Consider the following 144,179-nt stretch of genomic DNA (forward strand, 5'->3'; position numbering starts at 1 on the left):
AAGAATCTCCAACCAAGATAATCTTAGCCTCATGGATATTAGATATTTCTGTTTCCTAAAAATAAAACCCACTAAGTATATGAGCTGGTACTGTAAACACAAGTGCAAGTAAAAGAGTTCTACTGTTGCTGGGCTCCTCCTCCCATGCAATTCAGCAGCTAGCAAAAACACTTATTCAGGATTAAGTTACAGTAAAGAATTGTTGACCCTGGTTTAACTGAGAGCAAATATAAAGCCAAGTCAATGGGGTTTGCTTCGGCTTGTGACATTTCAGATAAATCCTCCTAATTTGTTTGGATCATAAAAATGAAAGCATACAGAAAACATTTTGTTAAAAACAAAAATGCAGAGTGTCTACACAACCTTCTTCATAAAGTAAATTTTATTGAAATGCTCACAGTTGAGTTAGTATTATTTGCGTCTAATTTGGGCTTCATTCTCAGTACTGTATGTTAACAAACTTGGACCACTCAATGCCAAGTGATTTACACATTTCTCTTTAATTAAATTTCTCCAAAGAATCATGTTACATAGGCATTTGTCAATTCAAAAACCACACTCTCAGAGATCCTGAGTAAAATCCAGGCACCCCTGCAGTAACCAGTAAAATTCCCACTGATCTCACTGGAGACAGGATTCTACTCTATAGAACCTTGTATATGTAGGTAATAAAAAATTATCTTGATACTTAAGTATTAAGTTCTTAGGTATACTATTCTAAGAAACTTAGATCTTCATGAGGTCCACACTATTATTTACTATTTCCTTCACTAGATAAAAATAAGTGTTACTTCAGAGTTCAATAATGTCTGGTTTCAAGTACGTTTGTAATTGCTGGAATATGCAACAGATGTCAGTTTAGATAAGCTTCTAGCCTGTGGATGTAGGCTTTTGTTCTAATAATCTGCAATTTTCCTACAGAATTTGAGTGCAGAATTGCCTGCACCAAGCTTTAGGAGAAATGTGAACCATTCGCATTTAGGGGGTTCTCTTAACTGTACAGTGATATGTTCAATAAGTTATAGATGATTAGGACGTGGATGTGGCATAAAAATCAAGCAGATTTTAAATAATTTTTATGATCATTAAAATAATAGGAGGCACAACAATTTACCTTTATTTAATTCTGACTCATTTTTCATCTGTGTGAAACCTGTTGGAGTGAGCTACATCTAAACTAGTTCTGTCATTCTTCCTCTTGCAGTTTTTTCTTCCGTAACTCATCCGTGCGGGGCTGTGGGGTTTGATGTCCGAGTACGCGTGCAAAAGAAAGGGGTAAATTAGGGCTGTGGGACATGGTCATCTCACAGCCACAGAAATGGCCGAGATTGTCTGAGTGCTGCTCATCTACTTCAGTGCGAAGTTACTTTCCTAATTGATATATTTTTTTAGAGTTACTAGGATGTTACCTAGCTACCAGCTAATCACAGCCTGGAAACCATTTAGAGAAATGTGGATTTTTATTTATGACGAGGTAAGTGACCCTAAATAACTCAGTCTGGTGACATGTAAGCTGTGCAACTGTAAAACAGGATATGACTCCACGTGAAATTTATTTGAAGTGTTCAGACGAAAACTGCGGTATGAAATTAATTATGATTACCCTTGACAACACTAATTCAATTTCAAATATGCTTAACTGGTTTAAAAATAAAACTTCAGACTCCTTTCGACTGCAACCCAGTCCTGAAGATACTTAAACCTGAGTTGCCTGTCCCATGCCTGATTTTCTGATTTGGTTGTAAGATTAATAGACCAGAAGTGGGGTAAATTAAAAAAAAAAAAAAGGTGAAATTATCTAATTCTGCAAACACCCCTGTTTGTTTATTTGCTTGTTTTGTTTTAGAGAAGCCTTGTCAGAATTTTAGTTTTCTGACAGGGATTAATCCTTCCCTTTTGTGACTCTGGACCATCCATCCCTCCCCGCCTCCCCCCGACTCCGGCACGGGGTTGCTAAGCGACATGTTCTTCTCTTCTGTACTTTAGCAGAGAGGAACAGATCAAAGACACCCACAGTCCTGAATTATTTTATAAATGAATTTAAAGAGACACTCTCCCCTACTGTATTATGTGGGGGGAGATCAAAAGTTGCTCTATATACTGAGAGTATCTGGAGAATTAATCTGCTGTCTTCAGGAAAACAAAAATGCTCTCATTACTGAGAACTATGTAGTATTTACCTCTTTTTTTCTTTTTCAGAACTAGACTATAAATTTATGCTAATTCCTGTTTCTAGTTTTATGGCAGTCAAGACATTGAACACAGGCCAGGCTGCATGTTTGTACAACTTTCAAAAGTAAGGTTTTCTGTCATCAAGTGACAAGCTTGCTGATTTCTTTAACTCCTTTCATCTCTTGAAAACAAGTTATCTTTATTCAAAAATATTTCATGCTCTAAGTTTTAAATGCTTTCCTTACTTACATGAAAAAAGAGCAAATTACGGGGTAAATGTCAAGTGTTATCTCTTTAAAAGAAAAAACAAAGATGAGAAAGTAATCTGTGTAAATCAGGCAAAAAAACCCTAAGACATCAGTATCTCAGACCTTTCCAAATAGAATAATCTCTCATTAAAAAATCAGGGAATACATAAGTTCAAATGTTATCCCTTACCAGACCAGCACTTATCTGGCATCAGCTCAGGTCTGCTGTTGTGAGATTTGTGAGAGCGCTCTGGCCGTGACGGCGTTTCCTCAAACAGAAAAGGGAGGAATCAATTGCCCTCGGGTCTACTCAGTTTCAAACACCATCGATGTTGTAAAAGGAAAAAAAAAGACAACAGCACCAAGTAACAAAGTGCAGGAGTTTGTCAAGACTTTCATTTCCAAAGACCCCATGGCTGCACAGCCTTAAGGAAATGGAGAGGAACACAAATAACGAGCTTAAAGCATCAAGTGAGACAGATCATTTATCTGCAAAACAAAACTTGCGGGTCACTCGGCTGCCAAAAAAGCGTCTTGAAAACTTTATGCAAAATTCTTCTCACGTGCAAATCTTGTGTTTGGGGTTTTTTTGTTTTGTTTTGTTTTTTAAACCAGCCACCTTATCTGCATAAGCAAATGTCTCCTCTAAACCGGTCTCAGGGCTTGCTCACACCAACAGGTGCTCGGGCTCCTGTGCAGCCGATTTCGCTCTCTGCAGCGTGCCTGCAGTTCCATAGAACTGAGGTACATCACTGAAACCTGATACATGCTGGACTGGAAAGGGATTAATCTCATATAAATCTTCACCAAAAAAATATCAGCGTCGGTATTTATTTACATGCATTTTATTTTGCAAAGTGAAAACAAGCCACCTTTTTTTCTTGCACCAGCAAGTCTCTTCAAAATTCTAGTTGCTTAGATTTGCTATTTAAAACCCACTGGACTGCAGTTAAGCTATGTTTTAGTAACAACCCGTATTTTAGAAAGGGGTTTAGCTAGGTTTTCCATTTCGTTACTAGATATACTAGTATATATAGATATATTACTTACATAGGCAAGATGTGTGCTTTACTATCACTGATACAGTGTTCAACGTATTATACATCTTAACTGCCACTGCCTTGTTAGTGGTTACCAGATTTGGTGTGTTTTGGCTGAATTTGTGAGCGGGAAAACTGTGATTTGCACTCTAAATATTTTTTCTGGATAATGGATTCCTCAACAGACTATGGGCATCTTGTACAAAATACAAGCAAACATTTGGAATGGAATTTAATACTTCTGGCGAGTGCCAGCTTGCCAGGCTTGGGAACCGAAATCCCTGTCCTCCTGCACGGCTGCAGCCATGGGGAAAGAAATACCGACCGCTACTAGAAGGCACACCGTTCGTCATTATATGCATTTCTGGCAAGATTATGTAAAAGTCCTGACAACATGCTGTTCAGAGATTCAGTTTGATCGAGCTAGTATTTAAGGTAAAATGTTTCAAAGTGGGGACATCCAAGAATTTCAGTTAATACTTTTTACTTGTCTATTTTATTAATATTGTAGAATTTTGCTTAATGATGTAAGTCATTTTGAATTCCTGCTCCTCTTATTTCCAGGATGCTGTGCAAACATCTGCAGCAGCTGGACAGCTGGGTTACAGATGTGCACAGCAGGGCAGAGGTTTGGGCCTATGAACAAGGGACGATGCTTTTGACATGTGGGAGGGTGCTGAAGGCCACTGAGAAAGTTAATAGCGTTACTTTGTGTTTCTACAGCGCTTTGCCTGATTAAAGCACCATGTAGGCTACTAGTAATTTGTGATCCGGATGCTTCTGAAATGATCAGCTGTATCATTTAAATGGTCATTAAAATACAATTAGCAGCCCTTTGAACCAAGCGCTGTCGTTCCAAACTGTCTAATTGGTGGCTCGTGGGCCAGATCTGGACAATGGGAGGATTGTGACTGCTCCTCCTCTTCTCCGAGGGCACCTACTCAAGGACTACCTTGTCCCAGGAGGACAGACATGGGGAGCCATTGTGTGTCTGCAAAGGTGACAGCACAAAGTGTCCCTTGTGTCCAGCCTACCGCATAGACAAGCCAGGATTCTGCAGAGCTCCTTGCAGCCTGTGCGCTGATTCAAGCAGGTATGGCCCCACCACTTCATACTTTGCAATTCAAAACAATTTTTAAATTATTATTATTTTTTTTTCCCCACTTGACTTTGGGAGCACAGCTTTGCGTGGTAAGAGTTTTAAGGATGAAATAAGGGCAGGACGTGGTAAGACAAATAACTACGCTGTCTACATCTACGGATGATGCGTTGGTAGACCACGTTGGCATGTGTTTGGATAAGATGAAGAATTTAGTTACTGTAGCAGACTGCAAGTGAAGGTCTGGCTTGGATGGTGTTCCTAAACCTCGCATCCATAGCCCACATTTAGGTAGCTAAATCTGTCACTTGCATGCTTTAGATACTTGTGTTAATTGCATAAATACAGACAAAAATGACATGTTTTTAAAGTGTTAGAAGTGTAAATAGCTGCTCTTCTGAAATGGCCTCTATATATTTTTAGATCCCATGTACTCTTCCAACGATACCACTTGCAAATGCACCATATTTGCTGTAGTATCTAGTTAGAGTAATGTATGAATATCTGCCTGTAATACTATTGATTCTTCTGCATAAAGCGCCGTAGAATATACTTTAAATACTGGCTTTTTGTATGTCTCACACAACTATTCATTAGTATCAAGGGAACAGCATGCTACTGTTCCAGGTTTTCTAAGAACCAGTGCTATTGCTCTCCACCAGCTCCTGTTGCTGGCTTCATAACAACTTTATTACTTACGCTTTTACTCTTGAAAATTCAAATTTAAACAAAAAAATTTTTATGCTTTTGTTTTTTAAAAATAATTAAAGGCGGTGAATGGACCTGACGTAATCTGTATACTGTGTGCCACGGCTAAGTACCCACCGCTGTGAAAGCGCTGCTTGTTCTCTGAAAGGAGGAATTCTTTCAGCCGGCATCATTGCCCCCTCCTCTGCGCGGCTGCTTTTCCCAGACACTTGGAGGACTCGCTGACAGTCATTTTCTTGCCCTAAAGGTTTGCTGGAGCAATATCATCATTTACCCGATGTTTGTACACAGCCTAGCTCCTCCTCACAGGTTGGCCTCTACGTACAATCCAAAGTTTCGCGTTTGGGCGTAGTGGTGGCTTTACTAAAGCACGATGGCTTTTTAATCATCTTTCTTTTCTTTAGATTGGTCCTTGGATGACGTATTGCTTCATCCCAACATGGGCTTCACAGCAGGCTTTCGGAGAAGTTCTTTTCTCTTCCTCTGCCATTCACAGAGCGAGCAGCGTGCTTTCAGATATATCCCGACTGCAAAGGATTTCAATGTTGGCCTGGCGTGTTTTACTAGTATTTGAATGGCCTAAAGAAACTATTTGGAAAGCAGCAGATGCCTTTGGAAAAGAGGGAAATAGAAAAAAATGGACTCAAAGAGGATATTAACGGGTCAACTGACCCAAGAAAATAGAAAAAAAGTGCAACTCAAAAGTGGTTGCCAACAAGCTGTCTTGTAATACCCACCCAGGACGATAAGACAGCTCCTCATGACCCTGGTTTTGTGGGGCTGTGCCTTCACTCCCTTGCTCTGCATTCATCGTTCTAGACAAGGCACATAAATTGTTGCCTAGTTCATTCAAATACCCTATACTTCCCATATCTGCTTTGTGCAAGCACACAGAATTAATATTGTCTCAGGAGGAACAAGAGACCACGTACTCGAAAATGTGATGTGGGGTTTGTCATGGCCACAGCTTCGAGAACGGGTGCTCCAGGGGAGCCGCTTCCTACTGTTTTGCATGGGTAGTTATTAACAATACTGAAATAATTGTCTGTCTGCTTGATAACAGACAACACACCAAAACACAGGCCAACAACCGTAATGGGAGGAAGTATGACAAGGAGCTCACAGCAAAACGAAGATGCCAAGTGAAATTCCCAGATAATATGAAGACACTGAAAAAAGTCTCTTTTTCCAGCACTGGTGTCTCAGCCATTTGGGTCACCCTCCTCTTCATGGGACGCTCTCAGGGACAGTGTGCACAAAACACTCTGAATGCACAAGAACTCGGGAGAATTCAGCAATTTTGGGAACGACTCACAGTTCTTAAATAACTTGTTGCAATTAGTGAAGGGCCAGAAATGTGAGGAAATCTCTGAAGAATTAATCAAGAATCAACAGTAGTTTCTCTTGATAGCAAAGGCGGATGCATGAAATGAAACAGCTTACCACAAATGGCTTTTGACTAAGAGTGAAAATGTAATGGGGAAGAACACACTTTGGATAAATCTACATTTCGTTAAGGTAAATAAAAAAGCAAATGCCAGTAGGAGGGTGAAAAAAAGACACGACTTCTTCCTGCATGGTCACTGCTGTGCATGTATTTGTGCAAAGAGAAGCAGCTTCTCGAGTGCCAGAATGGCACTCCTGTCTTCCATGGGCAAAGAAGTGAGATTTACCATCAACTCTCACAAAACATAATGGTTTATTAGGCCAGCTGGTAAGGAAGAACGAAAAAATTAAAAATCAGCAGACTGCAGTTTCTTATGCACGTCCTACAGTCTTTGCTAACAGTCCACAGAGTTAAACCAGCTCAAAAAGACGGAGAGCTTGAGAAAGGCACAAATTCTACGTGGTATGTGGTCAGTGCAAGAATAGCACTGAAATGCAAATGAAGATGCTGCAAAGCGACCCGTCACCAATGTTCAGAGTGGCCAGAGAGAAAGCGCAGAATATTCTGCTCCCTGGCACCAGCCTCCTGCAGAAGTTCCGCTCTGTGGCAAAACCGTGGGGGTACGTACGCAACCGGCAGAAAAGGCGCGATACCCGTGAAAAGATGCAAGTCGTGTTCACCAGATATCAGTGCAACCAGTTTCTTGCAATTTGAAGCTCTGGTGGCAGTTGAACTTCAATAAAAGTGAAATGTTAGAATGGAGGAATGCTTGACGGATGAAAGTGTATCTGTCTTCTTTGCTGAGATAAAGTTTTACAAAAGAAACTTTGAGAACTGATATTACCCAAGGTAGCTGGAGGAATAATATTCCTTCTTGTAGACTAAGAAAAACTAACTGTTGGCAATACATCTATTTAAGCTGACCAATCACGTGTGGGCTTCTGCAAGCTTATGTCTTGCAGAAAGCTGAAAAATGAAGAAGTTCCAGAAATAGACTGAAACTCCTCTAAGAGCTGATGCTGATGGAGAGACTGATAAGCATTTAAATTATTCAGCTATGTGTCTCCCATAGGGACTTTTTTTTTTTTTGTCCTAAGAGGAAAATGTTCCATCATAGGTATCATAGATATTTGAAAAAAGTTATTGTATGCTAAAGCGAAATGATGTTTGTAGATATTTTGGAAGGCTTGTATATGGTTCAGTTGCACCAACCTAAGATACAAGAAAGGGATGGTTCATGTGGTAGCAAGTGCTATGACACAAAACAGGAGGAACACTTCAATGAAGTACAAATATTGTCTCAATTTTTTTTAAGTCTACGTAGTTGTTCTTCAATTTCTGCTGTTTTCACAATTTTTTTAGACTACATGGCAGGCATGGGTATAACATGGAAACAAACAGACAAACAAAACACACACACAAAAAAGGAAATAACTTGATTTACATACTGAGGATGAAGGTTAGTCATTGGTTGGTTTTATATACATTGCATGAAGATTCGGCAAGCTTCTGTAAGCAAAATTTTCAAGAAGTAGGTGTACAAGAAATGCACCGTGAGAGAAACCAGGTCAGTTTTACAGCTGTGTGGTATTCGTCCCTACTACAGCGAAATGCTCCAGATGACAGGGAAGGGAAGCAGGGCAGCTCAGTCACAGCTAACAGCAGTGTTAACATTTATTGGATATTTATTTACAACTTTTTGAAACACAATGTGTTAAGGGCTACGATGTGAACCAAGTGTTTCCCATGGATCTCTGTTACTCCCAGGCAAAGGCACCTATCCAGGTGACTGCGGACAGCCCATTCCACAGCCTGTGTCCACATCCATCTCACAGTGCGACCCAGTTCTGTTAACAGAGGAACCAAGACTAAAATGGTAATGTTCATCTCTGCCTTTTTGCCCTGACATGGTCATTCATTAGGAGTTCTTCCTAACTGTTCAGTTCCTTCCTTCTAGGGAACCACTCCTAATTCTCTTCTATTCAGGTTGGATAATGAGTCACTGACTTCAATCCTTATCTTTATTAACCCTTCCCTTACACAACCAAAGAGGTAACAGCGCAATGTGTTGTGTCACCGTGCTGAGAAAGAAAGATCTTCAATGCCTTTTCCTTCATTGCACCATTTTCTGACATGCAGATAACCCAACGATTCCTGCAGGACTTCTGCCACTGGTTGATGAAGAAAATACCTTGTTTTGTCTTCATGCCTTTGGTTAATTGCTCTTTAAGTCTGCCTTAGTCTACTTCTTTTCCAGTGTAATTTTGCTTTCCATAAATTACACTTTCTTCTGTTGCCTTCTTATCTGGCCAAAATTTTAGTTGCAGAAAAACAGCTAGTTGTGTCAAATAACTTCTTGAAGCACCTTGTTTCCCATTCTGCTTTTCCTCTCTCTTTTCTTCTGGGAGGGAAGGTCCTGTTTGTGGGTGGGCCTGTGTCAGTCACTTCTGCTGAGCCCTCAGCTCCATGGGGCTGAGAGGACGTTCACAGCCAGGCTTCCAGTGGCAGAGGCTTTTGACTAGTTTTCCTTCTTAAACAACAACAAACAGTAAACTTAGGAGATATTTTATCTATATATTATTTTCCATTCGTAAGACTATTGAACCTAAACATCCTGTGAGACAATTAATGATTCAAGTATTGAATTCTTCTTGCATCAGCTATTCCTCACTTCTGAAGACTAATTAGAGAATGGCCTGTTCTGTTTTTGGTCAATCTTTGTATTCTGTTTGGTTAGAGCATTGAATACGCGTGGGCATCTCTCATCACCTGCTTTTTATCCACTTCATGTATGGCAGTCCTTGCTCTGTTGACCAAATTTTGGTGGGTTTTTTGAATTCTGAAGTTCTTTCACCTTGATCCTCTTTCTTTCTATGATCACTGTTGGCCTACTACCACGTTTTGTGTGTCTTTCAAAGTGTTCCACAGTGTTTCATTATTTTGATGTTACCATTACATGTGCCTACTTGTAAAGGAAAATCTAGGAAGTCTAAAGAAAAAGTAGTTTGGAAAGCGATCTGACTATTTACTTAGGAAACTACAGTCTTGGATTATTACAAAAACAGATTTCTAGGAAAAATTATGCATTTCTCATTGACTATTTCCACAGCTTTTTCAGTATTATTTATTTCACTGTCCTCACACTGCACCTGATGATCTTGGCTATCACCACCCAGCAACCAACCCCTCCACAGAAATAGCTGTTCCCTGGTGGGAATAGTCACCGTAGGTGCCAATTCAGCCTGACTAAAATCTCAATTAACAATACATTTTTTCCTGATTAATAAAATATTAACATGAATATATGGCATGTGCAGTTTGACGTTTACTTGACACCTGCACAGCAGAGAACCACTCGGGCGCTCCTATTATTTCAGTAACAAACGGCATGCAACTTCTGAAGCTTGGGCACAATGCTAATCTTGGCCTTTTAAAAAGTAATTTCATCCAGCTCAGATTGAGGGAAGATTAATTCCTTGCTGCCTGTGCAGAAAAGGAAGGGCCTCTTTTCCCCAGTACTTTGTGCTCGGGTGCAGGTGGCTCTGGGGGTGCCAAGGGCTACGCTACACCTGCCCGGGCGGACAGGCCGGCCAGATCACCTACACGTTTGACCGGCAGCAGTAAACGCTCAGGTGCGGCCAAGGCCAGGCCGGCCTGTGATTATTCGTAGGTCAGGGCTATGGGGCCGTGTCCGTCCGTCGGGGCCGGGATTCCGAGCCGCCAGCCCAGCCCAGCGCCGGCGCTCCCTGCACCGCGGGCAGGCCCGGGTCCCGCGGGATCGCTGGTGTGAACCGCCAGGGAGCCCCCGAGCCGCGGAGCAACAGGTGCCCCAGGGACACTTCCCGCTGGGCTCGCCATGGCGGCGGGGCTGCGCGGAACCTGTGGCCCGGCCCCTCCCGCGGCTCCCCGGCCGGGGGAGATGGCGACGGCGAGAGGCAGCGCAGGGCCAGGGCCGAGCCGAGCTCGCCTGTCCCGGCCTGGCCCCGCGGCTCCCGCCGCTCCCGCCTCCCTCCGCCTCTCCCCCGCCTCCCCCCGAGCCCCCTCCCCTTCCCCGCCACCCGCTTCCGCCCGCGCTCCCGCGCATGCTTGGGTTATGCAACCGCCGCGCCGGACGGGCTGCGCGGGCCCCGCCGCCCCAGATCCGCAGGGCAGGGCAGGGCAGCGCGGGGGGCCGTGAGGGCGGCGGCGGGCAGCGGGCCGGCGGCGGCACTGCGGGCGCGCTCTCCCCCGCGCCTCGCCCGGCGCCCGTGTGCGCGCCCCGCGCCGCCTGTGAGTGGCAGCGGCGGCCGCCGCCAAGTCCCGCCTGTTCCGCTCTCCCTGCCGCAGGCGGCGGCGGCGGCGGGTTGGCTTCCTGCGCGCTGTGCCGCTCCCCCTCCCCCCGGCAGTCGGAGCCGCAGCGGCAGCAGCCCGGATCCCCGAGCCATGGCTCTGTGAGAGCAGCACATGGCGGCTGCAGCAGCCATGAGCCCCCCACTAATCCATACAACTCCCCCCTGAACGGCCACCGACGGCAGCCAGCGCTCCCACCCGGCTCCACCGCTCCCACCGCCCACCCGCAACTACAGCCGCCGCCGCGCCGCCCGGCCCGAGCCCAGACCCCGCCGCCGCCGCCGCCGGGCCCCCGCTCGCCTGCCCGCCGCCGCCGCCGCCCGGTCCTCACCATGGGAGTGCAGGGTTTCCAGGACTACATCGAGAAGCACTGCCCCAGCGCCGTGGTGCCCGTCGAGCTGCAGAAGCTGGCGCGGGGCAGCCTCGTGGGTGGGGGCCGCCAGCGGCCCCCTCAGACCCCGCTGCGCCTCCTCATCGACGCCGACAACTGCCTACACCGGCTCTACGGCGGCTTCTACACGGACTGGGTGAGCGGCGGGCAGTGGAACCATATGCTGGGCTACCTGGCGGCCCTAGCCAAGGCCTGCTTCAACGGCAACATCGAGCTCTTCGTCTTCTTCAACGGCGCTCTGGAGAAGGCCCGGCTGCACGAGTGGGTGAAGCGCCAAGGCAACGAGCGCCAGACGGCGCAGCAGATCGTCAGCCACGTCCAGAACAAGGGCACCCCGCCGCCCAAGGTCTGGTTCCTCCCGCCCGTCTGCATGGCGCACTGCATCCGCCTGGCCCTCATCCGCTTCCACATCAAGGTGAGGAGCCGCCGGGCCTCCCGGCCCCCCGGGGGCCGCCAGCGCCCCCTCCCCGCCGCTCCCCCGGAACGGCGCCGCCACTCCAAGATGGCAGCGGGGGCTGCCCTGGGCCTCGCCAGTGCCCAGCCCGGCAGGGGAGGGAGGAGGGGGGGCACCGGCCTCTCCCCTCAGTGCCTCAAAATGTCGTCGAGGCCCGCGGGGGCGGCCCAAGTTTCGGTGGGCTCAGTCCCCGGGGGATTTCGCTGATTATGCGGCGCTGCCGGTCGCCCGGCCACCCCGCGCGGGCCTCCGGGCTGTGAGGCGGCCGGCAGCGCCCGGCCCGCCCGGATTCCCCTGGCTGTGGAGCCAGGCCCAGCAGCACGGAGGTTTTTGCCTCCATGTTCTTTCGGGGCCGCCGCTCCGTTGACTCAAAATGTCCCTTCTTGCCGCTCGGGAGGGTGGCGAGGCTGGGACTTTGGTACCGGAGGTGAGAGCGGCTGGCCAAAAGCATCGTAATCTAATTAATTATTAAGGTGAAGAAAAAAAATGAGTTTAGTTACTGCGCATGGTGGATCTGCAACAAGTTCCCTACTGAGGCGAGAGGTTTAAACTTGCGCTGAAGGTGAAATCGCTTCCTCCAAGATACAGAGGTTCAGATTTCGTGTTTATGAAGGAGCGAGTTTTGCTCAGCATTGCCCAGATGTATTAAATGAGCTATTGATCAAGTGTAGAATAATTCTTTCCTTGTCCATAATGGCAAATTCTCCCAGTTTGTGGCGTCAGGAGCACCGATCTGACAGTTCTTCATTTAAAGTTCTTGTTTTAATGAGGAGGCTCTGCTTTCTGGGAACATAAACACCACTTCAGGTGGGAGCTGGGGTCTGCGGTGGTTTTGCACTGACACCACGGCCACGATTTCAAAGTTGTGGAATACTAACATGTCACGTCTTTCTGTACAGCATTCGTGATTTACAGTGCTTTCTGTTGAGCCCAGCGTTTGTGGATATTGAAACACAAGACGCTGGAAAAACAAGCCCTGGGATGAAGCTGCAATTTTCAGAGTTGCGTGCTCGCTTTCCCGCTAGGGAGGGAAGAGCAGCGGGAGCGAAGCGCATACTCATAGGCCTTATTATCATAAATTACTTTTGTGTGTAGAAGAATATTATGCAGCGTTTAGAGTTGCATACTTGATGACTAGCAGCAGCTTAACATTATCTGGCTTTTGTACAGCCCTTTTGGTGGATTAGAAAAATTCTGGCTGGGTTGCAGCCCTGGGGTAAAGATGACTCTCTGGAAGTAGCTCACTTAAAAGGTGATTTTGGGTGAATTTTCTCCTAGTTCTGCCAGTGGAGTGAGAGTTGCTGTTGCTCCCCCTGAGCCCCTTGCTCTCTTGGCCAGACCTATCCTTGGCAGAGCACGTTCCCTTCGGCTTCCTGCTCGGTGGGCTGCTGTGAAGCCACCCCGGCCTGGTCGGTGGTGGAAGCCTTGCTCTGCGGTGGCCCCGGCCGCGCTCAGGACGTTGTCCCGCCAGGGCCGCCGCACTGGGTGGAGCGCGTGTGGAGCGAACTGGAAGCCCAGGCAAAGCTCGTTCTTGCAGGGCAGCATACACCAAACACCATGTCTTGGTTCAAGTGAAGAGGTTATGGCCGTGTCTGCTGTAGTAATCTGTTTTTCCTGGTCAGCGTAGAAGCAAAGTCATGTACGTGTTTTGGATATGAATGAGGGTGGGAGCTGAATGATAGAAAAAACATCCTCTCATTTGAACCTTTTTCTTCTGTAGCTAGGAAATATTTTTTAAGTAAAAAGTTTCAGGAACAGTACAGTGAAGGTATTTACCTTGATCTGTTTGGGGGTGCATTATAAATCTTCCTTAACTTGTTATTGAAACTTAGAGATTGTTAGTAAAAGCAGTGAGTGGAGTTAATGAAGAAATTTTTTTTCTGTTTATGTGTTAAACTGGATACTTTGTTTAATGCGATATTAAAATGCATAGTACACAACAGGAAGTCAGCTGTTTGGATATTGATAGGAATTTGGTATTTGTAATAGTCTTGTGGTTTGTTGAACTACCTGTTGGTTTTTTAACTACGTTCTGCCTGGGACCTGGTTCGGCTTTGTTGAAGTATGTTACATCCAAACACAGTTGCCACGTTTGACAGTGGTGTCACCTGTAGCACTTTGTTTACTTTCAAGCTTAGCTGCCGCATTAGCTCCTTTACAGTTTCTCAGTAATAGGCCTTGGTCTGTGGCACAGTTTTAGGAGTGAGAGCACATGTTGTTCCGAGTCTTTTTTCTCACTTAAAAAACAAACCCCACAAAACCCGAACACAAATACCCCATGATTTTGATGGGGAAGATTTGAGGGGCAAATACTTGTCAGGTTGAGGTTGGTGCTGGGAGCTGGTGCCTGTTGGCAGGTGCTGGGGGGGATGAGTTTGTTGCCATTAGGAATGTGTGTGTCATGACACTGTCCGTGTCCCACCTGCACTGGTTTTCTGGGCTGGTCAGCTGTCCTTGGGATGGGAAGGATATCTGCAATTCCCATTTGATGTGTCATTTGTACAGCTGTTGAGAAACTCTGGATAACTCTGGTTTTAATTCATTTTCAGGCTAAGTAGTATATTTCATGGTTCTAATGCTAACATGCATAATATGCATCAAAGATACTATTGGACTTTAATCACATGCTTCTTCTGGTTCTTTTCTTCTCTCACACAATTTATTATCTTTCTAAATCTGCTTAATTACATATATCTTTCTTTCTCTAAACCTAACTCCAGTTTTATTCACGTTCGCCCTCGTGTTCACTTTCTAGCAACTCTCTTGGTGGGCAAAGAGCAAATGCATCTTGAAAGAGTGATTTTTATTTGTGTGTATGGGCGATTTTTTTAAATTCACATGTGTGCAGGACAGTTGCCAAATTGAAGGGTTCTCGGGCTTTGTTTTGGGGAGTTGGAATTGGGAATAGTGATTAAGTACTGATTTTCATATTTTCAGGAAACATTTGAGTCTTGAGTTGAAGGCTTCTGTGCAGAGCTAGGAACTGGCTATGAATGTAGTCTATTTTGGTAATTAGAGGGGAGAAAAAGAGTGATGTCTTCCATCCAGAACAATTATAAATCACTTGCAGATGGTTTCAGCAGGATGTAAAAATAACAGGTTCCTCCAAGTTATAACAAATACCCTGCAGGTTCTTAATTGTGACCTGGTATTTTTCTGTTTGAGAGAGGAGGGAATAGTTCTTAAAAGAAACTTTTATGCAAAGCAGGTTTGCTAAAATTTAAATATTTAAGCAGTGGAGATCTTATTATCTTTAATACTTTGGTGAGGCTTTTTGTTCTCAGTATCTAAACGTGCATGTGCCTGTCTTCTCAGTATAGTTCCATCTTTGGACTCCCCTTGCGAGAGCTGTAAGCTATTTTCCTGACTCTTGTCTTGTTAGAGATTTATGTTGTGGGTTAACTGTACCTTGGTAAATACAGCTCTTTTCTCTGTGAGAGTTCGATTACTTGAATGTGGATTCTAACATTACCTAAACACACTGCAGTTTGATGTTTGTAGCTTGCCGTGTCCCATAGCTTGATAGAATGAGGAGGTCGAGGAAATAGTTTCTAGGAGATCAGAGTGGGCTGCATACCCATGTCGCACCTGCTGCTGCAAGAAGGGCTCTGTTTTTTATAGATGATCTATGGTTGTCATACATGCGGAGTTGTTGATTTTAGATATATGCACATAACTTAAATCTATCTATCCTTAATTAAAAAAAAAAAGTGTGAGATTTTCCTAATTAAAAACATGTGAAGACTGGGGGAAGATGACAAAGTCTAAATTGCCCTCCTTGAATTAGTAACTGTATAAATCTGATATCTTTATATTTTTCTAAGGATGCTTACAGTCTCTTCTAATCCTGTGTATAGCAGGCACACATGTTCTGCTAGATGATGGTATAACAGATACGCTTGCTTTTCTCAAACAAAATTAAATTGCAAAGCCACTCTGATACAGTCCATCTTGCACATTTCTGAAGAAGTAACATTTTCTTAAGCCTGTAAGGTGGTAGCATTAGGAGTTGATAGAGCTTAGTGAGCTGGTTATTGGTGGTCGGAACAGCCCAGAGAGCAAGATGCTGCTTCTCAGGATTTTGCTTGAAAGGGAGCAGCTCGTGAAGCTACATGGGAGCAGGAAGATTTTACATACCTCACCGGAAGACTGTAGTTCAGTGTCAGGTTCAGAAAGCATAGGAAAGGAAGGGTTATTGTAAACTCATTGCTGGACAAGACCTTTTTGCTGGGAGGTGTGGGACCCTTGCTCGTGTTCTGCAGGGCTCTGGCTGCAGGGGAGGTAAATAACATCACAGGTGCTAACGCTGTAGTTACTTGTGCATGCTGTGGAGACTGAAGCTAATAGTTTTGTACTGGTCTATTTTGGGGTAGCTTGCTAGATGTGTTGTTAAAATTGATTACTTGGTGACACCCAACTTCTGTGGGGTTTGCTGAATCACTGAATGTTTATTCTGTTTGTAGATGCTAAAGGCATTAGGCATCAATAGCTTTCAGCTTGCTTTATTATTGTGTGCTTGTATGCAAACTGTAATTGTAACGGTTCCTGACAGTGTGTAGAAATGCAGGACTGCAGGTACTAAGCTGTCATCGTGGGTTTTTTAGTTTCAGTTTAATCTTCTTGGTGAGAAAGGTTTGCTTTTATATTTCCAGCATTATGAATTGGCCCATGTCTTGCCTGCACAACATGTCTATTCTAGTCATCTGATTGCCATAGCCTAAAATACGTGCTTTGCTAGGCAACGTGAGTTGAGAGGTGAAATTTGGGCTATAAACTTGAAGCAATTTGCACCATCAGAGACAGCTGCGCGTAAATGAATAGGCTGTAGAGGTTGCAAAGAGGAAGAAATTTGGCTTAGCACAGGAAGGTAAGAGATTTGAAAGGTCAAGAAAGTTACCTCTGTTCATCTGAGGTCATGTTTGTGTCTTATAAAACTTCGAAAGTACTCATGTGATTGCTTTTTAAAGGGGCATCTTGGCTTGCTGAGCTACTTAAAGTAACGGCAGCCTTAAGATTTTTCCTATGAGTTAATGCAGACATGGGTCTAGTAATACGTTTAGAGTTGGAGTGTTTCTGTTAATAAATAGTTACTAAGATGAGTTCAGCAGTACGTAATGCCACTCCAGCACGTAGGCTTCCAGAACTTCACGTTGTGCTTCTGAGCGCTCCTTACATCCCGTCCGTGTGTGCTGTGTCATTGGGTTTTTTTGTTAAATTACTTTAAATACACTACGAGTGTTTCAAATACACGTATATAGTTTCAGAAGGACTCAATATATTGTAATACGTGTCATAAATAAGTACCGCAATTTAACACTGTAGCTAATTACTCTGTCTTCCACTATAGGTTGCACAGAGCATTGAGGATCATCATCAAGAAGTAATTGCTTTCTGCAGAGAAAAAGGTTTCCATGGTTTGGTTGCATATGACTCCGATTATGCGTTGTGCAACATCCCCTACTATTTCAGTGCCCATGCCCTAAAACTGAGCCGGAATGGGAAAAGTCTCACAACAAGCCAATACCTAATGCATGAAGTTGCCAAGCAACTGGACCTGAATCCAAATCGCTTTCCTATTTTTGCTGCTCTTTTAGGTAAGTGAAGTAATAAAAGAACTCGATGCTGCTAGTAAGACTTAGAATTTCAGTTTCTATTAACTGTTTTAAAATGTGTGTATGATTTGACGAAGCACCTAGGGAAAGACATCCCTTTGTTTCCGACATTCCTGCTAGAGGTGGGCCTGGTGCGTTTTTCTGAGGCCAGACATACCGAATCTGTAGAGACCTGCGAGCGATGCAAATTGCGGCTGTCTAGAAACAAGAGTAGAAAGTAAGAATTCTGCAAAGCTCTGCCTAGCCAAAATGTTCTCCGTGGGTGGGGGGAAATCAGGACAGTTTTGGTTCTACTAGCTTTGGTCTTACCTAGCGTATAAGGTCTACTTTTAATAATATACTTTCCAGACCAGGAAAGCATACTTCTGTCCTGTTTTGCGTTCTACCTAAAAATAACATACATGGAGTGAAGATTTTTGGATTACAGGGCTTTTTTCCCCTCATAAATTAGTATTGGAGAAATAAGACAGCAGCTTAGCTGCCCCAGAAATATATTATACTAAATAACTGAGTTAGACTCCACATTTATGAAGGCACAGGCAACCAGCGTCTTACCATTCTGTTAGTTTTGTTTGGATGGTTTTGTAGCACTCCAGTTTCTAATACTAGATGACGTGGTATCTTTAAGGAGCATAGGTAGGAAGGACTTCACTTTTACATCTCTGCTTAAATGGGACAGTTTTAACACACTATATTTCCACAGCAGTGGTAGAGAATAGCTGTCATATTCTCTCTCTCAGATGGAAGCATTAATTAATTACTAATAGAGTTGACTCTAATGAATAAGGTCTATTTAGAACAGTGTCCTAACTTCTTTTTTTTTTTGTAAATAAGCATGGAGCAACCGTGTTCTTGATCTTGTACTTAGAAAACTAGGTTTTATTTTCTCACTGACTCTGTTTTTTAGTATGGGTATGTGATAGAAGAATAAAACGTCTCATTTGAAAGCTGTGGATGAGAAAGGCTATGTATTATTGCTTTGGCATACTAATATTTTAGTAGTCTTTAATATTAAACTGTTTCCAGTCCAGGCAGACACCTTCCATGTTAAGAAAGAAAGAAACAATGCGTCTTAAACCAGAAAGCCACAAGTATTTAACTGGTTGAAGTTGTTTTTTGCTAGTGCATTTTGTTTCGTATCCAGAATGGTTACCTGGCAGATGACTGACCAAGCTGCAATTTAAACCAAAATCTCTGTGTACATTACATGATAGACTACTATTGCTAGGCTTTGTTTTGGAGTCTATAAATAAGTTGGTGCATGCCAATTCAGTGAGTAAGAATTACTGCTTGAGAAGCAGTTTCACAGTTGCAGATGCACTTTATGGAATTAATGTGAAGTACATGGGAATGACATCGTTTAAATGTGTCACAGAATTACAGCTGCGTGGCCAGTTGAGGCATTGCTTAGTTATATTAAATGGCATGTGAAAAATATTCTGGTAAATTTTCTGAAGGTTTTGCAATTTTATGCAAGAAGCTCTGGAATACTTTTCTCCCTTGATATCTTACACAACAAAATATTTTTCAGCTTGCTTTTAGAAAAAAGGAACTTGAGGTCATTTGACATGATTACTAGAGAAATATTTTGTAGCTTTTTTTTTTCCCAAATTAGTACAGAGGTTAAAAAAAACTCACTTCAGCTGCAAGTTTAGTTCTCTGTATTCTTTTGCTTTTTTTTTGGTATGTGTTTTCAGTATGAGTAAGCAGGGTAGAGTGAAGTTTATGGAAGCTGGGGTTAGAACAGAAGATACTTGGGAGGTCTTCCTGTGACAAGGGCTTGGGGTTTTTTTGTATTAGTGAATATTGCGAAACCTAAGCATTTGGTGATCTAAGCAATGATTATATAAGCTTACAACAAACTGATAGTGTTTGACTTAAGTACTGGCAAAATATTTAAACTTTTGCAATCTTAGGAATATAGTAATTTCAGTTTTTAAAATAAAATACTAAATGCCTATAGGCATGTGATTGTGTGTAGTGTGGCATATGTTTAAAGCAAGGTAGCTCCTTCAGATCTAAATTTTTATATTTTTACTTAATATCTGTGGCCTTGTCCAGCTTCACATGTTATTCTGCCCTTGCTCCTGTGGACTCTTTGGGTCTCTTTTAAGCCTGATAAGTAGCGTAAGAAAATCACCATGGGAAGGGATGAGTGAGCGCTTGATTACATGGAGGGCACGTGAATCAGTGTAACTCTCCATGCTAATAGTTGGTTTAGGAATAAATTAATGTATTCTGAAATAATTGTAGTTAAGCTGCTGGTTTAATGTTTACAATTGCAGAAGGCCAAAACTCTCACAGGAGCTGCATCAGTATTCAGCTTCAGGTCTGCAAATCTGTTTCCCTGTATATGGAGAAATCAAACTTCTTTGTTTTCAGACTTTCTTGTCATGAACTTCAAGGGTCCATTTAAGGATGCTGAAAGGAGAGAATAATCTTGAATGATTTAGCCAAACATTCAGCAGTTGGAAGAGTCTGAGGAGCAGCACTGAACTGGTCAATTAAAAAAACTGTTCTCAATAACAGATTATTCGGGATTGAGTTATGTTCAGGGATAAAGTCTCTGTTAAAGTATTCCAATAAAGTATTTTTTTGACTGTACCAACTAGGCACATTTTTAAAGATTACTTTCTGAAAAGGTTATGTATACACTGTGGCTGGTTGGTTTGTTTTCTAGCTTTTTCCCTCTCACAGCTTTCCATGCAGAAGTGTTCGGTAGTTCTAGTTTTATAATATAAGGACTATCATTGTCGTGGGTAGTTAAAATGTGGGTGATATATTGTGTGCTCTTAGAAAGTTCTGTCCTAATTGCTGTTAATGTAAACAGGGAGTTGATTTGGATTCTTTTGTAAATTTTGACTCAAATACTTCAGAGTGATTGAAGAAAAAAAAAGCTTCAGCAGTAGAAAAACAAACACAGTGTGAGGTATAAGGCTGTAATTGAGTGTACTCTTTAGAAAGGGCAGTGGCTTCAATTAGTATCTGATTGCTTTAAAAAAACCTGAAGGCATATACTATAACAAGCCATTAAAATGGGAAAAATCAATATATGTTGAGATTGCTCTGCCAGGTTAAGAAGTAGAGGTTGCTTATGTAATGCTGATCTCTTTCCCACTGTGACGGTACTTTGTAACATGGGGTTAGTTATGTAGTCTCATGCTGTTTCTCGGTAAAATTTTAGAACTACGTAAGGTAAAGTCCAGGCATCACGGCTTGTCTGGACTACAGAAGGCACTGCTGCACTTCAGCGTCCTAAATTCTGCAGTTCAGGATGTGCTGGTACCTCATCAGATGGTCAGACTGTCCTGTGTGTGTTTTCAAGGGGATGGAATTAACTGAAATGACAGATGGAGACCAAACAAAATTGAGGTTTTGGTGGAACGGAGAGAAGCTCTGACTGTTTTAAAAGGAAATCTTAACATCTGCAGGAGTTACGGTTGGTTATCACGAAACTGCCTGGTTGGTCTGGCTGTAACGGGTTTTTTCAGACCCACTGTCTAATCCTGCCTTGATTAGATGAGTAAGAATGTGGCTGTTACATCCAAACTTGTTGAATCTTTCTGGGGGGAGTGGCAAGTTTAGCTCCTGGTGAATGAAGAATGAATGTCTCCCTGCTGGAGATCTCAGCAACAGGTGAGGTATTGACTGGACACAGACTCCCCTCTCTGAAACAGTGTCTGCCAGTCGCCAGGGACGGGGCAGCTTCCTTGGTTTTCACATCTTGAAGAGCATTAAAAGCAAACTAAATTATTTTACAAGTGAAACATTAAGAAAGGAAACAATTGGTGTCATATTCAAAGAATCCTGTCGTATTCTTTTTGAGTAGGTGAAAGTTCAAGATGTTGTCCAAACTCTGGAATCTAAAAAAGAAAAAGAAAATGCTGTAAAGTGAGAACTATGTGTTCACTGGTAAGCTGCTGCTCTATAAAACCGGCTGTTGAAAATGTCCTGAAGTTTCCTACCAAAACTGTAGGAATATATTCTGTTTAGCTCTTTGTAAAGTTCAGATCCACAGACACTGAACTCTGTCAAAGGTTGATTAGTTAGTCTTTGATTAAGTAAAATGTTTTAAATATTTCCTAGTAAGGTTTTTTTGTTGTTTTGTTTTATTTCCTGGTAAGATTTTTTTTTTTTTTTTTTTTTTCCTGAGAGCAATGAGCTTTGGGGAGAAAAAATAAACAAACACCAAAAATAATGTAAGTGATCTTCCATTTTGTAAATACAGCCACTATCTCTGTTGATTGAAACAGCTACATAATTTCCCAGTCACTTTGAAGCTGCCAGCCCAGGCTCCTGCTTATGCTGGTCAGGTCAACAAAGGAACTGGAGTAGTTGTTGTGGCCATGAAGGCCAATGGTACCTGGGGTGGATTAGAAGGGGGGTGGTCAGTAGGTCAGAGAGGTTCTCCTGCCCCTCTACTCTGCCCTGGTGAGACCACACCTGGAATATTGTGTCCAGTTGTGGCCCCTCAGTTCCAGAAGGACAGGGAACTCCTGGAGAGAGTCCAGCGCAGCCACCAAGATGCTGAAGAGAGTGGAGCATCTCCCGTGTGAGGAAAGGCTGAGGGAGCTGGGGCTCTGGAGCTTGGAAGAGAGGAGACTGAGGGGTGACTCATTCATGGTGATCAATATGGAAGGGTGAGTGTCAGGAGGATGGAGCCAGGCTCTTCTCAGTGACAACCAATGGTAGGACAAGGGGCAATGGATACAAACTGGAACACAAGAGGTTCCACTTAAATTTGAGAAGAAACTTGTTTCTGGTGAGGGTACCAGAGCCTGGCCCAGGCTGCCCAGGGAGGTTGTGGAGTCTCCTTCTCTGCAGACATTCAAACCCGCCTGGACACCTTCCTGTGGAACCTCATCTGGGTGTTCCTGCTCCAGCGGGGGGAATGGGACTGGATGAGCTTTCCAGGTCCCTTCCAATCCCTGACATTCTGGGATTCTGTGGGTTGGGACCATGCTGAGTGTCACTGGAGCTGCCAGTGCTCTGGGGGTCGGATGGACCTGTGGGGATGGGCTGAGTGGTGCAGCTGAGCGTGGGTCCAGGGGCAGCTGGGTGCAGGTGGGTGACGGTCCATGCTAGGGTGCAACAGAGGTTCACACCATTGCACTCAAATTACCAAATCTTCTTAGAGATCCCCTCATGGGACACACCAGGTCAAGGTTGGCACCACGTGTTGTGACGGGCTCTATTGCTCCTGTACGTGAGCTGGGTTTGTGGATGGTGCTCCTCAAACAGAGGGCGGCGTGTCTCGCTGCAGCAGTGTGCTAGTGAGGTTTTTCGGGGGTAACAAAAATATATCTGCAAGGTTGATCTCGCTTAATTAATCCTATGGAATGGAAATTGAGGGCTGCTGACAAATCTGTTCTGCTACGTGTAGAATCAGTATATGTCATGTTTGATGGTGTACTTAAATAAAGTTCTCCATTTATGTTCTAGGTAATCATATTCTACCTGATGAAGATTTGGCTTCCTTTCATTGGAGTTTACTTGGTCCAGAACATCCACTAGCTTCACTTAAGGTACAAATTTACTGTAACTACTAGCAATTAAGCTAAAATCAATTATAATGATTAATCAGAGCAGTGTAATAGGTGAACTCACAGCAGCTATGCAAGGCTCTTGTTCTCAGTCACCCTCCGGTGTCCCCGTTCCTCTGACTGCAGAGGATACCTGGGGTGATTAGCCTTACGAGGCTAAACTTAGCCCTTGTGATCCCCCCGGTGCCCTTCAGCTACACAAGCCATGAACTCAATAACTTCAGTGCGGGTTTGCTTGGAGAATGTAGCTTCTTACGCTCTTCTGGTTTGGAAGAGGAGAATTTTTTGTTTAGTCATGTTCCTCAACTGTCAAAAATAATGAGCCGGATATCTTCCCACCTTATTGTTTTATTTTCTATTGATGTGAGTTTGCGTGTAATTCACTTTTATGTATTTCGTAACTTAAAGTGTAAATATGCTACAGAATAGGTTTGCACGAGAAAGCTAATGTGGCCTTTGGTAGATATTTGGGTTTTTTTGAGCCAAGTAACTTGTGTCTGATGCTCTTAATTTACAATATGTCTGTTCTGCTGCTTCCTCACACTTGCTTTATGCATCTGCCACGTAGACAGCTATAAAAGGAAAACTGGGCACACCAGAGAATGGGGGGATAGTGACCTTTTTCTCTCTGCCACAGCAGACATATCTTTTTCCCTTTTTTTAAAGGTGTACCATGCAGTAAATCAATTTGCTTTTTTAAATGCTATAAGACTGTTTTGTTATATCTACAACAAAAATAGTGTGGGGTTTGGTTTGGTTTGGTTTTTTTTTTACCCTTCTGCTCCAAAAGTTTATTAAGCATTGAAAAATTGTAACTTATTTTGCTGAAGGTAGAATTAAAAACAGATTCAAGATTTTCAGCAGAGTTGTTAAGGCTTGCACATGCATTGCTTAGTGAACAGCTGTGACAATTTGATGTTACGCTCATCCCCTATTTTGCTGCCGCTCCTGTGTTCAGAAAGGTAAGTGTCAGCACGTTGTAGTGACAAAACGAATCTGCATGCATGTCTACCACTTCTTGTAAAACTTGAGATGAACAAATGAAAGACTGCAAGTGTGCCTGTATTTTCATTTTTGACCGAAAAAGGTTAAAATGTAGGATTTGCCGCAAAGTGGTTGATAAACTTTCTGGTGGTCTGAATACTTTTCTGTGTTTTATACTGAGTGGGCTTGTTTTACAGCCAGTTCAGAATATGACTTTAGACACCTAGAACTTCTGAAAAGCCTCCTAGAGATACACTGAAATACTTGACCAGAATGAAAATTGCTTCTAGATGTACATTTTCAGTGGAAACACTGGTTGGGCTTTGTAGCTGGCATCCCAAGGAAATGGAAGGTGTTTCCTCAGCAGGGCACTGGGCTGTTGTGGGCAGCCCTCCCTGAAGTTATTTCATCTCTTGGCCAATGTTAATAAGATTTGAAAGTAGTTCCCATTCGACTGTTACAGGCTCTGTGAAAACTGATACACTGTTACCAGCAAAAAGGACTCAAATTCCTGCCCTTAGTGAGGGAAAAGAGGAGCGCAACTCCTGGTTTTATTCACAGCAGTTGTGAAGTGCACATTCCCAAACTAACCACAGCGTTTCTGTCCCCTGGCTGATAATGATGGCAAAAGCAGAGAAAAAAAAAGGGTTAAAGCAACAAGGACACATGTCTACAGGAAAACAAATCTTCTTTAGTTGATGGTCATGGAACAACTTACTAGTTTGGGTTTTTTTAGCTTCAATGTCAGCAGTGCTCATGGTTTGAAAATATAACTTGTTTCAGTAGCTCATTAATTTAATTTCAATTGACATACTAGTGTGCCAATGATGTCATTACACCTCTCTCTGTAGATACCTCTTCTGTTAATGGTAGATGTGCAGAAGGCAATATTGCCTTGTAAATTTATGGATGCTTAAAAAAACCTGAAAGATGAGTTTAAATTAGCCAGAAGCTTGATAGCAAGAAGTAATTTCAGAACGGTTACAAAAAGTGCTGTCGTGAGTAGTGGAAATGGGGAGAAAATCATTGCAGTTGCCCAGGATTGCCATTCCCGGACTACACTTACAAACTTTGCTTTTTTTTGTGTGTATTTAGAGTTACTGTTGAGTATTCTCCATTCTTGGGAGCCAAGGACTCTAATTCCACACCTTATTCAACTCCGGATTTAGAAAACTTTTTCTCATTGTGTAAAGATTATAATCTTTTCCTATGTGAGACAGTATTGCCTTGAACATCAAATCTAAGAGATTCAGTTCCTGGTGGCCTGATTTATTGCCTTTCAGTGAGAACTGTGGCTGTTAATAATGTACAATTTATTTTCTTCATTCTTTCTTACTCTTCTATAATGATGTAGCAAAATGGTTACTGTTCCTATGAGAGAAGGTTTGCTACTTCACCAATTAAAAAGTGTAACTTAGAAAAGAAACTACCAATCTTTGGTGATAGAGAATCGGTTTATCTGCTTAGGTGTCAACATAGTGAGGTGAAAAAAAAACAAAACTGAGGAATGTGTGCCTCTGTTTTAAAGAGGGTCAGGAGGGTGGTGTGTTCCATCTAGGAACAGCTGAATAGAAATGTGAAAAACGAAGGGAAATGAAAATGTTAACGAAGATTCCGTGTTTCACGTCTAACAGGACAACATCTATACATGCTGAATAAAAAACCGTGCCTTTCAGAAGGCAGCAGCAGAGACAAAACTCAGCAAAACTGTTTAGGTTCCATGGACATATAAATTGAGAGGTTTGAATTGCTATTGCTGCAAAAGGGAAAAAGAATAAAAAAAGGACAGTGCGGGCTGTTTCGAGCCAGGGTCTTGTCAGTCCGAATGCAGACGGTGCAGCTGATACACACGTCACCCTGTGCTTGCGTCCTGCTCCCTGACTGAGAGCAGAGACCACCACAGTGACCACCTAGGTCAGAAGCTGAAACAAGAGAGGAGTTGATAGACTTCCCAAGAAATAATTTCACCGCTAGACTTCGTTTGGAAACTAACATTACACTGCTTTTTATTTGTGTCCTTTGGGATTTGTCTTTAAGACAAAGACAATTCGGTTCTCATTCTGGGAAAGCTTGTTATGGGATGGAGCTTCAAGGTGAATGTGTGATACCATGAGAATGATATCAGGAGGGCAGATTCTTATCTCTGAATGAACTAGTATCTATTTGGGAGCACGTACTACCAAAGGAGTGCTGACTCTCTATCCACCAGGTAGCCTTAGAAACACAACTTAATGCAATCCTCCCTCTTTGAAAAGGAAGAATATGCAGGGAAATTTTTTGAGGTTCCTGTCTGCATTATGTGATGGATCATCTTCCCTTTAGGTTGGTTCTGGAAGGATAAATTCATTGAACTGTCTTTGGCAAACTCTTGATATGCCCGCCATCCAATATTCCACACCTGTCTTTACCTGGCAAAGTTCATTAGCTGATCTCCTTGATTCTTTCCTCTTGATAGAGAGGCAACGGGAGATACTTCCAGAAAGCAATGCAAAATATGCAGATGAGGCTTCTTCTCTGAATTGCTCTAGGAAATTCCAGTCTTTGTCTGTTGACTTAGAGAGTGTCTGCCAGAGGGAGATTAATATATTGAGTATGTGCTTAGGTAATTTGCTACTGCTTAGATAACGAAGGTGGTACCCAAGATATGCTTAATGTGTCTGTAATTTTTTTTTATGCTAAGGGTTGTTATAGGATGACGTTGATCAGAACGGCTCTCGGGAAGTCATCTAGTGCAATCTCCCACTGAAAGTGTTGTCAGCTGGAGGTCAGAACAGGTTGCTCAGGGCTTTGCCTAGGCTAGTCTTGAAAATCTCTGAGGTTGGACACTACACAACCTGTCTGGGCAGCCTGCTCCGTGGTTTGACTGTCTCAATCGTGAATATGTATTGCCTGGCGTACATGTGGTTTCAGGCTATGTCTGGTGTGTCTCAGCCTTCCACAGCGCACCACAAAAGAGCCTGGCTCCACATGCTTGGGAAACTTCTTGTAGGTATTGAAGGCTGCTGTAGGTATCTGCAGAGCTTTGCCTTTGCCACCCTCTTCTCATAGGGCAAGCGCTCAAACTCCTCAACCACCCTGCTGGCCTTCTGCAGAGCTAGCTCAACTTTTCTGACATCTGGTTTGTCTTGGGGAGCCTAAAACCGAATGCGGTGCTCTGGAGGTGATGTACCGAGCGCTGAGGAGCCAGACCCACCTGCCTGCTGTGGTCGTGCTGCATGACACCCTGCTCCTTGTGTTCCGTGTGCTGTGTCCCAGAGCCCCAGCTCCTTTCTGGCACAGCTCCAGCCCGCAGAGCAGCCGGTGGTTATTCCTGCCCAGGTGCACGACTTTGCTTTGGTAGCTGTTGAATTTCTGAAGGTTCCTGCTGGCTCATTCCTCCAGCTTGTCTCGGTCCTGGATGGCAGCCCAGCCCTCAAGTTCGTGGTCATGTGCAAGCTGGGTTGTCTCTTATGAAGTCGGTCTGTATCGCATCTTTGGCTTGTGTTTCTGCTATCCCCTTTTCTTTCTGACGTACTTTTTGTTCTCTGTTTCGATTGGGTTTTCTCAGAGCCCTCTGTGTATAAATCGTTAGATGATCCCCATGTTGTGTGTATCCTTGTGTGTGACAAGCAGAACTAGAAAGAGGTCGGCTTCCCAACCCCGTGTAGGGAGTAGAAGAAGGGATTTCTAATTGAACAAGCCAGCCTTCAGGGAAAAGCTGAGCTTTGCTGGTTTGAGAGGATTTTAAGCCACTCAGGGAACTTCTTGCCTCTTCAGAAAGCTTGTCATTAGATCAGATGCACTACAAGCTCGTAAGATTAAATGTGTTTAACCTTCAAAAGCTGAGACAAGATCTAAACAGTTTGGATGTGATCTCCAGTAGAAATTACTAGACAAAAATAACAAAACTCAGGCAATTTCTTGTAGCATTTTTCATATCTTCAGCCTCTGCTCTCGCCAGTGAAAAAAAACCAATGTTCCCTATGTGTCACCTCACAGTAACTGCACGTTCGAGCTGTCTTTTTTAATGGTTTAAAAATAAAAATAAACTGATTATCTGTTTCCAGCAGGCACAAGAGTGAAGCTGGTGCCTGTGTTGATTAGCTTTGGAAGGCTTTGCTTCCTGGAGACAGTGGGCAACTGGAGCTGGCCCAGAATCAGGGAGCTTTTCCCAAGTGCAGTTTAGGTACCTTCTACAGTATCCTAATAATCCCAGGGCATTATGAATATGTGAGTCTATTCTCTTTTAGTAAAGCATCTTTGCAAAATTATTTTGCCAAAACCAAGACATTTTTGTCTCGTAGCATCTGGGCTTGTAATCTTGCTCTCTGCCTCTCATTTTGACGAATACCTATGTAGAATTAATTTCCTTTCTCCACTTAATCTTTTCAGAGTGCATTAATAGGTCATTTGTGATTTTTTTCAGTGGACCATCATGAAATTGAAGTAGTCCTTTTACATCTAGCAAAGAAACTGTGCCTTTTTCAAATGTCATGCTTTTTAACCTGATCACCTCCAGATGTGTGATCCACCCCCATGTTTGCCTTTCCAAAGTTGGTTTTCCATGTTGTTGCCTGCCTGAAACTCTTCTGTAGAGGATGAGGGAAAAATAGCTTCTAGGAAGAAATCTCTTATAATGAGAAATTGGTAAAATATGGTGCTGATTCTGCTTGGAAATGCTTTGGGTACAACTGAAAGTAAGTGTGAACAATGGGCAGGCTTTCTGTAACTGTGGCTGTTAAGCCTTATTTTTTCCCATACCTAACACTTAGTAAGACAGCCTATATTTTAATGCACACAGTATTAGAAATGTTATTTATGATTCATTACAAAATCTACAATTTTGGATTTCTGGAAAGTATGAAAATGAATAGAAATATTTTCTTCTTTCATGTCAGGAAAGTACCTCCTGTATTTCTACTTCTTATTTCTGGCTTCTGTGTAGGCCATGACATTTCTAATTTTGAGGGTGTTCTCACAGGTGGACTGGATGTCTTTGAAACAGAGTAAAAGCAAATAAAATCCAAATATCTGAAATCGCTCTAAATCCGTAATGCAGCCTGTCAGAAGGTCTCACTTGAGGAGTTAAGAATGTGTTCCAGTGAGGTCTTTGTTGAAGGCAGCTGAATGGGGGTTCATACGTGTGGTAAGACTTCAGTGTCTCATTTGAGCTTTGTACTTCTGGGGTCTGAACTGAATATTAGTCCCAGCTGCTTATTAAATGTTCCGATCTCAGAGATCACGTCCAACTCATGATGGATTGCTTTCTCCTTTCGCCCGCTGGATTTTCCAGCAGAGATTGCAGAACAGGAACGCAGGGCTATGCGAGCACGTTGAAGACGGCATGGACAGTGCTGTGATTCAGCCACTTCAGAGATGTCTGGTTGTTACATGTACAAATAGAATTATTGGAGTTCATAAAGCTACTGAAGATTACCAGCAAGAAGAAAATCTGTTGCCTCTGCTTGCAGATTAGGTGCAAAATTTCATTATCGATATTTGTGACTGTAAGCTTACACACAAACGTGATCTATAATTAGTATTGTTGTATATATTCAGAATGCACACTAGTGAAAATTTAGAATTTACTGTCTGAAATGGAAATAATTAGCATGCCACTTCATGAAACAGAGCTGTTCTTCGTTTAGTCTCAGAAAATGTGGAGCTCATCTCTGATAGAGAATGACCAGGTATATCCTAACATTTGTAAAAAGTAGACATTAAGAGAAGCGAATTAATAAAAATCAGAATCTGGGCAAAAATTTTAATATGTGTTTAAATATGAAGAGGGAGTCGAAGAAATTGCATAATAAGTCGATCAAATAAGGGAAGGAAATAAAATTACTACATGTGGTAGACTCCATATAAAATAAAAGATGGTGTACAGATTTTAAAGTTGCGGAGATAAAACTAATGAAGTATGAAACAGAAGTTTACATAAGCATTTCTGACAAGGCCAAATTGCAGTATTTTCTAGTGAAGTATGAGACCTCTCCGTGGAAAGCAAGAATAAAGTTTTTCACATTTTCTCGTATCTTAAAAAATAGAACTGTTAAATAATAATGATGATCTCTCAAGTCTTGAGTCACTGAATTTTGCAAATAGGCAGATGAAAATCTGAAGGGAACAGCAGCGATTCGGTGAGGATTTTCCTGAGATCCTGAGCAGATGGGACTACGGAGTCTGTAGGCAGAGATCTCTGGTCTGTATGGGCGCAGGTCATAAACCCAAGGGAAATGTTTAGTGTGTATTTCAGTGTGTGTTTCTCACCCATTGGAAATAGTTGGTTAGTGCGAGAGGTCAGACACATCTGTCACTGAATGGTGAAACATCCATTGTTTTCATACTGAATAGTGAAATTATTTTATCAGTGGAATTGTAATCTGATTAATTTGCTCCGTCTGCAAAAAGAGTAACCAGCTCTATAACCATGTTGAAGGAGAAAGTAACTGTGCTCAACAAGAGAAATCCATAGATCATTCTTTGCCAATGTAGAATATACAAGAAAAAAAACTTTCTTGCCTGAAATGTTACAAATAGTGTGAAGCCGTATATTCTACTACAGATAATGAAATACACAAAATTTGAACACACTAATTATTAAACTATGTAATTTTCAGATAATTATTTTTAGATCAATTTCTGTAGAATCTTGAAAATGTTTCCTTGAGGTATTCCTTTTCTCCATCTCTTTTTCAGATCATCCTTTTTCTGTGTACATAGAGATCTTCCTCTTCCCGGTGGATCTTTTTCCTCAATTCTGATACCACTTTGCATTTAGAATATAAACTGTGTCAAAATACAATATTTTCTGGCAGATATCTATCTATAGATGTATAAAGGATGTATCCACATTGCATAAAGCGTTTTGCACTGGAGCAAATTTTCAACCAGATAGCAGTAAAATAATTTGCATTGTTGACTTTGTTGTTGGAACTGATATTTAACTAGCGAATATTTACACAGAGGTGAGAATTCACACATATATATAAATATACCATAGATGACAAATAGATGAGTTATTGTTTAAGGTGAAGTCTTAAAGACAAGGTGGAAGGCCCAAAACTATTTAGATACTGAATCTGGCAACATGGAATTTGTTGAATATATTTTCAATAAATAATTGGTTTAATTCAGTACTGTGTCATTGTAGAATAGTGGGTTGCCCTGTGATTTCATGCTGCCGTGTGTTTGTTTGCGTAGGTACGTGCTCACCAGTTAGTTTTACCACCCTGTGACGTAGTGATCAAAGCCGTAGCCGACTACGTCCGTAACATTCAGGACACCACTGATTTGGATGCCATAGCAAAAGATGTTTTTCAACATTCACAGGTAAAGTATAGAGCAAAATATTGGGGTTTTGTTGTTTTCTTTGTGTTTTTTAAACCAACTGTGCTATCCATTTGTGTTGAAAAATTGCATTCTGTAGAAATAGCGTTCTGCATCAGTTGATCATGGCAATCTCGGTATGAGCAGTGTCTTACATACCCTAATTTCACTTTCCATACTTTCTGAAGGCGGAAATGCTGCGTTTACTCTTGGTGCTTTGAAGTTAAATAACCAAAGGGGTTTTGTAGCCTGGCTTCGTGTACCGTGACTGAGAGTCGGTGGCACATGCGGACAGTATTTTCAAGCTTTGACGTAGTATTTCTGGTGCTGGAGCGGTGCGGTGGCCTCGAGGGTCCATAGGCACTCGCACTGTATGTCATGTGCTATACATTAACTCCAGCGCAGTGCTGACCTATAGATAACATGCCTGGATTGCTCCTGACAGATCTCTTTTTTATTTTAGTCTAGAACAGATGACAAAGTTACTCGATTTAAGAGAGCAGTTGCTTATTACTCAGCAACTAATAAACCTATGCCATTTCATCCACCACATTACCTAGGTAAGTAATTAAAGAAGGCTTTTCATTTCCACTGAAACCTGACATAACCCTAAACCAGAAATAGTAGTATTAGCAGGATCTTATAAAAATGTTTGTGTTCTCTGACAATTTTCATTGACTCTTGAATATGAGGTTTCAAAAGAATGTCTGGGCTGATTTTCCTCTTGGCTGTTGCTTCTTCAGTTCTGAAGTCCAGTGACCGGTTCCATTCGTGAAGACAATTTCTATTTCTGCTCCATGAAACATATTTCGTCTTTCTGCCTGGACTTACCTGACATGTTCTCAAAATCCCATTATAGTTTTTGATTTTTTGATGTTATACCAGCAACAAATTATTCTGGCGTTGCAGATTATTGTCAAGGCTTACAACCTAACTGTATCATCACAGGATTTACTATATATGCCTCATTATTCACACAAAACCATAATTTGTGCTAAAGTTTTCTGAAGATTTTCAGTTACTGTAATACTAATACAGCTTTTCATTTTTTTTTCTTTCCTGTTTTTGGGGGGCAGTGAGGTAGAGTGTCTTTATTTACATTCGAAGACCTGCATTAAAGGGCATTAAGGCAACTCCAGGTCAAATACCTGAATGATAGAAAGTGCCAGCATTCTATGTCTGTGTGATGTTGGTTTTGCCAGCTTCTTCTTTGTCACATTTATTGGGCTTTCTTTGGTTTTAAGCTCCCTTTGATTCCCAGGTAGAACAGAAATGTGCAGTAATGAGAGATAGAATTGAGAGAAGGCAAGACAAGTAAATTAGACTTCAAAAGATATAAAGTATGATTAAAAGGCAAAAATTAATAGAACTAAGTTAAAGGCATACTAGGAAACAATAGTGCTAACAGAACAAGAATAAACATAGAAGCAGAAGAATTAAAAGGGTAACTATGTCAAATAGTGGGTGTTTTCATGAGTGTCTGGCTTTTTTTCTTTTTCCTCTCTTCTGTGTTTGCGATACAGCAGCCAGACCAAATCAGTTTGGTATGCCCGGTATAGTGCCACCATATGTTCCTTCTCAGATGCTTAACATTCCACAGACCTCACTGCAAGCAAAACCTGTGGTAAGTGTAGCCCTCTGCACTTCTCCTTGGGAGATACCTGCTGTGCTCATCACATTAAAATCCAGGTGGGAAAGGTCTATCTAAGTTTTTTAGCGTGGGCGTTCACTGATTGAATTTTAAGGCTGGAGCTATGGTGATGCTACAGGCTCTGGCAGAACAATTTTTGTGCGTGTCCAAGATGGCTAAGATTTAATGCGTACATTTGGAAAAAAACACTTGATTAAATAATGTATTTGATTTTAAAAGAAAAACCTTTTTGTCACCTTCACTGAAGAAAGATGCCTGTATTTCAGGCCCAGCAGATGTCCAGTCAGGGTGGGACCCAAGGCCAGGGTCCATACCCGTACAGTCTCTCTGAGCCAGCCATCACCTTGGAAACGGGTGGAAAAAGCCTTTCTGAGCAGAACAACTACAGTAACATTCCTCATGAAGGAAAACATACACCATTGTATGAACGATCTTCTCCAATAAATCCAGCTCAGAGCGGGAGCCCTAATCATGTGGATTCAACCTATTTTCCTGCCTCTTCTACATCTTCGTCCTCTGACAATGATGAAGGCAATGGAGGTGCAGTGAAGTAAGTTGTTCATCAGGTTGTTTTCTTACCTGACTTGTGTTAAAACAAATTTGTTTCCAAAATCCTTCACCAGTGTCCTGAAAGTAAGAAATCTGTGTATTACTGATACGATAGACCTTCTGAAAATAGTTTTAGGTCACCATGACTGCAGACACATAGTTGTTCACTGTAGTCACCTTGTTCCTTAACAAGCAGAAATCCAAAACCAAATAATGTTGGATATTATGCCACTTCTGCCCTTACGTTTTGTTGAAAGAAGGAGAGAGTGAGATTTTGGTAAATGTCATAAAGCCTTTGAATTCTTTACTTTGTATAAAAGAAATATTCCTACTTCACAGTATAATTTATTAAAATTTCAGTAGCTAAAAACTATAAAACTTTGTAGTGTTTACACTTCTGAGATTTTGGAATAATGTGGCTTTGCAAAGAAACCTGGTATGAACGTCAGAAATTCAGCGTTTAGGCCAATGACTTCAGAGCCCTCGCTGACAGACGATGGCACAAAGCAGCACCAAAACTGGGTTTGCTCTCTTGTCCCAATGTGCCTTGTTTGCTGCAGAAGTATTTCTGACGTCCATTAGATCGTATGTCTGGCCTTGGCCGTAAAGTTGTGTGGGCTTTCATTTAATTACTGCTTGCTACAAAAAGAAAACTTGAACAAATGCAGTTCGTGTTAACCTTTGTGAAGTGGTTTACTGGGTGAGAATCGAACCTGGGGCTTGATTGCTCTAAAGGTTTGGCCTTGGGTGTAATAATACAAGGATGTTACTGATGGGTATTGAATTCTGAATGTGTCTACAATAACGCATGATGGCTTGGACTTGGTTTCTTTGCAGTCTGTCTACTTTAAATGTTATCATGTGTTTTGCTTAGTAAATCAAGTAAGTTTGCATGGCTTCTGTGCAGTGTAGAACTGGAAATGCACCTGCTTGAGCAAAAAAAACTATATTTTTCAGCATTTTTGATAGTGTTACTGTATGCAATGAATTTTGAATAAATTTAGAAACTGAAATCTAGACTGTTGTATCACAGTTTATAGAAATAGTCTTCTGATTGAGGGAACCTACTTGACATAGTGACAAATATTTCAAGTTCAATCAAGAATTGTTCCTGCAGGAACATTATGTAGTCATTGTAATATACAGGTTTTAAATACAACCCAATGTTGGCATAGTGTAAATTAATAAAAGTCAGTGTTAAATCTCTTCAAGACTCCTACTGCGGACGTTTCTGATACATAACGCCCTGTAAAATCAGAGTCTCTGGCCCATAGTTCCAGTAACAGTCACCAAGGATTTATGCCATTGTATCTTAAACAGCACTTTAATACTGTGTTTGGTTTTGTTTTATGTTATCCTTCAGCCATGTCAGTGGGAACAAAATAGGCTGGGAAAAAACGGGAACCCAGTCAGAAAGTCAAACGCGTGGAGAGCTGGGAGACCAAACAAAGGTAATTCTTTAAGTTCCAGACATCACAATTTATTATTTTGTGTTAAAGCCTTACAGCAAACTCTGATTAGAATTTTCAGGATTGATCTGTGAATTATGAAACAATGGCTTTGAAGTACAGTAAGACATTTTCCAAGGAATGTTGTAACATATACATAAAAGATAGGATGCACTAGAAAATAGTAGATATAAAATAGAAACCAATAACCTTGTTTACTCCTTAGCTAACGATCTCATCCTTGGGTATTGCTATCTGTGTTTACAGTCATGCGTTATTTTGATTTTTACTGAAGATCACAGAGTTCTAGGTGTCTGTGGGTTCGGGGTCCTTGTCATATAACCTACAGTGTAGGGAGAAAAGCTCTAACACACGTTTTCAGTGCTGGCCACAGACCCTTATTGGTGTATTAAAGCTCAGCTGAGGAGTTTATAACCACCTGATATGAATTTCATGCACTACATATTGAAGTAGCTCCGTGGGACCAGTTAGAATGTATTGCTACTTAACTAAGTAAGGATGGGATAACTAAGCTCTTGGTAAACACTTAACATTATTATATTTCTTCAAGATTTAAAACCATTGTGAAATGGAGAGCGTGATGCTCTGTATTCTAAGTCCGAACCATGTTTAGAAAGACCATTCAAAGCATTTGCACTTGATATCTCTGTGGCTTTGTGATGGAACCATACGCCAACTATTAATTCTGTGTCAAAAAAACCCAATCACGAGTGAGTTACATTGCAGACAAACATAATGTACCTTTGGCATAGAAATTCCAGTAAACTTGGGCTTTGTGCTTCAAATATCAAGCTGATGATTTCGTCCATCAGCAGTTATTGTTTTTGCAGACTACACCCCATAGAACGACTGTGTCTGCCTGCAGATCAGTCACTGCATGCAAACGCTCATTTGACCTGTTAACGTACTGTGGAGCAGGCATTAAACTTGCCAATAGATACACGTGTGCAGCCCAACTTAAATGCATGCAATTTGATGTATAAATGCTTGTGAGTCTTTTTTTTTTAATATTAAATCACTTCTTTGACCTTCAGTAGCAGGAGAAGACAGTTTTATCTGTTGAATGTGACAGGGAGGATTGTGAGTACATTTTGTAGATGAACTCATTTCCTAGAGAGGTATATATTAATGATTAAAAAAAAAAAGAGAAATATTTCTTGAAGATTTGAACGGAATGAGCTGTGTGAATTCCTGAGGTGATTCAAAGTGTTGAAAACCTGGTGTAGATCAGACAGGTAGCAGCAATCTTGACACTCCTTTCACTTAAATGTCGAAATTCCTTGCTTGTAGTTGTCTCGCTGCGTGATTCTACATGACAAAGGTATGAGGGGGTGGATATTAGCGGAGAGAAAAACCAAGGGTGGTAGTTCCTCAGCGGAGGTGTCTGAATGCTGTGCAGACAGGGGAACATTGCTGGGTTTGGGGGTTTGTGGCCTTCCCTCCATGCCCCAGGCCTGGGCAGTTCTATAAACTCCTCTTTGTGCTTCAGCGTCACTGACTTTCAGTTGTTGGCGTCATAGAAGACAGGGACAAAAATATTTAAACTGATAAAGAAATATAGGTGATAATATGAAACAGATTTAATAGAGGTATGATAGCTCACTTGCTTATAAAAACATTTTGTATTAGTGTATTGTGTTAGAAGTGTTCTGATTTACAGGTTTTAACCGGTTATTCTGCATATTTCCATTTTTGAAGGTAAAATGTAATCTGGATTACCACCTCTAAAATACAATCTCTCAGTAATGTCCTCTGTGATTGTGTGTTTAAAATATAATCAGAAAATAATGTTGCCCTTTCTACTATTTTGGATATTTTGCCAGCGCCCGTTTTTACTAATACACACCTTCCTACAAAAGGTTTTTGGAAGTTGTGCGAGGTTTTTTTTGTTGTTTTTACATGCAGGTTTGTATCTTTTCATGAGCCTGAAGTTAAAAAACTGAGCTTGTTTGGGCCTATTTTTAAATGTTACTTATTCTGTGGGATTTCATGGCTTTGTTTCAGCTTCGCTTTGAAAGTCTTATGAAACATGCAAAATTTTCTACACGAATTGTGAAAATACTCATGCATGATGTATCATCAAGTGAACAAATTAAATTTATGTCTCAAAAGTTTTTAATCTTATTATAGTAGTTTATAGGCATGAAACTACTGTGAACTCTTAAATCAGCTTTCAGTTTTGAAGACAAGGATTTTTAGGAATGAACTCTACTTTTTGGTTGTATCTGGGAGTTACAACATGAATGCTTACAAAAGGCTTATTCACCAGGAGGTTTACAGTATCTTGTATGTGTCCTAGAAATGTAGTTCACAAATTTATAGGAAAAAAAGAAGTGGAATAAAAGGCCATTTAATCTGGCGGTCAGGAAATGTTGCCATATTCTCTCACCATCATCTTCTCAGAGAAAAGAATTTTATTTAAAAAAAAAAAAACAAAACCAAATCGTTTACAAGGCTTTTGAGTTTGGATACTGTATATTTTAAATGTCTTTAAATTGAACTATGTAATTTTCCCTGTTTCATTTAGAAATGCAAACTGAGAAGGGATGTGTTCATGGAAGCCTAGATAAATTATAGACTTTGTGACTGTCGGTTAACACATTTAGTTGGTAGTATCTTGGAAAGACTTAGGTAAGAGGTAATTCGCATTTCTTTAAGAGGTCATCAATTCCCCTTCTGTATTGTGCAATCAAAAATTAAATTAGTAATTATGTTGCTGTTAATAAGTTAAAGCTTTACCATGATATTTATTTTTTTCAATAATTTGCTTCTGCTAGTAAGCAATGGCTGAAAGTTTACATTTTCTGAAAATCTTTTAGCCAGCTTTGGGTAATGCATTTTACATGCTGATACGTGACATGAAGACTTGCTCTCTTCATTGTGGGTGAAGAAGGGAACGTGCTGATCTTTATTCTGTATGCTCTGTTATAGGCAGAAGGTTCCTCCAGTGCTTCATCAGGAAGTCAGGCAACTGACGTCAAAGGGAATCAACCCAGTAACCCGCAGATCCCGTGCCTGTTGTCCATGCCCACCAGAAACCACATGGATATTACTACCCCTCCGTTACCTCCTGTAGCACCCGAAGTATTAAGAGTGGCAGAACACAGGCACAAGAAGGGGTTAATGTATCCCTACATCTTTCATGTCCTAACTAAGGTATGACATCTATGAATTATGTGCTGTAAAGATAATCACACATTTCTGGCTAGAGAGTATCGTACATTTACATCCTTTTTAATGCTTCGAGTTTGGGTCTATCTTTAGTGCTTCTAACAATTTTTTTCTCTTGTTTTCTAACTGCTCTTCTGGTACATTGTTCCAATAAATGAGATTACTGTAATTAGAAGTGTTTACTTACAAAATTAATCATTTTTCCTGAATATATGTAGATGTTTTTATATATCTATGCATGTGTGTATATATATGTATGTGTGTGTTTTATATAGAGTCCATTTCCATCTAGAAAATCCTGCCAATGTGCTTTGATGTCTGTGTGAAGTCTTTTCTGTTTTCTATATTGAAACCCACTTGGATTGTTTCCACCCCCCATCCCTGGTAACTAGCCCTGAGAGAAACACAGCAGCTCTAAGAAATCCCTTTTGTATAATCCTAAAATGTAATCATAGATCGACTTGATGATGTTCTACATTTTTCTTCATTTTCGTTTGGCAGAATATTTCTGAAGGCTTTTTCAAAAAAAATTATTTGGCTATTTTATGTGTCAGCCTTCAGGTCCCAGGTAAAGTGCATTTTCACACACTCAGGACTCTGTATCTGCTCAGTGTGGCCAGTAAAAAAGTCTACGTGACTGGCCACATAAGGCTACCTGGAAAAGCACTGGGAGAGCTTCTCCGAGGAACAGGCAGCGAGGACCTGCTGCCGCGTATTGGAAACTGCTGCAGTTCACTTTGTGTTGAACTGGGGAGGAGCCAGAGCAGTGGTGTTCCCCACAACTCTGTGTGCCACTTAATTCAGTCTCTACGACATAAATTCATTGTTCCTTTTAAGTGCAAACAGATGAATCCCAGAAAGAGACAGCTTTAATCTACTTCCTCTGTAGTTTTCAGAACACTTGGTTATCATGCACCAAGGCCATTCAGTGTAAGTATTTGTAAATGGCGCTGTGCGCTTTCCTGTTAACTTATATTCATTATAAAAATCTGCTTCAGGACAATAAGGACTATAGACAGGATGCGAAATCCATAAAAAGAAAACTTTCTGTATCAAGGTTGAAGTTTGAATTTCCTGTTTCCGCTGTGTTTGTTTTGCGCCATAGCTCGTATTGCTGTCATGTTCTTACACTCCTTTATCAAAGTGGCGAAGAATCTAAAGGCGTATGAAGACGGTTGATGCCAATTTCTGTTTATACTTTACAGAGACAAATGTTCTTAGTACATTTAAATACTACCTGTTATTTAATCATAGAATCATTTAGGTTGGAAAGGACCTTCAAGATCGCTGAGTCCAACCGTTAACCCACCCCTGGCACTGCCCCGTGTCCTGAGAACCTCATCTCCGTCTGTTCAACCCTCCAGGGATGGTGACTCCAGCACTGCCCTGGGCAGCCTGTTCCAATGCCCCACAGCCCTTTGGGGAAGAAATTGTTCCCCAGATCCAACCTCAGCCTCCCCTGGCGCAACTTGAGGCCGTTTCCTCTGGTCCTGGTGCTTGTTCCTGGGGAGCAGAGCCCGACTCCCCCCTGGCTCCAAGCTCCTTTCAGGCAGTTCAGAGATCAGAAGGTCTCCCCTCAGCTCCTGTTCTCCAGCTGAACCCCCCAGGTCCCTCAGCCGCTCCCATCACACTTGTGCTCCAGCCCCTCACCAGCTCCGTTCCCTTCTCTCAACTCGCTCCAGCACCTCAAGGCCTTTCTTGGCATGAGGGGCCCAAAACTGCCTCCAGGATTCGAGGTTTGGCTTTCTCAGCGCCAGCACAGGGATGGTCACTGCCCTGGGCCTGCTGGCCACACCAGTGCTGGTACCAGCCAGGATGCTGGTGGCCTCTTGGCCACCTGGGCACACACTGGCTCATGTTCAGCCGCTGTCACCAACACCCCCAGGTCCTTTTCCACTGCACTTTCCAGCTGCTCTTCCCTAGCCTGGAGCATTCATGAGGTTGTTGTGACCCAAATGCAGGACCTGGCACTTGCCCTTGTTGAACCTCAGACATCAACCTCAACCCATCAATCCAGCTGGTCCAGAACCCTCTGTAGAACCTTCCCACCCAACTTGGTGTATTGTGTCTCACACTGGTAAGAAACAAATTAAATACCTGCATTTGAGAAACTCATTCCCAAGAGAGAAAAAAAGTCAAACTAGCAAAGGCTGCATCGAAAATAAATCAGTGCTACTTAACACTTTTTTTTCATTCCCTACTCTCTGAAATGCTTTTGAACAAGTATGTACAGGGAACCTGAAGTACACACTGGGTGCAGTGAGAGGTATCTTGTTGTATGTATAGAAAGGGACCTTTCAGATGTACCTTATACCTAAAGTAGCATTATCTGAGTTAAACCTGAGAATATCCTAATGTAATCACTGCATCATGTCACCTACAGTATTCATTACTGGGACAGTTTAAATGTGTTTTTAAGTGAAAGTAGCAGAACAGAGTGCTTTTCTTTGTTGAGAGTAAAGGCTGATGTTTGGGAGCAATGCAGTGAAGTCATTTTCCGAGAAGATCTTAACATGGTTGGATGTACAGACACAGAAAACGTGGAGTGTTGCTGCTGTTTCGAGAGAGAATGTTGGAAGTGTTTTTTGTGTTTTTTTCTGAAAAAGTATAAAATGCTAAAGCTGTATTTATATACATTCAAAACCAACCTTACTGATGTAATTCCCAGTTAGGATTTTTTGGCCAGGTCTTCTCATGATGTTGTTTTTTACAATGAGTCCCCAGTACTGTTTCAAGTCCTCACACTAAGAAGTCAGATGAGTGCTTTCAGACAGCATGGATATTTTTAAAAATAACTGTCTGAAATCTAGATCAGCTTCAAATAGTCTTTGGCTGTCTGTAAGCAAATCACTGTATTTTTTTTGTGTCCTGTTTCATTCTTCAATGTGTCTGTATTGGAAGATCAATATGTAGGTAATCCTCACCTGCAGGTGACAGACAGAAAAATAAAAGGTGTGTGATGGAGAAGGGAAAGAAGAGAGCAACAGGAATAACTAGAGCCTGGAAACTTACAGCGGCCAAGCAAGTAGATTGTAGGGTAATCCTCCTGTGGTGTTACCTTCACGTACATAAGATGCGCGTTGCTGCTGAATCACTTTTTTGAGGACTAGATGAGATTTCTGTTAGAGCTGATTGAGTGACCGTGCATATCTAAATATTGTCTGTTCACTGTAACATGTCGTCCTTTTCTGCTTTCTTTCATGCAAAAGGGTGAAATCAAAATTGCTGTTTCTATAGAAGATGAAGCCAACAAAGACCTGCCTCCTGCTGCTCTCCTTTATAGGCCAGTTCGTCAGTATGTTTACGGAGTCCTGTTTAGTTTGGCAGAAAGCAGAAAGAAAACTGAAAGACTTGCTTTTAGAAAGAACAGACTTCCACCAGAATGTATGTACTGCAGAATCTTTTCTTTATTTCTCTTCCCTTTGCTGTGTTTTCATATCCATTTGTACCACGATTTGAATGCAAATAGTTACTAAGATTTCATCGGTGTGGCTAATGCTGGAGGAATTTATGATTTATTTGATCCATGGATAATGGAAAAAAGATGTTAATTTAAACTTACATTTCCTGCTTTAGCAGGTGGGTTGCACTAGATGATCTCCAGAGGTCCCTTCCAACCCCAACCATTCTGTGATTCTGTGTGTGTAGTAGGTTAAGACCTGTAAATGTTATCATTTCTAAGCAAGCTCTGGGGTTTATTATTTAAAAATGTGTGCTCAAGCTGCTATCAGGCTTGCAGCAAGTAATGTCATTTTGTGATGTAATTTTCAAAGTATATGGCAGAACTTGATTATAGGAAACTTCTGTGCATATGCATACAAATTTGCATTTTTTCTTTTTCCAAAAATGAGAGGTGCATATGTTAACTTATTCTGTCTTCTTAAACGTGTAATTAAATGTACTTCAGTGACATTTGGAAGTCTCTGGTATCTTTCAGGTACTGGCATATAAAAACTTGGTGTAAAATCTCAGAAGTCGGGTGTAATGCAAGTAAAGGCAGACCTGGGTGCAGACAGACTAAACTTTTGCAAACTGACTTGTCAAAAGATCATTTTGCTAATTGAAAGGGATGAATGTTAATCTTCATATTAGTCTTCTACTTCCAGGGATTACTGTCATTCCAGAAAATTCAACCTCCTTGTTCCAGAGTGGTTTTCTTATAATGAAATGCATACAAGGAAATGATTGAACTTTACTGTAGCATCTTATAAAGGTTAAAGGAATGCCAAAGCATTAAGGGCATGGCAGCAGCAGCAGTATTTATACGTAGGAGTCTGCTGGCAATAGACTAAGTTTAAGAATCAGATATTTAGGATGTGTGAAAGTGTTGTTCACCGTCTCCATGTGTAAAATTATAAAAATAAGAATCAGTTGTAAATTCTATGTTCATTCCCCCTTGTGTTTCCATTTTTTATTTTGAAATGTGTTTATTTTTTTTACAGTCACAGTGGAGATTATAATCTTCCAGCATTTATCACAACCATTTAATTTGTGGGAATTAATATTTACGCTATCTGAATAATATTTCAGCATACGTAGAGTCACAAACTTCTTAAATCTTTAAACTCGCACAACATAGTAGTATTTCAGGTTACGAGGTTATTTCAGGATTATCCTCATTAGACTTATGCCCTGACAAGTGTGCTACAACGTTTGTAGTGGTGAAGTAGCTGGGTGCTGAAGGTCTGCCTCAGTTTTCAGAATGTTTTATCTTGTAAAGCTAGAATGTTCTCCACAGGCTACCGGGGAAACCTATAGAATCTCTGTCTTTTCATTTCTGTTGCTTTTCAGAGGTTTATTCTCCATGGGGACCCTGAGCACCCCTGCTGACTTGGTTTAGTGACAGGAGCTCTGGCAAATCTTGCTGCAGAACACATTCAACTGCTGACCTACTTCTACCTTAGGACTGACCATGCTCTTAAAAATAAACTTCTGCCCAAAAGTTAGTTGTTTGATTGCAAAGCTAACAGTTCCAGTAGAGATGGGTTTGAGCTGAGATGCAGGCATGTGGTTTGAAAGGGCTGTGTTGCAGGAAACAGGTTTATTTCGATCACCTCTTTTACAACGTAGCAAGAATCAGGCCGTGTAAGATGCGACGAGAGATCAGTGTCTGAAGAGCACATTTCTCGGATCAATTAGTCACACTCATTAGCCCTTGATAACTTTTCTGAGAACCCAGGCTATAATTGACTAATGATGCTGATTCTCCTTCAGTTCTTTAAATTTTTTGCTGCTCTCAAAAGTGAATAAGTTATGAAATACAGTAATTAAGACAATTAAGATAAAATTTAAGAATTAAGACGTATTGAGAGAATTTAATAAATAAATTTCTAAAAAAAAAAGAAAAAAAAAAAGTGTATCGTCCTTAAGGTTTATGTGGAGAGGTAATGAATAAGTTAATATCTAAAATCCTGTCATCTTTGTTGTACCAACCATAACACTGGCAACGTAGTAATTGTGCATGAATAATTTGCAAGTGTATTCCATGCTAGGGTTGTAGGAGCTATTGAAGCTGTATTATGAACTGACAGGTCAGCATTATTACCAAATACATAGACAGAAAGACAATAGATGTTTCATAAAATGGATGATTTCCTTTCTTTTAAATCAGTATTTTTATGTAGTTGAAAAGCCAATAAAAGCCAACAGATCCGTTGGAAGAGGTAGCAGTCAGTGTGGCTCCCCAGTGGTAACTGTCTGCTGAGTGCTCCCTTTGCTGTATGTGTCCCCGTGTCTGCTCCCAGAGGGCATGGAAAGCTGAATCACAAAGTTCTGGATGGTGCATTCAGCACCAGGGGAACCCCGTTGTCCACACGGCTCTTCCTTCGGGGGAGATGGAACCCGGTGTCTCTTCCGTGCGAACTCTGAAACAGGTTATTTCCCATGTGCTGATAAATACATATGTGTAGATGAAACCGTCTGCCTTTTCCACTCCGTGGAAAAATACAGACTTGTAGAAGCTGTCCGAACTCCTGGTTGGAGCCAAAGGTTTCGTATTTTAAGCCTGGCCACCTCATGATGTTCTGTTCTCCAGCAAGGCTGTATTCAGCCAGTGCTGTTTCTGCCAAAGGAAAGGCTCTAGCCCTTCTGCAAAACCAAGCATACTTAGCTCAAGCTGTGCTGTCAGTAAAGATTATAAGGTTAAAAATGAAGCTTGATTAATCTGCATTAGCAGGCTCATCTTCTGGTGGTATTAGGCACCTCACACCTTGTGTTCAGTTCATGGAAAGGATGCCAGGAGAATATGGAAAGCTGAGCTGTGGTGAGTGGGGAGCCTGGGAACGTAGAAGAGCATCCACATGTTACACTGGTGCAGATGGATGCTGACCCTTTGTACTTGGATTGACTGTAAGGTTCTGTGAGGGGAATGTTCAGAGCAAATGTATTGTGCAGTTGCTCAGGCTACTTGGAGTATTCCAATCTGCTAATTAGCAGTAGGAGGAAGTTTACTATGAAAACCAGTATAATATAGCACTGCGATGTGGCTGAACACATTGTGAGCCTCAGTATTCCTTGGAGCTGCTGTAGTCTTCAGGGCAGACGTCGCTTATCTGCGCCTGGAAGACGTGGGAGGGAAGCACAAAACATTCCTCTGAGGCCAGAGATCCTCAGCAGCCAAGAAAACGGTGTGCTTGGCTGCAGTCCCAGCCCAGGGCTGTCAAAGGTATAAGAAATGCCCTGGAGAAATAAGTGGATATGGACAAGTCCTAGATTCATGTGTTACGTTAAATGCTAAATTTGGGTGAACAGTGCTGGAGTTACTTGTCAGCATCGGGAGAGGATGCTGTTTCCAGTCTGCTGAGTGACCTTCATATTAAACCGTTCTGCAGAAACAGGGTTATCTTTCCCATGATAACCGCTGCAGAGCTCTGAAGGCAGGGTGGGTCATGGTGACTTCTGCAGGCAGCACCATGCTGATGACCGGACACTTGGAGAGCAAAGTGTGGTACTTTTCCTGTGGCCTTCATCTCGTCGGGTCACGGAAAATCATGGAACCATTTTAGTTGAAAGAGACCCTCAGGATCATCAAGTCCAACCATAACTCAACTTTTGCAGAAACCCGTGTCCCTGATAAGCTCCTCTGGACACCTTTTAAACCACACCAGGGATGGTGACTCCACCACTGCCCTGGGCAGCCTGCTCCAATGCCTGACAACCCTTTTTGGGAAGAATTTTTTTCCTAATACCCAATCTAAACTTCCCCTGGTACAACTCGAGGCTATGTTGTCCCCAGATGAAAAGGTTCAAACAAATGCAGATAGAAAACAGACATGAAATATTACCTTCTTCTAAGCTGGAGCTATTTATATGTGAAAGAAAAGCACAAAAAACTATGTCCATTGTCAACAGTTTGGGGGGGATTTGCTGCTACTAGGTTAAAACTGTTCTGCGTAGCAGCCTCATTGTATTTCCTATTGGTTTGCTAAGAGGCTTTGGTCCAAAAGTATCTCTTGCTTCTCAGACCTGAAACAATTAAACAAGTCTCTAAAATCCTACATAAAATACATCACTCTAGTTGTTCATATTTGCTGTCCCAGGCCTAGACAAGATGCAAAGGTCAATGTGATAAACTGCACATACACAGGGGTAACTCTGCTGGCTGCTGAAACCCATCCTGTATAGCCTGGTAACACAGAAAAACAGGTAGCAACCAAAACAGAACATGATTTTGTGGTGATGCTACCAACTAAATATATCAGAATATTTATTTTCATTGCTGCATGTTATAGTCGTAAAACTGAGCCTGAGCTCTATGAAATGTCGCTAAAATGCTGAAGAAAAGCATGGGAGGGGTTTAGGATGCTCTGGAGCTTTTTATTTAGGCTGAGTCATCACCTCTACCATGGTTTGCCTGCCCCTAACTATAAAATGACATGAAGGCTGCTGAGGGGACTTTGCCCTGGCCCCGTGGTGCTCCGGTCTCCCTGGGTGAGCGGTTTCTGGCAGAGGAGCAGCTCTGGCTCCGCTGGGACTCTCGCCGCACTGTAACCTGAAGCTTCACTAACAAACTCCTTGGATCTTTCCACGCTGCATAACTGGGCTCTGGGTTAAGAAGGGTGCAAACAAATTTCGAGCTGTGTCAAGGTTGGGGTCGCTCCAAGGCCAAAGGGATCATTTCTCAGTCTTTTCGCTTTTTTTTTATTTTTTCTTTTAACTTGTGTTGTGTTTTGGTTGCCTTCAACCATAAAGAAGGGAGATGATTTAGCGGCAATATAGAGCTGAACAACCTCTGTTTTGTTGTGGATGAAAGAGAGCTCAGCAAACACAAAGATACTAACCTCTTATGAGACACCAGCACAGTAAATTGAAAGGCTTCTGTAATGTTTTGTAAAGTTTTTAGGCAAAAAAAACCCAAAACGCCCATATTTCAGATCTCATTCCTTTGCAGAGCTGAACAACTACAAACAAGTATAACATAAGTTTTAAATCTAGCTTGCATAAAATCACTAGGATCACCTTGTTCTTAACAAGCCACATATGGAATATATTTGTATTTATGTACTATTTTTATTTATCACTGTAGCTTTTTGATCAATGATAGATATTTCAGGGGAAAATTGTATTTTCAAATGACGCTGTTTCTTCTAGAAAAATATCTGTGTATGTAGTTGCTTTATGTTGTATATTGATTTGAAAATATTACGGTAATGTTCTTAGTGTACACTTGGCTGCCTGCGCTTCCTTTGGTGATGATCACAACTGAAAGATGGTCCATACAGAATTCCATTTACCACTTTGGCGATGTAATCCAGGAGACCAGTATCTATCGCAATCTCAAAGTGATGCTTTTTAGATCAAAATCTGTTGCACACGAAGTTTTATATATACACTGCGTTTTAACTCGGGCTGTTTTCTTTCAACTTGTTGACCTCTTGTAGTTTCGCCGGTGATAATTAAAGAATGGGCTGCTTACAAAGGAAAATCTCCTCAAACCCCTGAGCTGGTGGAAGCACTCGCCTTCAGGGAATGGACATGTCCTAATCTGAAGAAGCTGTGGCTGGGAAAAGCAGTGGAGGACAAGAACCGGAGGATGAGGGCGTTCTTGGCCTGTATGAGATCAGACACACCAGCAATGCTCAATCCAACTAATGTGCCCACTCATCTTATGGTGCTCTGCTGCGTACTAAGGTCAGTGGTACCTCCAGGTACAACAGCGCGGGAAAGGTTTTACCGCGTCATCTCTGACATCTTTAACTTTGTGTTAAACCCTGAGGATGGAAAAGTGTTCATTGATTAACATCACTAGTGGAAGGGATTTGTGTAGTTTTTAGAACATTGCTGCTGTGAGTCTGAAAAGCTTGCTGCATGTTCAGCATTTCTTTCTTCAGTCTCTAGAGGACCAAAGAGAGAAGGAAAGAAAAAAAAGTCTTGTGTTGCAAAGAGACCACTGTAGCATTTGAATTAGTTTACACTTACTGTGCTCCAGGCTTCAGCTCACTAAAAAATAACATCTGGCATCTCAGAGACTCTGTTGGTAAAGTTGTAAAGCAAAACAAGAGCTCTTCACAGAGGAGAACAGCTGCATTGCAGCTTCTCAGGGTGCAAAATCTCCATGAATGATGCTTTGCCTGTGATGAGTTATATACCCTGTGGTAGAACTGCTCACCTGGTCAAGGTGATGATCACCAATAGTTGAACTATTAGTTTTATACTTCAGCTTTTCTAAGAGTAAGTCACAAGGTCCAAAATACTTGCCTGTTTAGTTTTGAGATTGAAAATTGACTGAGAAATTGAGAGATGCTTACCTTTTGGGAAGGGTGAGCATTTCAGTATGAATAGCTTATGAAACTGGCAGAATCCAAGGTTAGCATGTTGCACATGGAAAAAATTAAGCTGGTTTTGTGAATGATAAATGTAAATTTGTCTTCTATCATAGTTTGTCTTGCCTTTTGAGCATTAAAAATCCTTTTTCTCCTTATTGATTAGTAAGTATGCAAAAAGATAGTCCAGATGGTATCTTAAGGCAGAGCTCCTCCTTTATTTGGACAGCCTGTTTCCCTCCTGTGACACATGGCGTATCTAAATTGTTGTTCATTAAGGCACAATGAGCATAAAATTCACCTGCTAGATAACTTTGGAGCAGTGTGTTGTCTGGAAACCATGATCACAGAGTCCTTTTACTAGTCTTTTTTATAAAGATTATTGATATTTATATTATTTTCTTTTTAGAGGTACCAGAATCCACTTATGTTTTAAGCTCTGTTGCGGTGGCCTGTCCTCCTCTTGATCGCTGGCAGCAGGCTCTTCTGATGCAAATTGTGCAATTCCCAGCTAGTAGCTCTTCCATGTGATCTCAAACAAATTCAAACTTCAAATCTATTTAGTATTTTGGCCTTTGCAACTGTTCAAGTCTAGACAGCAAAGTAGTATTTTTTGTTGTTGCGTTCTGGTGATTTCTGATCAAATAAAATACCACTTGGTTTACCAGCTAAAGGAAGCTTCTGAATAATTGCGGGTGTCCTTCGTAGGTATATGGTACAGTGGCCGGGGGTTCGTATCCTTCGTCGCCAAGAACTTGATGCTTTCCTTGCCCAAGCGTTGTCTCCAAAGCTCTATGAACCTGACCAGCTTCAGGAACTCAAGGTAATTCTTAACTGTAACTTCCATAATTTAAGAGATTTATTCCCAGCTGTTCCATATTGATCACTGTAGTGGGTGATGTGTATGTGCCTGTCTCACTAAAAGCCTTGCATAATTACCTATACTTCCCAAAGTATTAATCTTAGTATTTTAAAGTGTTGCAAAGATTGATAATCAGTTCTGTTTTACTGGTTAGATAGATAACTAAAATCTTCAACATATTCTATACTGCACGACCTTTTCTCACAGTTCTTAAGTAATTGTCTCTTCAAAGTTGAAAACCAATGTGCTTCCATTGAAAACATAACAAAAAAAAGAAAAGCACCTTGTGTGGCTGCTTTTAAATACTAACCTGGGTATTTTTTCAGGAGTCAGCATTCAAAATAATTTTGCAGCTAAATGTAGAAACTGAGAGAGACTTGCATAATCTTGAATGGAAATATGCAGGAGAAAAAAAAGGGAAAATGGTTCATTAATCCAGAATTGTGGAAATAATTATTTTGAAGATTTCAAAGTTAAGATCTCAATTTCTAATTCTTCTGTAATACATTAGCATTATATGAAGTAAATGTTGCTAGCTAACTGATAGAGTTGTTTAGTGTGGTACCATTAGTGTAAATAGAAAATGCCTATCTGTGCAAGAGTGTCTTACTCTGGGGAATTTCCCTGTTGAACCTTCAGATGCTCACACGGAAATTTCCTCTTCTAGCCTGTAAACTAAAATATACAAGGTTTTGATTTTTCTTGTACCTTGGTTACTCTTCAAAATGTGTTCAGAACCTACTATGAAGTTCTCCGAATAAAATGGTAGAATTTTTTTTTTTAAAGCAAACGTTTTTCTGAGTGGAAATAATTTTAGCTCCTTTTTTTCTACATAATGTATCTGAAGCTCGACAGTGTGTTTGATAACTGGAAGCTATGGGAGGTGTGGGGATGTGTAGAGAATGTGCGGCTGGACCATCCACGCGGTGAAGGAGCTGAGACGCTGATGGTGACAGCACCTTGTGGTGACGCAGTCATGGTAGATGCGTTTTCAGGCTTGGGGAAGCCTGGTGCCCAACTCCGCTCCCAGCAGTTCCCGGACACATCCCGTCCTTGCTGAAACCAGCCCGGAGCAGCAGGTCCTGGCTCCCCGGGTTTGCTCGTGCGCTCGGGTACGCGCTGCAGAGGGACAGACAAACATAGCAGTTCCAGCTCCACTCTTCTCTGAAGAAATGGTCATTTAGCTCACACAGATTTCAGCTGTTAAGCTTTTCTAAAGGATCTTTTTTGCCACTAATGCAAAGTTTGCGAGAGCGTTTTCAAAGCCAGCAAGCGACTATTTCTCTTCTGTCGGTGATGAGCAGAATCTGGGTTGCATTCCTGCACGTAGCACCCTGGCAAGGACTTCTCAGTCTATAAATCTATAATCTATAAACCAAATCAGTCTGCTGGTGGGAGCCCAGCACTTAGCCATACCAGTACTAATAAACATAAGGGGCAGAAGACAACTAAATCCGCTTCGGAATCTGTTTGAACTTGTCACACGGCAAGGAGAGAATTCATGTGTTAGCAATCGGTGATGGCAGAGTTAACAGAAAAACAGAATCCTCTTCCTGTATATCAAAGAATAAATGCCAACAGCAAAAATAATAAATAAATAGAGTCCCACAGGAAGGCATTTATTTGGCCCTTCCCTCATTGGTGAGAAAGATGTGAAGAAACCCAGGATGCAGAGAGCTGTGAGGAACAACTGAGGAGGTGCCAGGCTGTGTGTGTGCTCCGGCACTCAGGACTGGGTTACTGCCGACAAGGATCAGAAGCGTATGAGACTCTGGCGAACAGCGTTTTTGAGTGCTCCTCATTGTGGCTAATGCCTTACAAGCAGCCTAAATGTAGGTGTTGTCCATCAGGAGAACCACTCAGGTGTTCGCTGGAATTCCTTCTCAAGGTGCTCACTGGACCTTCCTGCTGGAAGCCCCATTGCTTATGGGGCCTTTCGGAACCTGGGGGATTCTGCTCCAGAGGAGATGAGAGTTTTCTGCATTGTTTGAAGAGCAGTACTTTGTCCTCAGGGAAGCGCGCGGCCCACCCCTGCCCAAGGGGTGAACTAGAGTCAGTTATCCGATATATTCAGGACTGTACGGAGCTCCTCTGAGGTGACAAATGGATTTGGCAGAGTGTGGCAGAGAGACCCCCAAGAGCTCGCTTGAAGCATCTTCCCCAGGCTCTGCTGGATTGCAGTGATTGTACCTGTGGGTATCAGTGGAAATTCAAATTGCAGTTCTGTAGAATGTGTCATCAGCCACTTAATCTCCGATGTTCATTTTCAAAATACATCACAATAAACAAGTAACATGTAAGGGTAGAGATTTTGGCAAAGATATCTGTAAGAATTATCAAAGTCTTGCCTCTGTCTTAAGATTTAATGCAAAGAGGAAGAAACCCCACTGTGAAAATTGCTGGTCTTAGAGATCTAAGAAAGGAATTCCCAGAGGAAATATTCTTTCTATTCCAACCCAAAATGAAAGGCAGAGACAAGGCAAGTGACGAGCAGCATACAATATTTTTGTTCAATAGAAATTGCTCTCCAAGGTTGATTTTTAAATCATATATAAAGAGTAATATGGATCAATTCTGTAATATGTTGGTTAGTGGAAAGATGCAGTATTTCATGTGATGTCGTTACTGTCTCCATATGAAGCAACTGCTTCTCTTTTTGTTGAAATCAGACAGAAAGAGAAGCTGAGTTTTAAACCCAGCTGTATATCTGCAAAACCGTCTGGATAGTCTTTGGGGTCTTATAGGTTTCTTATGCATAAAGAAGGTAATGTAGTTTAATTTTAAAATTTAATACCGAGGTCTTGAAAGTGTTCCCAAGAAAGGGCTGATATTTTCAGAAGTATTTTAGATAACACTAGTAGTGATATTTTCTTATGCCAGAACTAAAAATACATTTGCTGCAAGCAAATCCGTTTTGCTTCCACCACCAGCTGTTATTCACTATTTAATTCTACCTTGTGCATCTATCCCGCATCCTAAGTAAAACTGTTGTATGCATAAACATTGCTTCATTAATAAGAGATGCGTTCTAAGAGCAAAATTTTGAATCAAGCTAATAAAAAATCCATTATAAAGGAGTTGGAAAGGAAATGTGGTACGTGGGAAGAAAAATGAAATGCTAACATTGAGCTCATTCCCGAAACTTCCTACAGAATATCTCAGAAGCACACGATTATTTGAAATAAATTTTTAAATTACATTTTCTACCACGAATTTCCTTTAAGTGTCTTTAAAGCTTTTCTATGCTATAACATGCTTTAGGATTGTTTGAAAAGCTCTGTACTGCACATTTATCACTGATGTCAATGCAGCTGAAGGATACATCTTATGTGTTGTAGACACCACATGCCACGAATGAGAGATGAGTGTTTTATTTAGAACTTCTTACTGACTTCTTGATAATGAATTGAGTTAAAACATTAAAATATCAGAAATAATTTCCTGTGTTTTGTTGTTGAGAAAATAGAGGTTTTATCTCTCACCTCCGGAGCAGCTGGAGGGGAACAGGAGCCTTCCCAAGCATCGTGGTTTTGCTCATCCAGGCAATAGGTTCTGGTGCATTCCTCTGGTCACACCAGCATGTGAAAAGTCTGGACAACCTTTTGAAATCGCTGTTAGCAAGAGTTTTGAAAATAATGTAACTACTGGAATAACTTTGAATTACATCTCATTATTATCTTATTAAATTTACCTTTTTTTTGTTTGTTTTGAGCAGATTGAGAATCTCGATCCCCGGGGAATTCAGCTGTCTGCTTTATTTATGAGTGGCGTCGATATGGCGCTTTTTGCGAACGACGCTTGCGGCCAGCCGATTCCGTGGGAGCACTGCTGTCCGTGGATGTATTTTGATGGAAAATTATTCCAGACCAAGCTCATCAAAGCAAGCCGGGAGAAAGTTCCGCTCATTGACCTCTGTGATGGTCAGGTGGGTGGCGTCAGACGGACCATCGTGTCTGCTGGCTTTGCAGAAGCTTTCGGTGCAGTTTGTGTGTCAGTTGTTCACCTCCCGCGTCATCTCGCTGCTTTTAAAAGGAATATCTGATGTGAATGGCTGATAGGTATTTCTCAGCTCTGTTCAGCTCCTATCTCTTGTTGATTATCGAGGTGGCGTTTTGGTAGATTTGGAAAAAGTAAGTGGTGTAAATTTTAATTTAGTTTTTTTTCTCTCTTGAAATGGAAACTTGAATGCAGTTGTGATGTCATGAAGGACTTCCAGTCGGAAACTATCTCTGCTTATTTGTTCAAGAACTGTCTTTTTGAGTCAAGCTAGCAAGGCTGTTGCGAAGGGCAAACCTGCAGTGATTTTACAGAGAACAAAAAGTAGTGGTTTCTAACTTATTTTACAGACCGTGAACGCATTCTTATGGTCCTTAAGCTCAAAATATTTTCACATTTATTACGACCATCTTAAAATACAAATTAATTAGTTCTTTGCTTTCTCCCAATCATGCAAAGTTATCATCTAACTATAAAACAGGAAACTGATCAAAATCAATAGTTTACTTGAATGACCAAAACTTTTAAATTAACTTTTTGGGAGGTATGAAACCTTAACAACACAACTTACTACTTCTTAATTCTGACTCAGGGGAAACTGGTCCTAGATTACATTGTGGTGATGGCTGTGGTCCCTCTCAGGCTCGTCAGCCTCCAGCGTTGCTTTAGCTTGATTGCGTAGATGTTGTTTTGCACTCCAGGTTTATGATGATTATTTTGTTTAAAGTAAAGGGCTGCATTAAATGTTCTTAAAGACAGAGGTTTCTCAGTTCCTTTCTGGAAAATCCTTTTTTAACTTTTAAACTGTTTCTGTGTTACCAATGGGAGTGTTACCGACTCCCATCTCTCTACTGAGAGGTAAAGATTTTCTTGTGAACAATTGAACTATTAGCAGGTATGCCAGACAGATTGCTATGATTTTCCAGCTAGTTTTATGGATTGTGTTTGTCATGTAAATGGAGCTTTTATCCAATCAAAATGGGAATTTTAACATATTTTTGTGACCTTCTCTTTATTTATAGGCTGAGCAGGCAGCCAAGGTTGAAAAGATGCGTCAGAGCATCCTAGAAGGATTAAATTTCTCCAGGCAGAACCATCCTCTCCCTTTCCCACCGCCACCTGCCATGCCTTTCTATCCAGCTTCTATGTATCCTCGGCACTTTGGGCCAGTCCCACCACCTCAGGGCAGGGGGAGAGGCTTTGCTGGTAAGTGACGGCGCAGCGCCGCAAAACACGGTGCCCTGAAGTGTTACTTCATCCATCACATTCCCCAACCTATGAACTGGTTTGCCTGTTCAACTTCATAGGAAAAATATGTAAAAGCAAGTGGTTGGCATGTGCCAATCACTGTATTTTGTTTTTACTTTCATTAGCCGCAGCCTAGCAGTATAGTATGTGTTGGATCGCTGCGTATTTTCTTCAGGATTTTTAGTAACTGTGCCAGATCAAAATATTTTTACCGCTATTGTATGAAAAAGAAGAAAGAGGAATGGATCAACACTGGATGATATGAAAAGGCTCTTATTTGCACTATGCATTGCTTTAAAACATGTATATTTATAAATATTAAGAATGCCTAAATTAACGGACACAGTTTAACTCTCAGGGTTGAAGGCAACCTTTTTTCCTCCCCACCCCTCTGTATTTTGCTACAGTCATTTAACCATTGGTACCCTGGAGTGTAAATACAGCTGCAACCATTCCAGGCTGTTTCTAGAATGATTCCCTTTCTGAAAACCTCTCTGGTTCCAAGGCCCGTGGGTGTATTGATACCGGACGTGGGGAGTCAGACGTCCTTGGGGTGCCACAACTGTAGCCATCGGAGCTCACCGCCAAAACTTGTCGCAAGCCTTGCGGTGCCGGTGCTGCCGTGGAAGCCGGGGTGCCTGTTGGCAGCCCAGCCCGGCTCTTTGGCCGGCCCTGCCGCCTCCTGGGGCGCTGTGGGAGGATGGCGGGAGGCGGCAGCACCTCTGCTCGGGGCTGGCCTGATGCCTGCCCCCCTCACAGCTTTTCCCCTGTCTTTCTTTACCCTGGGTCTAACAGGAGTCTATGGCTTCGGAGGCCCTTATGGGGAAACAGTAGCCACAGGCGCTTACCGGGCCTTCCGGGTGGCGGCAGCGGCAGGACACTCCGGAGCCTTCTCTGGCAATGACAGCAACAGGACTAGCAAGTTTCAGGGCGGTAATTATACCCAAAACCCTTTTCTTAGAGCTTCTGGCAACGGCTTCCTTCACTTTACGGTTTGGTCTGAGGCTTTCCTACTGCCTGCCGTCTCCTCCTCCCTGTCTGAGCTGTCCTCTCCAGCCCACGTGGCCGCTGTCCCCTCTGCTCCCAGGTCCCACCGTGGCCCCCGCCACCAGCTCTCACGCCTAGAAACCCTCCTGCAAACACAGGACAGCCCCAAAACCCAACAAGAGCCTCTGTCTCCCGTGCTTCCAAACGCCAGCTTAATCAGCTGAACTTGGCTGGAATGTATTAACAGTTATTTTGTGAAATTTGGGGGCAGTTGGCAAAAACAAGCTACCGTAGAATGGGCTGACTTTGGGGTTTCTGCTGACCCGTTCTTCGCTGGCATCATTGTCGGCGTGGACACAGGCGTGAGATTGACTTACCCACCTGTGTGCCCATTGCTCATCTCCTCTACAAGGCGGGACAACGGAAAACTGTTAATTCCAATTCCCCATTCAGGGTAAAGTGTTTCCATATATTTAGCTGTTCTTTCTGGCCTCTGAGCTTTTATCCTAAGAGCAAACATGCCTCTAATGCTTCCTTGTGTGAATAACTTTGCCCCTGTCAACAATGTGCGTTTGAAGCTGAAAGTCTGGTACAGGGACGTATGAACCTTTTCGAATTTAATAATTTAGTTTTTAGCATATTAATGTTCGAAGACTAATCGCGGCTGCATAGATGCTGTGTTTTGTAACCCTTTCAGTGCTGATGGTCTTACCAGTAACATCTGGCTCGGTTGCACTTAACCTAGATTTCTTGAAATAGATGTTACACCCCAGTGTTGTTTTTTAAAGGCAGAGGTGCAAAGATACGAGCAACTCGAATAGGAGCTACATTCATCTTTGAGACAGTTCCCATTTTAGCTGCTTTCTTGGTAGGGAAAGGCTAAAACTACATTTTAGACTCAGATCAGTTTAAATGCTATATTTTTGTAGCAAGTTAGTGCAGATAATTCTACCTAGCAAGTTGTTTATAGCAATTGTAATCTGTGTGTCTTATGCTGATATTTGGTGTTCATTCAAAGGTGCCTTTGAACCTGCAAAAATAACTTCTTCATTAGGAATGCAGGAAAAAAATAAACCTTAGATAGTTTATAAAATTTTGCTTCAGTTTTTTAACGCTTATCTAAAGTACAATTTCAGTACTGAAACTGAAGTACTCATGTAAGATCATTTCTCTTTTCAGAATTTGTATCTATTTTTTTTAAAAGGGGGGAGATAAAGACTCTTGGAGTTAGAAAACTTCCGAAAGACTGCAAGATGGGAAATCATCTCCCAGTATCAAAAGAGGACACTGTGTATCTGATAAAATCTGGGCAAACCAGTTTTCCATTCTTTCATAACTTTATTGTGATGATTGTGAAGATCAAGGTTTGGTTTTGCTTTTCTGTGCAGGAGTCCAACCTATTCCTTCTCAGGGAGGGAAACTTGAAATTGCCGGCACTGTAGTCGGCCACTGGGCTGGAAGCAGACGCGGGCGAGGGGGCAGAGGACCCTTTCCTCTGCAGGTCGTGTCTGTGGGAGGACCCGCCAGAGGGTAAGTGCCGCTTCTGGAACGTGCTTTTCACGTGGAATTGAATGGTTGGGGAAAAATGTAAAACAGGGAGAAGTTTGGAGGCATTAGGAGTTACATACAACACATTTTAGGACATATTAGGTAAATTAAACACACTTGAGTATTCAAGAAAAGCATTTATGTTCATTTTAAGATGTTTTTAATCAGTTATTCAGGTGAGTATAAACATTTTAATAAGCAAATAAGATTCATACTCTAAATCTAATAGATATACATACACACTGGATGGTTTTGCATGAGGAAGTGACTTGGGGGTTTTCTCTTACATGAAATCAAGCAATATGTTATAGCTGATCAAAACTATCACAACACTCAATTACTTCCTGAGTTATGGTAGAATATTTATTAAGAAATACAGTAAAAATTTTAATAACTTTATAATGTAATTCTTCTGTAAAGCAGAAAACACCTGAAGGACATTTCTAGTTTTAATAGTTCTTTGCTACAGTCATGATGGGAGACGTGTTTAAACCATTAGTAATTTCTTCAGTTGTTCTACTTAATTTCACTACAGCTGAAATCACAGATGCATACCTTTTCTGAAAAATAAATCCTTTGTTGCAAAAATATCTAGTCCTTTACTTCTCAGATTATATGTTTTCCATAGTCTTAATGGTTCTGTGCCTTACAGATCTGTCTGTCATCTTTAATTAAGATGGTATCTGTTACAGGAAAGCAATACCAAAGTTAAAGGAATAGAGTAAAGTAGGTGTATTTATGCCATCTTCAGCCAGGAAGCAGTCTGAAAGAATAAGTCTGAACTGCACAAATTCTTCTCTATCCATTAATTAAATCAAACATGCGCTCTAAAGCATAGTGCTAAAGACAGCAAGAGCTGGTGGAATGGCTGTGCGGAGATGGTGGGATCTGAAGCCCTGAATGGGAGCAGGGGAGAAGGGAGAGCTGCTGGTGTGGGAACAGGGAGACGTGGGAATGGCAGAAACAAAGATTAAAAAGCTCAGCAGCAGGAAACAGCATCGGTGTAAGAGCAGAGGTGACGCTTCAGGGGAGCATATTTAGGTGAGAACATTGTATTCTCTAGAATGAGATTTAGTTGCTAAATCATAAAATCACACCATAGTCCAGGGTTGAAGGGTCCTTCCCAGCTCCTCCAGTGCCACCCCTGCCATGAGCAGGGACAGCTGCACCAGCTCAGGTTGCTCAGAGCCCCGTCCAGCCTGGCCTGGGATGTCTCCAGGGATGGTTCACCCACCACCTCTCTGGCCAACCTGGGCCAGGCTCTCACCACCCTCAGGGGCAACAATTCCTTCCTCATGTCCAGCCTGAATCTCCCTCCTTTAGTTTAAAACCATCACCACTTGTCCCATCACATCAAGCCCTGCTGAAAAGTCTGTCCTCATCTTTCTTATGGGCCCCTTTTAAGCACAGAAAGGCTGCAATAAGGTCTCCGCGGAGCTTCTCTTCTCCAGCTGAACACCTCAGCTCTCTCAGCCTGTCCTCCCAGCAGAGCTGTTCCAGCCTCGGATCATTCCTGTGGCTCCTCTGGCCCCTCTCCAGCAGGTCCATGTGTGTCCTACACCAGCACTGCGGGGGATTAGATGTGCGTCGAGTGCAGGTTTAGATCTTCAGATAACTGAGCCATCTGTGTGGGCTGGTGGGGTCTGTGGGACCAGAGCAGCAGCTGGAGAGCTGTGGAATAGGCTGAGGTGTGTGATGAGGCACAAGGCTCCTTTGGCTGTTGTAATGTTACTCCTCAGTTTCAGTGGACAAAATAACATTTTTCACCATTTAAATGAAGTTAGCTTGTGGTTAGAAGTTCTTTTGTTTGTGGATCCTCATGAAAACCAGAATATGGGTTAAACAGAGCTTGTTACTCTAATTCAGTGAGATGTGCTGACTGCAGCGCTGTTTGTGGAAAACCTCGGGGTCATTTGTAGCGTCGTGCTCAGACCACTGCCGCAGCAAGGCACCCTGAGCCATGATCCAGAGACACCCTCCAGCTCGGGCCTGGCTGACGTTGGTATGTCCCATTGATACGTCCTTCACAGAGCAGCATTTTCTGAAGAAGCAAATAAATGAATTTATGCAAAACATCAGTAGCCAGGATCTAACACTGTCAAGTTCTAAATTGAGAGCCCTCCTTACCTGGGAAGTGGTCAAATCACCGAAAGAGTGTTACTGCTCCTGCAAGTACCTTTACAACAGAGAAATAATATTCTCCAGTAGTATGTTTTGAGGTAGGAGGTAAAATATCTGACATTTTCTTTTGTCAGAGTTGCTATGTTTGGGCAGTTGGGTTTGGGTGCAAGTTGTCACCTCAAAAAGAAAGGAACACTGTCAGTGCCAGACCTTCTTCTCTCCATCAAATAATAACTGATGTTAAACTCTTTTAGAGTTACTAGAATTAGTCAGAGGTAAAAACTACCACAGGTAGCTTATCTGTTTGTTGTATCAGGTGATGCTAAAAAGAAAACCTAGTAGGAGAACATGCCAGTGTCAGTGTTCTGTCCAAAGGCAGATATTGGAAAGACGAGTCCGTGTTGGCAGATGCTGTTTCATACTAGAGAACACTACAGGGAAACTGCACAGTACATCGTCTGCGATGTATCAGCTAGTCCTGCACACTTCTCTTTCATTTTTTCTGTTTCAGTGGGAGGAATCATGTCAGGCTTCTTTACACCGTTGTCTCATGTCTCTGTGCAATGCCGAGCTTGGATGTTCTTATTGTGTAAAGTTATACCAGCTGCTTTTTATTGGCTTTGGTCCTTCAGCATGTTTAGTGTCATTTTCTGAGTAGGAAAAATCTTACTCAGATCCCTGAAGGGTACACATTCACCTTGTAAAAAATAAGCAAATGGGATAGGTAAGCTCTGCTAAAATCTTTAGAAAGAATGCAGTGAGAGTTATTCAAGTATAAACCACAGCTTTTTCCTCTTTTTATTCTTTGCTGTTGTTTTTAAATCCCACTATTTAATTTCTTACTGCCTAGTGTGGGAATTTGCAGTGTGTGCGAGAAGAGCTGCCGGTTCAGTGTGGCTCCATTCTTGCAGCACAGCAGCAGAGGGAGAAGGAGCTACAGAGATCTCCAGCAGGCTTTGTAGAGCTTGCAAGGACCTTGCTGGTGTGTGGGAATTGTCAGGTGTGGGGTTCCTCAGGGATCCATCTTAGGGATGTCTTTATAAATTAGGCTCAAGACTTGAGGGATTGCTTAGTAATTTTGCTGATGACACGAAATTGGGAGGAGCTGTCGACACTCTGGAGGACAGAGGCCCTGCAGAGGGATCTGGACAAATGGGAGAACTGGGCACTCACCAACCACATGGAGTTCAACAAGAGCAAGTGCTGGATTTTGCACCTGGGACACAGCAACCCTGGCTGTACAGACAGAATGGGGACGAGATGCTGGAGAGCAGCTCTGCAGAGAGGAGTCTGGGGGTTCAGGTCAATGGCAAGTTGAACATGAGCCAATAGTGTCCCTGGAGCCAAGAGGGACCCAGGTCCCGGTGCATCCAGCACAGCATGGCCAGCCAGGCAGGGAGGGGATTGTCCCCCTCTGCTCTGCACTGGGGTGGCCTCACCTGGAGCATTCACTGTGTGCAGGGCTGGGGACACAGGAGAAATGGAGATAGAGCTACTGGAGAGTGTCCAGAGGAGGCTATGAAGTCAGTGAAGGTTTGGAGGGGAAGCCGTGTGAGGAGCGGCTGGAGTCCCTGGGTTTGTTCAGCTGGAGCAGAGCAGACTGAGGGCAGAGCTCATGGGCTGCAGGTTCCTCTGCAGGGAGCAGGAGGGGCAGGGCTGAGCTCTTCTCTGTGACAGTGACAGAGCCCAGGGAATGGCAGGAACATGTGCCAGGGAGGGTCAGCTGGACATGAGGAAAAGGTTCTTCACCCAGAGATACTGGACACTGTAACAGGCTCTCCAGGGAGGTGTCACGGCCCCAAACTGACAGTGTTCAAGAAGAGACTGCACAACGTCCTCAGACACACAGTGTGAGCTGTGGGGTGTCCTGTGCAGGGACAGGAGTTGGAGTCCATGATCCTTGGGGGTCCCTTCCTGCTCAGGACATTCTGTGGGTCTGTGAAAACCAGATCTGGTTGAATTGCAGCTGCCGTTTGTTGCCAGACTGGCAAATTGGGCTGGACGCTACCCGTGCGGCTCCGAACAGGGCTGAGGAGCATCTGCTGCCTGTCCCAGCCTCAGGGGGGTTGGTCTGCTCATGATCAGCTGCGGATTGTGAGGAAAAGTAAAGAAATCATGTATTCCTAGCAGAGAAAAGAAGACTTTGGAGGCGAGAAGTAGTTCTCAACATCACGATAAGGAAGTTGAGTTTCTGCAATAGATGGCATTAAAATAGTTTTAGCTGAGTGTAAGTTTATTTTGATCTGGTGTTTATTAAATCAAAAAGCCGCTGCCCGATGTGTCCTGGTTGGGAGCCCCCACTTGCAAGCACCCAAACGGATCAATTGCTACATGTCAGATACGGCTGAAGCTTCTTTTACCCCCTGAGGTTCTTAGATAATTTTGTGTTCTCCCATCACAACTGAAGCAATTTTGTATTTTGCCTTCCTTTCTTTTACCTGATTTTGTCTGTCTAGCATGTTTATACATGGGAAATGTTATCAAATGGGAGAAATAGCCTTATAAATGGTTCAAATTGTACATTTTTTTTAAGGTGAGCATGTTTTCAGCTCTGTTTCTAAAGTGCCATTAAGTATAATTTGACACTTTAAAAGTGTTTCTGCAAAACTTGAAAGTACTAATTTATCGTTCTCTATAAGTGACATGTAGAAATAGTCATTTTATTGCTCCAAAAACTAAAGGTTTGATAGGTTACACATATTTGCAAGCAGTAGAATCCTGTAATTCTGATTTAGTTAGTCATATTGCTTCTTTAAAGAAATGTAAATGTTGGTCCAGAAAAATAGAATTTAAAGTGTTGGGTTTTTTTTTAAAGCTGATACATATTTTTCTTTCTTCCTTTTCCTCCAAACTTACAGGCGTCCTAGAGGAGTTATTTCCACTCCAGTGATAAGAACTTTTGGAAGAGGCGGAAGGTACTACGGGAGAGGTTATAAAAGCCAGGGAGCAATTCAGGTAATAAAGCCATGTGCCTGACTCAAAACACTCTAGTTTACAGGCTAGTGTGGTACGAACTTCCCGACCAGCTAATGCTGACAAGCACAACTTGGAAAGATAAAAGTGTTTCTTAGAGTGATCTTGCCCACCTGTTGAAGCCGGTGATGGTGGACAGGCTAGTGTTCCATCTCGGTTATACAGACAGACGTGGAAAAATGCATTTTGATATGAAGGCTGTGCCTGCGCAGCTCTAACCACCCATGGGAATAGAAGAAAACTGAGGAAAATGGGAGAAACACAAAGCTGAAATGAATTAGCCATTTCTGTTCCCACCCCTATTCTTTCCCAGTTTCTTTGCTCAGACCACAGTCCAAACTCATGAGGGAAAATTAATAGCAGTAGAAGCATCTTTGCTGCTGCACAGCTCCAAATCTAACAAATGACTCCGAATTTCTAAGAAATAACAGACCAACCCCCATGAGCACAGGTTCGTTTTTGGTGACAACGTACAATACATCTGTGGATCATGGGTTTTGTCTTTTCCGTATATCCTTTAAATATAGCTGAAGTAAAACTGCTGTTCTGTATTAAATGTCGATTGCTGCAGTTATGTTTTCCTCCCTTTTCCGTTGTTTTTGCTGCTGTGCAGTTTTGAACGTTGACGCAAGTCCCAATGGTAATAGATGAGTAGGTAGTAAACAGGTGGAAAACGTTCACAGTAAATACATTGTACGGATCTGCAATTTGCCATGGAGACATTAGTATGTAAGAGTAGGGCGTGATCGCAGGTGTCAGTCAGAGAAGGGACATTCTCCAGTGAATAACGAAGCAACTACTAATGTCAAATAAAACCTGCTGTGTTCTAGGTGTAAACATTCAAATACTTCTCTTCCTTGTTAAATTTCTATGTACACAGATTATATATGTCTACAAATGTACCTATGTATTTAAAGCTTTACATCTTTTACTTTAAATAGAAGAGAAACCACTATGTTGATTATATAGTACCTAATTTCCAAGTACCTTAACCTATGAAATAAAGGAAGCCCTGAGAAGGAGCTCCCAAATATTCTGAGCTTACTACGGGTTTACATATGTAAATGTAGATGTAAATGCATATAGTAGATAGTCTTGAAAGACAGTCAGCGAGACTGGGCATTCGTATTTTTATTAACAATATGTAATTTGGATGGTAGATTCTTGTGACCACAAGGATCTTGGTCTAGAATTCTGCCAGGGATAGGGAGCAGGAAGAGAAATGGTGGCATTTTCTGTTGCCTGGTCCTGATCTCGTTGGATTTTATGGGCTTCAGTCACAATACCATGTGTTCCTTTTACGGGAAAATTTAAAAAAAAAAAAAAAGTGAATTAAAATGTATGTGGCAGGTAGAGCTTGGGAAACTGAATGTGTAACAAGTAGATGTTGATACCGGTTCAGAGTAACTGGTGCCAGTGAAGTTCCCTGTCCGACAGACTGACGGACAGAGGTTCAGATGTGCGAATTTACACCACACGAGGTCCTCCGGGCAGTGGCTTTACTGACGCTCACTGGGAGCTGATACAAACACAGGCTGGAGAATCTGACCCAAATAAGCAGTTGGTAGTTACCCAGTGTAAGACAAGCCTGTTTTTTCACCAGAAAAGAGCTTTCGCTCTTGATCTGGGAAGAAACAAAAGCGTCTGTTTACTCTAAAACTTAACACTTAGTAAAGCCTGTAAAGAAATACACAGCCACACGTGGTACACACTCACTGTCCTCAATGCCGGTCATATACTCATGCTATGTAACTGCAGATTTTTTTGTGATGATCTGGATAACAAACTGTTAGACACTGATGTTAGAGAACAGCAGTTCTGACCTGCAAAGTCTTTCAGCAATTCAGAAAAGTACTAACCATGCTGTTTCTAGTGTGTCAAAGTTAAGATGATTACACTCTGAAGCTGTTTGCTATTGTTTGAGGTGTGTAAGATGTCCGTATCTTCAGTAATTTCTTAGTACCTGACTTTGTGAACAGCGTGACAGATCAGAACGTTGCTTCTTGGCAACCCAACCTCCTTACTTTGTTCTGTTGCTTAAGGCTTATTGTGTTTCTGGATCGCTCAGATTCACTGTTGCAGATGCTTAAAAACTAAATAACGTTCTAATGCTGCATAAATCTGCTTTTATTGATATACTCAGCCTTGTAAGATTCTACTCTATGCTTTTCGTATGAAGTCACTTTCCTAATCTCAGAAGCATTTAGAGTATAGATAATATTGCATGGTACTTTTGCACTTCCTTAAAAATTGTCTGAGAAAAAAGGTTTTGTTTGTATTTGAATAACATGTAATCATATCATTAAATGATAACATATATGAACCAAGAAGCAGAGTTAAGCTGTATATTGATTCTCAGTTTGGGGGTGTCCAGGCGTTGATGTAGCTCTTCCATTTTGCAATAACTGGAGCATCCAGGTTAGAAAGGGCATTTTACCCCCGGAGCCTCAGCAGACCTGGCTAGAAGGCATCAGAAATCCTGCAAATTCTCTCACCTCTGCTCTTTATTTTGTTATGCAGCCTCTTATTCCAGCAGTACATAATATTCGGTATTCACTTGCCATACTTCTGCGCACTGCATGCTGCCTTAGTAGTGTCTTTGTAACAGATTGTAAATATATAGCAGTGGCTCTTCAGTAATTTTCTTCTTTTTTTAAAAAATAGGGCAAACCTCCTTATGCTGCTTCAGCAGAAGAAGTAGCCAAAGAACTTAAGTCAAAATCAGAGGAATCTAAATCCTCAGTTGTGTCTTCAGATGGATCCCTGGCTGAAAATGGAGTTGTGAATGAGGAAAAACCAGCTTCCCAGATGAATGGGAATACAGGAGACATCAGGGCTTCCAATCAGTCTGAAAGTGCCTTGAGTAATGACTCTAAAATGTGCAATACAAATCCTCACTTAAATGCACTAAATGCAGACAGTGTTTGCCATAAAGATGATACTCTTGAGGCCACTGTCTTAAAAAAAGAAGAGTAAACTTATTTTTTATAGAGGGTGAAGGATGTTGGGAAGGGTCAGGATTAGGAATATCTGGAAAGAAAGAGAGCCTACAGTTACGTACATTTTTTCCTTTCCGTAAGAGAAAAATGAGGACTTTGGAAATTCGGATCCCTCTTTGATGTCAGAGATTTAAACAACACATTTTTAGTTTTAACCAGTTGTAGTCAAAATGCTACAATAAAACAAAAAAGAAACAGAATGAAGAGCATTTGACTCCCGCACTTAAAATGAAGTATACATAAAGTTTAAACTGGTTATGACAAAAGCTTGTAGTTTTGTTTTTTTGAAATATAAAGAAAACAAATTTTGGCAGTCTTTAAGTATATATAGCTTAAAATATAATTTTTAGTACTTGGCACCATATGTATGCCATTATATTTGATTTTGCATTACTGTGTCACAATAAAGCTTTCTTTAAGGCTTTGATTTCATGATTATGGGGGGAAAAAGGCACAACCACAGTTTTTTCTTTCTTGAATTTCATCACCGTTGATGTGGTTCTTTTGTGTTAAAATGTGCAAACTATCGAAACGAAAAATTATAGAGTAATATTGCAGTTCTGCTGATTTTAAATATACATCATACATACTTTACAAGCAAGTTAAATGGAGATAAACTTGAAATAATAGAAGATGCAAATGACCTTTCAAAATAAACACAATGTGTTCTGAAACTTTTTGTGACTAATACCATGCATCCGTGATCAATGAACTATGTGGTTTTGAATCAGACGTAGACCATTAGTACTACTATTTGAGCTAAACTTCTGCATGGTTCATAATTTTTAAAGTGTGTAGTTAATATTATGCATGTTATTGTCCTCTTTCTTCCATTCTTACAAGTACTGTGCCCATTTGCAAAACAAAAAGCTAATAATCAGTAATAGTCCTATAAAAGATGTTAACTATGTTTAGTCATTGACTGATCTTGCTCTAACCTTAAAATTTTGTGATTATTGACCTCTGTTGCATTTATTCTAAAACTTAAAAAAAAATTATCTAGCCGTTTTGAATATCAACGTTACCCTGGTGTACTCATTGCTGTATGCATTATTGTTCTCTGTTGCTGTTTTATGCCTTCATATTAGCAAATATGAAATTCTGTGAAAAACAAAAAAAAAAGCTTTGATCTTCAAAAACAAAAAAAAAGTACCCCCCTTCTGTAGCAGGAAACAAATGGCTTGTTCTTGAGAACTTTCCCATCAAGAATTTAGTATAAGCAAATATACCTGTATCATTTTGATGTTTTTGTTAGTGTTTCCAAACTTAATGTACTTCAAAATCAGAATCATTTCTTTATATTCGTTTTCATATAATTCTCCTGATGCTCTTCATCACACATTAGTGATCAGAAATGAGGTGTAATTCCCCGTTCCCTGCCCGCAAGAGCTAAGTAGGTATCTTAATGTAAGTTGAAGGGAGTTCTGCCCCAACTCATGGATTGTGCAAGAATGAACTACTGTTGGGTTTGGTTGGTTGTAGATGGATTGTGGTGTGGTGTATTTGAAGGCTATTGAATGCAACTTACAGTGCTTAATAAAAATCTTTATTCTTTTAGTATAAAATACTGTATGCCTTTTTTGTCAACTATTTTTTTAATTAACATGTTGTAAATAAAAGTTTTCCTATGCCCAAATGAAGTGATTGAGTTAGCCGACTACGTGATGTCCTCCCGAAGGGCGGAGAAGGAAAACGCGACATTCACACTGCCGCTGTCGGGGACCCACTCAGTCGCAGTAACGCTTTGTCCTTCTTACATGATGCAGCTGCTGCAAGGTGGTTCGTAAGATGCGAATATGACAAAAATAACGGGCGATTATTTAAAAAAGACCAACCCAGGTGCTTGCAGGGTTTGAAATACAACATGATCCAAAACTTTCTCATTGTGTCTAAGACCTGTCAGTCTCTTTTCCCAAGTAACAAGTGATAGGACCAGAGGAAACGGCCTCAAGTTGCACTGGGGAGGTTGAGGTTGGATCTGTGGAACAATTTCTTCCCCAAAGGGCTGTCAGGCATTGGAACAGGCTGCCCAGGGCAGTGGTGGAGTCACCATCCCTGAAGGGCTTGGACAGACGGAGATGCGGTTCTCAGGGACATGGGGCAGTGCCAGGGGTGGGTAACAGTTGGACTCGATGATCCTAAGGGTCTTTTCCAACCAAGACGATTCTGTGATTGACAGTGCCTGTATTTCAGCTCTTTGTAGCTGCAAATAAATTCCTCCATTATGCAGGAGTTTCCTCTGCATCATGGATGTCGCTAACATAACATGAGGAGCTGTAAGTTTATACCCCGGGTGAACAGCACAAGAGCTGTTTTGCGCAGGCACCTCTGCTGTTGCTGGCTGAATGTTCATTGGTTTGCTCGATGCCTGAGGCAGGGTTGGAGCCTCCAGCACTTTGGATCTCATCTGGTGGTGTCACCAGGTGCAAGTTTGTAGCAGCACTGCTGTGTTCTGTGCAAATTCCCCTTCCCAGCACCAGCATGGGGAGAGGAGCGTTGTGCTGGCGTGACAGCAGACTGAAATATCCTTCCTTACGCCAAAAAGGTGAAGAAATGGAAAAAAATGGTATTTTATATAAACATATATAGAAACAGTGAGTGAATATGAGACTCACCAGCATATTTTTAACTTGGCCCTACAGATGAGTGTACTAGTTCAGACACAGGGAGTTAATGTTTGCAATTCAAAGCAGTCTCTCCACTGTTACGAAGTTCATGAAAATATGTATTTCTTTTCATGTAGAATTTGTCCAAGTAACATTATATACCAAAGTCTTACTGTTATGCAAGGGAAGTGTTGAATTAAGGTAAACCACAGTACATACTTACATATCAAAGGCACTAAACTCCAGTGTCAACCAAGCTGGCAAACCCAAAGGATCACCTGGACAAAAAGCAGCAACATGCTTCTTTTAAACTGCAATACATAGATTAATTTCCCTCTTTTTGTTAATGTCAGTTATAAATTACCCACAGACACACCAGAACTCACTGCTCACCCAGCTGGGTTTTTTTAATGTTTCAGTATATACCTAAAGCATGTTACACGAATACTTCGAAGAAGGACAGGAGAAACTCAAACTACTAAGCAAGATGTTGAGTTTCTACCTACCACTGTAGCAGTATCCTTTGATAACTTTTGGGGTCTCATCCAGCTGGTACTCACTGAGTTTCTTCTGGGTGAGGTTGTGCCAGAATCCTGCATCCAAGCGCTACTGACGAGAGCAAACTGCAGCTTGGGGATTCCAGGATCTACAGGACGCTGCTGCCAGGATCGCTGTAAATAGAGTCCTGTAAAAGCAGATATGCCTGGTAAGTACACAGTTAATTGACCGTATTACTCATGACTACTCAAAACTTCTTATTTAAAAATCATTGATCAGAGGTCTTTTCAGTCCAAGCAAAGTCCTTCCAGTTTCTTATATGTGAAATTATGGAAGGCAGGTGTGCATTCTGTTTGGCCTGGCAGGAACTGACTTCTGACAGACATCCCACCATTTCTACTATTACTTACGATACTACAGGCCGCTCCTGGCCCGCCCAAGTGACGTCATCCCGCCTCCGTTACGTGACGGGAGCGGGGTTGAGGCGCGAGACGGCCGTCGTGACGCAGGCGGCGCGGGGCGGGGCAGTTCTGTCAGTCAGCCGGGCCCGCCCCTCAGCGGGCGGGATGGGGCGGTGCCCGGGTCCGCCAGGAGTTCGAATCCCGCGGCGGAACGGGAGTTGCTCCGCGTTTCACTGCGCTCCCCTGCGGCGGAACGGGAGTCCCTCCACGTCTCACCACGCTCCCCTGCGGCGGAACGGTCTCGGCTCCGCGTCCCCCCGGTCCCCACTCTCCAACCTGCCCCCTCCCCCGCTCCCATCTTCAGAGGTGTCGCTGTGTGTGACGAGCGCGCGCAGCCGGGCAGGTGTGAGGTACGGTTGTTTCAGTGAAGAACGAAGCGGTACAGACTAAAAACCACCTTTTCGTGCACTGTGGTTGTGGCTGCTGCGTGAACCTGCGCAGGAGTGTTCTGGTTTGAATGTAGCCCTGATGTTCTGGTAAAAAAAAAAAACAAAAAAAGTATTCAGGGATTTAAGGTGAGTGCGTCGTGAGTCCCCGCAGCTGTGAGGAATGACCGTGTGGGGCTGAGGTACCAGAGCACGGCCAGCGGGGCAGGTGTGGCCGGTTCCCTGTGATGCACCTGCAGCGAGGCCCCGGTTTTGTGTCCCCTCCAGCTCCAAGGGCGAGGCAGAGGGCACAGCCTGGCAGGTCAGTAGGGGTCACTCACAGGGCACTGGGGACCTGGGTTTGCTTAGTGTGGGGAAAACCAGACTGAAATGGGTTTAATGCAAGTCTTATGTGACCTAAAGTGGAGAAGATAGAGGTAAATTCTTCTCAGGTGTGCAGCAAAAAGCAGGAAGGAAAAGGGCACATGTCAAAACAAAGAAAATTCCAAATGAATATATAGAGAAAAAAACCTGCCTAATGTGGCTGGTTAAGCACCGGAATAAGTTCCTAGAGAGACTTTGTAATCTCCGTCTCTGGGGACTTGACTGAGGAACATGGTTTAAATCTGTTGTTCTCTCTGCTTTGAGCTGGAGGTTTGACTAGATGGCATCCAGAAGACCCTTCCAACCATTTTTTTAATGAGTCTGTATAGATTTTTGCAGATCTAGAATACAAAACAAAGCGTGTTTTCTACAAAACAAGCATTACTTCTTTGGATACTTTATGACATTTATCTATCAGGGAAAACAAAATTTCCCAGAGCTGCCTTCTGTTTTGGAGCACACAATACTGGTGAAACTGCCAGCAAAATTGGGAGTAAGCCTCAGAGGAAAAGCCACCAGTCAGATAAGCATGGGTAAGGTCACACAGAGGCAATTGTTCAGGCATCATTGGGGGAAATTGCTGCTAATTAAGTAAATTTAGACCTGATGTTTGGGTAGAGGACTTTGCTGTGGAGCATGGGCCAAATAGGCCTTCCAGGAATTTCACAAATAAGACAAATTGGAATAAACTTGGGAAGTTTGCTATAGGTGCTGTGCCTTGAATCTAACTGCATTACATCAGTAAAATTCTACAATTTCTCATTCTGCATGCCACTCACTTTAATAGTAGTGGTAATACCTTTACTCTGTTGGACACATCATAACTCAGTGCTGCAGTTTATCTCCCCAAGGCTGGAAAAGCCTTTAGCACTTTTTGATCTTTGTAGTCTCTTTTTGTATGAAATATGAAGGGAACATTGATGGCATACCATAAAAATAGCTGAAATGTTGTTACCCAATCTCTGCAGAACTGTAACCTATCTTAGATTTGTAGTCTTTGAACAGTTCCAGTTTCATAATGTGGTTTATGCAACAGCTGTCAGCACACATAGGTCATGAGCAATACAGGGCAGAGGGACACTCTTCTATGAGCCCACATCCCCATATTATCTCAACAAGACATGTCATGTCTGAAATAAATCAGACACTGGGAGTTAGATTCCTGCACAACAGTTGTAACTCTGGGGGAATGGGAGATGCATCTGGTAGGCTTGCAGTCTGGCTCTGTCAACTTTTATGCAGACAGCTGGCTTGGGAAATAAACTTGAGATTTACACATGAAACTGCTGATATTTACTTATGAGCACACTGCAGTAAAGCCTTACAGTGTAAGAGAAAGAGGCAGCTTCAGTCAAAGATCTCTTTGTGCCTGGGATCTTCAGGAAAGTGGCTACAACAAAGTTAATCTGAGATTTATGCTGGAGTTGATTGATTGCTGCAGGTATATTTTACCTTGTGAGATCTTCCTATGAGCAAATAAGTGTGTCTCTAAAAAACATGAGAATAGTAGTCAACTAGAAAAAGGCTCTTTATAGACAAGGAACAAATCTGATGCGTGTTCTTGGCACGTGTTTCTGTAGACAAGACTTCCAATTTCCCCAAGCAAAATCCTGCAGCAAGGGAAAATCATCCTGGTTTTGAAGATCAGAATAAAATAGAAGCTGATTCAAACTCATCCAGTCTTGGGGAATACGCACTCAACACATTTTGGAGAAGATAACTTCTCAGAACTATTTAGTTCAGATTAGATTCTGGTTTAAGTTTTAATAAAAATATTTTTTGTTTAGGTTTATATAGTGTTTTCCATTTAAAGTTTGAAATTAATTTTATACAATGTTCTCAGTGAACAAGACCATAAAATACAGACAGAAGCTGGCAGAACTATTAATAACTATACCTGACAGCACTATTTTATCAAATCATTTACAAAAAATTATGTCAAAAGTAATTGAGTCCTATGCTGTACACTTGTTACTACTGCAAGAGTGGGACACTGCAAAATTAAAAGTTGGTTGTAGCAATGAGTGCTAGAATCAGGTGCGGAATAAAGTGAGAGTGTGCTGGGCAAGGGTCATCTTGCCATATTGGTGAGTGTCTGTGAGCATGGTCACTGGTTTCTCTGGCACAGGCGAGTGCTGCTGCTGCGAGCACTTGGATGAGATGCAGAGGAACAGTTGTTACCCCTCCAAGAACTGCGTTGAGGGATTATTCATTCCTAGTGAGGAGGAATGACATGGCCAGGTAGGAGACCTGAGTTCATCTCCCAGGTCTGAGTGTGTAGGTTTTGAAGACAAAGTTATGCCTGGTCAAAACAAAGGCATTTGATCTCCCTCATGGCATGCAATTTAATTACACAGTAGGCAATAATTTTAATTACACAGTGCCAATGTATAGCAATGGGTGCTGTGTATTTCTTTTAAGGCGTACTTCTGTTGAAACCTATCAGAGTTTGAACAAAAGTTACTTGGTAGTTAAAATGATAAGGGATACAAATATTGTTAAAAATGGAAATGTTGTTAGACTTACCAGATGTAAATATGGTTTTAACTGTTACCATACACAAATGTACATCTCTTTAAGGGGGAAACTCTTATACTTTTTAACTGGGGGAGATCTCAGGTAGCAATTTTGTTGTAGCCTGTTGTGTGTGCTCATGTGCCTGTACATATATAGAATGTACATCTCACATTTGATTTTTTTATATATCTATTTTAGATTGTAAGATGACCATGTAGAAATTATCTGTTCCAGTGTCAGGTATGTATCACTTTAAAATATAAGTTGGAATTCAGTGCCAGGAGTTTAAACTATTTTCATGAGCTATTTCTCACACAGTGTTAATATTAATTGTTCTTTTTACCATCTTGTTCTTCAATAGACAAATAATTTTATGAACATTAATAATTTTGTCATGGTACTTAATGAATTTTTTAAAAGTTGTTATGTATGCATTGTATTTAAACTTAGCTTGGCACTTTCAAATAAACTAATTCTCATTCTGGGGCGGGAATGCATGCACTGAAACTTTCTAGTATACTCTTACACCTTGTCTTTAGGAATTTAAGGCATCCCAGGCAAGTTAGGAGGATAGTCCTCTAGCATCCTTGATAGCAATGGAAAGATACAGCAATCTGCAGAATGAGAGATCAGCTCTAGAGTTATTCAGAGGTGTCTGTGGTCCTTCTATATTAATATCTTAGGATTAGAAATACATTTTAGAAGTGAATCTTTCAGTCATTTTCATTTATTGTGGTATCATGAAGTGCCTCACGAAGTACTCTCACAGAAACCTAGTGGAGTCCTTTTAGATGATGGAATGAAACCAAAATGTGCACCTACACTAATGTTTCCTTTATTGAGTACCACATTTCCTGACAATAATATGGGAAAAGAAATGTACTAGATGGCAGGATGCTCTTGCTAATTGCACACCTCCATTAATTAACTTCTGTGATAGGCAGTATTTGATACAGAAGCCCAGAATTCTCATTTCCCACTAGATGTCACCATTCACACAGAAAAAATAGCGAGTATTTCTTTTTCTGCCTGTTAAAAGCAAGGTGGGTTTTTCTCACCACATCTTAATCAAACTAGAACTCCAGTCTGAGAAATTCCAAGAAATTTGTTGTCTTCTTAAAGCTGTGTGTCCTCTGACCTTCTTTATTAACTGGAAAATACTGAAAATATTTTAGGGGAAACCACCCTTGGAATACTCTATTGAGGCTTGGCCCCACATAGTAGTAGGCTTTTCCATTCCTCACCCTAATTTGCTTTCCTCTGCTTCTCTTACCTTCAGAGGCATTTTAATTGCCTGTTCAGTAAAATAAACTGATATATCATGTTCAGTACCTTGCTAATTGGAAGCTTAAAATAGGCAGCATCTTGTTTTCCTATTTTGTTATCTATTTTAACTATCACATCAGAGAATCCCTCTATAACAACTTCCTCTGTCTTTATTAACACAGGTACACTAAGATTAGGGATAAAAATGGAGATAAAAATCCTCAGGCAGCTTTATTTGCCTTGGTTCAGCTGTTCTGTGTTTGAATGTTCTGTAATTGTACCAGAGGTATTCTTTAACTGTCATAATTTTTAGACTGATTTTCAGTGATTTTGTTTAAGTTGCTGTTTCATGTATTAATACATTTTCAAGTCTGAAGAGGCAATTGTCACGATCAAGTGCAGAGACCTCTTGATAACTCGAAGTAGCCGTTGAGTGAGCATGTTTCAGCAGTGCACATGTTAGGGAAGTTACTTGTCTCTAGGTTTCCTGCAGCAGAGACTCAGGCATGGATTCCAGAAATTCTTCTCAAATAAATAATTTATTTGCAAGGTACAGCACAGAGCAGCTCAAGCTGTGTGTCTCCAGTAGAGGGACACTCAGCAGAGAAAACCTTGAGCAAATATACCCTTACAATCTAAGCTTCCCACCCCTTGTGCATCAGTTTGGGCCAATCGTAAAATTAGAATCTGGGGCCTCCCCATTCTTCATTGGATCTCTTTATTTTTATCAGCTAGGTTGTTTCTATCTCTGCAGATAGTTGTTTTTCTTTTTACTAACCAGGCTAGAAGTCAATTCAAGTCCTGACCTTCAGTTATAATTTTGTACCTGCAGCTGGGGAGAAAAATAAGTCCTCAGCAATAACCAAACATTATTCTGTTTCTCTTCTTATTTAGACCCTCTGATCCATTCCTTTATTTATCTCCAGGGATGCAGTTCCTGTTGAGGATCAAAACTCCCCGTATCTTCCAGCTTGAACAGCCACTGGGGCCTTTTTTGCTTAACAAGGCAGAAAGTTCAAAAGCTCACAGCTGCAGCCTAAGCGAACTTAGTCACTTGTGCTAAGGAGTTACACTAAGCAGGTTCTATATAAGCAGTTTCTAAACAAGTTCTGTAAGAAGCAGTATACCAAATAATTCAATAAGCTAAGGCAGTCTGTGCCCTAACAGTACACTAATAACTGTAGCTGATTTTTTTATTTCCTCAAGGCTCACCTAAATTGCCATCTATTTTGGCTAGAATCACAATAGAAAAAATATCATCACGGCTGTGAATCTGAGCAACTGTTCGTGAAAGGCCATTGGATTAGAGCATATGTTTCAAAAGATGCTGCTCTGTAGTCCAAAATAAGGTGTATTTTACTACTTGTGCAGATACTACTCCTGCAATGAAAAAGTTGTCTGAATTCTGGAATGAATTTTGATGCTTCTATATTCTGTCTCTTATTTTGCCTTTTTTTTTTTTCTCCTAGATTTGAGTACACTATGCAGTTATGTATACTACTTGTCACCAAAGTCAACTGCTCCCTGAACCAGGTATGATACATTGAAATTGACTGAATATAAGTTTATTCCTTTAACACATTTTTCAATTTATTAAAATGCAGAGATATTAGGGCTTCATCAAATGTTGAATAGTTTAAATACAATTCAAGTGTTCTACATGCTACATTCAAGCGTTTCATTCAGAGAAATTAAACTGACAGAGGATAATAGTACTTTGCATTTAGTTAGTGTATTATACCCCAAAATTACGAGCATCATGCAAACGTTATCTTAAGTGTTGGATTGTTCTTGTAAGTCTTATCATATTCACTTTAGGAAATGTGGCACAGAGGGTCTCTAAGGCACTCATAATAATTAATTAAGGACATAGAATTCAGAATTTCTCCTCCATCCATTAAACTACGATTTTTCGCTAGTAAGTTAGCTCATGTGACATACACCACTGTGTATTTTTTTTTGCTGAGGAACTGTGTTTTCTTCTTTCGGGAACAATCTATACCTAGCTGCACTTAGGAAGAGGGGATTGATTCCTGTTGTATGACAGATGTGGGTGAGGCCCTGAGCAACACAATGCAATGCCAAGGCCAGCCCAGCTTTGACTTGTAGGTTGTACTTAGATGTGTTCCTGAGATCCTTTCCAACCTAAAGTATTCTACTATTGTGTTTGTTCTGAAATATTTTACAGCATGATTTATAAAATGGGATTACATATAAAGGACAGAAAAGTTAAACATACTTCATGTGTTTTATTTTCCATTTTGCGAGCTTGAGTTGTTGCTCATGCGTTTGCCTCGATATAGTAGGAAGAGTTTGCCTGCTACATGATAAGGACACATGGATTAGTATTGCCACTGCATGCTTAGGTTACTTGCCAAATTGTAGGAAGAAGAAAATATGTGTAGTCTATAATCAACTGCATTTTGTAAGTCTTGAAACAACAGCATATCCCTCTTGCATAGACAGAGATAGTATGTTGAGTATGGGAAGTCTTAGCAAAATTTACAGGACATACAAATGCTTTTTTATTTTCAGTAAAGTTAACATGTACAGGTATAAATGAAGTAAGCATGATATCAAAGAGATACAGTAGGTTACAATATGACTTGACGTTTCAAAAAAGCTTATGATTTAGGTGAAGCTATAAATAAATAGATTTCTTTAAACAGTTGAAGTTTCTTTCTTTGACTATGCAAAGTATCTCCTCTTGCAGATCATCCTTCACAAACAATGTGTTCCCATCTTTAATTGAGTAAATTGAAAGAAAAAAAATATTTGTCCAGTCACAGAAACGCTATTCTGTTTCTTCCCTTTCTGTAGCTCAATAATTTGTAATCACTGAAGATCTCTATTTGTATCTCCAGTTTTTGTTCTACATGATAAAAGAGGTAATCCCAAACTGTAAAATGCACAATAGTGGAATAGTTCTGAGATTGCCCCCAAGTTTTTCAGACTCCTGATCTGAATTAGTTCTTCAAATGTGTTAAAGATATTAACCGGTTGTTTCCTACTTTTACTAACTCTTGTTTATAAATTACAGTTTTACAAAGTCCTCCACTTTATCTGTGGTGTTTGTCAGTGAAACTGGAACATTTTGTTTGGTTGAACACTTGAGCTGCTTTTTAGGTCAAAAAAACTCAGACCAATATCATTGTATGTGCAGGATCTTTTTGAATGTCTTCTTGAAATTCTGGTTACAAAGAGGATACAGGAATGGATTTAAGGTGGAGTTCATATAGCCAAGCCATATAGTGAACATGTGAAATTCCAAAATCCGTTCATTGGTATGGAAAGCTTTTATGGTAAATAATACAAAATATGGAAGCCAGCACAGCATAAAGGCTGCCATTATGACCCCTAACTGCTTAGCTGCTTTCCTTTCCCTGTTCCCACGCAGTCCTTGCATGTGCCTTTTGGAATGGGTCTGCAGACCCTGCCAGGTTTTCCTCAGGTAAGCTAGTCCTCTGAAATCCCTGTTCTCAGCCTTTTCCTGAGGACTGCTGGCTCTCTCAGGATTAGAATTGGAGGGCTCTCTACAGGTTACCTCATCTGTGAAACTGTGGTTGTCTGATGCATTACTTACGTCACTGTCTTGTGAGCAAGGCTCCTCTTCATTTTCATTGCCGTTTGTTACACACACAGACTTCTTTCCTGCTTTGTCCATGCCTGGCTTAGACTGGGCAGCAGTGAGAGAAAAACAGCCCCATTTAAGGACTTTCCTATTACTCTTGCTAACAAATACCTTTGAAGACTTGTCAGGTTTACTGAAATCAACCTCTGCCTCCATATTTTTGGGCTGAGAGGAACTTTGCTTGTCTTTGGGAGGGGTGTTCTCTTCTAAGATTTGCTTTTGGAGGCAAGTATTTTGCTCATCCTTCGTCTTACTGTGATGTATGGTGGTATTTTCTGAGGAAGACTGGTATGATCCATCAGTGAGCTCTCGGTGCTTACAGTGTTTTCGAACAGCTCTGAATATTTTATAGTAGAACCATAACATCAGGATAGAGGGTAGGTAGAAGTTGATAATGGCTGTCAACACTTTGAAGGAGATGACTTCAGAGAATTCAGTTTCACACTTGTTTTCGTTTACTGTTCTTTCCCCATTCCGAGCAAAAACATGCCATCCTAGGATTGGAATGACCCACATGAAAGAGAGCAACCAAACCCCCAAAATAATGAGCAGTGCTCTCATTTTTGTTCTGTACTTGAGATATTTCAATGGTTGCTGAACGGAACGATAACGGTCAATGCACAATACGAAGAGACTGAAAATGGATGCAGTACTGGCCACATAATCCATTGACAGCCAGAACGAACAGGCTGGTAAGCCTAGAGTCCATGCAGATCTTAGGAAATAAACAATATTCAGGGGCATAACAGCTGCACCAACTATAAGATCTGCAATAGAGAGGCTGACAATGTATAAATTGCCAACTGTTTGCAGCTTCTTCTCAGTTTTCACAGCACATAGTACTAATATGTTCATGACAATAGTGATAATTGAAATGCTTCCCAGGAACAGACCTAGAAGAGCTAGCTGAGAGTTGGTGAAGTTCACTGTTGTGTTTTTTGACATCTTTTGCACAAGGACACAGAATGAAAATCGGAGAAGAAGTCCAGGCCTTGGAAGTTCAATTTTGGTTTGCACTCCTGGATGAAAACGTGTTGGATTGCTTTGTGATTTTTATTTCTAGAACTATAGAAAAGAAAAGAAATATGCTCAAACACCATAGTACTAAAATGAGATAATGAAACTAATCTGTGATTTAGCTTAGCACTGTCCCTTTTAGGCCTTCCTTAAATAATTAATTTTTACAACATTTTATAGGTGGGTAATTTAAGATGTGTTCTATGGAAAATACTGAAGCAAGCTCCATGAACCAATCCACAATGGTTTGCAGAGGAGTTTCCTGGGGCTTCATATAATTCTGACCCCAGAATCTGGAGAAGAAATGTAAAATCCTTACCATTTTGATTTCTTATATCTCATTAAGTAGCTGATCATGAACCATAACATAAACCACATATTGGCAAACCAATTTAAAGTGTGCTAATAAAAAGTAAACTAACATGTTTTATACTACAGAATTTTTAAACCAGTGATTATTTACAAACTGCATCTAATAGTTTAAGAGTACAGCAGCTGGATGTAACTATCCACCAATAATAGGGTGGATAGACATTAAGTGACAAGGTATTCCAAAGAATAAGAGGACTTCAGCCAGTGTACACCTTTAGCCGATACACAGAGTCTCAAATAACTCTGGAGGCTGTAGCCAGTGCTGTGTTTTCACTGGAAAGCAGTTGTTCACATGATAGGTAATGAGTAGTTTCTTCCTGGCTGATTTAGGCTTAAGCAGATTTCAAACATTTAAAGATAGCAGCTCTTTTTTATTTCAAATACAAACTAATAGAAGTTCAGGGAAAATAATAGGATTTTTCCTGATTAATAAGCATCTTGCAACCTCTCAAATATATATAAATATAGGGTCTTTTAGGCTGAAGTTTACTAGTCAAATGCAAGAACTATTCTCCAGTAACTTGGAGAAGCCACGTCACTGCTGCATGCTTGCTATTGCTGTTTGCTGCATTAAAATGGAGAGTAAACTGGAAATAAGAGGATGACACTGAACACATAGCAAGCTTTTCCTTTTATGGCTAAGAAATTTTTCTTATCATTAATCGTCAATAAATAAGCTAGCTTTATTTGCTTAGAACTTTGGCATGAGCCATGCACAGAGCCTTCAGAATGAAAATTCTTTAAAGCCTTCCATATCCCCATGATTAGAGTGCCTAGGAATTCCAGTACATGCACTGCAGTGAAAAAAAAACAACCACCACACAAAAGGACAACCTACTAAACACCATTGCATACACAAAATGTATTTTAGAGTGGGTCACATTTCCCAATTATTCTTGTTTTCTAGTGACACTCATTCCTACATACTATATTTCAGGTGTTATCTCAGTAGCAGGTTTCATTAGTACAGACACAATGGTGTGTACCTTTATCTGCACTGGAAAACAGCTATAGGTGCATATTTCACTTGTGAACACAGAGGTTATATATTGAGGTCACAGGCCTTAATTATGAAATATGTTATTTCCTCCATTTTCTAACACAAGGGTAGTAACTCAAATATTGGCAATAAAAGGAGTAAGGATAGAAGGGAAAGGAGGGAATGTAGAGGTAAGAAAAGCACCTTTTCAAAGTTGAGTAAGATACGCTATTCCATTACCTAGAAATGCTCTATGCCTTTGGGATCTTCTGCTTCCCAACTGCAAACTTCAGGAGTTGATCTAAAGTCAAAAAAATTATTAATAACATTTCAAGTCTCAGAGCATGTGATCAGTTGACCAATTCTATCTCCTGGGTACATAAGAAAAATGTTTATGAGAGTGATACGTATTTTCTGCCATTTTTCTCTTACAATGCTTATCTGACTATGTTCTGGTAAATCTCTTAGAGCAACAAGCAAGGAAATTGAGACCATAGATATATTAGGTTAAAGTATTTACACAAATAACACTGACAGTATGGGATTTCTCATCCTTGTTATCCTAAACATGGTCAAAACAATACTATGCAATAGATTATTCACTTTGGATTTCCTGCTACGTTTATCTCTCTCTTATTCCAGTAACTAGGCTAAACCAAGCTAAAATGTTTGAGTACTTTCTTAGAAGAGGTCAAATTTTTTCTTCCTTCAGCTTTACTTACAAGTGCCTGGTGTTAAGAAAGAAGATGTGTGCTTGGTAGCAGTAGCATCCATAGGCAGAAGAAATACATACACTGTGGGGCGTGAGCTCAGGAGCTGTATTGTGTAATTCTCTACAGCCTTCACATTCTGTCAAGTACAGTTCTTCAGTGACAGCAAGTCACAGATGTCAGAAGATCAGAGAGGTCTGAAGCATCTCCTGTTAGAGAATTAAAACAGAAGTTACCCCACAGATCTTACACCCAATGTGTCTGGTGATGGGAAATGGTTCTATCCCGTCTATCATTGTCTTTCTTTCCACAGCTATACACTGTAACCTTGCTGCTGGAGTTAACTATCTGGGGCATGGTCAAGTCAAGAAGTTGACGTTAATTGCTTCAGGGACCTTCTTTTAAATTTGTGGCAAAATACAGGGAGAGAAGTAACTGAGTCTTCAACAGAACAAATAACAACAAAGAAAGGTATCTGATTAGACAGCTCTCCTTGGTTATTTATGAATTGCATATAGAATAAAATATAGAGCAGGATACAGTAAATGGTGCTGAAAGCTTCCTACTGCTGTGGTGAGACAGGGTAGGATTTAGGAAGCAGCCAGCAGAACTTGATCTGGATTTAGGAGTATTCCAAAGAAGGCATGAAGATCTAGTTTTTCAACTCATGCTCCACTTGTATTAAAATGTCTTTTATTAAATAGCAAAGCTTGATAACTTTTCTGTTTTGGAAGAGCTTATACAGGCTATAAAAATCCAAGAATGATGTCGGGAGATGCAAATCATTTGAGAAGGCTAAGAACAAGAAAAATTCAGAGTATTGCACTTGCTCTTTTAAAAATACACATGCTAACAAGTACTCCATATTCATCATAATACTGTCTTACAATGTAATTTTCCTTGCCATGTCATTTGAACAGTTCATAGTCTCTCATGGATTTTATCTTCTCTGCTTTATAGACAGCTGGTCATATACTATTAAGTTTTAAAGTGAAATTGAGGAACGGGTCAAAGTAATCTGCTAAACATCACACAGTAATGTTAGATCTAAAACCAGCTAAGGCTCCCTTGCTTTCCAAACAGTCTCCTGACTACTATACTGTTTATTTCTGTCTAGACTTCATTCAGAGGCCCTAGACAGCAATGGTGATTTACTTTTTTTTGTAATGTAGTGCATGCAGCTGAGCCTGGCTTTCATGTTCTGACATCTTTCATTGTAGTAAGTCCACTAACATGACAGGGTCTAATATGGCTGGAGTGGGTCTACACCCAGTAACAAATGTCTACAGTGTTAATTGCTGGAACGGGCTTGCAAGAACCACTTGTCCTAGTCTAAAGTGAGTAGATCATGAGGATATTGAAGATTTACAGTAACACTGCATTTTCCTATTAAACAATTTATGTTTTTCAAGTATGATCTTTTACAACCTTGACTTTGTGAGTATTCTCCCACCAGAGACAGTATTATAAGGGTCTGAGTAATTTACATGTTGGAGTGTGTTGATGAGAGGTAATTGGAAGAGGGTCCCCATACCTTCAGCATGCAGGTTCTATACTCAGCACATACTTCCTACCTATCTATCTGAATCCATTAAAGCAGTGTACCAAAGGGATTGAGTTGGCTGCAAAATTCTTAGAATAGAGCAGAAATGCAATGTTGTTTTTGTATGATCTAGTCCTTGCAACTGTCTCTTTCCATTCCCTAGCATGCGACACCATGTGCTGCTGCCATTTCTGCTTGAGATCTTTCAGATTATGTAGAATTCTCCTTAACAACAAGTTAGGATAGACACTTAGCAGCATATCAGACATACTGCAATCCCAGACTCCTGTGTACATGAAAGAGGATTTGATGGCTTTCTTGAATCTTCTGAGGGCCTGATAAAGGGTTCTGACACAGGAGTGTCTGTGCATCTCGCACCCATCAGCGTCCATGCTCTTTCACTAAGGAGTAAGTTGCAGAGGGCCTACATCTCCCTCGCCAACCAAAGAGTACAACCAAAACCAGTCAAACAGTACGAGAGAAAACCGTAAGCTTCTCCTGAGAAGCAAAGGTGGCTGCACACAAAATAGCACACAGAGAAGTTGTATTTACTTGCAGAAATGTTATTTGTCAGTGCCCTCTAATTCTGCTCTGTATTTGGAGCCATTGTATCACAGTTTGCCCACTAAACTTACATTGAACAGCTACACAATTGCCAGTCTTTGCTAGACTTAGCACATTTTGCCATGCAGCTTTGTCCAGTGGAAGATAACTAAACAATAATAAGCCTTGCTCCGTGTTATGAAATTCACTGATCACCTCTTCTGTGCTCTAAGGAAGACTGTAATCTACAATTTTTTTCCTTACATTTCCTGCTATCATCATTAGTAGTGATGGTAACCAATATCACCAGCAATTAGTGGTCACTGTGATTTGCAATAGCAGCTTCTTGCTCTTTACTGAGGCACACACACCATTTTGTAGTGGATGTGGTATGTGTGGTATCTGTACCCCTGTTCAGGAGCTACTGGTTTAGTTCCTTATCTGTAACTCAGTTCCCAATAATACTTACTAAATATCTTCTAATATTTGGACAGTTTAATTCATTGCACTGAGTCCAGAGCTCACTAATACAGAACAGATTTTAAAGATGTTTTCGGTGTAAGATCTTGGAGAGCTCTTGGGAACTTCTAAACCCTGACCTCACCATGAAATGCCTTCTGTAGTTTTTAGTGTCTGTAAATAGCTTTTTTTCCAAAGAAAATCAGCAATTGTGATTTGTTTGTTATTTTATCACAGTGATAATCCTTCCCAGGAACAATCTACTGGGAGATGCTAAATGGATGCCTCACTGACTCATTAGGGCAGGTGCAGCCTATTAAGTCCTGACTAAGTGGGAGTAAGTTTCTAGAAACAGATGCTGCCACATTGCTTATGAATAGATTCTACAGAAACTACAGCTACAAGAGGAAAAGGATAGGCTACAACAAAATTCTTGTTTGTCAGACTAAGTTCAAGGCAGAAGGTAGGATTAGATTTCTGATGACCCATGTTGTCTATTGATACCAAATAGCTGGCAAAAAGAAACTTAACACTGTTTTGAAAGTGTTAACGAGCAAGCACTCTCCTCTAATCAACCGCATGCGTGGCTCACACTTCTTGGTATTTATTACACAGACAAATTGCATATTCATGAGTTTCTACTGCTTAATTCATGCATTAAATATAGCTTATTTACATAATCATGCCCTTTGTTGGGAGTCCTGTTTTGGTACTTGAGGGTCTCCGTTTGGGGTCTCTACTCTTGGCAGCCCGGTACCCTCACCTCACAAGTGTCAGTTCCCTGTTCTGGGCTCTTGAGCTTGCGTGTTGTCAGGTTGTGCTGCTGCGCAGCAAAAGCCACAGAGCTCTTGCTTTATCTGCTGGAACATCCCACTTGCCCAGCCTGCAAACCAAGGCCAGCTGCTTTGCCTCATGGCCAGTCTCTATTTGTTTCTCTGTTAAGTTCCTGTTGCATTATGACTGTTCTTGGTACATTAGGCCTAGTCTGGTTTCTAAAAGACATTTTTTCCTCTTATCACTGTATTGTACTTAAGAAGCCTATTTGTTTCTAGTGATTTTTTAAAATTATTCCGTGGGTGTTGAAAGTATTAATACACTAGAGGTTTAATTTTCCTCTCAAATACTTATTTGTTACTCTGTAAGAAAACAACCCCTAGGCAATGCCTGCCAGTATTAAAGGAATATTTTTGATAAATAGTAAATGAAAAACATGGTAACCTTCCTGCTGTTCCCATTCAAATGACCCACTGTCTTCGTCCAGGAAGGACCAGTTTGTTTTGTTTTGTTTTTTTTCCAGAAAAGTGTCTGCCACTATCACAGGAAAAACTGGATTCCTTCTATGTTTGAGCTGTCTCTTCTAGTTAGTCTGAAATAAAAAGACTACACAGTATGAAGCTTTAGTGTCTGACCAGTCAAATTTCGTCAGTCCTCCTAAATTTTCCTCTTCTCCCCACGTACCTGTTCTAAGGGCAGTGAGAGTATAAAGAAATCTTTTACTATGTGAACAGACAACTCAGCCTGACTTGTAATTACTTTCATTCCTTTTTATATTATGACTCTTCCTTTGTGTGATGAAACTCTTAACCAACAGATTTGGATATGTAGCTGTCTACTTCTGCATAAACTTGTGTTGCATTTGGTGGCAGAGATGTTTTTTCAGTGGTTCTTGATGTAAATGCTGTCTTGGAGAAAAATGAGGCCAGAACTACTGTAGCAGATGGACACTATTGCAGATGTGCTGAAATCTACTTTGCAGGCTAGACTGCAGAGAGAAAACTGCCGTCTGTGTGGCTGAATTGGTGATCTGCATGCTGTTTTCAGGAGTTGCACACCCTGGGAAATGGTGAGGCTTTTAGTGTGCCAGTAGGGACTGGCAAGGATACTGTTCCTCAGGAGGGTAAAGGCAAGCAGGGTGTTTCTGAAGAAATCTCCATGCTTTCACTTCCAAAGAGAGTGAGTGGTCCAGTGCTATAATTACTGCACTTCTTTTCCCCTTCCTGGTTCAGTCACTTGTCTAAACAATGTCATGAATAGGCTGCATGGTTTCAAAACAAGAGCAAAGCAGAATAGGAATAATGCGGATACATCCATGCTCCTAAGACATATTCACTTATCTCTAGGAGTGCACGCGGGAGCTCATTTTAAAATACTTTAAGTAAAGGCTCCTTGAATTCATTCATCGGTTTGTTTGGAGGGTGCACTGCACTGTGAACGGGCCCCTCGCTCAGAGCGGCAAGGGAGGGACCCCGTAATGCAGTAGCGCAGAGGGATTAGGGCAAGGTCATCACTTGTGCCTGTTTGTACAGGACCTGTATTGCTCAGCTGTGGTCTGATCTGTGATGTCAAAGTTATCTGTATCATTCTAGCTTGGCTGGTGCTGTTATAAGGATAGCAAGGTGACCTTATGAAGAACAGAAAGACAGAATGCAGAGCCTACTGTGAAAGGAACTTGAAGTTTTTAAGGGACTTTGTGAAGTCTTTCAAGGACAAAAAAGTATGTATGATTATAACTGTATGATATGTTGAGTTTGTAACTTGTTTATGTCAGGATATTTTATTTTCAGTCCAGTGATTCTGCTATGCTATTGCTATTTTTTTTTTTTCAATTTGTGTGTCTCCTATTAGGGTACAGGCTGCCAGGACTGCAAGTAAATACTGCTTTTATTTGAGGAAATATTACATCCAGTTTCCTTAAGTGAGGCATAATTCAAAGAGCAAGAAAATGTTTGGGCAGGCTGAAAGGTTTGAAAATATAAGTGAAAGTTCAGGTTGGGGCTTGTAGGTGATGCTGGACTTGATGATACTTGGTATTTTCAGGCTTTTATTTTTACAGAACCACAGCAGTTCCTTCTACAGCCACATGCATCCATCACATTGGCAGGCTACATGCTGCTGTCAACACAGATTTTTCTGATTGCTGATATTTATGCTTTTATTTGGCTGGGAGTTCTGCCTTTAGTAGGAATATTAGCCCCAATTTTAGCTATGCGCCAGCAAAAAGTTTAGACCTCCACAGCCTTCTGAAATAAAGTTTTAGCATGAATAACACAAATCATTACATGAAATCACGCTGTCCTTACTTGCACACATGCACCCTGAGTCCTTGTAACAAGCTCTGAACTTTGGGAGGAATTCGAGTGCTCGAGTCTGAGTCACCACTGAGCACAAATCTTGATTAAGATGCTGCGCTGTGTCTGCTTGTGAAGACTTGTCTCTCTCAGAAATAACCAACTTCTCTGATGCTCTGACCTTGCCTCACCTCCCTGTACTGCTCTCTTCGTTGGATTAAGAATGCTGCACTGGATCCTATCTTTATTCTTCCTCTGGCTTTGCAGTCTGACACCCTTGGGTAACTACTAAGTGTGTTGCTGTTGGGTTTCTCATGGGTGGACAGGGAAGGAAAACTCAGCTGTTCATTTTTTTGAAACAAAGTTAGTGAGTACTAGTGAAGGGGAAAGATATTTTTAATCATATTTTCTTGTTTTCAGAATGGTTATTACTTGTGGCTCGCAATCTTGCTCTGGGTATGCTCTTATTTATAAACAGTTTATCATTAATACTCTCAGATTTCAGATTGTTTATGCATAAGTCCCTTCAAAATTGTTTTTCCCTTTGTATTTATGGTACTAACTTCACTGCATATCATCTCTTCTCTGTTTCTTTTCTTTAGAACTCACAAATAGTGTTGAAAGCCTAAGTAAATTAGAGAGTTCTACAGGCTTACACAGTACCTACTAATTCATGACATTGTTCTGAGTTCTTCTCATTATTTTTTTTTAGACTGAGAATTGACTCTTTGAAAGCATTACTTTTCCAGATGTAATGAAGGACAGAGCATCTAAGTCTTTGATATCTCTACTCTGTACACTCGGAACCACATTCTGCTTATTTGAATTTTCATTGTTCCAATACTGATCCATATTCAACCATGTTTTGTAAATTCTGGAGATATATATCAATAGTTGAAAGCAGGTATGGAAAGCAAACGTAGAGTATAAGAAAGTATATAGAGTATAAGAAAGTGTATTTTCCTGCACATTTCAATATGTCCTGCTTTGTGCCAAAGCTGTGATGTTCTTTTTCACTCCTTTACTTCAGCTTCCCTGAGCTTTACCAGGTCTTTCCTGATCCTCCCTTGGCCCTTTCTTCTGTGGGGAGGAGAAATTAATAGCTGGCCTGTATGATTAATATGAGAGCTACAGGAATAATTATTAAATATCTCTTGGCGTTCAACTACTGACAGAACCTCGGGTAAGGAAACACTACTTAAATTATTAAAGAAAAAAGTGTCTGGATGTGATTCATAATCTAGACAGCCTTAATTAGCAATATTACAGTTGCAGGCTCATTACCTCTCAGCACAACCGGTGAATGTGGTAGCTTCTGTGCTCTAAAACTTCCTAAGTTTAAGCTGTTGTTGGTGTGTACACGTTCAGCCATGTAATTGACTACTTAATTAAAATATTTTCTATATAGTAGTGTACTATGACATGTATTCACTTTTTCCCTGATGAAATACATTATTTTTTAAGTCTGTATCTTAATCTGAAATTCTCAGGAGTTAGATATACCCTTTTTTTTTTACCTCTGGCTGGCATTTTTTAACAACTCTCCTTAACACCAGGCCAATATTTCATGAGCATTAAAACTGAAAGAGCTAACAGGAGATGAACACATTCCAAACAATGTTCTGGCCTTCAAAACATAAGCTTGGACTTCTATTACACTTTTCCAGTGGCTTGACTTCCTGGTTTAAGTTGTACTAAATGTCAGTTTTTCTCATGACAGAATGCTAGTCTTATTCCTGCAATAGTAGTTCCCATATATGGATTAGTTTTACCCAGAGGTTGGGAGAAAAATCCATCATGACTAGAATCCTAAAGTTTCCAGATATGGTATTAATTATCCCTGATCCACATCATCTAGTTTATTATTCATGTGATCTCTTAACAAACCAGTATTGAAGTGCTATTGTCACCAAGTAGTGCCATGAAGTCTTACCTTCTCTACTCCAATACCTATCTGTTACAAGAGACTTTTGCTTTTTGTATCATACCTATTAAATAAGCACTGTAATAGATGAAAGCTGCTTGTGCTTTGATGTAGCAAGCAAAACCACTAGCTGTAAAATCTCTTATAAATAAGAGGGATTTTCCAGTGTTGTAGTGCCTTTAAAGCAGAGTAGCCACAGTGGTGCCTTTTCACTGGGGATTTTTGCCTATTATGGGAATCCATTAACCCAACTCCCTAAAACAGGACATCTTTCATACTGGGATAGCAAAAAATCTTGAGTTTTTTGGATTCTACCTTGTGTTACTACTTACTCCAACTCTTGATGAACTGTAAAACAAGCTGGTTTTAGTCTTTCTTCATCAGAAATGCAGTTAACTTTTAAATGACTGTTTGAGTTACGTTTTAAAATATCGAGGTCTGTGTGTTTCTTTCGAAGCGACTCTGTGAGTCACTACTGGAAAATCACTAGCCAAAAAAATAATGTATGTAAATAAGAGTTTAAATGTTGAGGTTCCATACCCCAATACTATATCAGCTATTTTCTATGCAGTTTAATAGTTTCCAATAGAAAGGATAGGGTTTGGATAAAGGAAGCTTCACTGCCTGATAGAGAATTAGTTAACCACTTGTGAAGCCTGATGAACCCACCTACAAATAACTTCTCTGAATTCTGAGGAAATGCTAGAAGTGGAGTAGACTTACTGTTTTACAACAAAAGTCAATTAGCTTCAGCAAAGATAGATTTCTCAAGCTCAGGTTCGCATCCTTCAAGCTTATATCTCTTTTCTCTAGCTCTTAGTGTAGATATTGAAGAACCAAATGTTTCTAGTTTTCAAAAGAAAGAATAAAAATTCTTAAATCTCTCCTTGCCCCAGAGTTACTGTCTGGTCATGTTAAGCACAGACTGGGTCATGTTCATATTAATATTCCAATTCATGATAGTAAATTTCTTCCTAATACTTTACTAGGATTTATTAAAAACAAACCAACCAAACCAAACCCAACCCCTAACCAACCAAACAATAAAACCCCACACAACCCCAAAACAAAACAAAAAACCACACTAACCCAACCCCCCCAGAGTAGTGCTGTTAACATTTTGTAAGCCATATTGAACCCTTTTGGGTCAAAGAAAATCAGATGAATATTGTGAATCTTCATCCTGTCCCCCAAAAACTACTGAAGTGCTGATCAATATGAAATTTCTGTAGGGATTTACCAAAACGAACTTGAATTTCAACCCAAGCAATCTTTTGGTGCTTTTAAGCTATAAGAAAGACTTCATCACAAAAAGGCACAAATTTAGAAATCCCAGTGGGTGTGAGGATTTACTGTCTCCTTGTACTGTTAATAAAAGCAAACCCTGTTACTGAAATGTTTGGTTTCAGCTCACTTAGATATATAAAAGTATAACACTTTTTTTTTTTCTCTTCTCTAATTTAGGATATATATTGAGTTATCAGTCTCTTTAAACATTTGGTAGCCTTACTGTAGTAATGAGTTCCTTCATATTTTAGCAATAACCCATTCAATGTCCAAAGTATTTTTTTTTGCCCATATAAATATTTGATTTAAACAACCTTTTACTTTTCTCCAAGTAATTTTATTGTTGCTTGTTGAATTAAACAGATGTCTAAGATGAACTGGTGAAGCACAAGGTCTCTTACAGCTAGAGAGCCTGGCGCTTTGCAAGTCAACAGTTTACAAGAAGCTTCTCCAAGAAGTCTGATTCCTCTCCATCATTCCTGCTTGGTGTCTGTAACAGGAAGGCTGGGGAAGCTATGTCAAGAATTTCCCACAGAGTTGGTTTAGAGAGGGCTCTACCCCCACTCTTAGTGTCTCCCCTCAGGATGTGGTGGACTTTTATCTATTAGAGCAATACCACAAGGTCTGTATGGAAACTAATGCATCTAAGATTTTTCCCCACCTGCAGAAGTATAATTGGCTTCAGAAAGTGCTGAGGGCTAGTGTTCAGGCAAATCTTCCTCTTTCTTCAGCTAAGTCACTATTTCTTCCTTAAAACAAAGGAACAACCCCTCCCTCCCTTTCTTAGCCACCTGCACTTTCATGGATACTTATTATTTGTCCCCCCACATCTGAACATCATCTTGGTGCTCTATCCCTTGCTGGCACGCAGGGGCAGCTCCGCCACTGACCCCGGCAGCAGCGAGGCTGTTGGGCGCCCTTTGTCACTGGCAGGTCTGGAAGTGGCACGAGGGTCCTCTGGGGAAGAAAGCTGGCTGAGCTTGCTCTATTGTACTGCTGCACCTTTCTTTTTTATTTTTTTTTTTTTTTCTCTCACGAGAAAAACATGATCGGCTTTGTATGACTTGGATGTTTACGGCCCGGTTCTGTTTGCTTATGTGGGAGGCCCTTTGCCCTGACCCCGCAGTCCCGTCTGGGCCATGCTGAGGGTGAAACCCTGCCAGCTATTAGTTAGGATGGATCACACAGGGAGCAGCCAGCTTCTGCAAAGTGTTCTATTTAACGCTTAGGAAGAGTTGTTTAAAATGAAGTGTGTTGGTGGGTCGTTGTCCCGTGCTGGTTTTCTTTTATTCTCCTCGGGTCCTCTTCCCTGCACTCCTCGCTGTCCCTGCCTGCCCAGGCTGGGGAGTCGCACCGTTCCTGCCGCCCCGAGGGGACGCTGCCGCTGCTCTCCCCTTCCCCGCTCTCCCCTTCCCCGCTCTCCCCTTCCCCGCTCTCCCCTTCCCCGCTCTCCCCTTCCCCGCTCTCCCCTTCCCCGCTCTCCCCTTCCCCGCTCTCCCCTTCCCCGCTCTCCCCTTCCCCGCTCTCCCCTTCCCCGCTCTCCCCTTCCCCGCTCTCCCCACCGCGGGGCTCGTTCACTCACCGGCAGAGCAGGGAGCTCCGGCGGGCTCAGGGCGGGCGGTGTAGGGCTCTCACGGGACGCCAGCAGCCGCGGTCTTCGCCGCTCCCCTTCTTGTTCCCTCCTCGGTATCCGCGTCCCGTGGGTGGGCAGAGCATCTCATCCCATCCTGCCCCTCCCTGTCCCGCCCCGCCGGTGCGGAGCTGCCAGCAGCTCTTTGCCGCTGCATAGCGAGTTTCGCCCGTCTCCCGTTCAGTGCCGCCGGGGAAAGCGTTCGGTTCAGCCTGCCGCCGCGCTCCGGGATCAAGGGCCGGGAGCTGCTGTTTTGCTCGCTGCGGCGTTTCCCTCCTCTGGTCAAGTGCCGTCGGAGGACGTTGCCGCCCCGTCCTGTCCCAAAAAATCTGCCGTGGCGAGCGGGTCCGCCGGGCTGGGGAGAGGGCAGCGAGGGGCCGCGGCCAGGAGTTCCGCGATGGAGAGGCTGCGGCAGCCACCGGCCCCCAGCACGGCTCCCGTGTTGTCCGGGAGCGGCTGGGGACACCTCTGCTCGGCCTTGCACCCCAGTGTGTTGAAAACCTGTAGAAACAGAGATTACTTCCGGCTGCAGCAAGGAAGGTGCCCTCAGGTAAAACCGGGAGTCTGCGGAGGATCAGAAATCAAATCCTGGTTTGTGGTCATCCAAGCGCTTATGTGTTGTTTTGACCTGTTATGTGCAAATAGGTTTTATGTAGCCTGCTTTGGAAAAAATATTAAAGTCATTACTGTTTATAACTTTACATATAACAGCAAGTTGCAACTGCTCTGTGTGTGTATTCTCCTTTGGACCTCTTCCATCTAAATAATGTTTTCTGCAAGAAAAACCAGAGGTGAGCTGGATGCCTTAAACTGGTGCTGCACTGTTGTTGTGAGATGTTCCTATCTCCCAGGCAAACAGCAGTTAAGTAACCTCCTTTAGAATGTCAGGGCCTTTGTACTGTTGCAGTTAGAATGTGGCATTTCTGCTCTGAAAGGACCTGAATAAATGATCTCTTGCTATGTGTAGTGCTGCAGATGAAGACTGAGACTAGAATGCTGAAAGAGCTAGAATTCTATTTAGAAAGAGCATAGGGAATGTGTCATACTGTATATCTCTGTAATTTTTTTTAAAATTCTAACTCTTGTATTGCTAGGCAGACAAAATTACAAAAGGTATTGTAACATATGTCTACCAACAAGTTCACGGGACTAGAGGCTTATTTACAAGAATTTCATAAAATACTCGTACAAAACTTAGTAGGCTTTTCAAGCCTCCTGCTACTACAGGCTTCAAATCGTAGAATAGTTTGGGTTGAAGGGACCTTCCCAGCTTCCCCAGTGCCACCCCAGCCATGAGCAGGGACATCTTTACCAGCTCAGGTTGCTCAGAGCCCCATCCAGCCTGGCCTGGGATGTTTCCAGGGATGGTTCATCCACCACCTCTCTGGCCAACCTGGGCCAGGCTCTCACCACCCTCAGGGGCAACAATTCCTTACTCATGTCTGGCCTAAATCTCTCCTCCTTTAGTTTAAAACAGTCACCCCTTCTCCTGTTCCAACACGCTCTGCTGAAAAGTCTGTCCCCATCTTTCTTACAACCCCTTTTAAGTACAGAAAGGCCACAATAAGATCTCCCTGGAGCCTTCTTTGCTCCAGGCTGAACACCCCAACTCTCTCAGCCTGTCCTCCCAGCAGAGCTGTTTCAGCCTCAGATCATTCCTGTGGCTCCTCTGGCCCCTCTCCAGCAGGTCCATGTGTATCCTGTGGTGAGGACCCAGAGCTGGACCAGCACTGCAGGGGTTATCACCAGAGTGGAGCAGAGGGGCAGAATCACCTCCCTCTTCCTGCTGCTCGGGCTGCTAGGTATGCAGCCCAGGATACAATTGTCTTTCTGGGCTGCAAGCGCACATTGCTGGCTCATGGCCAATTCTTCATCCACCCGTACCCCCAAGTCCTCCTCCACAGGGCTGCTTTCAACCCATTCATCCCCAGCGTGGATTGATACCAGGGCTTGTCCCAACCCAGATGCAGGACCTTGCACTTGGCCTTGTTGAACCTCATGAGGTTCACATGGGCCCACCTCTGGAGCTTGTCCAGGTCCACCACTCAGCTTGGTGTCATCCACAAACTTGCTGAGGGTGCACTCGATCCCATTGTCAATGTCACTGGTGAAGATTAAACAGTACTGGTCCTAGTAGATACTAGGACCTAGTAGATCCTAGACCCCTTAGAGATACCACTTGTCACCGGTGTCCATCCAGACATTGTGACATTGATCACTACTCTCTGGATGTGACCATCCAGCCAGTTCCTTATCCCCCAAACAGCCCACCGATCAAATCCATACCTCTCCAGTTAAGAGAGAAGGATGTTGTGGAGGACCATGTCAAAGGTTTTACAGAACTTCAGATAAGACAACATCTGCAGCCCTTCCTTTGTTCACTGATCTAGTTACTCTATTATAGAAGGCCACTAGTTTGGTCAGGCAAGACTTGCCCTTGGTTGAGTCCATGCTGGCTGTCTCGAATCACCTCCTTGTCTTCCACGTGTCTTAGCATAGCTTCTGGGGGGATCTCCTCCATGATCTTCCCAGGCACCGATGTGAGGGCGATAGGTCAGTAGTTCCCAGTGTCCTCAGGACTCTGGGATGCATCTCATCAGGTCCCATAGATTTATGTATATTCAGGTTCCTTAAGTGGTCATGAACCTGATCGTCACTTAGAGTGGGAGGGACTTTGCTTCCCCAGTCCCTGCCTTGCAGGTCATCCACTTGAGAGGTATGGGAAGGGAGCTTGTCGGTGAAGACTGAGGCAAAGAAGTTGTTGAGTACCTCAGCCTTCTCCTTGTCTGCTGTTACCAGTTTATCAGTCTTGCTCATCAGGGTGGGTACACTTTCTTTGATCTTCCTTTTCTGGCTGACATACCCGTAGAAGCCCCTCTTGTCAATCTTTGTGTCCCTTGCTGAGTTCAGCTCCAGCTGCACCTTGACCTTCCCTGTCCCTGCTTCCGCTGCCTGTGCTTTTCCTTCCTGCCCTTTAGGTTGACCAGCAGGTCTCGACTCAGCCATCCCGTTCTCTTGCCCTCCTTACCTGATTTCTTACACCTGGGGATGGAGAGCGTCCTTAAAGATCTGCCAGCTCTGTTCTGCTCCCTTGGCACTGAGGGCAGTTTCCTAGGGGATCCTATTGACCAACTCCTTGAAGAGCTGGGAGTTTGCTTTCCTAAGAAAGGCCTTCCAACTCTGAATACTTTTGTCACAGAATTCTTAGGCATAACCTCTCAAACAAACTTTGACAGAATTACAAACAAACCAAATGGGTCATGGTTTGTGATATGGGGTGTTACTGACACCACCATTAGTTTTGACTTGACAAAACTGAGCAGCAGGCTAATAATAGTGCAAGTGTCTGTTAACGTTCGGTTTTAGTTCTATTTAAAGCTATCCATGACATGACTGCATGACCATTCTTGTTTTTAATTCTGCAAATTATTAGACTTCAAAGTACAGAATTCTGAATTACTTTACATTACATTCTGAAATTACATTTTTAATGTAATTTACAACAAGTTCAACTTTATCGTAAATAATGACCAAATAAACTAAGCTACCCATGCATATGAGTAAATCTTTGCAAATTCTTGTTGGTGCCTGATATATCAAAAGTAGTAGTATGTGATAGATGTCTAAAATTTGCACTGGGGTTGTTTGACAGTTACTTTTCAGTATTTTCATGCAGTTTTTCTTCCACTGATTCTTTTGACCACAAGCAGTCTTCAGGTATCAGTGTGTATTTGAAATTACTGCAAGCTTTATGGTTTTACCGATATGCCATGACTCTTGCTACTTCCAGTGCACATATATTATTAAGATACTTATGTTCTGCATAACTTGACATTTTGGAAGATCACTTAATGTCTCTAAAGTCACTTAATAACTGTTTTCCTAATTGAAAAGTAATTAAATATGAGCTTTCATCTACATCCTTGCTAATATCTAGATCATGCTTATACTTACACCAGCCCAAACTAGAAACTTCTGACCATATTCTGCAGTCTTTTCCTCAGTGAGGGTGCTAATTTGAATCTCTTCTCTACCCAGACCCTACACTTCAGTAAACTTGGAAGTAAGAGCTTAAATCTGTGAATTTTCATCTCTGAAGCTGATGAACAAGTTCAAGTTTATTAGAGAGGAACAGGCAGACATTGCAGTTGTGTGAAATGCAGGCACAAAAAAGGGCAAACGCAAACTGCAGCTTCTGTAGATGTGAAAAAATGGTGTTAAGTACTAAGTAAATTAAACCAGTCCTTGCTGTTTTAATTTCAAAAATAATTGGCTTCTGAATGCTCACCTCCACATGTGGTGCTTTAGCTCTTAATCTACTTCTCAGGGAAGTTCAGGACTCTCTTATTTTTCCACTGGCCTTATATATAGAGTACATCCTTATTTCCTGTTTTTGGGAATTTGTGACCACGGGTAGTGTCTTAATAACCTTTCTTACATCCAATATATCTTCTGCTGCTTGTATTTAAAACTCATCTGGGAAACCAAAAACTAAACAAACAAACAAATAAAGGGATTTGGCCTCCCTGGTAAGAATTAACACAATCTGCTAAAGTGTGAAAATGTCTTTACTAGGATTTTACTACACGTAACTACAGCTTGATCTAACGAGTTAAGTTGCCAAAAATGGGGATAGTGTTCAGTACAAAGTGTGTAATAGCTATTTTACTACAAAACTCTAACAGAACAGTTCACTGGGTCATTTTCAAGAAGGTCAGGTATGTGAGTCGGGTGCCCTCCCCATTCTCCAGAACTGATCTCACCATGTTTGCCTCCCAGGGGAACCTTAGTGCTCCAGCAACAGCGTAACAGGCCTGGAACACTCATTGTCACGTGCCTTGGCCCTGATGTGCATCTGTTCTTGGATTTTTGCTCTTTATCGAGAGAACAGCGATGCAACAAAGACATTTGATCTTTATTAACAAAACAAAATACATTCAGAATATAAAAATATTTAAAGTAGTAATCTGTTTTCTGATTAAAAACTGTTGCTTCCTAGTACTGTTTATAGTGTGTCTTTTCAGATGAGAGTGTGTCCTGTAGCACTACAGATCTGAGTATCGTTCTGGAAAATCCAGTAATTTATCAAGGTGTGTTTTGATGTTAAGTGCCGTCTGTGTTGCGGGAGTAACTCTGTTTCCTTCTGCAGAATTTAAAACTTTCTACTACCCCTTACATTTTTGCTGCTACTTATTTTATTGAAATCTGATTTGCTTATGTTGGGTGCACACACAGTGTAAATGATCTTGTTATAATTAAGAAATCTTCTTTTGTTATAAGTGATATTACATCAGAACACTTTTTGTTAATAATTCTTACACTGAGTAGCTTCCAGAAGTACTGATGGTAATAGCTAGGGATTCTTGTGGTTTGGATAACAAAAAAATATCATTCTGACAGTTAAAAAGCTGTCATGTAAGGATGGTCAAAATTTTGTCACTAATTCCTTGCTATTCTGTTAGTATTATTTATTGGCACATGTAGCTTTCAGCAAGCTAATAATGTCTTAATAAAAATCTACTTCATCACCGAGGCATAAGTTTTAAGACCTGTTATGTAGTACTGATTCAGCTCTGGTTTAGAAAATGTGAAGTTTACCTTTTTCTGAAATTCAAGAACAGATGAGATGACCAAATTTTAATTTCACTGTTGTGAAGTAAGGTAAAAAAGTCTGGAGGAGATCTCCTATGTTCCATTCAAATTAAATGTAAGAGCCAGCAGATGTGGCTTTTTCTTATCAGCTGTGCTGTGTATCACCAGTGTGAGAAAACTCAATTAGCTGATTTGTGCATGACTTTCTCCATGTATGCAGTGGAGGTAATAATTAAAAATAAAGGTCAGTAGTGGTGTTTCGTATGCTACATTAGGCTTCAATTTGGATTGTAACTGGATTAAATTAGTAAGTAGTTATACTGCTCTCTAGGAGACAAAATTCTATTATTTTTAGAGAAATAAATTGATGATGCAAGTGTTCTATCAACATTCTGTTGCAAAATACTGGGATCCAACTACTTTGAATATGTTGATGTTTTTCTGAATTCAAAATCCTGAAGGTTTTGACCATTTCTGATGAGATACATCACTGTAATAAAAATGATTCTTTTCTGCAGTTAAGAAAAAATTGCTGTCAAGATATATGTAATTACACTGAGTAAATAGTATCAAAAAAACTAGCTATTCCCAGGAGCAAGGACTTATCTTTTTAATCAATTTAAACATTTTGCTTTGTAATCCTAACAACTGCAGTTCTGAAGTACAATTAAAGTAATGGATGGGCAGATGCATTTATGCAAAAGCTGATGGAAAGTGAAAATAGCACAGGTAACAGTAGTTTAAGGAAGAGATGTTAGACTGGAGCCATTTCCAGATGAGAGAATGTAATTATGGGAGACAATATGTGTGTAAACTGATAACTTTTCCAGGTAGTACCAGTTTTCTTGACAGATTTAAGAAGCTGCAAAGCTGTCACTGTCAATCTGGGCTTGAGACTGGATTCAGCTGGCAACTGATCACCACGCAGCCACTCGCTCACTCCCCGCTCTAGCTGATGGGGGAAGACAGTTGGAAGGGTAGAAGTGAGAAAACTCATGGGCTGAGATAAGAACAGGTTAGTAATTGAAATAAAATTAAATAATATTAACAACAAATTTTAACAAAAAGGAAAATAACCCCCCAGCCCCTCTCCCCCACCCCCCCAACTGCTGCTTTTGGAATATTCATGTCTCGTTTGAAATGAAACATAGCATAGTACTTAGGTAGAAGGACTTAGTTCCATTAGTTAGGCAGAGCTCCATTTGCTTTGTGTATTTTAGCATTTTACTCTGGAGTCGACCAGTAGAGGCAAAAACTTTGAAGCTATAGCTAAAAGACATTGCTCATTCTTTACGTCTGTGTGGGTGTGCTTGAGGTGTAAAGACATGGGGCACAACCTTGGTTTCAAAGAAATCCACTGATTCAAACTGTGGTTATTCCTCACCGAGCGCAATAAACATGAAACTGTGTGCCTATGGAGTAGAAACACTGAGTTGCCATTCTGGATCTGGACAATTAAGCCTGTGTTCCTTAGTCTCGGATCAAACATCTTCTGCATAGCAAAAGCTGAGATGAAATACGTCATCTTAGGAGCATTCTAGGCATTCACAGAGCTGAAGCAGGAGACACGTGAGTTTCAGCCCCAGTTGTGCAGCCTCTGGTGAAGTTCTGAACGCTCCTCCATGAAGAGCCCTGAGTCCACCCATGTCTCCTTAATGGGACAGATGATAAGTCCAACATGCTGGGTAGACCAGGAATTCCGTATTGAGGTTCAAAAGGTATGGATTTGGATTCTACATTTTCTCATTTGTCCTTGCCTTTAACTTTGGATGAATCACTGCTCTATCATGTAGATTCTTCATCTGTTAAGTGTTACTTTCATCCTTAGGAGATTGCTTTGATATCAGTGGAGCAATTAAATAGTTATATAAACATGGAGTATTTTATACGGGGTGATTTTTCTGTTACTGCCGATGTGGCCAGTTACCATAGGCATAATGTATATTCTATCTAGTCCTTGTGTAATGGCAACAACTGGCTTTGCCTGTTAAGTTTTACAATGCTGGGTGGCACAAGGAGTGTGTACCATTATATCTCTGGCTTGATTTTTGAATGGTGCAATTGCGGATACAGTATTGTCTTGAGTAACTGGGGAATAAAATAGAAAAGATAGCTAGAATTAAGACCGTTTGCTTTGCTAATCAGGCTGTAATTGAGATTGATGTATTTTGGGGCAGCCTTAGAGTGCTAGGTTCTGAGAAACAGAACACTGGGATGGAAAGATAGAATTCTCATTTAGTTTCAACATGCTAGGTACATTTGGGAAAATTTTACTTCAATGTAGGTCATTATCGTACCCATCAATTTGAGTGGTCATGTTTTTGGCTATAGGTCAAGCACTTTCAAATCAGAAAGTTAACATAAAGTTCCTGGAATTGTTGTCAGAAATTGCAGTCTTAAAGGTCTCTAGCATAGTAAGATTTCCCTGGAAATCTCAAAATAGTCGTCTTCACAAAGCACTTGAGAACTTGGCTGCTCTAGCTGTGAAATTGCCTGATTTTTGTCTTGTAGATTGTGACAGGCACTTCTCATGATAAAGGGGGAAATGAATTATGTTTTATAAATATGTTCAGTGTACCTTCATGCTTACAGTGGATGATTTATTCTGGAACAGGATAAACCAAAGCTATTAGAGAAAGAGTAGTAAAGATAAAACAGTGTAGATAAGAAACAGGCTTCTAGTCCTAGAAGGGGCTATATTGTGTCATGAGGGTTGAATAAGTGTCAGCCATAGCCAGGGGAAAAAAAAAATAAAAGAAAGATAAAAAAGACGAAATGCAGTGTTGACATTTTAAAGTTCCTTGGGTTGTGGAACTTGGAAGGAAGCATCCAGCAGAATTTAATCAGCCAGCAGAAAGCCTGGCAGACATCCAGAGCCTACTGGAAGCAGAGAAGTCTGCCCTCTCCCTGTGCTTGGTCATCCACCTCCCTGTGGAGATGATGTTAATTGAGCTGAGGAATTACACCCTACGCTCCCAGTACCAGCTTCCACGAGTCACAATGGGAAATGTCTCATCTTGTTTGTGTTCTGTGCTCTGTACAGTTGTGGTGAAAGGAAAATCATCAAAATGTCATCTGGAAGGAACCTCTGGAGGTCTAGTTCAGCCTCCTGCAAAGTGGGACTAATGCCTCTCCTGGATCAGGTCAGTCATGGCTTTGTTAAGCCAAGACTTGAAAGCTTCCAAGGACAGAAAGTGTGAATTTTCTGAAGAAAGCAAATATTCAGGCACTTAACAAAAGAAATAATGATGCAAGGCATTAAAAAAAAAGTTATGATACATTATATGGAGGCTATTTAGTTAGTACTTTAAGGCATCATATTTGGGGCAGTGGAGGGAAGGAATGAAGTAGGTAGCCTGGAAATATTTTACTTTGAACACTTTTTTTTAATACCATAAAATAAATATATTATGACAGCGTATATATTTCACAAAGCTTACACCTATGGTAAGGCTAAGGGACTGTCACTGCAAATGCCTTTAAAAAATTGTATTAATACTGTTAAGTTTAAATATTAAAAGATTGGTTTTTTGCCACTGGAATAAAGTTATACTCAAATTATGTTAGATTAATTCAGAGGCAGTATTGCAGTAGGCCTTCATCACATTCAGGTGAGAAAAGTCGGACCCTCATTTTTAAGTAAAAGCAAAGATATTGTGATATTATCATGGCATTTGGAAACTGATCCCATTTATATTTTTAGGTTAATACTTTGTAATATGAGCACTTGATAAATTTTCTTTGAAAGGCTACGGTAGCCTAAAGTCCACAGGTCAACAATAATAAATTATGTTCAGTTGGAAGTGGTGAATGTTCAATGAAAATAAACAAATAAATACATTAAAAATTCTGGTAAGATGCTACATAGACCTCAGCAAAGATCACTACTTCTTGAGTGTAAAAAGAAATAGTGGAATCTATGGACAACAAGTTACTTATGTGAAAGGATAACTTTGTTAGTACAGATATTTGCCTGGTAGTGGGGCAATGAGTACCTTCTGCCTAAGAAAGCAAAGAAGTCTTAGTAAATTTAAATTGGATGGAGAGAAAGAAAAAGCTGAGGAACACTTGATTGTCTCATCTATGTGATTAAGAATTAAAATATGGTGCTCAAAAAGATACTTTCATCATGAACTTGCTATTTCAAACAATGTTTTAAGTGTCTGCATTGTTTGGGGGTAGCTGTGGGCCAGGAAGCACTGTTAGCTTACAAACCATGATGGTCTCCTGTTGTAATTGAATCACAGAACAAGCCAGTTTGGGAAGATTGACCAAAATTTCCTTGTCATTAGTTTCTTTGGGGCCTTTCAGTTCCTTCTGAACTTTGCCACATGGAATGTTTAGGGGTATAAAGTGTAGGTACTGAATCAATGGAGCAAAAGCAAATAATCGTAAATCCAGACTCTTCATGTTTTCTGTTGTTAAGGAACATAATCCAAAACCAAAAGATAACACCTATGCTTACTGACAATAAATTAATTAAAATTCCATTTTCTAACATAATTGAAGTCATAATTTCCTAATTTTTTCCATACATGTATGTGTAGATGAACACACAGTTAATGTGTTCTGTTTTCTGCAACAGAGATGAGATTAATGGTTTTCAGACTGAGTCAGAAAATAGAAGAAAAAAAAGTTTCTAAAACATGGAAGCATTGTAGAAGTGTCTCAAGGGCTAAAACTAAAATAACATCAAATTTTATTGTGTAAATGTGTGATTATTCAATTTTTTTCTGCTTTTTAGTTTTTGTAAAGGATGTGAACAACTGGGGAGAGAGGCCATTTTGGGGTTTTTTGTTTTGTATTCAATGACCTGTATGAACAGATTATTCTTAGTAATGCTTCTGGTAAGAACTGTTCCAGCATCCTGGCAGGGAGTAACTTACATCTCTGCTTTTCAGCTCCCCACAGTTGGCTCTGCTGGAAACGTATTTCCAGAAATGCTGTGGTTGACTCTCGAATGCTGTTTCCCACTGTATTTCTTTATTTCGGGTGCATGTCAACTGAACGTTTGCTTTACATTAGTATAATTTGCAATATAAATGTTTATATTCTCATCTCTGCGTTGTGACTCTCAATGTAGGTAATTCTCAATGAATTTTAACAGTACTTGCTGATTGTTACTGACCCACCCACTTGTCTCTGTGGATGAATATAACCCAGCCAGTGAAGGGACTCTGCTTTATTCTAATCAGATAGATCTACTGGAGCTGGATCTTTTTTAGTTGGAGCCGAAAGGTTAGGATTATTCCACAACAAACACAGGTACATAAATGCTTTTTTGGTGTGTGAAACTCAGAGCTCCTTCTAGCCATCAGGCCACCAATGAGACCATATGAAAGTGCTCATGGGCCACCATCTGGTGCTTACATTCCCTTTTTAATTAATTTCGATCTGTTTCTCATTGATACTAGAAAATCCTTCATACACTAGAAGAGCCGTCTGGGGGAATGTGTAAGCTTGGGAAAGGAATTTCGACAAGGAGAGATTAAGTGGGTTTCAGATATTTAAGGAAGTTACTGAGGTTTGGTAACTGTGTTTTGCTAAGGAAGAAGGAAGTGTTTTATCTTCAAGATAAGAGAAACATTTTTTACCTCTCTATTGAGGGAAGGTAGGGGAGAGAGGAAAATCCAATTGGTTTTCATTGGCAGGGTGCCAGCAGTAAGAGGAAAGGAAATTATTTTAGTTCCTGAAGGAGGTGGAACTTGAATTCAATTTTGTTGACTGAATTCAGTAATGGAGTTGTTTTCTCAAAGGAGATTGAGGTTTAGGGATGAAAGGGACTGTGAAGTTGCTGCTTCCTCCTCCCCAGTTTACTTAATGAAGAAGTTTCTGAAAAGCTTGTCATCTTGAATATTGCAAGATGGTCCTTACTTCAGGAAGTTCAGCATGTAATGGGTATGTGTGAGCATGTGTACAGTATATATGAGAGAGATCACAGAATCACAGAGTGGTTGGGGTTGGAAGTGACCTCTGGAGATGATCACCTGCAGACTTGACCTTGTAGTCTGAGGGGAACAAAGTTCTGAAACTCTTTTGCTTGTATGTGATGAGAAGCCACTCTGCTAGTGCCCACTTGAGTGTGCTTTCCCAGTTTAATGTAGATGGTGTAATGAAGCACTGTTTCTGCTATGAAAATAAAGGAGGGAAAGGTACAACATCATATGTCGTGGTGTGTGAGTAAGAAGTAAAGAGAGGGTGGGATGGTGCCATAGGACAGAGTTCTATCAGATGATGGTGATGCCTTGACTCTTTCAGGCAAAAAATTGCCCTGGGCAAAAATGAGGTACACTTTGCAGGATAACTTTCTACACTGTGTGTGCTTCAGAGTGTAAATCAACTTCTTGCATATGGATTCAAGGAGGGACTATGTTTAAATCACCAGCTAACAGGTACATAATCACTAACTTCAGGGCAATGGTGTGGTACCTCGTTTCATATGCGCTCAGAAAACATATAGAACAGAGACAGAGAAGAGCTGCTGGAATATGTGGGCTTTTGTGACTACAGTGTTCATCGAAATATTTCCTTTGAGGGGGAGCAGCATAGTGAAAAGCTTAGAGATTATTTGTTTTGGTTTGGGTTTTTTTGCTTAGTTAAGATGATTCTTGGAAGGGTCTTCCTTAACTGTACTCACAGTTTCTTATCCTGGCATCTGGAGAAGTTGTACTGTTAGCAGTGAAAGCTCCTTCTGGTCTCTGGGAAGGAAAATCATTAGTAATTCTCATTTTGTTGATGCTGAGAAACACTGTGAAGTTGAAAAATCTAATGTTTTTTTGAATGATAGCTAATGCCAAGTGAAGGTGTTTGTCAATAAATGTTCTATGTCGTATGGAACATTAAGTCAGTGTTTATTGATATGGCTGTATAAAGATGTGATGTTAGAAAAATATAAACATTCTTCTATTTCCACATGTATATTAGTCAGTGATGTAGTCATTCTTCCATTTTTTAACTTAAATTTCTTTCTAAGCTCAGTAGGCAGAATAAGCAATTGTTAGGTATATGAATTTATGATTGCAAGTTAGTAAACTTAGCTAACGTTACTGTGAAATGTATTTAATAACTTGCCTATACTGACTTATTTATTTTCATGCTCTTCATTATTGATTCCTAATTGTGTTTTCACTTTTGCCCCTTTTCACACAGATGTATAAAATCTGTGAAAATGCAGGGTGGTTTTAACACATGCTCTACTGTGCTTTTGCAGAGGTGTAAGTTACTTATCATTTATGGGAGTGGTTTTAGGTACTAGTATGTCAGGGAAAAAGTCTTAAAGTTGGAAACAAACTTTTGGTGGCAGAATCACACTTGCAATGAAGACAGCAAAATGCAGCTTTTCACAGGACATGGATAATAGTAGATTGTGAGGTTTTTTTTAAAAAAAAGACCTAATTGTTGTTTGCAGTCTATTTGTGTACCTTTGTCAATTCTTAGTAAGATTTAGAGGAAAAATAATTGCTAGCATAGTTTGAGACCAAACTAACCATTTCATCCTTTTACCCAAGTATTTATCAGGTAATTATCACTTGCATTTTACATGTTTGTGCTTTGTAAAACATGTACTGTACTTCTTATTATCCTCTTATGCCTGTCCATGAGCTCTTATAGATTTGGACCATAGAATAACTTGGGTTGGAAGAAACCTTTGGCAATCTTCTTACTGAAGATCAGTGCCACTCAGTGCAGCACCAGCTGGGATCAGGCTGCTCGGGGCCTTGGGGATTTAAGCTCTGAATAAATGCAAGAACAGTGATTCCACAACTTCTTGGAGCCCTTGTTTTGCATCTTGGGTACTGAGTAAAGACATTGTGATCCAATGTGGTCATCAGTCAAATTCAGTGACAGTGTTATGACAAGTCAGATGCGTCACTGAATTTCTTTGTCATTATTAATGAGAAAATTGTTTGTTCTGAGAGAATCATGTTTTCCAGAAATGCGTGCTCTGGTTATGTTGAATGCAATACAATCAAGTAACCTAAGGGATATGTTCCAGAGGGCTAAAAACTTTAAAAATTAGATAATAGGTCTTTTAAAATCAATAAAACTGTATTAAAATAATGGGAAGAATGCATGAAAACATGCTTTTTTCACTAAAAACATAATTAAATAATTCTTCGTTTTGTCCCTCATTAATCATCCCAAGATGTACTTCTGAACTAAAAATACCAAAAAAGTCTTGGATTTCAGACATCTGTCAGGATTTTTGGAGTGCTGGTTCTACGTTTATTTTGGTTCAGACACAGAATTCTGGTCAGGAATTTGGTGAATCTCTGGAGTTTGTTCTTCTTCTTGCTGCATTTCTTATTCTGATCTGAGGTTTCTATTCATTGTCAAGTGACTGACAGAGACCTGCCTTTTATTAGACAGGCCACTTTATTTCATTCCTGTGTTTCTTGTTGACCAGATTGTGGGCTAAAGTTTGTTTGTATCAAATGAAAGAGAACGGGATGAAATGAGGAATCTGGAGAGTGCCCAGAGCAGCAGAACACTGACCAAGAGTTGCAGCGTGATTGTAAGTGCTCCACCTTCTGAAAACCAGCACTGCAAAGCAGTGGGAAGAAACCGTGTTCCTGTGGCTAATGCTCACTGTGCCTCTTTGCAAGACTAATGCTACCAGCCGCATTAGGCAGAGCTTTGCAAAACCACTCCTGAAAGGTCTGCTGAAGTCTTACAGTGAATGATAAATGTTTTGAATTCTTCCCATGCTTCCCATGCTGGGAAGTGATCAGCTTCTTTCTCTGAGCAATTCCCAGCCCAGAACACCTCTCAGACTCCTACCCTGGAGGAGCTGTTTGCTCTTCTGGCTCTCAGCTGATTGCCAAATTGCTCTGTGATTATGCAGCTTTTTCCTTCAGTAATTATGTTTGCTGTTTCCAATCTGCTGTTTTGGCTCTTGTATATGGTGTTTCTCCACAGCACTCAGAATCTATAGTCCCAAGGTAAGCCCTGGGATAAGGAAGTGGTGTGTGCAAGCTGAAACTCATTCTCAGTCTGTCATTGGACAGAAGAGGATGAAGAAACTTCTACCCATGTTTATTTTTCTCATATTCTGAAGCTGGGTAGACTACCTTGCCCTAAATCATGTGCTATTTCACAGAATATTTGTAGACAGAAACAAATACATGTGAAATACAACCATCGCCTACTATTCTAGAATTGCTTAGAGAAGAATGTTACTTTGCTGTGGAAACCTTTTCTCAGGGTTATTTCTTTTGCATTATGTTCATTTCAACCTGAAGTTGTGTCTTAAAGGAGCTATTTTGGTGTTCTCTTCTGCTTTGAACTGAGAGCTGTCAGAACTGCTAAGGAGCAGTTTGGAAGGAAAGGCAAAACTTTGGGGGCTTAAATGTAGACAATCAATTATTGCGGCTCACGTTGTGGAGCAACAGGAGCCCATGTCACTGAATTATGAAATCAAGGAGAACCGCAAAGATATTTGCTTGATTTGAAATATCCTGTTCAATATATAATTTCTCTTTGTTTGCTACCAAGTCAGCGTGCAATACTAGATAGTTTTTCTGTACTTTTGACTCTGCTAAATCATTGTAATACAACCTATTGATTGCATATGAGAGCATTCATATTGACTTGCCAGGCTATGACAAGTTTTACCTATATGAGAGATGGCTTTTGATTTTTTTTCTGCTTGAGGTAGAGACCCTGTCCTTGGTTACCCCTCAACACACACATGCCTGTGAACACACATAGTTGTCTAACCTACCAGTTTACTGCTTCAACCTAAGCTCTGGCAGAAGTGGAAGCTTAGGAAGGTGAGTTTCCTGGTTTTGAAGTCAGATTTTAATTTTAGGAGGACAAAAATATCTCCCTTTAAAATTTACAAAAGAGATTGTGAGTTTTAAGAGTGATTTTGCTATTGCTTCCGTCAATAGCATAAGTTAAAGGTGGTTCTTTGAAGATGTGATTATGTGCAAGTTAAGCTTCAAAGCATGTGTTGACAATCCCTGTATTTTTAAGAGAAATCTAGAGGACATGGTATAACTGTAACTAGAATATTCTGCTTAGCATTTGAAAAACACTGTTGGGATATCCTTGCTTGAGGCTTCCTTTAGATGTGTAGAATGGTGTATCAATACTGATTCTTCTAGATGTGCTCATCTTTTCCTTTAGGAAGTCAGAAAGATTGTAGTTATGGTTGTTGTATTTTGAGATTCATAGGTCTTTGGGTTTTTTACTTCCCCCCCCTTAATTTCATTTTATTTTATTTTTGCGTCTGTTCAACCTTTAGTTTACTAATATTCTGTAGGGGCTGATGTGACAAACTAATAGGATCAAAGAGTTGAAGGGTAGCTGACTACTCAAATGAGATGTAAATATAGGAAGAAAGAGAACTATAAACTGAGCATAGTGTCGAATTTCACACCTGTCATTTTCTGAACCAGAAGATTGTCTGTTCTTTTATACTAAAGCAAACGAGCGAATCTCTGCAGACTGCGGCATAATGTGTGAAGATTAGTTGTCTTCTAATCCTTTCAATACTTCTACTCAATGGGGGGATAGTTTTGTAGAATATCCTTTGGCTGGTGTTAATGGTTTGTGGTCTTTCTCATACCCACTAATGTTGCATACTTTTTAGTGCTGTAGTCAGGGTTGCAGAGATTTAATTGAAGGTTAAACTAAACCCAGCGCAATTAGCCAGTAGATGCAGGAACCTGAAGTAGATGAGTATTTTGATAATGGATCACTAGTTTGGCTGTTGTGTCTCTCTAATGATATGAAAATGAAGGGTAGAAATTTTCTGAACTGGAATAAAGAGCTGCTTCATCTACAGTTCTGCATCTTGCAAAACAAGTTTTCATTAAAATTAGTACATGTTGCAGAAAGAAACTACTGTGGGAATACGGGACATAACTGGTATGTTAATGAGCTTCAAAGTAACTAATTGCTGTTAAGATTTGCATTTGTGGTTCTATTGGTGCATCACTTTCAAAGCAGCAAATGTGCTGAAATTACTTCACTTGCAAGAACTGACACCTTAGCTTGTTTTAATTTATCTGAAAAGTAGAGAGGATATTCTTGCAATATTGAATGGTAAATGAGTGTTAGTTTGAGTGGTCTTCTAGTGCTGGGATTTTTATTTTGTTCTCATTAGCAATTTATTTTCCGTAAACTGAGCCTTAAAGATGTGTGATCCAGGTGACTCAGCTAAAATCAGGCTGGCTTTCTCATAAATGAATGTATTTGCTCCCAGCTCCTATGTCTGACAGGTGAAAGGGTGGGAGATTCTTGTCCTTGTAACACAGAAAATATTTAATATGTTTGCAAATTGATGGATATTTAAATATTTTTAAAATGTTACTTGACTCAACCTGATATCTTCAAAAACTGTTGAAATTCAAATTCGATTGGAATCAACAACACTAATTCTGCTTTTATGCTAGATTTTGCTCAAAAAGCTCACATATATTTTCAGTGAAAAGGCGAAACCTGTCTGCACTAAGAAGTAAGGTTAAGGCCCAAATGCCTTCCTAAGAAAAGCAACAATTTCTGTGAGAAAGTTTCTTTTTTTATACAATCTCTGAATATGATTACTTGTGGAAAAACTGCCACAGGTGCAATAGGACTTAGTAAAAAGAAGCACTCTGAATTATGTCGTATCAGACACTGTAGTTTCAGAAGTGTGCAGAGCGCAGAACCTGACGTCTGAACCACTTAAACTGTGATTTCCTTTTTTCCCTTATTTCAGTTTTTGTTTGTTTTTCTCCATTTTTGGTTGAGACACGTCCAACCCTTTTTATGTTCAGATAGGAGAAAAACCATGTACATGCTTTTGAGCACCTCTAAAGCATATGCTGGAAAGTCACAAGAGAATCACAGAATCCCAGAATATCAGGGGTTGGAAGGGACCTCAAAAGCTCATCCAGTCCAATCCCCCCGCCGGAGCAGGAACACCCAGATGAGGTTCCACAGGAAGGTGTCCAGGCGGGTTTGAATGTCTGTGGAGAAGGAGACTCCACAACCTCTCTGGGCAACCTGATCCAGGCTCTGGGCACCCTTACTGAGAAGAAATTTCTTCTCAAATTTAAGTGGAACCTCTTGTGTTTGAGTTTGAACCCATTGCCCCTTGTCCTACTGTTGGTTGTCACCGAGAAGAGCCTGGCTCCAGAATACTTTTGCTGGTCTGAGTAACTTATATTATTGTCTAGTAGCTAGTTTTTGAAGTAAGATCCAGTTTTGGAAGGTTTGGAGATATGAGTTTGTCATGGTTTGGTTTTGTTGTTTGAGGGTTTTTTGCACATCTTGTGACATGCATCAGACATGCTCCTTTTGAAATACAAGTTATAGCATGGAGCTACTCATACTCTCAAAAACTAGAGCCTGAGATTCACCAGTCCTGTGCACTGTGTTGCGATGCTCGGTTTGCAACCTAGTGCTCATTTTCTGATTAGAACTTTACAGTAGCTTAACAACCCATCTCAAGTATGAAGAAGCTACTTGAAAAGAAATAACAGCTATATCTCTTTGGCTGGAGTTCTTCAAGATGGATTCAGCACATTTACACTCCCACTTCAATTTATTTTTTTTCCTAATTATTAACTTGGCTCTGAAGAAGCGGGAGGAGGAAGCTTAGGAGCCAGAACAAAATATCTGTCTTTTAATTTTCCATTATGCGATTTGTGACAGAGGAATAAATGTGTTTGTGTAACCACACGCTTATGGCTTTGAAATGCTCAAAGGAGAGAGGAAAAAACCCAACCGGTGCTCCCATAGATGTGGTGGTTGAAATGTTTCATTCTTAATGCCTCTTAAGGAGGATAATTGTGCAAAAAGCATCTCGAGGAAGCTCAGTGGCAGGTTGGCACAAACCATGTCTGCACTAGCGGGGGCTGCTGGTGTGCTTGGCAAAATCTCACGCGCGTTTGCAGTTTGCCTGTGTTTTATAGAAGATGTATGAAAGAATACTGAAACAAAAGCTGATGAACATTCCGAACCCTTTTCAACAGGATTAAATTCCTGCAAATAAAAGCATGACTTATAACTATTCTCATGGTTAAGGTTATTTTGAGATTTTTAAAGGGAGAGATTTTTCCCTTTGTTTTTGAAGTAATCTTAGAGGAAATATGAGTCACGTTAAGACTTGGATTTGGCAAGCATTTTTCATATTTCCTTCAGAAGTATTATCTTTGGTAATATTCTTTTGATGTCAATAACAAGCTCGTTTTAGCTGTTCCTCATAAGCTTTTCAGGCATGAAAGTAGGTGAATTCCGAGGTACACCATATGTGGTTCATATCCTGAACTTTGGGAGTTCAGTTCTGTTTGATATGACTGAGGATGATACTAAAAATCTGTTGAACAGGTTTTATTTAACCCTCTTACCGATTCTTACATAATTTTTTGAAATGTGTAATGTAAGTGCTGGGTATAAAATTCTTCACAGATTGTTGTGCTACAGATACATATAAATCTACTTCTCAGGGTGATTTTGGACTCTTTCCAGTAAAATAAATAAGTTGGTCTCAGGATAATATAAGAAGGCATAAGTAGCATTCATGTGTCTTGACTGGAAATTGGTCTCATAATTAGTCAGAATGATTTTGTTTTTCTGTTTCATGCAGAAAAGAAAAGCAATTAGGCCACCCAGGAGAATCTCTGGGAAACAACTTGAATTGTACTTGTGAGGAAAAAAAAGTACGCTGCCAAATACATTATAGTTTTGAAAAATGGAAAGTACAGCTCCAGAAGTTGTTGAAGTGTTTTGATGCTGTTTTATACAAGGCTGTGGAGTTTGTGGAATTCACCCCATTTCCCTGTTTTTAATAGTGGACTGAAAAAATATGTTGGCATGGGTATAAAACCCATGTAAAAATAAGTATTTGTAAGTGCTAAAATGGGCTTTAGTAAGTGTAAGAGGGATTCAAGGAGACAGTAGACCTTTCAGTGGAAGTTTGGGTGACATGCCAGAGACTCTATACATTTGTTTTCACCTATTGCTTGTTGTTTATTGTTTTGCTTTGCAGCGAAGAGACCCACTGTGTTTTTTCACAAGAAGTCAGACTCATCCGTGCTTTTATTTACTTTATTGCTGCCAGCCCAGCTTGCGGCTCTGGGCTGGAACTAGAAGTATGGATGGATGCACAGACATGAAGGCAATTCAAGGAGAGTGCTCTTCTAGAGCAGGTTTAGTTGAGCTCAGGTTTAGTGGACTCAGAAAGGGATCACTGGAACTAACTAGCATAGCTTTATAAATTCTTTCCACCCCTTCCTTTGCACCAGTCTTTGTATTTCTGTGAATTTACTTCAGCGTTAGTTTGTTCATGCAGCTGAAGGGAAACTACCGTTAATATTATTGCCCTCACATAGATTTCTTTTGAGGCAAAGTTTAGCAGGAGCTTTATAATATAAAACATTCTGAAAGCAGAGTGCAAGAAAATAAGTTAGTATACATAATCTGGGCCTGGAAACAAGTTTGTTATATCTAGTCAACTGAAACAAAGTAGGAAAAGATCCAAGGGGAGAAAGAAACTACTAAATAAACTATTCCTCACAGATATGCACCTGAACATTATCACATTTAATGTACACCATAGGCTATGAGCAGCAAAATCTTAAATTCTTTCTTCAGCTCTTCTGTCTCCATATGAAGCCTTATCCAACCGTCTTCTGCCAGCAGCACTAGTTTTGTCTGGTTTGTGTACAGCGATTTGTGTTGTAAAGGAGTGCTTGAATAGAAGGGGTAATATAATATTAGCAGCTCTGTAAAAGGGAAAAACTAAGGGCATTTTGTTTGTGCACAAGCAGCGTCTCACCTGCTTTAAGTATCACGTGGACTTTTCTCAAGAGCAGCCCGAAAAGCAGAGGCGGGAACCTTTGTGCTGTTACTGGCAGTGGCCAAACTAATGGCAAATGCAGTCGTGCCAAGAGCTTCTGTCACTCTCGTGACATTTGAAATAGATCTGGGGTATAATACAATATTGTTTTGCGCTCAGAGTGCTTGTTAAGAAGTAATGAAGCACAAGACACACCCAAAGCTACATTTCTCCAGATCAGTATCCTACTTTCTAGATATTGCTATAAATCCAGAGTATTTATAAGCGAAGATTGTTTATATCAGTGTGATCTTTGCTTTCATTAGGGAAGTTACCAGGAACAAATCACCTTTTTCTGCACTGTGCTTTGGGTTCCCCTGTTAAGCTCAATGATTACCTTCCTTATAGCACTCAGGACTGTTTTCTTCCCAGGGACTGAGTGTATGATTATGAATCAAAATGAGAACAGAATACAAATGAACCCTGGTTTTTCTGCTCATGAAATTATTCTGATCCTTCACTTTAATACGAAGTAGTCTACTCCATTAGTTTTAGTGAGTCACACAATGCAGCTAACAGGAAATGTGGAAACTATACTTTCCTGCATAAATTTAGATAACTAATTACTGAATATTTTAATTTATTTAGGAGTGTACTAGAAGTGGCTTTGAAAAATGGATCCTTAATTCCATCATGCCTTTATTAAGGACCATTATAGTGCAGCACTCTGCACCACAGTATACTGGTCTCATTTCTTTTTTTACAAATGCATTATGACCCAGTTAATACAGCCACTGTAGTCATCACCAGAAAAGATTAAGAACTTTTAGTTAAACACAAGAAATCAATATTTTATGATGTAATCAAATCAGGCATATAATTTACTTTTAACTGTTTTCTTAGGGCCGAGGAAACATCCTGGTTTTAGACGAGAAGGACTTTTAATGTTTTCCGTGAAAAGAAATTCTTTGGTAATGCTCTGTCAGGATCGAGCTTATGTAAGATTTACAGGAACAAATTACCCATTTGAAAGATTTGCACAAGAAAGACATAAATTATACCTGTGGAAAATGATAGATTCCAATGTACATCATGGAACTAATCAGGAGGACCTTAACTAAAGTCATAGTCTTGGTCAGGACTGGATAGAAGCAGTTTTGGTGCTCTTCCAACTTTTGGTGGTCACTGAAACGCTGTTGTGGTTTAACCGCAGCCGGCAGCCAGGCTGGGGAAGAGAATCAAAAAAACCCACCTCATGGGTTGAGATAAAGACAATTTAATAGGATAGCAAAGGAACAGAGAATAATAATAATAATGATAATAGAATATACAAAACAAGTGATGGACGATGCAATTGCTCATCACCTGCTGAGTGATGCCCAGCCTGTCCTCGAGCAGCAAGTTGTTTTACTTTTTTCCCTGCTTACTCTCTCTGAACAAAGTCTGTACTTAATATAAGCATCCTTGAAGGAAGGGGACTGACCATAACAGTGCTATCACTGCTGGGATTTATCTTTAGCTTTGAGTACTGGAAAAAAACATAAAAACAAATGGAAGGAAGATGATTTTTTATGAGTTATGGTGAAGAAAGAGCTTTCTGCTTTTCTTTTTAATGGACCTAATTTCTTTCTTTCTCCATTTGCCTTTTCATAATGACAATGAAGAAATTAGAGGAAGTAAGGATGATAGGGACACATAGAGAATTGAAAGAAAGAAAATGTGTTTTTAGAAGCAGAAAAAGTGAAAACTACGGGAAGCATCAAGGAATAGAAATATAGTAATGTATTTGTGTTGACTAATGTTTGATGATTCATTAAACTTTCGGAGTTAGTTTATGAATTATAACTGTAGTTAACTGAGAAGTGATAAATTGCCCTATTTAGAGAGTGCAGAAAGAAAGAAAAAGGGATGAAAGAAAAAAGGATAATTACAGCTTTCTGATAAACTGAGATAACAAATATAAACTCATATTCTCGTTGCACTTAGAAGATAAACACTGAACAGCATCTCTCTGATCTTCCGCTGACAATGTGCCTTCTGCTTTCACCCTTTCTGATGGAAAAGCTTTGATTCTGGCCACGGATGGTGATTCAGTGTGTGGCTGTGCTGGGACCTGGCAGTTCTGGCACCTCCTCCACGCAGAGGGACAAATGCAGGAGATGCTGCTTCCCCTCTATTTGCATGCATGGAGAAAGGTGTTGGGAAGAAAGCGTCATTCTGGGAGGAGATCTGTTATGGGCCCCAGGCTCTAGACTTTCCAAGGGGAGGTGAATGTGGGCTCCCCTCTTTGTGCAGCTCAGTGAAGGTTGCGGGGACTTCAGCTCTGGGGGTGAAGGAGGAAAGGACTGGTCAGGTTTGTCTGAGGCCAAATTCAAAGAGAACAACTGAGCCTGAAGCAGGAAAGAAATCAGTGGGCAGGACATGATGAGGAATGGATGCTTTATTTTGGAGCTTGGTTGTTGGATAAGAAACACTATTTCTAGGTACATTAGAGAGATGCTGGCCCTAGAGAATGGCTGGAAGAGCTGAGCTAGTGTAACCATAAAGCTGGTTAAGGTAGGCCCTTTTATTTCAGGGAATGTTTCAAGATCTGAGCAATGTAATTTTAAAATGCATATTAACATATTGACTCTAATGCAGCTTTGAATTCCAGCGTTTTGGTTTTTGTTTAAGGAAGGTAATATTCATCATAGAAACCCAAACAATCTGTTGGCCTGTATCTGAATTATGAGTTATCTGAAAGTATATCATCACAATGAGGGTGTTACTAAGCTACTCTTCAGTAGATGCTTACAATTTAATATTGTGTTAGACATCTCCGCCTACAAATTAATTTCTCTTTTCTTTCTTTTTTTTTTTTTGGGGGGGGGGTGGGGGTGGGGGGAGGAAAAAACCTATTAAAGCAGAAAAATGTTATTAAAGAACTTTGCAGTTCCTGGTTCTGCACAAGATGATCTATACTTAGCATTCACAAAGTCTGTTGCCATTCTGTGTACATGACCTGGGTCAGTTTTCCTGCTCTTAGGAGGCGAAGCACACGCGCAGCTATGCAGAACGGGCAATAGAGCTTCTGTGTGCCCGAGAGCCTGCCAGGATGGATGTGCACAAGGTAACAGAGCAGGTAGATGTTGGGGGGGTTTCTCACTGATGGCGGCGTGTGTATTTTTATACTAAAACATATTTCACTGATGCTGTTGTGCAAAATGTATTTTACTGTATAAAATCAATCTTTCTACTCTGCATTTTGAATAATTTCTATAGGAATCTTGTTTCAGGCAGAAAATTTAAGATGATGACAGTGGTAACACCGGATGATGTTTTTGCTCTGATTCTCACCAGCATGGATAAGTACAGCTTTACAACTGAAGTGCATCTTTGTATCTACAGATTTACTTAGAATGAGATATACAGAAGCAATTACACTGCTATAATCAGGCTTTCTCAGGCTGGCTTTCTGTAATACTAAGAGCATTCTAACAAAAATGTTAACAGACTTAAACATTTTAACATGAATTGCAACATAACCTGAAGAAGGTACTTGTTTGATTTGTAGTTTCACAAGTACTTTAGCTTAAGTGGAATGTGAAACAATTTCAAAAGGAATAAAGTTGGAGGAAACAAGGAATTATATTTATTCCTGATAAGTGTTGATCTCCTAACTTAACAGCAAGTGCTTGCAGCCTGTGCAATGCTCTTGATTTTGGTCAGGAAATAAAGTCAGTGCATTTGGCTTCATGCCACGTTGCCTTATTTCAGGATGTTTTCTGCAGTCTGGCTGGGAAATGGAGCTAAGTTGTCATACTCACTGAAAATAATGTGTTGGCTTTTGGGAGATGAGGAGGCATTGTCCAGAAAGCAGTAGCTTTAGAAGAAAAGGGAAGTGTAAAACTGTTTTCCAGTAAAATAGTTTTAGAAAAATGGTAAGGTGGCCAGTTAAATGTTTGTTGCTGTTCCTAGAAGAGGCACAGGGCATTGTAAATGAACTCTCTGCGTGAGAGCTGAAGTCTAATCAGACTAGAATGCCTTGCAAAAGAAGCCAGGAGCTAAGCTTAATTCATCAAGCCTCCAGTTTTGGCTTTGGATCATGAAGGTAATAATAGAATCATTTTGTTTGGAAGAGACTCTCAAGATCGTCAAGTCCAGCTGTTAGGCTGTTGGTTGTGTGAACAACCACTATTCACAACAACTTGATGGGATTAAATTTTCAGACCTACCTTCAGAAAATCTATCTGCACATGAGGCAGCTGCCAGTGAGGTGTGTGCAGAACCGCACACCCAGAGCCTTCCACAGCACATGCAGGTATGGGCTTGTGCCAAAAGCTTCCTCTCTGCTCATGCCCAGTTTTGTAAAGTGCGATTTTACAAGTATGAAACTATAGCTCTTTACTGAAAATCTGACCAATTTTTGTCAGTACTCTTAAGTTTTCTCACGACAGAAAGCCTTAGGTATTCCTCATCAATGGTTGCATGTATGCATTAGACTGGCTACCAGATACTGAAGTGTTTGTGGTGGTGCCTCCTAAAATGAGAGAACAAACAGCGTGGCAATCTGAGATGAGCTACATAGCCCAGTGAAGCCTGTTTGAATAAAAGTGCAGAGGATGTGTTGAAGTCTCCAATCTCCTCAATGGTTTGTTGCTCACTGGGTACATACTGTGGTCTTTCTGGCATGTGCATTGAATGTGTGTTTTAAGGAGTGCTGTTTGCTTCCAGTGGAGAATCACTTGCAGGATGTCCAAACAAAATAGCTTTGAAACAAGATTCTGTGATGTCTGGTGTTCAGGGACCCTCCAAATTTCTCAGTCCTTGCTTGTCATAGGGTTGCTGATTATGCATGAGTCTGTTCTGCAACACATTCAGGAAGATTTATTAGTGCTCTCTTGATAACATCTTAGAGAGCTCTTTTATTTCATTTTCCATGTCTTATGAGAGTGATTTATATTAGACAACTCCCAAGCTGTGTAGGGAACTTAGTCTTTCAGCTAATTGATAGTATGTTGCAGCTACGGTGTAGCATGTATCTGCCCTCAGGTTACCACATTGATGAAGTTTAGAACTGTCCATCTATTTAGGGTATTTGTTTTGCATCCTGCTTGTGTAAATAGAGCTGACTTCACAGAGACAGTAAGATTAATCTTGATTTTTTTTTCCCTGATTTCCTCTTTCTCAAGTCCTTCTGTAATTTGGCATCAAGATACTGCTGGTAGAACAGTTCTGCACAGGAGCACCTTCAGGGGCTGCTGACTGTCTTCAGCTGACTTATGGAGCTATCTAGACACATGTTCTTCTGTCTCCTTGTGCTTCCAGCTTCCACGCTGCTCGTTTACCCCATCCTGCTGATTAGGCTGTGGGCTTTGTCAGGACATTGTCCTGAAGCTGTCACAGTCATGTTGCATAGCTGACCCTGTGCTCACTGTAGGTATGGGTATGTAGTTGCATTAAAACTAAATGAAACATGAAAGAACCCTATTTCAATAGTGTTGGTTTCATCTTCATAAACTACTGGCCTGTAGCTCTGGAGACACAAATGGTACTCTACCTAATTAATTTTAGCAAAAAGAAAGGTAAATAATACAAAAAAACCCCGTATCAAATATTCTGTATTTCAGTATAAAAGTGAATTTGGGGAAGAGTTATAAACAACAAAAGAAAAAAGAGGACTAATTTTGTAGAGTAATCAGCACAGTAAGGAAAGTGGTTTGAGGGAAAAAAATGTCTGTATTTTCCCTAAAATTGGCATCTCTTTCTTAGGAAGAATCTCCCGAAGATGGTGAAGGTGTGTGTGGTGGTTGTGGGATGGGCAGACAAGGTGCCTCTGCCCATGAGATGGTGGCGTTTTTTCGTGGACTTTTTGTACTTCCAGCAGGAGTAGATGGTTCAGGAGTCGTTGTTTTGCAGTGGCAGAAACAAGGAAACTGTTAGTGCTTCTTATCAGCAGGAGCCAGGGGCTGGAAGAGCTCGGGCAGCAGCACTCGCTGCCAGGGTGCTAAATCCTTCTTTTGTGGTTCCTTCTTGCCTGGCTGGGCAGCAGCCACTTAGCTTTCTAAAATACCAGAATACCCCCAGGAAGTGAGATTGGATGAAGGGGAGTTGGATCCTACAACATTGCATTTATGTGCTGCTTTTGACAGTAAGAGGTTAATAAAGATTTAACCGCACCCGTGGACAGGATTATATTGTAGGATGTATTGCAGCTGGGGAGAAGTGTGACATGCAGAGGTGAAGGAGCCTTCCAGAGAGTGACCTTTTGTAAAGCCCTCGGGACAATGGTCTCTACAACAAAGGAAGAGGAATGCAAGAGATTTCGGGGCTTAGGCAGGGAGGGGGGTGTGTGCGGTGAAGAAGAAAAAGCAATATGGTCAAGAAAATTGCCGTTGTTTGCCGGACACAACACTGCTGAGATGTAGGGGACTTGGTAGGGTTCCTCTTTCAGTGTGCTCTGTTGGTGTCATTTGTAGCTCAAATCAGTAGTTAAACATCTCCAAAAAGTTACTAGAAAGATTTGATGAGCCATTTGGAGAGGAAGTGTCTGTACAAGTTCTGAGCAGAAAATGTGAACAGAACTTGTGCTCATAGGTGTGAGGTGGTGCAAAAAGGGCAACCTGACTGTCATGATGCTGAATAACACCTAATAGCACTTTTTATTAGGATTGTAGCTTGATTATAAAGGAAAGATTTTTTTTATTCACTTTTGAAAGTGTTTTTGCACCTAATTTGAGGGAAATGAGTTGTCTTAAATTGAAAGACAATTATTGGAATGGGTGGGGCAGGACAAAAGACTTGTCATTGAAATGAAAAATTAAGAGCATTTCCCAGGAAACACTTTGGGGTTACTTAGTCCTTTAAGCTTGCATATGGAGAATCTGAGAAGGAAAGCAATCATGTGCTTGCTAAATCTCACTTGTTTGCACATTTGGAACTGGGATTTGTCTTTTATAACCCCATTAGAGTTATCAGCTGCTTTTTTGTGTGTGTGTGCAACTGTTGTATTTTGGATTATTTGGACAAAGAGAGGAAGTATTTAAGTGTTCTGATAATTTTAACAAGTTGACAGAGAAACCGCTTGTTAGAAAATGCTGACAGAATGACATTACATACAGTCATAGTTTTTGTAGACAAAAAGTTAAATGTTTAATGCTTGTACAGTCACTGAGAACAGAACAGTTAATACACTATGAAGTTGAAAAGCGTGGGTTTTAACTTATTTCTTTATAAGCTAGAACCTCATCTTTAATTTGTTAGAGGAAACTGTTGCTTTCTAAATCCAGGCATAAGCAGTGTGCAGGTAGGAAGAATTCTTTTTTTCAGCCATATGCTGTCTGTTTCAAAGTAGATTCATGCATTAAATACATATGTACCTACATACATATACAAGTTTTTAAAGTATGTGTCTAATTTGAAAATGCATATTAAAAATAAGTGTGAGAGAAAAAGAAGGATATTTTTAAAATCCTCCTTAGATAAGACAGTTCAGGATTTAGACAACGAATTACATATTTGTTTCTTATTGTTATTGTTGGGAAGTTAAGGGGGAAAAGCATAGATACATGTATATACCACATTTTCACCTTGCTGCTGTTTCCTTCCCCATCTGCTTTACCTCCTAACCTACACCGTGACCGAATGGACACCGTACGGGATGACAGACCTCCCCTTATGACGAGGTACAAACAGGCAATTTGAACCGCCCCTACACCACTGGATGAAGAAGAAAGAAAGTAGAAGTAATGAGATTAATTATCTTTGAAACTCCTTCCGGTATGTGAAATAACAAATCCAGGTCCTGCTGCTGTGAATTTTGAATAGGTAGTTCAGCAGGGAGCATTCACAGTTAAAAGCAATATTTTCATGATGTTGGATGATAGCATGAATAATGATGAAAGAATCTGGCTCATGATGTGGAAAACCACAAAGAAGAGCTAGTGCTAATTGCTGGTACCTAAATGCTGGTTTCTAAAAATGAAGAACTTTATTTTCCCTCTGGTTTGTCCTAGGAAACATTTTGGGGAAAAGTAGAATTGAGATCATGACCTTTGTTTAATGTAGCTGCATATCATCTTTTTCTTGTTTGACTGTGTTTTCCTGTGTTCATGGTTACATGCAAATGAACAGGGCATTGGAGAAATCACTCTGTCATCAGGTACTTGTTTACAATGGCATATTCTTCCTCTTGGCAACTTTGTTCTTTCAAGTTCAAGACATAGCAATACCTTATGGTGCAGTTTATAAAGAAATTTGTTGATCTTAGATATAGTCTCTTACGAAAAATTTGTTGCGACAGCTCAGTAATTCACTTCTTTATGGAGTGATCCAAGAACTGCTTCAGAAGCTGATTTTGCCAAGTTATGTGGCAAATGTTTCTGTTCACATGGCTTCTTTCAGAGGTTGTTACACTTTTTGATAATAACGGAAAACTTAGCTTTACACTCAAGTGAATTGTGAACTTACTGAATCAGTCTTATACTCTTTAACTCTTAATACACCTATGAGTTTGAGATATTAAAACTTGTCACTGTAAGAACAATAAACTGATATCACTCTCCTGGCTTGAAATTCTGGAGCAGTGATGACAAAGGTATGGGCTATGAGCTGCAAGTATCTTGTAATCTTTAGTGTCTGCTTACCTTTATAGGGATGTATGTTACGCAACTGGCAATTGAGATGTGATAGAGCTGGAACTTGCTGATAATCTGAACTCTGAAATTCCTCAGCAGATCTGTGGGAGCTGCACCCCAGGGTGCAGTAGCAGTAGCTTCAGGCAGTGTTACCACTCTCGCTCATCTGAGAGCCGTGGCCTTCTGCTGACTTTTTAGCTACTACTTCCACCAGATGATGGCAGAGCAGTGGATGTGGTCTACCTTAACTTGAGTAAGGCATTTGACACAGTTTCTCACAGCATCCTTACAGCTAAACTGAGGGAGTGCGATCTGGATGATCGGGTAGTGAGGTGGACTGTGAACTGGCTGAAGGGAAGAAGCCAGAGAGTTGTGGTCAGTGGGACGAAGTCCAGTTGGAGGCCTGGATCTAGTGCAGTGCCTCAGGGGTCGGTACTGGGGCCTGTATTATTCAGTATATTAATCGACAATTTGGACGAGGGAATAGAGTACACTATCAGCAAGTTTGCTGATGACACCAAGCTGGGAGGAGTGGCGGACACTGAAAGCTGTGCTGCCATCCAGAGACCTGGACAGGCTGGAGAGTTGGGTGGGGAAAAATGTAGTGAAATATAACAAGGGAAAGTGTAGAGTCTTGAATCTGGGTAGGAACAACCCCAGGTTCCAGTATAAGTTGGGGAATGACCTATTAGAGAGCAGTGTAGGGGAAAGGGACCTGGGGGTCCTGGGGACAGCAGGGTGACCATGAGCCAGCACTGGGCCCTTGTGGCCAGGAAGGCTGATGGTACCTGGGGTGGGTTAGAAGGGGGGTGGTCAGTAGGTCAGAGAGGTTCTCCTGCCCCTCTACTCTGCCCTGGTGAGACCACACCTGGAATATTGTGTCCAGTTGTGGCCCCTCAGTTCCAGAAGGACAGGGAACTGCTGGAGAGAGTCCAGCGCAGCCACCAAGATGCTGAAGGGAGTGGAGCATCTCCCGTGTGAGGAAAGGCTGAGGGAGCTGGGGCTCTGGAGCTTGGAGAAGAGGAGACTGAGGGGTGACCTCATTCATGGGGATCAATATGGAAAGGGTGAGTGTCAGGAGGATGGAGCCAGGCTCTTCTCGGTGACAGCCAACAGTAGGATAAGGGGCAATGGGTGCAAACTGGCACACAAGAGGTTCCACTTAAATTTGAGAAGAAACTTCTTCTCAGTAAAGGTGACAGAACACTGGACCAGGCTGCCCAGGGAGGTTGTGGAGTCTCCTTCTCTGCAGACATTCAAACCCGCCTGGACACCTTCCTGTGGAACCTCATCTGGGTGTTCCTGCTCTGGCGGGGGGATTGGACTGGATGAGCTTTTGAGGTCCCTTCCAATCCCTGACATTCTGGGATTCTGTGAAATTTGATTTCTTGGGGCAAAAAAGACACTTACTGCCAGTATACATATTACACGATTCTAAGAATAGGAAGAATAAAACTGTTGGTTTGTGTTTTTATTTTAGTGGGTTTTGGTTTGTTTTGTTTGTTTTTCTGGAATTGCTCTGCCCTGCTCTGTAACTCTCCTGTGTAAGAAGAATAAGCAGAGGATATGATTCTTTTAGCTATTTTAGAGCAGAAATAGATTTTCCTTTAAGAGCACAAGGCCAGGGAATGGTTGAGGTTGGACGGGACCTCTGCCTCTTAAAGATTTTCATAACACATTTCCTGAGATTAAAACAAGTAGTCTTTTCTGAATTGGGCCAAAGGCTGTCAGGGTTTGTTGTTATTTTAAGGGCACTGACACGATTACATTTGTGCACAATGCTAATGAGGAGGGACAAAGTTACTTTTTCACTTGGTAACATCAGTGAGCAGTTTGAGGGTTATTAGTTGTGTAGCAGGTAGTACTACTTACATAAAAAAACCTAACCCAGATCTTTGTTCCTATGAGGATTTTACCCAGAAAGACCTGGTTTAGGTGCTTTAATACTTAAAAATGTTCAATTTGACATATTTCTGAAAACTTAGAGCAGAAACCAGGTCCATATAATGACCTGTATGTGAGTATAGGGAAAGTATCTGAAACAAAAATGATAAGGAATTAATCCATTACATTATTGTTATTAGTCCTACAATAATATATGACTGTAATCCTATTTTCCAGTCACTGAGATCGCCTGTTTCAAAATTTGAAATGTCAAGTTTGAAACTTCAGTTGATAATTATCTTGCCACCTAACTTCGCACATTACTTCTAATAATTTTACCATCAACATCCAGCTGAATGCTTATTCTGTAATCTTTCAGCCTCCTGCTCATGTGCCAGAAGTCTGAAGAGTACCTGCCAAATTCTCTAGTTTCTTCCTGCTGGCTTCCTATTTGCTTCTGCAGTTCACACAAAGTGCATTGATCATCCAAAATGTAATTCATTAAGTATAATATAATATAAAATCACACTGATAAAGCGGCCATTTCCTTTTCATTCTGAGAAACTGTAAAAAGACCTCTGTTTTTTTATTTCTTTCTAAGCTGTCCAAGATTTTCCAGTAATTAACTTCTAACAGCTCTGGTGAATGCTGCCATTGAGCACTTAAGGCCTTGGCTTCACACAGTGAATGTGAAAGCTAAATATTGTAGACTTGTATAATAATTAAGATTGGAAGAGATCTTGACTGGTCATTTGGTCTGATCCCTTTCTCAATAGGGCCAATGTAAAATTTGGATCTAACTTTGAAGTTAGACCAGGTTCTTGTCCAGTCAAGTTTTGAATATGTTTAAGGAGAAGGTTCCAGCTTGTTCCAGTGTTTGAACACTCCTGTTATGAAGAGTAGTTTTCCTTGTGTGTAACTGAGATTTCCTTTGCTGCACCTTATTTTCATTGCCTTTTATCCTTTTGTAGAGCATTTCTGAGAATGGTCTGTCTCTATGTTCTCTTTAACAACTTGTTAGATAGTTGTCAATAGTAGTTGGATCTTTCATTAAGCTTCTCATCTTTAGGTCAAACAAATGCAGCACACTGAGCCTTGTGTCATGACTCATGTACTTCATTCCTCTAATCATCTCCAGGCCTTAATTATCTCAAGCATCTCATGTGTAGCGGCGCTCCCCTGGACTCACTGTGGGTTTTACATGTTACTTGTGTAGTAGGAAGCCCAAGCTGGACACAATACTCCAGATGCAATCACATACAAGTGCAGAACAGAGGATAATCACTTATTCTGGTAGCTATACCTTTGCTAATGCTGGCCCGTATGTGGTGAGCCTTTTCTGTCTCACAAACGTGGTGCTGCCTTATGCTCATCTTGTCATTTGATGGGCACCAGGGCCTTTTCTGCACGGCTGTTGTGGGGTGCTACTGCATGCCAGGTGCAAGACTCAGTATTTATGTTCCTCGGCTTCGCAAGGTTTTCATCAGCTTGTTCTCCAGCGGTTGAGATCTCCGAGCAGGCAGCGCTGTGCTCCAGTGCACTGTCTGCTTCCCCCAGTGCGCTGGGATTCCTTTTGTTCCATAGTCCTGCAGGTTAAACAGCTCATGATTCCCATGTAGCTGGGTGCTTGGTTTTTCTACAGGCAACAGTGCCCATCTTGAATTGGAAAGTGATAATTACATTGTTTTTCTAATCTTGAAAATCTCAATTATGGTTGATTTGTATGATAATATGAACACAGACCATGCATAATAAATACAGTATTGATCATTTGCAGCTGCTCACTGTAAGTATTTTGAACTGCTGATCTGATGCCTGCAAAATACACTTGTATCTTATGGGTGTAGTTTATGATCTAAGTCCTGGAGAGCTCTTCACCCCTGTGTCTTGTGTGTCATGTCCACCACCACAGCATCCCCCAACCCCTTTAAAATGCCTTCTTGTTCAAGTTTTGCTAGCACATTTAACATTTTCTGTGTGCCCAGTGTGGTAATTACTCTCCGTTTCATCTCTATGTAATCTTTAGATCATAAGAAGTGTTCTTGACGTTTGGCTTTTCTTAATGTTTTATCTTCTAAGCATTGACAATTTTCTGAAGTGCATTTTGCTGTGGCTTCTTTTCCCTGCCCTTCCCCCCTCACCCCGTAATCAATTCTAAGACCAGGAAAGTAGTCTGGGAAAACTGATAAAGATTCTGTGCCATTCTGTATACATGAATTGCATCCTTCTCTGCACAGGCAGTGGAGTTACCTCCCGTATGTCACTCCAGTGACCAGAAATACTCTTTTCTGCACTGAACACTCATTGCTGTAGACTTCAGCCAGTATCACTTTTAGTAAGAGGTGCTCTACATGTTTGCTATAAACACACATAGAAACCCAACTTTCTTCCATTCCAAACAATTAATATTCCTACTGATCAGGTGGACAATGTAAATGTTTCAGGGGAGGTAAGAGGGGCTGACGGGTGTCTGGGCTGCTGAGAAGCAGGACCAGTCTGCAGGACATCACCAGGCGCATCCTCTGCGACAGAAGCAGTGACAGGTGTTCCTGGTGGGATGCTCATTTCACACCCTGGAGGATATGATTGGTTTTGCTGCACTGATACAGAGAATCTACTGTCAGTACACACACTGTAAAAGGTCTAATGGGAACAGAGAAGCCAGACAGATCCTAGAAAGAAAGCAAGAAAAAACTAGTTGAAAGGTCTTACTCTCACAACCTTCACTTTCATGGCTTGTCATCCTGTTGTGGTTCACTTCATTTCTGTTTGCTGCTGGCTTTACTCTGTATCCTAACAGTCCTTTGCTGGATAAATCTGTCAGGAGTTGAAAAGGACAAATAAAGTTAGTTGAATCTTTGAGGGGTTTGTTAATGAAAGGAAGTTCTCTTAAAAGTATAGTAATGTGGATTCCAGTTTAGCTTGGATGTTACTGTATAGGGAAGCTAAAGGGTCCTTTCCCTGTTAGCTTTCATGTTTTTTGCATAGACTGTGTTAAAGCACTGAAAACCTGTTAGGAATTCCTCTCTCTCAAGGCTGTCTATATTCTGTCATTAAAAAAAAAAAGAAGTGAAATGTGGGAAGTTGAGTTTTTCAGCTCTATAAATAGTCCTCATGTTTTTATTACATCTTGATCTGGTAGTTAGAACAAACTCATATGCCTTAAATGTTATAGAAGTCTTAGTTTCGTAAAAATCAACTGCAGATCAAAGTGGTTGCTAATGTTAGACTGACTAGCTGCTATTTAAATGAAAATGTCAGAGGTCCATGTTTTGGTTTGTATAAGTACAGTCTATATTTTTGAAATCTGAACCACATCTGATCAAGCTCTATGTTGCCAAATTTTAGCCCTGATCAAAAAATGAATGAAGGACTTGTTTTTGGCATCAGTTGACTTTGGCTCAGCCAAACCATTTGGCTATAAGAATTCTGCAGGCTGGACTCTTATGCTGCAGGAGGGCATCCCAGGCTACTATACTAGTGTGTATAAATATGACTGTCAAGTACATGTGTCTACTGCGTAAAGTGGAATCATAGTATAAAACCCCATCTTTATTTGTTCAGTTTATTGTAACTTCCAAATTAATTGACCTGAATGAAATAAACAGAAATGATGGGCTTTTGCTGAAAAACGTTTGAGGCTGAATGAGGAGTATAGGATTTAGTGTGAACTACTTGTTTGCTTAACTTCCAAGTATTACTGATTTCATTAGAACAAGCAATTTCCACAACGCTTGATTATCTGTATTTTAGTGTGTGTGCAACCATTGCATGTGTTTTCTGAACTAAAAGGAAATAGCAGCCTCTGCTGGCAGAAAACCCACACCAAAACCAAACCAGCCAAACAAAAAGCCCACCCAACCTTCTCAAAAAGTATTATTAAGCTGTCTAAATGTATTTAGTGGGTCTGGAACTGGGAAAAAACAAATGAAATATGTCATTGACTGGATGTTTTTTACATTATCGCTTAAGTCACCCATTCCAAATCTATTTGCAGCTGGTTCCAAAGCTTGGCTGCCCTGTTCATACTGGTGGAGATGTATGTGGATTTTGAGGACAGCAGTTGGCGATGCTGGGCTGCCAGGTGTGTGAGCGATTGCAGGCTATGGATGGGCTGTTGTTACAGAAAGGAAGCATTTTGAAGCACTCAGTGGGATGCATGGTCATGTCTTTCCCTTTCTTCCCTCCCTCTGCTCTCCCCCAAAGTAACATTATACTTTTCTGCCCTTTTCACGTGTGCGTGTGTGTGTGCGTGCGTGTGTGTGTGTGTGTGTTAAATAATTTGTCTCACTCGGGGTTCTGCAGCGTCTAAGTGTGAGCCTCACTGAGACAGCACCAACCTCTGCCAACATTGTTCTGAGAAACTTGTTTTCATTTTAATGCATAAAACCACTTCTTACTGTGTTTTCGTTCTTGAACATGTATTTTTAGCCTTGTTATTTGGAGGTCATCTTTCTACATATATTGTGATAAATTGCTGTCAAACAAGGGTTCCACACTATGGCTGCGGACTACTAACAATACAGGAGAGTGTGTGCTCCATGTGGAGCAAAAATGATGCAGAGCTGGGATGTGCAATCACAGAATCACAGAATCCCAGAATGTCAGGGAAAGCTCATCCAGTCCAATCCCCCCATGGAGCAGGAACACCCAGCTGAGGTTACACAGGAAGGTGTCCAGGCGGGTTTGAATGTCTGCAGAGAAAGAGACTCCACAACCTCCCTGGGCAGCCTGGGCCAGGCTCTGGCACCCTTACTGAGAAGAAGTTTCTTCTCAAATTTAAGTGGAACCTCTTGTATTCCAGTTTGTACCCATTGCCCCTTGTCCTATCATTGGTTGTCACTGAGAAGAGCCTGGCTCCATTCTCCTGACACTCACCCTTTCCATACTGATCACCATGAATGAGTCACCCCTCAGTCTCCTCTTCTCCAAGCTCCAGAGCCCCAGCTCCCTCAGCCTTTCCTCACACGGGAGATGCTCCACTCCCTTCAGCATCTTGGTGGCTGCGCTGGACTCTCTCCAGCAGTTCCCTGTCCTTCTGGAACTGAGGGGCCACAACTGGACACAATATTCCAGGTGTGGTCTCACCAGGGTAGACTAGAGGGACAGGAGAACCTCTCTGACCTACTGATCATCCCCCTTCTAAATCCAGCCCAGGTACCATTGGCCTTCCTGGCCACAAGGGCCCAGTGCTGGCTCATGGTCACCCTGCTGTACACAGGGCCCCCAGACCCCTTTCCCCTTATACTGGAACCTGGGGTTGTTCCTACCCAGATTCAAGACTCTACACTTTCCCTTGTTATATTTCATTAGATTTTTCCCCGCCCAACTCTCCAGCCTGTCCAGGTCTCTGGATGGCAGCACAGCTTCCAGTGTCCGCCACTCCTCCCAGCTTGGTGTCAGATGTCAATGTATATAGAGGTTTCATTAAAAATGAAAAGAAACCAACAAAACCCTTATTGCTTAACCTGGACACTTACTATCCCTTCTCTTAGCTATTTCTAAAATTATTTCCTTCTAAGGAAAAATCTAACACTTTATTTTAGCAGTAAAATGCCCCAGTAAATTTATTGTGATATAGAAGGAATTTAATCTTATCCTGCTTAAGAAATAAGCCCTCCATTTGTGGCTGATCAGCACTTTTTCGTATAGTGAAAATCGTGAATAATTGTAATGAATGTGTAATGAGTAATTTTAAGGATTCTGAACTGCATTCAGATTGTTGAACAAGAGGTACATGCTGGGATAGATGAGGTAGTCATCAAGCTTGAATTATTTGGCTTAAACAGTGGATCTCACTACTCCAAAAGATCCTATGTATAATAATAATAAATATAACTATATATAAAAATTAAGAATACTAAAAATATATATTTGATATCTATAATAGCTTCTACCTTGGCTATTTCTGAGACTGTTTCTGAGTGTGATGCTGTGATCACAAGCCCTGTTGCGAGAGATCAAATGCAAATTCTTCTGTCGCTGTGATCTCTTCTTAGCAGTGATAATAAGTACAGGATTTGGTAAAAGGTACCACCTCTTGCAGAACTTCCGGGAATTTTAAAGCTCATGGCATTTTTGGTTTTTTTAGTTTCTAAGTAACAGCCTCATCTCCTGTATCTTTTTCCTGAAAATGTACCAGTGAGACAAGACTCTGTAGGTTTAGGGAAATGTGTACTCATGCACAGCATTTCTTTTCCCCCTATTTTTTTAAAGAAGCAAAATTGAGTCCCTCTAATCAGTGACTGGTTAGATGTTCTACTGGGTGACACTGGGTCGGTGAGCGAAACCACTGCTGTCCCTGCCGCCCCAGGACTGGGGTCACCCTCTGTGGCCCTGGGCACCATTTCCTGGGTGGCACCTTCTGGCCTAAATCATCACCAGGTGTTTTATTTAGAAAATAAACCCGCTCTCCTCATGGAGAACATGGAGCTTTGTGTGGCAGAAACCCCCGTCCCCAAGGGCTGGTGTGTCCCCAGGGAAAGGCCTCAGGGTCCCTGGAACAGGGAGACTCTCATTGAGGGGGGGGTAGGGAAGGGGACTCTGTCCCCGAAACAGCTCCGACGTCCTCGCCAGGTGCTGGGCAGGGCCCTCAGATTCAGTTCCTCTTGCTTGGAACATCTTGTTTTGGTGGAAATAGTAGAAAATCTGTCCCCTCCAGGGTGCCGGAAGGAAGTCCTGGGTGCTAGACGTTCTGGAAGATCTGCATGGAGCTCATGATGTCCCAGTCCTGCCCGAGCAGGGTGACAGGTCACCACAGGCATCGTCCCCCAGCTCTCCTGCCAACCCCCAGGGTGTCATTTTGGGGCAGGACAATGAGCAAGGGTGGCAGGGAGGGGGGGGTGACAATGACACCAACCCCCCCCTAGTGCTCGTTCACCTTCTGGCACATGTCCAGGAACTCCCCAGGGTCACCACGCTGTCACCATCCCTGTCCTTCTTCTGCAAGGGAACAGCCAGGGGCTCGGCAGGGATGGCCCTTGTCCCCAGCAGTGGTGAGACCTCATCTCTGCTGAGGTGTTTCTAGCCAGGAGCTTTTATGCCTGCATAATTTTTCTCTCGGCTCATGTAAAATTGGAAGCGTACGAGGTAGCAGGAAACAAAATTATTAATTTGCCGATGTCATTTTGAGGCCAGATGGTACTGGAGAAAAGGACAGGATGTGTTAGTTGGCATTCTTCCTGCCACTGGATGGCAATGTTTGACCAAAAAGCAAAATACGAGGAACTAATAAAACAGGAAATGAAAACACTCTTTTAGTGGTAGAGGAGGGACACATCTTCCTTTCTATACGTGGCTTTCTGGAATCTGAAGAGGCAGAAAACATTATATTGTATTAAACAGAACCAAATTTCTTTGCTCTCCCTATTTATTAATCTTCCACTTGTGCTCAGGAGCCTCTTTGACTCTGAACTTCAGTGCGTTAGATGCTGAGACAATGGATGTAAATAATTTGGTGCCGACAAGAGTTGAGTAACTTTCACTGTATCCAAGCTCACTTAAGAAGCATCTTCTTTTAACATTATGAATGTTAGGCTCCAAATTTGAACAAGGTTTTCTGGTGGTGGTGTTGTGAGGTTTTGTTGATTGGTTGGTCTGGTGTGGTTTGGATTTTAATTTTTTTTACAGTGAAGTGTGTATTTTAAAATGTACTAAGCTGTAAAAAAGAAGCACAAGTTTGTATGTTATGTTGACTGTGATATAACTATATACCAGCACATGCATTTTAATTGTGAAGATGACATTGGTGAGGTGTTTTATGAGAGTTAGAATGAAAATTGAAACGAGACACTTGAAAGACTCCTTTCTCTTACCCAGCTATAAACTCCAACTGTGCAGTTACAAACTGGGTTATGGCAGAAGTCTGCATTAGGAGAGGTGCAGAAGCCTGCATTTCCAAGCTCTCCATTGCAGAAGTTTGCAATGGAGAGCTTGGAAATGGTGTTTCAGAAATTCTGAGTTGTGGTTCTGAGCCACGCTAACCTACTGCAAACATGGTTGCAAACTGGGGATTTTGCTTCCCCTCCCTCTGTTTCTGCTGGCTGCATTTACTTTTGTCAAATAATCTAGAATGTAATCTGGAGCAAGATGTGCCTTTTTTATTTATTTGTTTGTTTGTTTGTTTGTTTGTTTATTTATTTTCTTTCTTGCTATTGTATAACAGGTTGCTTCAAATTGTGACTATACTCACTGAAGAATGGAAACTGTATCAGTGAGCGTGGACATAATGTAAGAATCCAAAAAAGGAAAGAGGCCACAGAGATTATAAATGGGGGGACTAGGTGGCAATAAGCACATGTGAGTAATCTGTAATTTATGAATCTTTAAAGTAAAATATACTTGATTGCTATGGAGAAAGAGAGATCTGAAAGATCTATGAAGATCATTCTACAGCCATTGTTTTTTTCAAAAATCTCCAGACAGTAAAACTTGACAGGTTTTCCAAAAGTGTCTGGAATGGCTGTCTAAGCCTTTGGATGCACAAAATTGCCAGTTACAGACATTTAAAGAAAAAAAATCAAAAATCCAGTCTAGTTCTGCAGGATGCCAAAAGACACTTTGCAAATAAACATTGGGCTCTTTCTTCTTTACTTGATGCTTTGAATCTTATGGCATTTTATTCCTGACTTTGATCTGCAAAGCTAAGATTCATGTTCAGTGTATTTATCATTGCAAGCTTTCAAGTCTGGAGAGCTGGCAGAGTGCAAATCCTCCACTCATGCTGGACCATGGGCTGCATTTGATGGTTGCTAACGCTGTGCCTCCCATCCTGTTTCTCAGATGCCATCTTGCTCTACTTCAATTGGCCAGCATCCAAACACTTCTGTCAAATGTTTATGCGTTATAAAAATATGTTTCATTGAATAAATCCTCACTTAGTCCATGCTTTTGAAACGGCCAGGTGTGTAAGGTGTTGGTAACAGCTTACACGCTGAGGTTGTGTTCCAGCCACGTGTGATGTTCTGTAATACAGGAGGGCACTGAGACACCGACGTCCTCATTTAAAGCTCACTGGGGAACTCCTGCCTTCTACAGTAGAACCCAGAACAGCTGCTGACTCCCTGCAAGAACTAATGTTAGATCAGGGCACTGGAGCCCTCATGTGCAATGTTTTCCTGTCCCAAGCATACTGTCTCCTCAACATTTCTTAGCACTCCTCTGCTCTGTATTTTGCTGAAGAAGAGGTATCCAGAGCTGCTTTGGTAAACACACACCATCAGCAGCAAGTTAGATTTTGTCGACTGTTTTTCATTTCTTTCAAATGGCTTTTCTGACATTCTGTTTTCCTCAGTCCTGATGGTTTAGTACTACATAACCTGATGTAATCTAGCAGAGATGTCAGCCAGTTTGATAGAAACATATTCAGTGTCTGGAGTCTTGGGTTCAGATTTAGATATTGTTTCTCTCTCTAAAATTGAAGTATTTTTTTCTCTTTCATTCATACAAACAGCAGATTTTTCCTGCTTCCCTTTACACGTAGTACTGTGTTAAATACTGATTTAGGAAAAACCTTTTGTCATTAAATTTAAACTTGGAAAGAGAGCAAGCTGCCAAGAGCGGCTGCGATCCCTGAGCTGATGTCTGCGGAAGTGGAGGCACAAGCAGAGAAACAGCAGTGAGGTGGGTCCAGATAAAACTGATCCAGGTCGACAAGGGAAATACAGAGGAATGCAACAAGTGCTAAAGGAAACAGATCAGTATGTTACTTGGCCACTAAGAGTAATATGTAGTAGAAAATGCTCTGTATACTTGAACTGGTTCCATGTTTTCCATCACAAGTTAATCACTTTGAATTTGGTGGGGAGAAAAAACAAAAGAAAAAGCTTGAGGCTGCAATTTCCTGTAGAATATGGACTCAAGTAAAATAGGGTAATTGACTCATTTGCAAGTCTGACTTCCACTGGGGGAAATACATTGTCTGCATAAAATAATTGTACCACCGTTTTCACAGAGCAGTTACAGCGTCTTAATGTTTTGGTGCAAGAACTTGTAGGTCCTTTAAAATGCTGCCTTAATGCCAGGGGCTTCCACATCCTTGCAATAATCTCCTCAAATATGGCTGAATTATGAGTCTCAGTAGAGATGGGGAGGTTTGGACAGCTAAATTATCTTAAAATCTCATCTGTGCTGAGCATGATCCAATGTACATGTGCCAGGGACTCCTTTCATTTGCCTCTCTCAGCTCTTGGGCAGTTACTGAGATACCGAGCAGGGAACTGAAAGAAAAACAAGGGTGAGAGGTACAATTTTCATTTGCAACCTGGTGTGACACCAAGGTGATAGTTGTGTTTGAAATCAGAGGTGTTTGGAGCAGGAAAAGAAAAGAAAAGAAAAATAAAAGGTTTAACATGAAGGATAATAACACTGAATTGTGATTTGTCCTTTTTTTAAAAAATTGGTTTAAGTGATTGACAGATACTGTATCTAGAAACTTTGTCATATTTATCCACATACATCTACATCTGTGTCCTTTGCAGCAATAATGTACTTGGTAAAATATCAGAAGTTTATGGTGGCCTTTTTGTTTACTTGGTGGGAAACTAGGTCTCTTTATATTTCCATTTAAAGTTTTCAAGCATTCACACTGCAAAGAGAAACTTTTGAAGACATTTCAATAGAATTTTCAAAGATTACTGCAATTATGAAGCAAGGAAGAAAAGACCACTTCTAAGTTCTAATTATAGTTTGACTAATGGAGATCAGAGGAATGTTATTCCTTCGGATTTTTTGTTTTGTTGTTCTTTTGGTTTTGGTGTGTGTGTGTTTTGTTTTGGATGGTTGGTTGGTTTTCTTGCGTGTCCAGATCAAAGTGCTACAGCGTTTACAGAATATTACTCTTGTTTAGATGTTGCTTGCTCTGCTCTGAACTGTCATTGTTAAGGTCAGGTTACCTGTGTGCATCCCTTCCTTAGTGCCAAGGTAATACAGAGATCTTATTTTATCTGTTCTTCTTGGTAGGGTATCTAAACCATAACTCCATTTGGCTGTAGGTGTGGAAGACACGAGATGTAGCGGAAGCACTGGCAACTTGTTTGTCGTGCTACATGAGATGGAGAAGTGGAAGAGGCAGGATCAGAAAACTTTTTCCATACTGAAGTAGTGCTTGTGAAAGTACTATGTCTTTGTGTAAGTTTTTCTGCCAAATATATATAGATATATATATATTTTTCCCCCAGCAGAGTTGGGACCAGTTGCTTCCTATTTTGAGCAGCAGTACAGACTTCTAACCTATAGAAATATTCTTGGTATGGGTAATGGTGGTACCAGAATCTGCAGTCAGCCAGAAAGCAAAGTTTGTCATGTGCCCAATAGTGCTAGGTTTGTGCTCCAGAGCAATATAACAATTGTAGGTCACTTATCCAAACTGGAGCAGCTGGAAAGCTGCCCGTCAGAAAAGGACCTGGGGCTGTTGGTGACAGCGGCTGAACATGAGCCAGTGTGTGCCCAGGTGACCAAAAGGCCACCAGCATCCTGGCTGGTACCAGCACTGGTGTGGCCAGCAGGCCCAGGACAGTGACCATCCCTGTGCTGGCACTGGGGAGGCCAAACCGCGAATCCTGGGGGCAGTTTTGGGCCCCTCACACCAAGAAAGGCCTTGAGGTGCTGGAGCGAGTTAAGAGAAGGGAACAGAGCTGGTGAGGGGCTGGAGCACAAGGGTGATGGGAGCGGCTGAGGGACCTGGGGGGTTCAGCTGGAGAACAGGAGCTGAGGGGAGACCTTGTGATCTCTGAACTGCCTGAAAGGAGCTTGGAGCCAGGGGAGGTTGGGCTCTGCTCCCAAGCAACAAGTGATGGGATGAGAGGAAACGGCCTCAAGTTTTGCCAGGGGAGATTGAGATTGGATCTGGGGAACAATTTCTTCCCCAAAGGGCTGTCAGGCATTGGAACAGGCTGCCCAGGGCAGTGGTGGAGTCACCATCCCTGGAGGGTTGGACAGACACGGAGATGAGGCTCTTAGGCGCATGGGTTAGTGCCAGGTTAATGGTTGGACTCGGTGATCTTGAAGGTCCCTTCCAACCAAAATGATTCTATGACTGCAGGAAAATTTCTGCTCCTTCCAACCCCTCCCCCCCCTGCTTATTTTTCCTAAGATGCAGAATTTGTTTATTATGAAAAAAAAAATCAGAAACTTTTTTTTAAAGAAAACTTCCTAAGCAAAGGCTCAATTTGTTTAATTCAGTCAAGATAAATAAAATGAAGAAATCACTAAACAGCTGGCTGGATCCTTAGAATGAAAATATTTAATTAGGAATTCTCTGTAGGTGTCACTATGTGTTATTCCCATAGTGTTTATATCACAGCTGCACAGTGAGGATTTACTGATTTTACAAATAACCTGAATCTAGCGATCTGTAAATGCCAAACACAGTCTTTTTGACTGTACACATGGAAAAATCTGAAGGGAGGATGCTGTGAACATTTTATATTTCTTTGACCAGCTTCTTAGTTGCATGGGTGCATATTGATCATCAGCCAGAATGAAGTCTATATTGGTCTTGATTGGTGGTGCGGGAACAGAATTTTATTTCCTTTATATGTGAAATGAGAAACATTTACTAAGGATATTTGGAATATTAGTGTGAATATAAGAATCTATTACAAAAAACCCCACTGTTAAATGTACTGTGAACATAATAAAAGTCTTATTTAGAAGGTGAAACCATAGCAATGCAAAAAGGTGTCTCATGAAAAGTTTTGCCAAGCTAAAAATAAATTCTTTAATTATAGAAATGGTTGCAACTCATCATACTTTGTTTGTTCTTTGTCAAATATTATTGGTTGCATTGTTCATACCGCATCAAGTGTTTATTTCTGATACATATACATATATATCTTTATTCTACTATGTGAACTTATTTTCTGGAGGTGGGAGAATTCATCTTGGGAACAGCTAAATGGAGCAAATTCCCAAGAGCAACCAAGGCATTGTGTCTAATAATGAGCCTGCCACAGAAAAGCACTGGCAATGTAATTTGCCTATCAATCACTGTCATCTTGGGAGCATGTGAAGCTTCTGGCAGCTGCAGGAACAGCTGTAACCCAGGTCTATTGTCCTTGTGACCATCTCGTGTATTTCTGAAGCCTATTAATGGCATTTTTAGGGTTTGAAAACTGGATGGTGGTAATATAAATCTGAATATTCTAAATGACACTGGCTCATTAGGCAGTGCTTTCTACAATAATATCTAATTTTTGAGAGTTCACTTGGCAAAAGAAAAGACATTTGAAATGGTACAAGTGTTACAGCTTTACAAATGCAAGCAGCATTTTCCCATTTAGCACAAAGAGAGAGGAAAACACTCAACAGATGTATCTAATTGCTCCTTCTACTCCATGTACTTTAGTTCTTCCAAATGCCTGAGGGAAGACTTTGCCTTTCTGTGCGGGTAAGGCAAAGGGAATATTGCCTGGCATAGAGATCAGGCCCTGAACAGACCCAGTTGGACCAGTATATACCACAGCATGACAAGGATGACGGATAGTTTTCTGTTTACCTGCTTCCACAGCAATATATGATGAACAAGATCTCTGTTGTATATATTAGTCTTGCACTCCTGGAGTTTCTGGATGTAGGGTCCCTCTTCTTCCCGGCTAAATTTTTCTATTCATTTTTTTAACAGCTTTGTACCTTGTAGATTTTGAAGTCTTCAGAAAAAGAGTTGGACTTCCCCAGGGCATATGAAAACTAGACCAGTGGCTCTGTTGCATGTGGGATTTGTATTTATTTAAAAAAAAAAAAAAGGTGTTAGAGGCTTTTGAAAAGGAAGGTTCATGGGAAAAAATAATGAATTTCAGCTCCTGGATTACTAGCTTCGTATTCTCAAGAGGCTTAGCCCTCGTTTACCTCCTTGCCCTTAGTTAAGTGAATTGAAGATATTTAATATATTTTAACATCTCTTCTTTTGTGTGTAAGCAACTGCTAAAGCTTCTGTTGCGTTTCTTGTGCTGCATATTGAACATAAAACTTCGTAGGCACAATTCATTTTCCAGTGTTATCGTCATTTCAATGCAGTATTTTGACTGTAAAGTTACAGTGGTTTTGATGAATGTATTTTGCTTGACAGTTGCAGGAATGTCAAGCCATATGTAGCCCTGTTGAAAGCTGAGACAAGCTAAGACTTGTAGAGATGTTTTTTCAAAAATCTAACACAACTTCTATTTCTACTAGGGAATTGGAGGGGATCCTCTTAACTGGTTTCATATATGCTGCTGAACCTCAAAGATACATCACAGTTGTGGTGGAGAACTACATTTAAAAATGAGATGGAACATCCATTACCCATTCCTTCGGTCAAAGGTTGCTTCAACTCTTTCTGCAGCTCTCACGTTGTGTATTGTAGTTGCATGTACTCATCATTGCTTTAATTCAAGCGGTGACAGAATTATTATTTGCTTCAGATAATTATACAGTGTGGAGAGCACTGGTTAACAGTGCTTTTTGTAAATTTATTTCCTCTTCTCTCTCTTTTTTTTTTTTTAAGTATTTCTGTCTCAGAAAAAATTGATAACCTGCTGAATATCAAAGGCTCTTTACTAGCATGTGCCTCCTTTTATGTTTATCTGCTCCATCATACTATTCTCTGTGATAACAAAACGCTCTGTTACACAATCCTATACAGCTTGGGCTGAGAGCAAAACTCTGCTAATGTTACAAACGTTGAAGAAATTCAACAAGGAGGTGTTTCTAACTGAGGTAAAGAAATAGAAAGTAGTGATGCTTTGGGATTTCCTGTCATTAACTTGTTGATATCTCCTACTGGATCATTTTCTTCTGTTGAATCTTTCTGAAAACTGAGCAGAGATGAATGATACATCTGACTAATTTTTATATTCAAAATAAAGTGAGAGGATTACAGTTATTTAGTACTTACATCTACTGAAAGACACTAGTAAGCTCACCCATGTGATAAAGTTACTTACAGAATTTCACACCTCCCACTAACTAGATAACTTCTGTTGCATAATGCTTATGTTGTATTTTACACATATATCAAAACAATTGTCATTTGTCCTCTTATAGTATGGATATTGAAATATATATTTTTTGTTTTCTGTAGTGACCCTAGCCTATGAAATAATTTAAAAAATAATTCAGAGTTACAGGTTAGTACTTAGTTTTCTAAATAGAGTATTTCATTTTGAGAAGACAAATGAATTTTTCAGGGGGCTAGTTTTCAAATCTGAGATATTTAACTTCACATGACAGCAACCAAGTAACTCTAGTAAAGGTCTAATAACATCTGAAAATAAATGGATAAATAAATAAGTATATTATATATAGCAGAGAAAAGCAGGATATACATGATCCGGCTTAGGTGAGCAGCCAGTCTGGACAAAGATCATGATAAAGATGATGTGAGGGTAGCTCTGATTCAGTTTAGTCCTTCAGAGGAATGATAAAGATGATGTGAGGGTAGCTCTGGTGTAATATTCTGCAAGGTACTTCCACCTATTATTATTAAAAATTGTGGGAATGGAATTCAGGAGGCAACACGTAAAGGGCTATAAAGTTGTTTCAGGACTGGAAGAGTTAAAAAGTAGTAATCTGTGAGACCCAGCAGATCTCCAGATTATTGAAGGAACTCATAAACACCAAGAAGAGCTAATTCCAATGTATGTATATATTTTTAATGTTTGGACATTATAGGTCTTAAGTCACAGGGAATTGTAAGGTTACCAGATACCTGTGAAAAGGAAGGAACATGTAAGAATGTATATATGCACAGGCTGTCTGGATAATTCTGATGTAGCAATGTCTGTGATGTTTACATGGGTTTCATATTGTCAGGCATTGTAAGTAACAGTGAAAGTGGCTGGGCTGTAGGAGACCTGGTTTCTGTTTTCATCTCTGTCGCAATCCTTGTCTTGGTTTTCCCATTTGTAAACAAGAGGAATGATGTTTGGCTGTCTCGTGGACATAGACAACAGAAGAATATAGTAGAGAAGACATGCACTTCCCCCTCACTTATATTCTGTCATATATACTCCTTTTGCTACTTCGAGTTCCGTATCTCCCTTCTTCCTCATCCCTAAAAGCTTGCATTCTATTATTTTTTTTTCGTATTTTATCCTGATAAGGTAAAGTGTTGAACAAATTCCAAATGGTCGGCAGTGTATAGCAGCATAAAGCAGTGCTCTTCTCCTGTTTCACTGTATTTCTTTTACAATATTGTATGTGAAGAAAAACAATTACAAAAGGAGCTCTTGGAGAGGCACCTAAATGGACTCACTCTTTTCTCTCATCTTCTTTTTTCCTCTGCCACTCTATCTTGTGGTCAAGCCACAGTTCAACTCTTGTTGGCTAATCCATTTCAAGCTCTAATTTCCCCCACTTCAATAGCGTTGCAGTCCCTGGGGCTGGAGTTGTCCTGGTGTCCTGGCACTAGAGAAGCCCTGCTCACCCTGAGCCCTGCCTGGAGCCAGCGCAGTCAGCCCTGCAGCCCAGGCTGGGCCTAGGCTTGTCGGTCCTACCTATAGATCCCGCAGGTATTGACCACAACTTTTGAACGATACCTTTTGGCATATTTCAGACTGTCTAGAGCCCCGACTCTGAAATGAAGGAGTTTATGTGAGTTTCCTGAAAACAGGAATGCCAAGGACAGTGACACCTTTTGGCTCAAGCGTAAGGAGCTGTTATTATGAACAGATGAAACGTTCACAGTGACTCGTTCTGCATCATTTCTGCTGCAACTTCTGCTCTGAGTTTGAGCGTTTTGTACCAAACTGGCTTTATGTGAGCATGAGTATAATGTCAAATGTGTGTTTTTGTGCCGTGAACGGGCTGCTCCTATCCAAAGGTGTTGAGCCAGCGGTGTGTCCACAGTGTGATCTAGGAATGGAGTACAGTCAGGTTGATTCTGTCATCTACCTTTCCATTAATTTCACCCTGAACTTGAGAATAATAAAGATCATACACATTAATCAAAAGTAACACACATTATTACTTTTTAATTAAGTGATCATAAATAGAATCACAAAAATATGCACTCTATATTTACCAAGCTGCTTTACCTAAAGTACAGCCTTTGGTACATTTACCAAAGGCCTCTAGAACCCATAAATTCGTGCTGAAAGACACCTAGCAAACTTGAATTAATTAACCTTCCTGAAATAGTTTACTTTTAGATCCACTGCTATTGCTTAATTTTCAGATTTATTTCTTGGTCACTTATTTCTTCTTGATTAAAATATATCTTGATAATACTGAGCTGAAAGGCTTTGACTGTTCAAGAACTGACATTGCAAATAGCCTTTCAGCTTCCAAAATTGCCTGGAGGAGATCTGCTCCTTCAGATTTACTTTTTTTTTTCTCCTGTGGTAGCTTGATTATTATATCCTAATGTCTGCATCTTTCTTCACACACATGCTATCTCAAGCAGTTAAAAAAACAAAAAAGAAAGACAGAAAAAGAGGAAAAAAAGAAGCAATTATTCAGCAAAGTGCAAAAACCAGAAATATTTACATTTCATGCAAGATCATGGAAAATGTGTGTTCTGCTCCTACTGCTAAGGAATTCTGTGGCTCTGACCCTGCCAAAAACATGTACCTTATTTTACAAACTCATCATTGCCCGGTGAAGCCCACAGGATCACCTGGACTGCAGTAACTTCAAGCATGCATGTAAAATAAAAATCCAAAACCTCTAGATTTCAGTGCTAGTCCTGATATAAAATGCTGCACAGAAAAGAATTTACAACGGTGCAAAGGAGACAATATTAAGACTCTTTACTGAAAAATGTTTGAATCAATAGAGAGGCACTGAATACAGATGAATATAAATTAGGTTTCAGGCATGGAAATTTTGGGGTTCTACATGGATGTGACCAGTTGGTGTATACAGTCTCTGCTGCACTGGAGGTCAGGCAGGTCCTACGCTGTGTGTACCTTTCATAGAATAAATGAATACGTTAGGCTGATTTAACAGAAGATGTTTGGGACTGTTTCTCTTGGCAATCATGCTCTGTGTTGCAAACCAATATGTTAAAATATCTGGCATATCTTCCTGGTTTAGGGGAAGGATTTTAATTTTACTTGGTTAATTACTTTATTTAAAGCGAGCCATTTATACCAATATCACAACAATATCACTAAGACAAACTAAATTTACATTTCCAATTATTGAACTTTACTAGATGAGTAAAGCAGCAGGAAATTATATTCCAAAACTGGCTTCTGACAGTTTTGCATTAAAACTTAATGAATCGATCCTCTTTCTGAAACTTCTCTCTTTTGCTTTAGATTCCACTAATGCTGAATCAAAACTGGGCTCCATCAGCAGTTCCTGCCTCCTCCTGATCTTTTTTAGAAGGCATTGATCTTGAAAGTATTTAGGGAAAGTTGTTATTTTGGATAAAGAATATAACTTTGTGGACTTGGTGGAACTCTAGCAGAATCCGCACCTTTATGTTTCAATATGATAGTGATGTTTAAATCTGTTTGAACAGCGAAGCTCCTGAGGAAAGTTTACTTTATCTGCTTTTATTGTCACTTGCAGTGAAACCAGTGAAATCCCAGCTCACACGGGAGGCAAACTGGGGCTACAGGTGATGCTTTCAGACAGTGACACCATCGGTGCCAAGAGCAGCAGCGAGGTCCCTTCACTCCTGTGTCAAACACTGGATGGAGACTGTGCTGTCTTGCAGCTGGCAGTCCAGTTGTATTTGCAGGCCCACGTGGATAATACTTTGGGAATTCTGCAACCTTTGATGAAAATCTCTGGTGGCTGGCTGATGGGGTGACTAATGAGATGTTGCAAAGGGTGCATTGACAGGTGCCTTTGTGCAATGATATATGTTCTGTGCATTGTAAATCACATGTTGAATGCACTTCTGGGGTATCAATTTCAGTGGAAAAACGGAGTGTCAGTGCTACGTAACTGGTTGTGTTGTGCCTGACTGTTCCAAGCTGTTGTTCTGCGCAAGGCAGTGCTTGGCAGCAAAGCCGGGCTTAGGAGGCTGTTCCTTTGACTGCTGTCCCTCTGTGCTGGTCTCTGTGCTTTTGGCATAGCTGTTGTGAGGGATATGATTGCCATTAAAACCCAAGTTACTAAGTTATCTGACTAGGTTTGGTGGTTTGTGTGGGGTTTTTTTTGGGGGGTTGGGGTTTTTTAGATCAGTTAGCTCACCTGGCTAATTATTTCCCCAAGGAAATGTAGATTTGAACTGCAATTGAATCAGATCTAGGTGTGTCAATATGGAGAGGTAAGTCTCTTTCCTTCCAGATTCCTGAAATTTGTTTGGCTTCTGAGTACATCAGGGGAAGGTAACAAAAGGACCGAAAAATGGGAATTTGTTACATCTACTACCTTAGATGCCTTTTCTGCAAGTTAATACTGGTAACTGAGAACAAACTGTGACCTCCTGTTTCCAAAAACTGCAAGAATGTTTTAATGGAAAGATTCAGCAGTTAAATTTGGCTGTGATGGGGTCTTTTGAGCTCTTTTTGGACCTTGTCACTTATTTATTCATAAAATTACCCCTTTATCACTCGAGAGATACCTCTTAGCAGGTGCAGAATTACCTCTAAAGATTGAAAGCATACATGAAGAGACATGAAATGTATCTTCCAGATTACTGGGTTTATTTAATATACTGGAATAAAAAGACATCAGTTTGCAGTCCTGACTAGTGGGTGACATGGTGTGGTATTTCCAAGGAGTGAACCAATGCCTAAGATTAAGTAAGTGTCTATTTTTAAAGAAACATATTCTTACAGAAAACTAAGAATTATTTTTAAAGAGTTTTAAGAAAATTAATGATTGCAAAATAAGGCCTAATCTGGTGACTTTATATAGGAAAAGGTTAGCCACACAAGTAATATGTTAATGTGGCCTTATGATATGCATGTAGTCCTGATGGTCTGACTGTGCTGTTTCATACGGTCCTGTGTGTGTGAATACTGCTGTAAATGCTGGTATTTTAGGGTAGGGTCATCATTTGTTACACCATGTGTGTATGTTAGCAGCTAGCAAAGAAGTGAATGTTAGCTTGCTTCATTTCAAATATAATATACCAGCACTTAAGATGTTTCAGGAAATCCATTTTCCTTTCAAATTAATTGGTGTCTCCAAAGAGCTGACACTGATGTGTCTGCAGGTCACTCCTCTGTGCTGCTACCGTACATACCCCGAGCAACGTGAGGGTGAAGTGTATTTTGGTCCTGGACCTTTCAGTCCCTTTTCCCTCCTCACATGCCCATCACCAGAGGAATGTTATCCTTAGGGTCAACAGATTTGCCACTCAGCCTTGCAGTAAAACACCTCTGAGGTTCTGAAAAAACACTTAGTTCTCTTTTCTTCACTGGGAGAAAGACAGGGAGACCTTGGCTTTGCTGGATTGTGGTGAGGCAGGACAAAGTGTCCTGTGGGCAAGTTCTGATCAGAGAAGCCCAATCTCCTCCAGGGCTGTTCTGCCAGTGCCTCTTTCTGTTCTGCCATCGCCTCTCCCATTTCAAAATGGCACAAGTAGTTTGTTTATTAAATACAGAATTTCCTGCAGGGGGGTATCCAACACTGCTGCTGTGACTTGCCTGTAGCTTGTAGTCTTGCACAATAGACGTGGCAGAGAGCAGAAAGGCAGCCCATAATAATGAGGTGGAACGAATAACAGTGTTTGCAGTTAGTGTGCAGCGCACAGCTGAAACAAATGCTGCCCTGGTGGTGGGGAGGGACAGAGCTGGGGACCCTCTGGCAACTGCTGAGCTTGGTGGCAGCTCAACGCACCTTGGTTTTGTTAATGAAAGCCACTTCATCTAGCCTTTAAACCCTGAAGGAGTGCAGACCTGTTGTTGGTATGTTCCATCTCCATGGGGTGATTCCTGCCTCTAGAATAACGCTTTATTGGGTTAATGTGTCATCTAGGGATGCTTTGGTGTTGTATCGTCTGAGCTGAGTGCAGTTCCCACCCAGCAGCAGTGTTGGCCTTCATCTAGAAGCATAGTGTATGAATAATTGTTGATTTTTAATTTTTTTCTTCACAGATCAGGGCTGAATTGAAAACACTAGAGGGAGGGAATTAATCCTCCCCACCCCAAGGAAATACTGAAATCGCCATTTCCATTTACATCTGAGGAGGAACACAGAAAGGAAATGAACAAGGTAGATTTCAATATAATTTACAAAACCAAGTAGTAGTTCTTCATCTCTAATTTTTTCCACCTTATTTTTGGACTAATCTAAGTCTTGGTTCATCTTTTCTGTAACATGGGAGATGTGGGTTCAGCTCCTGCTTCTGTCTGAGGGCGTGTCAACCAGTATCTCTTAGCTTCCAAGGGAGTGCCTTAGCCAACAGACTATTCTCTCTTGCTAAAGCCATTCCACTTTCCATAAAATACGTAATTATCAATCACTGAGAGCCTTGGGGCTAGGATACTCTTTTGGCAGGCTGTGGCTTCACTAGGGATTTGATGTTGATTATCTTGGTGTTGGAAAGTGCCTTTGCAGAGGAGTTGGGGGAAGGCGTTGGCATTTAATTTTGCTTTTCCTTCCTTGTGCGTGACTTCATGAATCTGTATCAGTGTTACTACAGTCCTTACTTCAAAGGCAAAAGTGCATACTGGATTTGACCAAATTGTTGTAGAACCCATCATCAGCAAATAACTTGCTTGAATGTTGCCTCTGTTTCAGCTATGATGGGCTTGCTCTTTTTCCATGGGGATGAATGCTTCCCAAAGAGCATCTGATGATCTCTATTTGATAATCAAGTCTATTGGTGAACAGTAATTGTCTAGAGGAGTTGCATGCTGTCTGGTTGGATAAGCATTGCTTCTACAGTTGGGAGAGGACTAGAATTGAAAGTAGCAATTAAATAATAATTATGAAACATTACCTTTTTGGATGATATCTGCCTGCTTGCTGCCAGAAAAATTCAGTCCTTCTAGGTGTATTCACTGTGTACAGTGTGATCCTTTGGGGACTATGGATGCAAACAAAACCAGGGCATGTAGACATAAGTACAAGCAAAAGGGTGAATGCAAGTCCAATAATAATTTGAAGTGTGCCCCAAGTCCCTGTAGGACAGTGTATAAGTGTTTCGGCACAGATTTGTTAGTAGTACCTGAAATTAATGGATATTTCATATTTGTTCTGAAGTAGCAGCCACCTGGTGTACAACAGCAGAACAAGTAGTTCATACTCCTTTGAAATTGGACCCCAAAGACCTTATTTTCCAGAGGCCTCAGCTTCTACTCAGACACTTGCTGAAGGGGCAGATTCCTAAAGTGCTTGCTACCTGACAGCATCTTGCCAACAGGACACAACCCTGTCTCCAAGTCCCTGGTCTGACCTTCTCTAAGGTCTCCACCATCATCACCTTTGTTATAGTTCACTGCTGCATCCAGCTGCAGATCCAAAGTGCCTCATGGTAAGTGGCAGCATCTGTGCTCGAGAAGTTTCCCCAATTCACCTACGCTTTCTTTCACCACCTAGGGTGGTGCTAGGGTGACTTTTCCTCCAGAAGAACAGTCAAACACCTTTGGAAAATCAGCAACCTGTTATTTGCCCTGAAGAAAGTTCTGGTGGAACTTTTCCATGGTTTTCACTTTGCTCTTTTCTTTCCATTTGTGAAGACTCGTTGGAAAATTACTGTACAATTTCCATCCATAAAACCATTTTTTTCAAGTGCAGTATTTCTCCAGCCCCTTCATTTCTCTTTCACTGCACCCAAGTGGGTTACCTTGCTCACTGCAAATGAATGCACAAATGCCATGAAGCAGCTTGGCCGAGTCGTTCTCTGTCACGGTGACTTCCTCCAGCAGGAGACGCTTCCTCCTGTAGACTGATTTTCTCTGACACGTATCTGTTTAGCTTTCCGCTGGGAACAACTCTGCATGCTGTTTCTGGAGACAGTTTTTAACAGAGCATGTTTTTAAGTGGGTTGGAATCACAATCTTTTTCATAAAGGCAGGCAGAGAATTGACACTTAGTGTTTTTCCAGGTGAGCGCTTGAGCACCTCAGGGCTGAGACGGGGACTGCTTTCGGTCACAGGCACTTCTGCTGCTGCTGCGAACGGGCACCTGGAAACAAACCCCTTGCATCCAAAGGAGTGGCACGTTTTCAAGGATGTGCAGCTACTTTTGTTCTTCTGTAAGGCAAATATAGCTTTTAAAAATCTCCTATCCTCTCCAAAAATGGTGCTGTTGGGGAAGAGCTGCTGTAGAGGAGGGGGAAATATGACCCAGAAAATGACAGCTAGAGCATCAGGAAAAGACTTTCAGGAAGGATTAGTCTTGCCACTAATTTTGTCCTTCAAATACATTTTTCTACATTTTCATCTCCAGTTAATAGTTATGAGACTGAGTTCTCATTCTTGCATACTATATTAAACGTTTATCTGAATAATATATTTTTTGCTCCTTTCCCTTTTCCTTTCATTTCCTTTTCCCTTCTCTTTCCCTCTTTCCTTCCTTCCTTTCTTTTTTTTTTTTTTCCTGATGGAGATCCATGCTTCA

General features: G+C 41.0%; 2 protein-coding genes and 3 long non-coding RNA genes across 11 annotated transcripts; 3 read left to right on the top strand and 2 right to left on the bottom strand.

Annotated features, from left to right (window-relative positions):
* The first annotated feature begins 645 nt into the window (after positions 1-645).
* LOC139828768 (uncharacterized) lies at positions 646-6,564 on the top strand. The gene is made up of 3 exons (XR_011740702.1): positions 646-4,553; positions 5,330-5,576; positions 5,672-6,564. It is a non-coding gene; the product is annotated as an uncharacterized lncRNA (long non-coding RNA).
* A 4,358-nt stretch (positions 6,565-10,922) lies between these two features.
* Positions 10,923-66,175, top strand: FAM120A (family with sequence similarity 120 member A). Of its 2 annotated transcripts, XM_065845817.2 has the most exons (18): positions 10,923-11,789; positions 17,176-17,422; positions 22,883-22,965; positions 31,150-31,278; positions 31,739-31,835; positions 32,799-32,899; positions 33,193-33,476; positions 34,839-34,926; positions 37,876-38,100; positions 41,325-41,499; positions 46,995-47,244; positions 48,585-48,699; positions 52,454-52,663; positions 53,757-53,940; positions 54,778-54,915; positions 56,358-56,499; positions 61,497-61,593; positions 64,276-66,175. In XM_065845817.2, exons 1-18 carry the CDS (start codon positions 11,316-11,318, stop codon positions 64,585-64,587), a joined length of 3,351 nt encoding a protein of 1,116 aa, XP_065701889.1. In that variant the 5' UTR covers positions 10,923-11,315; the 3' UTR covers positions 64,588-66,175. The 2 variants fall into 2 exon arrangements, with proteins under 2 accessions (XP_065701889.1, XP_065701891.1); XM_065845819.2 differs by lacking the exon at positions 54,778-54,915 and having other exon boundaries at positions 10,924-11,789.
* A 140-nt stretch (positions 66,176-66,315) lies between these two features.
* LOC136105572 (uncharacterized) lies at positions 66,316-68,187 on the bottom strand. 4 transcript variants are annotated; one of them, XR_010652012.2, is made up of 4 exons: positions 68,125-68,187; positions 67,777-67,901; positions 67,440-67,494; positions 66,316-67,141 (listed from the first exon to the last, which is right to left on the bottom strand). It is a non-coding gene; the product is annotated as an uncharacterized lncRNA (long non-coding RNA). The 4 variants fall into 4 exon arrangements; XR_011740701.1 differs by having other exon boundaries at positions 67,723-67,901; XR_011740700.1 differs by having other exon boundaries at positions 66,316-67,494; positions 67,723-67,901.
* Positions 68,188-74,267: 6,080 nt separating this feature from the next.
* Positions 74,268-90,315, bottom strand: HRH1 (histamine receptor H1). Of its 3 annotated transcripts, none has more exons than XM_065845730.2 (4): positions 89,823-90,315; positions 79,500-79,625; positions 78,947-79,007; positions 74,268-77,403 (listed from the first exon to the last, which is right to left on the bottom strand). In XM_065845730.2, exon 4 carries the CDS (start codon positions 77,281-77,283, stop codon positions 75,856-75,858), a length of 1,428 nt encoding a protein of 475 aa, XP_065701802.1. In that variant the 5' UTR covers positions 77,284-77,403; positions 78,947-79,007; positions 79,500-79,625; positions 89,823-90,315; the 3' UTR covers positions 74,268-75,855. The 3 variants fall into 3 exon arrangements, with proteins under 3 accessions (XP_065701802.1, XP_071669121.1, XP_071669122.1); XM_071813020.1 differs by having other exon boundaries at positions 79,429-79,625; XM_071813021.1 differs by having other exon boundaries at positions 78,911-79,007; positions 79,429-79,625.
* A 38,585-nt stretch (positions 90,316-128,900) lies between these two features.
* On the top strand, positions 128,901-143,806 carry LOC139828736 (uncharacterized). The gene is made up of 3 exons (XR_011740629.1): positions 128,901-129,029; positions 141,710-141,827; positions 143,665-143,806. It is a non-coding gene; the product is annotated as an uncharacterized lncRNA (long non-coding RNA).
* Positions 143,807-144,179: the final 373 nt, after the last annotated feature.

The sequence above is a fragment of the Patagioenas fasciata genome, chromosome 10, assembly GCF_037038585.1.
Source record: "Patagioenas fasciata isolate bPatFas1 chromosome 10, bPatFas1.hap1, whole genome shotgun sequence".
In the NCBI taxonomy this organism is placed as follows: Eukaryota; Metazoa; Chordata; class Aves; order Columbiformes; family Columbidae; genus Patagioenas; species Patagioenas fasciata.

What these genes read in the sequence shown, in the direction of transcription:
- FAM120A (XM_065845817.2), top strand. Translation starts at nt 11,316, where the DNA reads ATGGGAGTGCAGGGTTTCCAGGACTACATCGAGAAGCACTGCCCCAGC. An exon ending in ACCAGCTTCAGGAACTCAAG is followed by an intron (nt 48,700 to 52,453) that starts GTAATTCTTAAC and finishes TGTTTTGAGCAG; the next exon opens with ATTGAGAATCTCGATCCCCG. An exon ending in CAGGGGGAGAGGCTTTGCTG is followed by an intron (nt 53,941 to 54,777) that starts GTAAGTGACGGC and finishes TGGGTCTAACAG; the next exon opens with GAGTCTATGGCTTCGGAGGC.
- HRH1 (XM_065845730.2), bottom strand. Translation starts at nt 77,283, where the DNA reads ATGTCAAAAAACACAACAGTGAACTTCACCAACTCTCAGCTAGCTCTT.